The sequence below is a fragment of the Mesocricetus auratus genome, unplaced genomic scaffold, assembly GCF_017639785.1.
Source record: "Mesocricetus auratus isolate SY011 unplaced genomic scaffold, BCM_Maur_2.0 Super-Scaffold_4256, whole genome shotgun sequence".
Taxonomy (NCBI): Eukaryota; Metazoa; Chordata; class Mammalia; order Rodentia; family Cricetidae; genus Mesocricetus; species Mesocricetus auratus.
This window is the reverse complement of record NW_024429182.1, coordinates 25,945,461-26,079,493: the sequence shown is the minus strand read 5'-3', so window position 1 is coordinate 26,079,493 and position 134,033 is coordinate 25,945,461. Positions and strand designations below refer to the sequence as shown.

Genomic DNA, 134,033 nt, shown 5'->3' with positions numbered 1-134,033 from the left:
TCATACCTCCTAATTCTGGCTATAAAATACACGTATCTTACCTGGTGACACAGGCCTGCGATCCCAGCTACTCAGGAGGCTAAGGGAGAGAGACCTCAAGTGCAAGGCCTGCCTTAGCTACTTAGTCAGTTGAAGCCAGCTTTTAAAACTTGATGGAAGCCTGACTCAAAATCAAAGTGAGAGCTTTGGCTAGCAAAGCATGTGCAAGGTTCTAGGCTCAGTCCTTAGTACTGTTAGAATTAAAAGGCACACCTTCCCTGGGTTTCAGATGGCCACACTATTGGGTTACCACTGCATCGCTATAAAGATGCAGTGAGTTAATATAAATGTGTATGACTGAACTGGCACAGTCACATCTCATTTGATCGCCATTTCTCCCCACTGCTCGGCACACTGCGTTAAGGCAGATGACTCTCCATCACTGTATCTCCAGGACGCTCTGGGTAATCAGTGACTCTGGTCTTAGGGGTTCGCACTTTGTTCAGTGAATTTGCTAAAAGCCCCCATTGCCACTTCTCCATATTCAAATTCTCACAGACTCAAACTGGGTTGATTAGCACTGCAGTAACTTCAAGGACACATCCTCCAGCTGGATTCCCAGGCATAGCAAGGGAGGCCCAAGCCAAATGGCTCAGACTCAGACAGGGCAAAAGTCCCGGTACAGAATGTCCCTCACCTGCTTCCCTTTCAGCTAGTGCCCTGGTTACAGCCCCGCCTGGGGGAAGCCAGGTGACATCCCACAGATTTATTCAAGGGTATGTGTGGATGATGAATATGAGCCGAGGTCATGTACTCCAGGAGAGCTGGGACAAATAAGGTTTGGGAGTGAGGAAATGGGAGACCCACAAGCTACTTCTCTCGGCCTCTGCTCGTTCATGATTTGTCAGCCTTTTATTAAGTGTGAACTATGCTGAAGGCCCTGAAACAGATTCTGGAAAGATGAAGGCAGAGCTGATGCCTCCACTGCCCTCAGAAGGGTTACAGTTTACTAGAAAACCAGAGATCATTGGTTTTCTCATCTCAGTGTCGTAAGAATGATCCAGACTAAACGCCCTTTATTCTTCGGGTCTGCAGATTAGAGCTAGGGCTTCGCACATGCCAACTAAGTGCTTTACAGCTGTTTTAGGGCCCCAACGCTCTTTTTGTATTTTGAGGCAGAATGTCATTGTCAAGGCTGGTCTTAAACTCATTCTGTAGCCAGTCGGGCTGTGGATTTGTGACTCTTTCCCCTCAGCCTTCTCTGTAGAAAGCATTACAGGTCTACACCAACAACTCCAGTGGAAAATTTAATTTTTCCTGGTTTTTTTGTTTGTTTGTTTGCTTTTTCAACATCTCACTTCATAGTCCTAGCTATCTGGCCTGAGATTAGATTTGTAGGCCAGGCTGATCTCGAACTTTCAACGTTCTGTCTGCCTCTGCCTCCTGAATACTGGGATTAAGGGTATGGGCTACCACATTGGGCATTTTATTTGCTTTGCTAATCCTTGAGCTAACTTTGTAGCCAATGGTGGCCTGGAAGTCTTGATTCCCCCATCCCTGTTTCCCAAATTCTGGGGTGACAGACACTACATCCAGAAGAAAATTTTACGTTTTTTAATTTTCTTTTTTGTGTTTTTTGGTTGCCTTTAATGGCTGAGTCATATCTCCAGCCCTTAATTTTCTTTTATAAAAGAGGGCAATGGAGTCAGAGATGGGTGTGGTGGCTCATATCTGTAATCCCAGCACTCAGGAGGCTGAGGCAGAAATATTGCCAAAAGTGCAAGGTCAGCAAGGACTACATATCCTGTCTGAGAGAGAAAGGGAGGCCACAGCCTACCGAATACCTTGGACTGTAGGCATGAGCCTACCTGACTCCATTTTAACCCTTTCCTCCCTACCTTCTGGTCAGCTCCTCCCCAGCTTTCTCCCCCACACCTTCCTCCCTGCCTCTCTCTCTCTTCCTCCCATTCTTTGTGTAAATGTGTGGATGCGTGCATAAGTAACTGAGGGTTGTGGTGCTCAGGCAGACGCTCAGTCACTGAACTATGACCTTTGCCTTGTAACCTGGTTTTCTTTTTGTTTGCTTAATTTGCTGCTCCATCCTCTTGTGTAACCCTATGTAGACGAGCTGGCTTCCTTTAATTTGAGGCAATCCTCTTATCTCTACCTGGTACCTTAACCTGACATAGGCCTGGCTGGCCTGGAACTTGCTGTATAGACCAGATGGTTCCCAAGTGCCTGAGATTAAAGGTGTAAAGGTGTAATGACATCATACCCACCATTATGTTAATTTTTGAGACAGAGTTTAATTTAATGACCTATATAGGACTTGCAATCTATTCTTTGTAAATTAATTTTATCTTAGCTTACAATATACTGAGTTTTGTATTATGCTTATTCCCATTTGTTCTCCCCTCACCCTTTCCCCCTTTGCTGGTTCTCTTTACACTTTACTGTTAATTCCTGAAAAAATGCAGATAAAACCCATCCACTGTACCATAATTACACACTATTATTGTAGATTTTAGTTACTTGGGAAAATGGTAACAAAGTCAAATATGCCAAGCTTAAGCTGGTGAAAAAACAAAAACAAAAACAAAAACAGGGCTCTATCCCCAGTCTGGCAAAACAAGAAGAAAAACAAAACACAAGAAGAAAAAGAACCCCTGCCCCTGCTTTTCTGCATTCATCCCATCAGCTGTCGTATGAGCCCTGAGGCCAGATACACTGGAGACTCGTTGTTAAACCTAAACTCAGCACCGAGGGTCCGAGAGAACAGTGTTCACTGAGCCATTGGAGATGGCAGAAGAAGGCCACATCCTGAGCCAGATTTCATTACCGACCACAACCGTCTAGACGGACACTGGGAAGGGATCCTGTCAGGCACGGAATCCAGAGGGTTTCCAATTTTATTCTGGGACTGGTTTTGAGACAGGGTCTCACTGTGTAGCCTTAAACTTGTGATCATCCTTGCTCGGCCTCCCAAATGCTACAATTATAGACATGAGCCACCAGGCTTGCTTAGTTAAAATTTTTTAGTTGACTTACCCTGTCCTTGGTTTCTGACACAGGGTCATACCCTGTAGTCTCAAGAGCATGTCACCAAATTCCTAAAACCCTTGGCCTTTATTGAGGGTTAAGAGTATCTTTTATAAGACTAACAGCCCCTCCCCTTTTAAATCATAACTGATTGTATTCTAACTAGGTAGTTCAGGGTGGAGCCAGAGACAGGCTCCAGAGAAGGCACAACTCCAGAAAATAAACAAGGGAGGGCAAAGAATGGGGGAGGAAGGTCTTACTTTAACCAGGCTGGAACTTTAACCCAGACTGGCTTTGAACTCTCAGGTTCTCCATGCTAGGATGTTAGACGTGAATCATCACAGAAGGTTGAGGGTTGAATTTTCAGTTCTGTCCAACAACCTTCAAGAAGCTTTGGGTGGCTAGAGACTAAACTCTATAAAACACTTGTATAATGGGCTTACAGAGACTGAGGCAGCAAGCACAGAGCCTGCCTGGGTCTGCACCAGGTCCTGTAGGTAAATGTTATCGCTGTTAGCCTGGTGTTTTTGTGGAACTTCTAACAGTGGGAGTGGGTGTATCTTGGACTCTTTGCCTGTTCTTAGGACTCTTTTCCTCCTAATGGTTGCCTTATCTAGGCTGGATATGAGGGTTTTTGCATCGTCTTATTATATCTTGTTTTGTTATGTTTGGCTGTTTCTTATAGGTATGCTATTTTCTGAAGAGGAAACAGAGGAAGAGTGGATCTAGGGAAGAGGGGAGATGAGGAGAAATCTGGGAGGAGTGGAAAGAGGGGAAACTATGGTCAGGAAATACTGTATGAGAGAAAAAATGTATTTTCAATAAGAAAGAAATTTAATGAACTTCCATGTTGTTCTAATTTTTGTTTTCTTTTTGAGACAGGCTCATCTCATATAGCCCAGGGCGCCATCAAATTGGCTATGTAGTCAAGGATGGCCTTGAACTCTGAACCTCCTATTTCTGCTTCGGACTGCAACCCTGTAGCACCAAGCCAAGCACTCAGGTGTAGATTTAAGAGACAGCAGTGGACCCTGTACCTTGCCAGTGTATCCTTTCATCGTACTGTTCATCTGAATTCTTTATGGTAAATGAATACACCTAAGTATTTCCATGAATTGTGTCCTGTGTGAACAACAACAAAAAGCAGCTGTAACATAGAAAGGGATAAACGATAGTTTACTGTGGTGTGTAATATGGGTAACCATGGCCCAGGAATACAGACTGGGCTTTCCTCCAAGCCTATGCTCTAGTGTAGTAACAATTTCATATGGGTTTTTGTGTGCTTGGTTTTTGAAACAAGGTCTATCTATTATGTAACTCTGGCTGTCCTGGAAGTTGCTATGGAGACTAGGCTGACCTGGAACTTATAGAGATCCCCCTGCCCCTGCCTTCTGAGTTTTGGGGTTAAAGACATGAGTCATCATGCCCAGTTTCATGAATCTTTTATAGTAAGAGAACAAGTTATAAATCAAGACACTTTCAAAATACACTGCAGAAACATTAGGGAGGTGGGTTAGGACAAAACAGGAAAATCTGTTACAGATCTCATGCTATAGTGATATTCTTAGCTTTTAGATGAGTGGAATCGACCAACTTGCTAAAAATACATTTTAAAGGGTTTTTTTCTTTTTTGATAGACACAGCATGTAAGTTGTTCATAGAAGTCGACAAGGAGTGGCTTTCAGAGGGACTAAAATTAGCCCAAGATAATTTAGCTTTAGCCTACAGCATTTTAACTTTCCACTGCTTAGAAATTTAGTCCTTTGGCCATGTAGAATCTTCAGTGCATAAATGGCTCCTGCCTTATGAACCTGAGTTCGCACTATCAAATTTCTAATCCAAGGAAGAAGTTCATGGGATACCATGTATGTTGCCAGTTGGAGCACAGATCACAAACTGGGGCTTGCAGTTAGTATCTGAGATAGAGGCTGTCTTTGGTACCAAGTCCTTACTTAACCTCTGTTAAGTAACCTCTAAGTGGATAGCGTTAGAACTGAGTTTTAGGGCCCCACCCCCACGTCTGGTTACAGAAGCCTCCTGTGTTGTTTTTGTCAGCATGGAGGACAGAGAACAGGTGCTTTTCTCTACTCCCACACACTTCCTAACTCTGCTGTAGTGCGTCCTCAGAGAAAGCTGGAGAAACTGCTTCTCCCATTACCTGCAGACATGATGCTGTGATTCCAGTGCCTGTGTAACAGCCACTGCCTGCACTGCTCACTAACTCATAACAGTAATTGGATCACTTCACTTCGCACTGGTATTTGCATTCTAGCATCTTAGATTCTTGTTTACGAAAAAAGACTTTTTCTCCTTAAAAGAATTTCCTAAGCTGGGCATGGTGGTTGCACCCATGACCCCAGCATTCAGGAGACAGACACAAGAGGACTAGGAGTTTGGGGCAAGCCTAGGCTACATACTGAGATTCTATCTCAAAAAAGCCAATAAAAGAGCAGATGAGATGGCTCAATTGGTAAAGGGACTTGGTATGCAAGCCTGGCAACGTTAACTTGATCCTTGGAATCCTTATAAAGGTCCAGGCGCCACACAGTTGTCATGTGACATCTGCCAGGGTACTTGCACGAGCACACACAAACAATTTTTTTTATTAAGGAAGTAAAAATTTCAAATTCAGTCACCACCACCACTACCACCAATAATAATAGACCCCCAAATTCTAGCCATGGTCTCGCATTTCATATATATATAAATATATATATAGTTACATACAAATTATTTTAAAGTTCTATTTTCTTCTTAACTCTAGTGTCTGTTCACATGACTATAGATGTCCTCAGAAGCCAGAGATGTCCCTACTGCTACTGTGGCTGTATTTAAATACAGCTGTAATCTATCTGACATGGGTACAAGGAACTGAATTCACATCCTCTGAAAGAACAAGCCAGAGTGCTCTTACAGTCTCACAAAAAATTTTAAACAAAAACAAAATTTTGTTTTTGTTTTGTTTTGTTTTGTTTTTGAGACAGGGTTTCTCTGTGAAACAGTCCTGGGTGTCCTGGAACTCACTCTGTAGACCAGGCTGGCCTTGGACTCACAGAGATTCACCTTGCTTCTGCCTCCCGAGCGCTGGTATTCAATGTGTGTACCACCACTGACTGGCTAAACAAATATTTTTGAGATGGCCAGGGATCCAGACCAGAGAGAGGCATGGCAGGTTTCTAATGGCCCTGACAGGGATGAGGCCTTAGTTTCAGTTTAGTGAACTGGCTGGAGCTAAGAAACCTGTGACCCAGGGGCAACTAATCAGTGGTTGTCCCACAGTCTTGTGCAAGCTTAAGAGAATTAAAGATTCCTTCTCCCACCCTGCAGCTGAAAAGCCCCTAACCACTGAGCAACCAACCAATCATATAGCAACCCATTGTTGTTTAAACCCACCAATTAGCTCCCAGACTAATTTCTCCTCCCTGAAATTCCCCTAATCTGATTTAAAAAGGAGTCCTGGCTTCTCTCGTGGGTGGCATGTGCCATCCCAACATCTTAGATTAATAAAACACTTGCTTATTGCATATGTGACTGGCGGTCTTTTATAGGGCTGCTCTAGGACCCTAACAATCTTAACTGATGGCCACTGTTACAAGTACTGAGTTTACAGAGCCAGCTATATAGCTCAGTGCTAGAGCACTTGTCCACAATGATATCAAACCTAACTCTTGAAGGAAAAAATTCCCGTCAAGTACTAGATGACATTGATAACTGAGAGGGGAGAAAAGTCCCCTACCATTACAGATTACACATTCTTCTTGGAGTGGAAGGGAGAAGATAGCAAATCCGTAAATCAATAAATAAATACAGGTTGTTAAGAGACACAACAATTAAAATAGTATAAAACACAGTAAGTGGAAGATGGGTATCTTAGGGTTTGCTGTGGCTGTGAAGAAACACCATAACCACAGCAGCTCTATAAAGAAAACATTTAATTGAGGTGGCTCGCTTACAGTTTCAGAGGTTCAGTCCATTATCATCATCATGAAGGGAAGCAGGGCAATGTGCAGGCAGCTGTGGTGCTGGAAGCTGAGAATACTACATCTTGCAGGCAACAGGAAGTTGACTGGTTGGCATAGTGAGCAAAGCTTGAGAAAAGACCTCAAAGTCTGTCCCCACAGTGACACTTCCTCCAACATGACCATACCTCCTAATAGTGCCACTCCCTTTGGGGGCCATTTTCTATCAAACCACCACAAGGGCTCTATTTTTAAGGGAGTAATAAAGATATCACATTATGTTTGTAACTGAAGGTTGAATTGTGACCTGTATGTAAAGGAATGGAAGAAAGGAAATGAGTACCTGTGTGTAATGAATACCTGCATAAGTGTGTGTGTGTGTGTGTGTGTGTGTGTGTGTGTGTACACTCTTGCATGCATACCATTTCTCCAGAATCAAAGTGCCATGATTTTAGGTGTCATGACCATGATGTCAGCAGCCAGCCAGGCATGGATCTGGAGCAGTAGCCAAGAGCTTACAACGGATCACAAGGCAAAGAGAGAGCCAATGCTTGGATTTTTGAAACCTCAAAATTCATTCCTAGTGACACACTTCCTCCAACAAGGCCACAATTCCCAGTCCTTCCAAATTGTGGTCCAAACATTCAAACATGTGGACTTATGGAGGTCATTCTCATTCAAATCACAACACTGGGGATGCTGGTAAAGAGAGTATGTACACATATCCTCAAGAATGATGAAAATGAAGGGAGATTCCTACATGATAGGCCCTTCTGGACTTTTGGACTTGTCTTACCTGCTTTATTTTCCAGGCAAAGACATCTACAAATAGTGAAGTTTATCAGCTGCAAATGAAGCTACCAGGTTTTCTAATTTTCATATTTAACACAGACAACAATACTCCAATGACCAAGATGTATGGAAATTTCCTACCCATCACACATTTACCAAGTAAATAGCCAGCAGTATCATCAAACTGCAATTCAATTCAGTTCTGCCATTTTTCAGACTCCACAGGTCAAGATGTCAGTCCCACAAGACCGCCACTGTCATCCAGTGCTAAATGTGAGTGCCAGGTTGTTGCCTCTATTTCTGACCAACCAGCTACAGAATCAGGGTTCTCATAACTTTGTTCTTAGGTTTGATTATTAGCTAGAGTAGCTCAAAGAACTCCAGTGACTGTAAAGGATATTGCAAGGTTACAGATGAGCAGGCAGATAACAAGATACATGAGTCAAGGTTGGTGGGGGAGTTGGAAAAAGAAATGTACTTTTTCATTCTGCAAGACATTCATTAGATGACATCAGGAAATGATAGTGAAGCTTTGGAAGAAGTTGAGTGACCTAACTCCATCCATTCCCATCTCTCAGCCCACAGATGACATTTGATACAGTGGTAGTCCAAGACAGATCACGTAAATTGGTCAAAAAATATTTTAGAATTGAGGCACTCATGAGGAAGAGGTAGAAAGATGATCTCAAGTTCATGGCTAACTTAATCTACATAGTGGGTTTCAAGCCACCCAGGGCTACATAGTAAGACCCCGTCTCAAAAATATTTTTGTTCTGGTAAAAGCGAAATTTTGTTATGGTTTGAATATGACATGTCATCCCATAGACTTATGTGTTAAACGTTTGGTCCCCAATTGGTGATACTATTGTGAGAGGTTCTGGAAACTTTAAAAGATAGGGCCTAGCTGTAAGAATTAAATCACCGAGGGTGAGCCCTACATATGTGTATGTGTGTGTGGGAGAGTCTTGTGCCTGATCCCTTCCCATCTGTCTCTCTGTTTCCTGTTCTCTATGATGTTAGCAGCTCTCCACTGCCACAGCTCCTTCCGTCATGATGTTCTGACCAGTTACATGAGGACAAACATATATAGGCTTAATCCTTCAAAACCATGAAGACATAAGTTCTCCCTCTCTGAAGCTGCTTCTGTCAATTGTTCTATCACTGTGTGGTGGTTTGAATAAGAATGGACCCCACAGGACCGGGCGTTGATGGAGCACGCCTTTAATCCCAGCACTCGGGAGGCAGAGGCAGGCAGATCTCTGTGAGTTCGAGACCAGCCTGGTCTCCAGAGCGAGTTCCAGGACAGCCTCCAAAACAATACAGAGAAACCCTGTCTTGAAAAACCAAAAAAAAAAAAAGAATGGACCTCACAGATTCATGTGTCTAAATGTGTCCATAGGGCGTGGGACTGTTAGGAGGTGTGACTTCACTGGAGGAAGTGTGTCACTGTGAAGGCAAACTTTGAGGTCTCATTTGCTCAGGCTATGTTCAGTGTGGCTCACAATCTCCTTCTGCTGCCTGTGCAACAAGACATAGAACTCTCAGCTCCTTCTCCAGTACCATGTCTACTCAATTGTGATCATGTTTCCCTCAACTGAATCCCTGAAACTGTAAGCCATCCCCAATTAAATGTTTTCCTTTATAAGAGTTGCCATGGTCATGGTATCTCTTCACAGCTATAGAAACCCTAACACAGCAACACAGATGTCATGAGTACAAAAGAAACCAACCAATCTGAGGTTGCTACCAATTGCTAACACTGGGACAAATCTGAGCAAAACATAATTTGGCAATGTATCAAAACATGTAAAATATGTTGAAATCTGCAAGGTCACTCTATCTTTTGCATGGTGCTAGAGACCTGGGTTGCATGCATTCATTACAAAAACTGTCATTGAGCTATATCCATAGCCCAAAATTGTTGGTTTTTGAATTGGTTATTATGACAGAATTTTGATGAACAGATTCTCTATTCTCTATTTTGGATAGTGGTAGACCAAGGGATATATAAAATATTTGCCTTTCCTTTATTGTCTGTATCTGCTAGATAGTTTAATGATACTGGAAGAAACTTTCTCTTCAAAGAGCTGATTTTTATGACCAACAACAGATCTTTATGTAGTTTTTCCTTTTATATCATTTTACTTTCTAAGCCTTTATTATTTTAAAACTACTTATTTTTTATGACTGTCTATGTCATTTTCTTCCCATTCTTTAGCATCTTGGCACACTGTAGCCTGTTCAGAGGTTTTCTCGGCCTGGACCTGACTTTTTGCACATCTGTAGCTTTGCACTTGCAGCATTCTCTGACTGCAGGAGACAAATGCTAGGTGGTGGCTAGACCCTAGGCAGTGCAGTTCCTCTTGGCAAGTGGCTTGGTAGCTGGCTCTGCCCCCCCTTCGGGTCAGTGAGAGCAGACCCTTATGCCTGCAGGACCCCTGCCTGGAGCCTGTTTATCCAGCCCAGCTCTTGTAGGTTTTTTTTGTTTGTTTGTTTGTTTGTTTTTTCCTTTTTTTTTTTTTTTTTGGTTTTTACGAGACAGGGTTTCTCTGTATTGTTTTGGAGGCTGTCGGTCCAGCCCAGCCTCGAACTCACAGAGATCCGCCTGCCTCTGCCTCACAAGTGCTGGGATTAAAGGAGTGCACCACCACCGCCCGGCTGTTTTTTCCATTTTTTAAGTGCTCTGTAACAAGGCATCTTAAAGGAGCTGTGCCTCTATGCAGTGGGCCCTGAGCCTACTCGGGATTTTTTTTTAGCTTTTTCAGGCCCTAGGTCTAAATCTAGTAAAGGGAAGATAAATTTACTTCTCTCTTATTAGTGACATATACGGTTAGATCATTAGCTTATAAAATGATGACAAAGGGAGATGAAGGTTTGATGAAGGCTAAAATATATGAAGCAATAGGATGTGAGATTAATTTTATACGTGAGTATTGAGCAACCACCTGAGGCTAGTAAGGAATTTAATGTCATCTGTAAGATGCCTGCTAATCTCCATCTTGACCTAACTGTCAAATGCTAGTAAAATAAACATCATTTAATATTTGAAAATATTACTGCTATGGGTCTACAAAGTAAGTGCTCTTGATCCCCACTTTTATTTTCCTGTGGGGCTGGGAACAGAACAGTGGTCTTGTATCTATCATTGAGCTGGGCTCAATCCCCAGAACCACAGAAACACTGTGCAGTTGAGCAGACCTGTAATCTGCGCTTGTGGGAAGTAGATGCAAGAGAATCAGAAGTTCAAGACCTTGGTTACAGTGAGTTCAAGGCCAACCTGGGATACATGAAACCCTATCTCAACAAACACTAGAAATAGATGTCCTCAGCGTAGTGGCTCGTGCTTGTAATAATCTTCATATGTGGGAAGCTCAGACAAGATAATTGCCAGGATTTTGAGGACAGCCTAGACTGTAACATGAGCAAGGCCCATTTGAGCTATAGGGTGATACCTTATCTCTAAGTGCAAAAGAAACAAAACAAACAGAAATTGCAAAATAAGAAAATCTAGGCATGGCAGCAACCAACTGCTTCAGAGGCAGAAGTAGGAGGACTATCACGAGTTTGAGTTCAGCCTGTTGTACCAATTGAGGGCTGGGCCGGCCAAGACTACATAGCAAGACTTTCTCTGAAAAGAAAATATTCAGTGTGCCCAAGTTTACCAGGTCTCCCAGAGTCATACAACCAGCTTATGTGGCAAAGCAAGCCACCCCAAAAGTCATATCACCACATTCAAGATAGGCTGAGATAGTGGCTAGAGACTGCAGAGTGGCTACAGATCTTTCTGGCAACTGAAGATCAGCTTTCACAGATCATTCACTGCCAGACTTCCGGGCCAGACCCTTCAAAGACCAGCTTTCAGCTGCAATCCCTGCTGCTGCCCCACAGAGCTCACACGAATGATTTGGGATCAAGATCCACCAATAATGACCAGTAGCTTCTTAACATTAGGGAAAGCAAACAGGGACACAAGGGCTAGAGTAGCATCAGAGGACAAAAATCAAAACTCAGCTTGACAGGTTTTATTGTCTTTATTTTAATTACAGAATTGGGTAATACTTCATCCAAGAGAAAATGTGCTCCAATGAAGTGAGCAGAAGTTTGTTTTAAGGCCAGAAAAACAGATGAAGAAAGCAGAAAAACAATAAAACACAAAACCAAAGCTTGGCCAGGATGTCTGTCAGTAGGCCATGCTGGCCTAGGACTCAATGTGTATCTCAGGATGTTCTCAAATTCATAATCCTCTGTAACACGAAAAATTAAAAACCCAGAGACAGATATTGGACTTCAACCTGAAGATTAAAGGAGCAAACCAGTGAAGCTACCAGAGAACATTTAACCTCTAACAGGGCTGAGGCATTCCTGTTCTCAACATGACTGGAAAATGAATGCCTGATACTGAGACCTTTCTCCTGTTTTATATACTTCCCTAATGCTGGGATTAAAGGTGTGTGATCCCCGGTGCTGAGATGTTTCTCTTTAGGACTGGATCAATCTTATGTAGATCTGAGTGGCCTTGGACTCATAGAGATCAGTCTATCTCTTAATCCTGAGTCCTAGGCTTAAAGGTGTGTACCACCACGTCCTAGTTTCTAACTATGGCTTGTGGCTGACTTTGCTTTCTGAATCATCTGGCAAGGTTTAATAAACCATGAATAATATATCACTGCAATCCTCCTGTCTGCTGGGATTACAGGCATGTGCCAGCATACCTGATTTGGTCACTTCAAAGTTACTGTTTTTTTAAAGGCTGGGACAGGGATATTGGACAATAGAGAAATAACCTAAGGATTATCATGATGGGGTTACTTAGGTTAGCTGTTTCTGTGTAAAGGTTAAGCCAGAAAGCATGTCATAATGTCAATTGGGCAACTGAAGAAATTTTGATGTTATATTTCTAATCCTAGTTTCTTTTAGGTAAGATAAACAGCTTAGTTGTTCCCTTGGTGGCTTGGAAATTCAGACTGAGTCTTATTTTCAGCCTGGGGTGTTAGGGCCCAGTGTAGGACTATTCAGTTCAAAACAATGCTCCACTGTCATTTTTACTTAGCAAAATTATTTGAACTTATTTTCAGCAGGTGTTTCTCATTTAAATATCTTTTGGGACTCCATGGTAGGGAAAATTGTATTTTTAAACTTCCTATTTTTGTCTGATAAATAGTTCTTTTGCTATTTTGTGGGATCTGAGATTTGGAAAGAACCCAGGAAAAATAGCTCAGACTCAGTTCTGGGATGACTGGGAGGGCTGAAACAGCTACAAATGGTGGGTCTGCCTCAGTGGGGAATCACTGATGTGGGAGGTGATTCTGTGTGGCTCAAATATGTGTTGCTTTTATTGGTTGATGAATAAAGCTGGTTCCGCCAATGGACAGGCAGGATTTAGCCAGGTGGGAAATTTAGCCAGGTAGTAGGCAGAGTGAGGGAGACACTCTGTAGCTGCCAAGGAAGCAAGAGGCTTGGGGATCACCTCTAAGCCAAGACCATGTGGAGATACACAGATGAATAGAGATGGGCTAATGATTAAGAGAGAGCTAGCCAATAAGAAAGGTGAGCCATAGGACAAATAGTTTATGATTAATATAAGCCTCTGTGTGTTCATTTGGTCCTAAACAGCTGTGGGACTGGGCAGGACAGAAACTTCAGTCAACAAATGGTGTCCAACATGGGGGTATGAACCCATAACTCTGAGATTAAGAGTCTCATGCTCTACTGACTATTTCTGCTCTGTTCTCTGAGCTTCAGACAGGCTTTATTTGTATAAGCAAGATATCACCACAGATCAAAATGCTGTTACAGCCTTTAGGAGTCCATTAGATCATAAGGATGGAAACCTTCACTAATAAGATCAATAGCATCATATGAGACCCAAGAAAGATCCTCATCTCTACAACATGAAAAGAGAAAAAAGTTAGGAGTTTGCAGCTCTTAAGGGGTGTGCACACTGGTAGTTTGCTGACTTGCAGCTTACAATCTATGTGAAATGTTTGTTTGGATGAACAAGTTTTTGTTCATTCAGATCCAATGTCCACAGGCTCATCTCCAGCTCTGTAGCAGACTACCTTTTGTGGCCTCTCCTCATGCTCTGCCCCCATTCTCGGGGGACTAAGCAGATCCTGGTGGAATACCCTGCTTTCCTCCCTCCTGTGGATTCCCTCAGCTGCCCCCATCACCCCTGTCCAGTCACATTCCTAAGAGTCAGCTCCCAATACCTAGAAACATGTTCTTCCAGTGGCCACATGTATCAGGATCCCAGAAGAATATCCTTCTAGGCAAAATACAGCTTCCAGACTCTCATAAGAACCAGCGAAGGCAATTAAAATTGTATTAATAATAAAAGCCCAGAGGCAGATATTGGGTTTAAAGCTGGAAATCATAGAAGCAAAGTGGTCAGCCCTGGAGAGTTCTCACCTCTACCAATGCTCTGACAAAAGGGATGATCCTGTTCTCAAACTGCATCTCAAGACCGCTTCTGTCTCCACCAAACCTCAGACTGCCTTCTGCCTACACTATTTAGACTGCACTGAGCTCCTGTCTCCTCCCACCTTATTTTCCTCTCTAGTGTTGCTATTAAAGGCATGGAATTCAAAGTGTTGTGTGAACTCTGTTTCTTTTTAGACTGGATAAATTTTGTGTAGCTCAGGGTGAACTAACAGAGATCTGCCTGTCTCCGTTTCAGAGTACTGGGATTAAAAGTGTGTGCCACCGCTGCCTGGCTTCTATGGCTACCTAGTGTGGCTAGCTTTGCACTCTGATCTTCAGACAAGCTTTATTTGTTAGACCATAAACAAAATATCACCACAGAAACCAAGGAACAAAGCACCCGCTCAACAAAGACAAGAGCAGATATAGGCATCTAGAGTTGTAATCTTCCCAAACCCACATGCCTAGATGGCAACATAAAACAGAACAACAGCTTAGGCAATATGTCTCAACTAGATCCCAGTTAGGCACTGATGATTCCAACATAGCTGAGGCACCAAAGATTTAGAGTAACATTTATGAATATGATAAAGATCCTTTAAAAGGAAATGAGTAAATCCCTTAAAGAAATACATGAAAACACAAAAACAGTGGAAGGAAATGAATAAAGTAGTTCAAGTCACTGTTTTGTTGTTGTGAAGAAACACCATGACCAAGTCAACTCTTAATTGGGGGCTAGCCTATAGTTTAGTCCATTATTATCATGGTGGAGTGTAGCATGAATTCTGATTGGTCTTAATAAAAACCCAGAGTCAGATATTAGAGGGTGAAAGCTGAAAGATCAGAAAAGTAAAGCAGCCAGGCACTAAAGTTCTTACATATATTGAATCCTCAAACAGAAAGGGGGCTAGCTCCTGTCTCTGCCCACCTTATATTTCTCTCTCTGTCCAGCCATATTACTCCCTGTTTTCTCCTCCAACGTACTAGAATCAAAGGCATGAGATCCCAAGTGTTGGGATTAAAGGTGTGGGCCACCACAGCCTGGCCTTTGTGGTTAACTAGTAGCTAGTTCCACACTCTAATCTCCAGGCAAGATTTATTTGTTAGAGTACAAACAAGATATCACCACAGTATACCACCACATGGTAGCATGCATGATGCTGGAAGTAACTGAGAGTTCTACACTCTGATCCACAGGCAGCAGGAAGAGAGTTTGGGCCTGGCATGGCTTTTGAAACCTCAAAGTTCACCACCAGTGACACACTTATTCTAATAATTGCATACTTCCTATCCCTTCTAATGCTATCAAAGATTTCTACTCCCAGGTGACTAAGCATTCAAATATAAACGTCTAAGGGGGCATTCAATTCAACCACCACAACCCAAAAGTGGAAATAGACTCAATAATGAAAACCCAAACTGAGGGAAATCTGGAAATTAAAAATTTAGGAGCGCACACAGAAACTTCTTAAGCAAGTCTTATCAACAGAGTATAAGAGATGGAAGAGAGACTCTTGGGTATTGAAGACATAATGGAAACAAATGTATACCTTGTTCAAAGAAAATGTTAAATCTAAAAAGAATCAAACAAAGAAACAAACCAACAAAAAACATGCACAAAACATCCAGGAAATCTGGGATACAATGAAAAGACCAAATCTAAGAATAATAGGAATTAGAGGAAGGAGAAGAAACCCAGGTCAAAGGCGCAGGAAATATTTTTGGCAAAATCATAGAAGAAAAATTTCCTAATCTAAAGAAGGAGATGTATATCCAGGTACAAGAAGCATACAGAACACCAAATAGACTGGACCAGAAAAGAAACTACCCCTGGCACATGATAATCAAAACATCAAAGGTTTGTGATAGACAAGGGGGACTTTGGAAGTTATACTGAATGCATTTTTGCATTATGATATGGCTATACATCTTTGGGGACCAAAGAGTGAAATGTGGTGGTTTGAAAGAAAATGGCCCCCAAAGAAAGTAGTACTATTAAGAGTTGTGGCCTTGTTGGAGGAAGTGTGTCACTATGGAGGCAGAATTTGAGTCCTCATATATGAGGCATACCCAGTGCCTCAGTTCACTTTCTGTTACCTGTGTAAGATGTAGAACTCTCAGCTACCTCTCCAGCACTATGTCTGCCTGCACACTGTCATGCCCCACCATGATGATAATGGACATAACCCCTGAAACTGTAAGCCACCCCACCAAATGTTTTCCTTTATAAGAGTTGCCATGGTCACACTATGGGAACTAGATAAATAAATGACAAATTAAAAAACAACAACAAAGGTACAAAACAAAGAAAGAATATTAAAAGCTGAAAGAGAAAATGACCAAGTAATATATAAAGGCAGGCCTATTAGGAAAACACCTGACTTCTCATTGGATTGTCTAAATCGAGAAGAGCCTAGACAGATGTTCTACAGACTCTAAAAAACAAGAGATTTGAGATCTGACTATTATACCAAACAAAAATTTGAATTATAGTAGATGGAGAAAATAAGATATTCTATGATAAGCCCAAATTTAAGCAATATTTATCTACAAATACAGCTCTACAGAAATCACTAGAAGGAAAACTTAAACCTAAAGAGACTAATGACACACAAATAAACAAGGAATAAATAATTCAAGACCAGCAAAACGAAAGAGAAACACACACACACACACACATACACACACACACACACACACAAACTACAACAGCAAAATAACAGGAATCAACACACACAGCTCATTGATATCTCTAAACATTAATGGTCTCAATTCCCCAAATAAAGACACAGACTAACAGAAAGGCTTCAAAAACAGGATCCATCCTTTTGCTGCACCCACGAAACACACCTTAACATCGAGGATAGATAGCACCTTAGGTTAAAAGGATGGGAAAAGTTATTCCAAGGAAATGGACCTAATAAGAAAGCTGATGCAGCCATTTTACCCTTTTTTTCTTTTTCTTTTTTTGGGGGAGGGGTTTCTTTGTTGCCTTGGAACTAGCTCTTGTAGACCAGGCTGGTCTCAAACTCATAGAGATCTGCCTGCCTCTGCTTCCAGAGTGCTAGGATTAAAGGCGTATGCCACCACTGCCTGGCTGGTGCAGCTATTTTAATATCTGATAAAATAGACTACAAAGAAAAACTAATCAGAAGAAATATGGAAGGACACTACATGCTCATCAAAGGGAAGATCCACCAAGAGGACATAAGAGTTTTTAATATCTATCCACCAAACATAAGGGAAGCCAAGTTCATAAAAGAAACACTAATACAACTTAAATCACAGATTGACCCTCACATACTGATAGTGGGAGATTTCAATACCTCACTCTTGCTAATAGGTCACACATATGTAAACTAAGCAGAGAAATACTGGAACTAACAAATGTTTACAGAACATTTCACCCAAACACAAAAGAATACACCTTCTTCTCAGCACCTCACAGAACGTGTCCCAAAATAGACCTCATACTCAGACACAAAACAAACCTCAACATATCAAGAAATTTCGAGTAACCACCATGGGTTAAAGATGGATATCAATAACACCAGAAACAATAAAAAGCTTACAAACTCTTAGAAACTAAAAACTCACTATAGAATAAAAAAATGGGTCACTATAGAAATTAAGGAAAAAATTAAAGACTTTCTACAATTAAATGAAAATGAATACACAGCATACCCAAACTTATGCGACACAGAGAAGGCAGTCCTAAGAGGCAAATTCATAGCACCAAGAGCCTCTATAAAGATAATTGGAGAGATCTCATCCTAGTAACTTAACAGCATGACTGAAATCTCTAGAACAAAAAGAAGACATCACCCAAGGAGTAGATGGTAAGAAATAAACAAAATCATGCCTGAAATAAAAAACAGAAGCAAACAAACACAAACAATAAAAAGAATCAATGAGACAAAAGGATTGAATCTTCAAGAAAAATTGGTAAGTTTGACACCTATAAAAATGAACAAAGAGGCAAAGAGAAAAGATCCAAATTAATAAAATTAGAGATGAAAGGGGAGCATAACAATTGACAATGAATAAATCCAGAGAGTCATAAGGACCTATTTTAAAAACCTGTACTCTACCAAATTGTAAAATGTAAAAGAAATAGATAATTTTTCTATACATACCACTTGTCAAAGTTAAATGAAAATCAGATAAGCAATATAAACAGATCTATAAGCCCTAGTGAAATAGGAACAGAAATTAAAAGTCTTCAAAAAAAAAAAACAAAATTTGGGGCCAGATGATTTTAACACAGAATTCTATCAGACCTTCAAAGAAGAATTAATGCCAACACTCCTCAAATTAGTCCATAAAATATCAACAGAAGGAATGTTGCCCAGTTCATTTTATCCTTCACAGTTACCCTGCTATACAAACTACATTTAGGCCCAAGAAAGAAAGGGAATTACAGATCAATTCTCCTTATGAACATAGACCCTGTTGGGGAAGTCCTGTTATTTGCCTGTTATTTGTCAATAAAGTACTGTTGAGCCTATAGGAATCTAGATAGGTGGGGCTAGGAGTCCAGGAGGATTCTGGGAAGGAGAAACACAGGAGAGTCAACATGTAATCGCCATGGGGGTAGGAGCCCAGAACTATTTTCTGGTAAGAGACATACTTAGATTAACAATTATGGGGTAATTACTTAAAGCAGAGCTAACCAGTAAGAGACAAGAAAGGCCAACAGCTTCATAATTAATATAGCCTCCTGTGTGTTTATTTGGGACTGATGCGGATCTGGAACCAGGCTGGCAGAACGGCTCCTTCTAAAGGAAAAAGCTTCTCTTTAACAAGACCCAAAAATTGTCAATAGAATAATTGCAAACCAACTCCAAGAACACGCAAAAAGATCATCCAACACGAACAAGAAGGCTTTGTCTTAGATATAAATGATCCTTGAAATTCCACCAGGTAACTCCTACAGCTGAAACACTTTGAGCAAAGTAGCTGGACACAAAATTGACTCACAAAAATCAGTATCCTTTACATAATTAAGTGACAAATGGACTGAGAAAGAAACTGGGGGTAAAACACCTTTCACAATAGTCCCAAATAATGTAAAATATCTTGGCATAACTCTAACTAAGCAAGTGAAAAACCTGTATGATAAAAACTTCAAGTCTTTGAAGAAACTGAAGATTATATAAGAAGATGGAAAGATCTCTAAAGTTCATGAATGATGAGCATTAACATAGTAAAAATGTCTGTCCTACCGAAATCTATCTACAGATTCGATGTAAATCCCATCAAAGTTCCAATACAATTTTTCACAGATCTTGAAGAGACAATTTTCAACTGACTATGGAAACATAAAAAACTCAGGGTGACAAATAAATAAAACAATAAGACAACTGAAAGAGGGCTCACCACTTCTTATCTCAAGTTATACTATAAAGCCATAGTAATTTTTAAAAAGCATAATTTAAAAAGTATAAAAACAGACACACTGATTAATGGAATAGAATTAAAGACCCAGACCTAAATCCATACACATATGAACAACTGATTTTTAATAAAGAACCCAGAAATACATAATGGAAATATTACAGCATTCTCAAAAAATTTTGCTGATCAAACTGAATGACTGCATGTAGAAGAATTAAAATAGATCCATATTTATCACCCTCCACAAAACTCAACTCCAAATGGATCAAAGACCTCAACATAAAAGCAGATACACTGAAAATGATAGAAGAGAAGGTGGGAATAGCCTTGAACTTATTGGCACTGGAGAAGACTGTTTGAACAGAAGGCTGTTGTAATGTAGGGACTGAGATCAACAATTAAGAAAGATGATGTCATAAAACTTAAAAGGTTTTGCATGGCAAAGCGCACTGTCATTTGGACAAAGCAGTAGTCTACAGTATAGGAAAAGATGTTTACCAATTGCATCCAATAGAGGTGCTGTAGACCAGGCTGGCATCAAATTCAAGAGAGCTACCTGTCTCTGTCTCCCAAGTGCTGGGATTAAAGGCATGGATCACCATCAACTTTTATTTTATTATTATTCCTTAGATGCATGTTTGTTTTCTAATGAGAGAGAGAGAGAGAGAAAGGGATTGGATCTGGATGGGGAGGGATGGGGGAAGGAACTAGAAGGGGTAGACGGAAAGAAAACTGTAGTCAGGATATATTATGTGAGAATAAAAGCTATTTTCAATAAAAGAAAAAATTATATTAAAACATATATTGTGAAGCTGGCCAAAGCGCATTGATCTCCAGCTGCATGTCCTTGAGGGCACACTCAGTGTACTTGACCTGACCTGCATGATTACTCCATATCTGCCAGGCTGCTGGATGCCCTTCAAACTTTCCTCACCTTGTCACAAGAAACACATTGTGAAGTTGCCACTGGATATAAGAAGATCCAGAAAAATGTCTTTATCTTGTAATGTGTCTTTAAATTTTGTGGATGTTTATCTTGAGCCAATTTTAAAAGAACAGAGGGTAGGGGAAGTAATATATGTATTCTACATGCAAGGAATTGTAGGGAAAAGGGACCAGTCAAAGGAACACACCCTGAGCAGAGCCAAAGAAAAACACTTTGGCCCTGCAACCAGAACTAAAGAAATGTACCCTGACCCTGAAATCAGTGCCAAAGAAACACACTTTGTCCCTGGAATCAGAGTCAGTGAAAGAAATGCACCGTGACCCTAAAATTAGAGCCAAAAGGCTAAAAAGGGCCAGAGAAAGAAACACACTTTGGCCCTGAAACCAGAGCCAAATCTGACCCTAACCCTGTGCAGAAAACTAACCAATCCTAGAGCAGGATCTCTAGGCAATGTGAGCTCAGCATTGAAATCTGACCAATGCCCACCCTGGAAGCCCTATATAAACCCTGTGTCTGTTCAGCTTGTGTCTGTTCCTGCTACCCGGGTGTCCTCTACCACTCTGGCAGAGGGCAGCCACTTTCCTGGATTCTTCCCTCCCAATAAACCCCTTCGATGAGCTTTGGGTAAAGACCTTCTCTTGCGGTGAAGCACAGAGGACCCTGGACAGAGCAGAGCGAGCAGGGCTGTAACACTTTTGCTAGGGAAACCACTCGGGTCTTCACTACGTGGAGCAGAGCTCAACTGTAGCAACTTTGCCCAGGAAACCTCCTGCTACACTGGGCAAACATCCCCAGCTGGAAGACCCTCTCCTGCTGGAGCAAAGCTGATACACTGGGGAAGCCTTTCCCTGAGGCAGGGCTGTAAGCTGCTATGCTTACTGCAGCCTGTAATAGTCCTTGGCTCCCGAGCTCCAGGATACCTTTCCATCTGAGCTGTGACTCCCAAGTGCCAGGATACCTGTCCCACCCGATCCGTCCGAAATGCTTTCAGGAATGTGTGTGGGGTAGGTAGTGATTGTAGAAATGTCATTTTAGTTCAAATCTTTGTCTTGTGATTAACTGACTAGCCGTGGCATGATTTGAGGCAAGTTGTCTAAGGCTTTCTGCTTCAGTTTTTCACCTTTAAAACGTATAGAATCCTTCAAAAACTGAGATGATATGTGAAAAAGCAATTTGAATAGTGTCTGGAAAATTGTGCCGAATTAGCAGTAGTTACAATTATTGATTTGGAGAAAAGTACTTCTTGGAACCTACTGGTGACAGATGTTGGACTGCTGGAAATAATAACTTGAAGAGAACACGATTCCTACTGTGGTAAGAATGACAGGCATGAAACATGTGGGGAGTAGAAGTAGAATGAGGAGAAATTCACATTCATTTAGGAGTGTAAAGCTTGGAGCATTTCCCTTCTTATGGGGGAAGGCAAAAGGTACTCCCTACAGGAGGCTATATTTAATACCAAGTGCTGAAAGAGTGAGTAGATATTTTCCACATATGTGGGGAAAAGAAGGAAGAAGGAAAGTTATTCTGGATGCACACTAATGGGCATGTGCGTGGACACACAGGCATATGCACGCATGCACACACACACACACACAAACACACTATGCTTTTCAGGGAGCATAGAAAGTACATGGCGAAGTAAGGCTGGGGAGGATGTTGATGTACCTGAATATAATGCACAGTGTGCACAGTGTGTTTGTGTTATGATGAGTATAAATCTAAAACAAGCAGTGCAAAGATATTAGAGTGAACCAAGTCTGCTCCTGTGGCAAATGTGATGGGAATTATTTCCTAAGCAGAGTATGAGAGTTGCTTCTAAAGCAATGGCCCCTTGCAACAAATGAGGAATGGGTATTTTATTTCAGGAGCCTACACATATAGAACAATGCAATCAGTTTAAAATAGCAAAAAGAAAATAGGCACATTTTGGGCAAGCATAGTTCAAACTATGGAGCATATTCAAATGATTAATAAGTAGACAGGAATGCTTATGGGCAAACTTCACACGTATCAAAGTTTTAACAAAATATATATGATAGTTTGAAAGTATCATAAACCCACAGGGAGTGGCATTATTAGAAGGTGTGGCTTTGTTGGAGTCGGTATGGCCCTTGTAGAGGAAGTGTGTCACTGTGGGGTGGGTTTTGAGGTCTGATATATGTTCAAGCCACACCCAGTGTTTCAGACCATTTCCCATTGCCTGCAGGATCAAAATGTAGCTCCTTCTCCACTCTCAGATCCTTCTACAGCACCATGTCTGCCTTCATGTCATCAGACCACATCATGATGATAGTGGACTAACCTCTGGAACTGTAAGTCACTCCATTAAATATTTTCCTTTACAAGAGTTGTCATGGTTTCTCTTCATAGCAATTGATAAGAATGTTTCCCGAGCCGGGCGTTGGTGGTGCACGCCTTTAATCCCAGCACTCGGGAGGCAGAGGCAGGCGGAACTCTGTGAGTTCGAGACCAGCCTGGACTACCAAGCAAGTTCCAGGACAGCCTCTAAAGCCACAGAGAAACCCTGTCTCGAAAAACCAAAAAAAAAAAAAGAATGTTTTCCAGATTTTTAAATTTTGAGTATATATTTTTCATGTATTCATGTATGTATGCATGTATGTATATCATGCGTATACCTAGTGCCCACAGAGGGCATTAGATCTTGATGGTTGTGAACTACCATGTGGGTGCTGGGAAACAATCCTGGGTACTCTGGAGAGCAGCCAGTGTTCTTAACTCCTGAGTCAACTATCCAGCCCCAGGACATTGTTTTTTTCAGATAATGTCTCAGTATGTAGCTAAGGCTCATTCTGAACATTGTGGCAATTCTCCTGCCTCAGTCTTCAAGTGTGATAGGATTATAGACATGAGCCACTCATTATGTGTGCTTTGCTGATGCTTTGTGTGCTAGTGTGTGTGTGTGTGTGTGTGTGTGTGTGTGTGTGTAGTCATACACATGCATTTGGTAGCTAGAGGTCAAACTCTGGTGTCTTTTCTCAAGCTGTCCAGTTTGTTTTATTCGAGACAGGGTCTCTCAGTAGGACCTAGGGTTAGCCTATTAGATTAGGTTGCCTGGCCAGCAAGCTCCAGGAATCTTCCTGTTTCTTCTGACTCGTCACTGGGATTACAAGTGTGTACCACCATATCCAGATTATTATTATGAGCATTAGATTGAACGCTAATCCTCAAGCTTATTTGGCAAGCATATAATTGATTATGCTACCATTAAAGCTCCTGATTTGTTTTGTTTTTGAGGCAGGGTCTCACATAGTCCAGGCTGATGTTAAACTCCTGGTTTTCCTGACTACACTTCGAAAATGATTACTGAGATTACAGGTGTGGTCCACATCTGATTTTATTTGATGCTTCTCTGTAGGTGTGCCTGGGTATCTGTCGTTTCTTAATCACCTCATAGCCCCAGCTAGGTTTTAGAATCAAACCATGCTAGGCAATGCAGAACAGTCTATAGTATTAAGAGAAACCATACCTTAAACCAAAATTAAAACCCTCCAAGTCCAAAGCACACACTAGTTTCTTTTATTAAATCTGTCTGTCTGTCCTTCCGTCCGTCCACCCATCCCTCCATCCATCTGTGCGTGTGTGTATGTACATGTGTGAATGTGTCAAGGCATAAGTGTGGAATTTGTGGAATTCAGTGGACAATTTGTGGGAGTTGGCTTTCTCCTTTCACCAGGTGGGTTCAGGTGACTCAGCTGGGTCAGCCCTAGCTTCTTCTAATAATTCCAAAATCAGTGGCTTTATTCAAGAAGAGTCTTTTTGCTGTTTAGTGTGGTCAAGTGGAGGTTTTGCTAAGTGAATCATTTTAGAACTCTTGGGTGTTTTATCCAATGAGTAGATAATGGGTGAAAGAGTATGAAGGATGGTGTGGAATGTTTTCAGGATTATGTCTGTGTTAGTTACTGTTTTAGTGCTATGAGGATACACTATGACCAAAGCAACTTATGGAAGAAAGCACTTACTTGGTAGCTTGCTTACAGTACTAAAGTGTGAGTCCATAACTATTGTGGTGGAAAGCATAGCAGTAGGCAGGTAAGCATTGTGCTGAGAGCTTATATCTGATCCACAAGGAGGAAACAGAGAGAGAGAGAGAAAGAGAGAGAGAGAGAGACAGACAGACAGACAGACAGACACAGACACAGACACAGAGAGAAACAGAGACACATAGAGAGAGGTAGAGAAAAACAGAGACATGGAGAAACACAGAAAGACAGAGACAGAGAAACAGATATAGAGAAACAAAGACACACAGAACAGAGACACACACAGAGAGAAAAACAGAGACAGAGAGACACACAGAGAGATTCTTCCTGGCTTGGGCTTTTGAAACCCTCAAACCCACTCCCAGTGGCACACCTCCTCCAACCAGGACATATCTACTCTATCAAGGTCACATGTCCTAATCCTTCTGAAACAGTTCCACTAACTGGGTATCAAGCATTGAAACATATGAGCCTATGGGGCCATTATCATTTAAACCATCAGAATATTTAAACTACCAAATGACAACTCTGCCCTGGTTTAATTGGCCAGAACTAACTAAATTACCTGGCCCTTCACCCTCAGCTAATTTTAACACATATGAGTAATGTTTAATTTAGTACGTATAAGGAAAAAGAAATGAATTTGGAAAACACATGGCCATTCTCTGCCAACTTTTCCTTTCAGCCAATAATTCTCAATTTTCTTTTTCCCAAGCATAGAATGGCTTTTCCTACCATAACTCTGAGTAAATTACTCAACACTGTATTCAATAAGACCCCCAGTGATGCTTCTAACATCTAACCTGCTCATCTAACACAGATAAGATTCTTTTGGGTTGAGTAACTTAAAAAGCAGGAGCCTTCTCGAACCCCCACCCCCCAAAAGGCAAGAGCTCTTTGCCTTCCACATCTCCAAATACACAGTCGTACGGTGGGGGGGGGGCACTGTGATGGACACACACTTCAATGTCCAACTTGGAAGACAAACCATCACTGACCTAAGGAAGGTAAGAGTCATTACTAGTTCAGAAAGCATAGGGATAATTATTTTTAAAAAACTGACAGTGGGCAGCAGCTAGTGAGATGATTTGATGGTTATAAACAATTGTTACCAAGCCAAACAATCTCAGTATTGATCTCTGGGACTCACAAATTATAATGGGAGAACTGACTTTTCTGAGTTTTGACCTCCATACACACACCTTAGTGTAAGCTCTCCCACCCCCAAATAAGTAAATGTAAAAAAATTATTAGTGCATATCCATTGAACAATGTAGTGAGTTTCAAGATGACATTTCTATTCATCTATATGCACGTTGAGCATATTATGTCCAATTAACCTTTCTTTCCCCCTTCTCTCTCCGGCTATGTCCCCTCCTCTTTCAAAATACCTTAACTTCCTATTAATTTTTGAATGTGTGTATTTGTGTGTGTTCTACATATGAGAGAAAACACATGATAATCAGATGGGGGAGTCTGGCTTGTATTACTTCATATGCTGATCTCCAGTTATTTCCATTTTCCCCGACAATGTCACAATTTCATCTTCTGGTGGCATAAAACTCCATTACATGTTTACAGCACCTGAGAAAATTGTTTCAATCATCTATCCATACTAAAATTTGGATTTGTTCCTTGGGAATTCTCTTTGCTGTGTATTATCTTACACGGTGATTTTAAAGTTGGTGAATAGGAGTAGGCTTTCTTTGAGGTATATAGATTTTGGAGTCATTTCTCTTCTTGTTTTATTCCTTTACTAGTCTTTATCTCAGACTTTTATTTTCTTTGGAAACACAACTTTCTTTAGAGACATAAGACTTTACATTGCTTTCACATACATTTCCTATGGCCTTTTACACTTTATTGATATACTCTAGGTCTTTTTGTCATTTATTTTGTTTTAATTCTTCCCTCCTTTAATGATGCAGCTTCGTGGCAGGCCCTGTGATGCAGTCATGACTGATGGGAAGGTACACTTCTAATGTGTTCTTTGCCATAAAATAGTAAATTAACAGGTTTCAGTTTTCTCAATATAATTTCCTACAATTTGAGATCTATAAGTGGTTTAGTTTAAGATTCTTTATATCATTTTCCCTTTTTGAAATTGCCAGTACTTGCTATCCAACAGCAGCCAATATACATGAGTAGTTTGGTTCCTTGTAGCTGCCGCTTTTGGACCTGACAGATTAGTTAGCATACGGCTTGCCTTCCAAGTTATTATTACAAGGATTTTTGCCAAGTGCTTTGCTATAGCAAATCATAGACTGCCAACTTTTCTGCCTCTAACAGCAGTTTTCTTTCTTCCCATAATTGGTAATCAGTGTCACCTATTTTACACTTTTGTTTTAGTAGCACTCTACGTCAAGGTCTCATTCATGGTTTTATTCATGATATAAGTGTTGGTTGCATGAAAATGACTTTCAAATCTCAGTGGCTTAAGACAGTAAACACACTACCCAAGACTCATTATGCAGTCCATTTGTAGCTTGAGCTGCTCTTTGAAACTCAGGGAAATCTTTCTGCCTCATCTTCCGGAATACTGGTATTACAGGTCTTTGTTGCCACTAGGCTGCAGTTTATTTTTTAAATGAAGGAACAAATTAATTTACAATAATAAACATGAGAAATGTCACATAAATATTGTCCAGCTCTGACTATAAAATAGATAGGTAACTGTAACAAAGAATACATTCGGACATCCACTTACATATGCATGTGTAGGAATGAAAAAACAAATAGGTCAAAATATTAACAGTGAGAATCTGGAAGTCTTTGGGTGATAGATCTTCAGGATAATTTTTCTTTATAGTCATAATTTTTCTTCATACTAAATACGTTTAAAGTATCTACTAATAAAAATTAAACTGGGCTGGAGAGATGGCTCAGCGGTTAAGAGCACTGACTGCTTTTCCAGAGGTCCTGAGTTCAATTCCCAGCAACCACATAGTGGCTCACAACCATCCGTAATGAGATCTGAAGCCCTCTCCTGGCGTGCAGACATATGTAGAGGCAGGATGTTGTATTCATAATAAATAAATAAAATCTTTAAAAAAAATAAAAAATAAAAATTAAACTGAGTAAACCAAACTGTTGATCCAAAATTCTTCACTTATGAAAACCTGAAATTTACAATTCTTCATCTTGCCTATTTAGAGGACTCACTCTACCTAAAATAGCTTAGCTTCTTAAAAGTTTCAATGTGTTTTTAACAGTTGAGGTCAATATAAAAATACTAGTGTAAAAATGAAACTAAGTGTTTTTTTTCTGTAACTTAACTCCTTATTTAAGATTGTATTTTTAAGTGATTGAATTCGTACTGGTGTTGTAAAAAGATAAGTCAATTTAGAACAAAAGTGAAGCTTTTGATTGTTTGATATAGGACTAAGGGGGATGGCAAGGTTGTTCAATGGGTAACTGCACTTGCCTACAAGCCTGACAACCTAAATGTCATCCCTGGGAGCCACAGTGGATGGAGAGAATTGGTCCCTATGGTGATATGTTGTTTATGATTTATTACAGTCACTGGAGATCAAAATAGCAAAGCAGCCATGCTAGTTAGCCATAGAAGCCAGGCAGTGGTGGCACACACCTTCAATCCCAGGACTCAGGAGACAAAGGCAGATGATCTCTCTGAGATCAAGGTCACCCAGGGCTGCACAAGATTGAATCAGTCTAAAGGAGCAACAGAGCCTTTAATCACAGCACTAGAGAGATATAAAAGATAGGAGCAGAGTCTTCAGCAGTTAGTCTCGGGATTATTCTCCAGGCACGTTGAAGAAAGCATTAAGAGTCTGAGTAAATCTGAGGAGCAGTGAAATTGGGAGCAGTCTGAGGATCGCCCCTTTGGTCTGAGGTAGAGTAAGAGCTAGTGGCCAGCTGCTTTGTGTCTCTATCTACAGCTTGAAACATGAACCCGGATATCAGTCTCTGGATCTTTTATTTTTTCATGCTACAGATTCCCAACACATATACACACAAATAATATTCCTTTAAAAGTTTTTTAAAAGATTGATTTCACTTTACGTGTATGAGTGTTTTGCGTGCATATATGTCTGTGTAGGCACCACATGCATGCCTGGTGCCTGCAGAGGTCAGAAGAAGGTACCAAGTCTCCTGGAATTGGAGTTACAGATGTCTGTGAGCTGAATCCCACAAGAGCAGGAAGTTCTCTTAACCTCTGAGACATCATTCCAGATCCTAATGAAAATTTAAAAATAGGATTAAAAGTCTTCTATGTGGATATATGAAATTTTGTCTTGAATGAATGTATTTTTTTTTTTTTGGTTTTACAAGACAGGGTTTCTCTGTATTGTTTTGGAGGCTATCGGTCCAGCCTGGCCTCGAAATCACAGAGATCCGCCTGCCTCTGCCTCCCGAGTGCTGGGATTAAAGGTGTGCGCCACCACCGCCCGGTGAATGAATGTAATTTTAAAAATCATGAAAAATAAATCTACACGAAAGTCACTCCATTTTACATCTTTCTTACACAATATGTTGATTTCAATATGAGAAGGCATCCAGATTCCTTCCAGTTAGGTGTTCCTTAATAAAGCTGTCTTTCTATTTCTGGAAAGCACAACTTCCCACAAGTTTAAGTCATATGGACATTTCAAGATAAAAATATTTCAGATTCTGTTATTGGGATACACGACATTTGCCTAGTATATAATGATGGGATGTCTTGCTGGAAGGGAGACTGTTTTGGGTTTGGATTACAAACCCAGGTAAGTCCTTGGGCTTACCCACTTGTGATCTCAATTAAAGTGGCCACAGGGCAGCTAGCTAGAGTCTGCAATGGCTGCGTTTACCAGTCTAGGAGTCCTGAAACAACTGGAGCTTGATCTTTACAGGAATTTCTATTTAGGTTTAAGTAGCAAGTGCTTTTACCTGCTGAGTCATCTTGCCAGCCCTATTCTTTAAGTTTGAAAAGATTTTCTCTAATATGAGATTTCCAAAAAATGGCAGGAGCTAGTCTTAGCCTAAGGTTAAGAGACAATATTTTAATATAATAATAATAATGCTAGTTACTAATTAATTTTATATGAATTATAGCTATCTTATATGCAGAAATGACTAAGTGGCTAAGAGCATTTGTTGATCTTACAGATGATCAGTGTTCAATTCCAGTATCCACATGGTGGCTCATTCTATAAAAACAAGCTGGCTTGCTTTTCTGACTGCTGCGTGTACCAGGTACACATGTGGTATGTAGACATTTATGCAGACAAAACACTCATACACATAAAATAATAAATTTTTTAAAAAATAATTTATTTATTTCTGGGGCTCAGTGGTAGTGTTTACCAGTATAGGCAAGATCCTGGGTTCAAACCACACACACACACACACACACACACACACACACACACACACACACACACACAGACACACACAGGAGAGTGAGGGGAAGAAATGGGGCCTAGTAGTGGCAGATATACCTGAACTATAAATAACTTCAGTGATTGCTAAAGGAATCTTCAGAGTTCTAAGATTCTATGAAGGGTCTCAGTAGCTATAGTGGTAGACATTAATCAGTAGTTTATGATTAAGGAAGGCTGTCTCTTTTGCTGCAGTCCAATCATGTTACTCTTATTTGTTTACTGTAGTGGCTCTCTCTATACACTTTGTTTTAAGAGTAATATTTATTCTAAAAGGGTTTGAAAACTTCTGCAGAACCACAGTACTTAGGAGGCAGAAGCAGGCAGATTTCTGTGAGTTTGAGGCTAGCCTGGTGTACATAGTATAGTAAGTTTCAGTACATCCAGAACTACTTAGTGAGGACATGTCTCAAATAAAAGGCAAACAAAAAATAGCAATATAAATACACATAATTCTTCTCATGATCTACCCTCTCTCTCTCTCTCTCTCTCTCTCTCTCTCTCTCTCTCTCTCTCTCTCTCTCTCTCTCTCTCTCTCTCTCTCTCTCTCTCACACACACACACACACACCATACTGATTTATAAGAAAATTGAATTGGAATAACATTGAAGGAAAGAAAGAAGGAATCACTGCCCTAAATTCATGAAGGCAGCAGCATGTGTAAATTGTGAAAGGCTTCAGTCTTGCTCCAAGTTTGGGAAAATGAATCTTGGGACTGTGAGGCAATCCCCGATCAAACAGTCAAGATGATTTCTGTAACATCACCAGCAGCAGTGACAACCAAGCAGTTCTTTTTGTCCTTTTATTGCTCCGTGGAGCAAACAGGAAAAGCAATTCCAGAGCAGTAACACTTGGGCACCAGAAGCAGTGTAGTACCTTAGGAGTGTTGTATCCTTTAAAGAAGCAAGAGATCCCATGTCCAAACTCCATTCACCTAGAAGGGGACCCTCCTCTCCTCTGTGTCCATTAGAAGGCTGCAGAACACAACAAAGGCGCACACTCGCACTCAGACAGGAAGCTTATCAGCTAAGTGAAAGAGCAAACATAAGGACACAGCCATAATCCACCAAGTACTTCATGAAAATCGAAAAGAGTTCTAGAAGAACAGGTTGGTGAAAATAATGAATAAATATTCAAAGAAATAACAGAACACAATTTCTTACAGAAAATAAAAGACAGGAACATCGGTGGAAGGGCCTGTGGCTCCTGCTTAAGATGAGTAGGAAAACAAAATTTAAAACTCCAGATTACAACTGGGTACTTGGTAAAATTTCAGAAAATGAAGGATAACAGGAAGAATTCCATTTTAAAACAAAAGTAAACAAAATCAGATTATTTAAGAGCCAGCATTTGTTAATTTCCACAAATACCACATAAGGGAAATGGGCTCATGGAATCTTCTCAGCTTTAGGACTGTAATAGAAAAATATTGCTCTAATGAGTTCTGTATCCAAGTTCAATGAAGTGGTGATAGAATTCATAACAGTAAGAAAGCAATCTTCTTCTTAACCTTCTTGGGACTCTGAGAATAGATGAACTAAGATTACCCTAGGGTTGCTAAGAGAGAGACCTGGAATAAATCATGTCTTATTTCAGCACAGAGTCTTCTATGTCCGCCATTTGCAACTGAGTCTTATGTCATCCAGTCTGATCTTGAGGATGATTGTAAACTCCTGATCCTTCTGCTTTTACCCAGCACCCGAGTACTGGGGTAAGATCTCCATACACAGCTTCTTTTTCTTTTTACATTTATTTTGTTGTGCTTATTCATTTATTTATTTGAGGAGGGAGAGAAGAGGCTGTGGGTCATCATGGTATACCTGTGGAAGTCAGAGAATAACTTATGGGAGTTGGCTCTCTTCCTTTACCAAAGTGTGTTCTGTGGTACCAAACTGGGTTATACGAGTCAAGCTCAGGTCATCAAGCTTGGTGTCAATTGTCTTTATCTGTTGTGCCATCTCCTGACCCCCATATTATTTTTTGAGACAGGGTCTCAGTATGTGGTCCAGACTGACCTAAAGCATTTTGATCCTGCTTCTCAGCCTGCTGGAGTTGCAGGTATGTGCTGCTATGCTTGTCATGAATGGGTATCTTAAATAACAAAGAAAGGCAGTGAGTAGACAGATAAAGCAACATGAAGAATGGAATGAGGAGATGGCCCTGGCCAAGATAAATACTGCATGGCTACAATGGAGACTGGATACTCTATGGGAGTGAGAAAGATTTGAAGTATAGAAATTGGGAATAATTGTAATTCATGTATGATCATGAAGGTTTAATTCTTGAAGGCTTGGTTCTCAGCTAATGGATTCAATCACTGTGATCCAAATAGATTATGAGGAAAATACTTTCATCAATGGATTAATCCATCGATAAATCTGTAAACAAAACAAGCAAACAAACCCAGGCTATTAGGAATGGAAGCCTGGTTGGAGAAAGTAGGACACCGAAGCTATCTTTGAAGAACATATTTTGCCCTAGTTTCTTGTCTATCTCTTGTCTGTCTCTCTTTGTCTATCATGAGGTGAGCCTCTCTGCCACAATAGCCTTCTGCTATGATGCACTGCCTATCATGCACCCCAGAACAAAGGTATGAACTGACTATATATTAGAATCCCTGTGAACCCAAATCTTTCATTCTTCATACCACTGGTTCTCAACCTTCCTAATGCTGCAAACCTTTAATACAGTTTCTTATGTGGTGGTGACCCCAACCATAAAATTATTTAATTGCTACTTCATAACTGTAATTTTGCTAGTTATGAATTATAATGTAAATATCCAATATTCAGGATATCTGATATATGACGCCGAAAGTGATTTCGACCCACAGGTTGAGAATACTGCTTTGAATCATTTCTCTTAGGTACTGTCATAGCCAGAAGCCCAACATAGACTTCATGAGAATATAAAACATATACTATGTATTTTGTAAAATTCCAAATGAGCTTAAGACTAAACCCTGTAATGAAACACTCTGATACTTTTCCCAGGCATGGTGGTATACTGTCCCAGCACTTGCGAGGCAGAGTCAGGCAGGGATCTCTGAATTTGAGGCCAGCCTGGTCTACATAGTGACTTCCAGGACTGTCAAAGTTACACAGTGAGACTCTGGGGAAAAAAAAGAATTGATATTTTTCAAAACATGTACAAATAATTCATACTAAGTAGAATACTATAAACAATATTAATTTATTTACATAAATAAATCTATCAGTAAATGCAATTTGTTGGTAAATTTATTGGTAAGCAAAAACAGGATAAATATATATAATATATATATAAAGAGACAACTTTCAAAAAATTAAAGGGCATTTAAAGTAAAATTTAAATATATATACATGTTGATGAATATACAACATAACACATGTAATAAATGTTCAGCATTTCTGGATTCATGATAATCTTGACAAAAAGATCACACTATCATTGCTGTTGACTATGAGACTAGGTTGGAGCTGGACATTCTATGAAACACAAACACACTGTCAAGTGCTAAGGCAATATTACAATAGCGAGCCTTTAAATTTTTTCCCTGTATCACGTTTTCTTAATATGGGTTTCTGTCTAAGAAGTTTCTCTTTAACTACTTTAATTTAACACAGTGCCATAATCTCTTTCTCACTGATAAACACACAGTTTAAGGCCAGTTGTTAACTGGTCACAGGATGTTTCATTTTGTCTATAGATTTTTTTTTCTCCTGAGCTCTCAATGTCATTATTAGTGTTGTTACTGTCGTCATCATGATTTGAATTTAATACTATCTCAGCAATTTCTCCTTCACATAAAGGATGTACAACTGAAACATCATTGTCAATACTCAACATTTCTTCAATGTCAGCTCCGTCCAATTGATTTGTACTTTCAATTGATAAATTTTGGCATAAGTAATGAGTTTTGATATCATGATCTTTTCATTAGAGGCTTTAAACTCCTCAAAATCTTCACCAGCAAGGTCATTTTCAAACATCATTGTAGCCCAAAGTCTCTGCCAAGCATATTTTTAATGTTGACTTATCAAAGTAATTCAAGCATTAGCAACTGCACAGATAGCATCCTTAAGACTAAACTCTTGAAGGAAGTTCTGGACTTTTAGACCTCTGTTAACTGAAGTAAAGATGCCGTGTAAAAAGAAGTGTTTATAGTTCTTCAGGGAGAATATGATTGTTTGGTTACGTGTGTTGTACCAGGTTTCCCCACCCTTGGGCTACCAACCAGCTTCCAAATCATGACACAGAGACTTACTATTAGTTTTCAATGCTCCAGCTAGCATAGGTGTATTTCTGACTAGCTTTTCTAACTTAAATTAACTTTTTTCTCTTTATTTCCCTCTTGCCTCAGGGCTTTTACTTTTCTTTCCTTCTGTATATCTTACTTTCACTGCTTCTCATGTTTGACTGGCTGCCAGCAGTTACCAGGTTTCTTGCCCTGGGTGTCTCCCTTATTCTCTCCTCCTTCTCTCATTCCTCTTTCTTTCTTTTGAGAGGTGGTTTTGAGACAGCGTTTCTCTGTGGCTTTGGAGGCTGTTCTGGAATAAGGTCTTGTAGACGAGGCTGGTCACGAATTTATAGAGATCCACATGCCTCTGTCTCCCAAGTGCTGGTATTAAAGGAGTGTGCCACCACCGCCACCCCATTCATTTCTCTTTCTTCAGCCTAGATTTCTCTTTCTATATATTCTCTCTTCCTGCTATCCCCACCTATGCTTTTTCTGTCTAGCTACTGGCCATTCAGTTCTTTATTAGACCAATCAGGTGCCTTGGGCAGGCAAGGTGAACCAGCAACACATCTTTACATAATTAAACACAGTCCTTTTATCTTTAAACAAATGCAGGGTAAACAAATGTAGCACACCTCTATACAGTTAGAGAAATATTCTGCTGCATAAACAGATGCAACACATGTTTATATAGTTAAAATAATATTCCACAACAGGCTGTATCATAGATGCCATGTTGGATGGAAGGTAAATGCTGAAATTATTACTTTTCATGAGAAGTTCTGGAGGAGGGTACTCAGAAAAGTTGTCTAGAAAAAACAGAATTTTGTAATTTTGTAACTTCCTTCTAGTCCGGCCTGTGTGCAGTGTGTTTGTGATGCTGCCACAAAATGCTTATTGAACCAGCCAGAAAAGATTTCTCTTGTTACTGATAGTTTATTTGCATAGTAATGCACTGGTAAACTATCCACATCTTTTTTTGGGGGGGGGGTTTCGAGACAAGGTTTCTCTGTATTGTTTTGGAGACTGTCCTGGAACTCACTCTGTAGACCAGGCTGGTCTCGAACTCTATCCACATCTTTAAAATATTTGGATGTGGACTTCACCCAATCACTGCTAGTTTTATCTTGTGTATGCCAGCAACATTAGCACATCCGAGAACAGTTAGCCTTTGCTTGGCATTCCTGAAATTTGTTGGTGCCTTTTCGTTGGCCATGGTTAAAGCTTTTCTAAGAACACAGCACTGATGAAGCAGCACTATAAATTTGTTCAGAGCTGAGGTTTTCTTTAGACATTATCTTAGCAGGCTCATCAATGTAATTTTCAGCAAATTCGTTATCAGTAGACACTTCCTACCACATTTTAAGATACTTGATTCCGTGATGTTTTTTAGATTTTTTTGCAGCCAGTCTTCTGAATATTCACACTCACTTTGAATATTTAGTTCATCATGGTATATTCTAGCTTGTTTCATGACCAACAAGCCCATCAGTGGTGTATCTTTTTTTTTCTTTGTTGAATCCAATCCATGATCCAGATCTTCTTTTTTGACTCTATGCAGTGTTTTTCTGTTTTTCGTTAGTGCTTGGTTATCACTATCATTGTAAAATTTTAACAATTTGTCTTTCTGTTTCTTTAAGTCATATATGGTGGTGGTTCCCACACCATACTCTTCAGTAAGATGTCTCACAGTCACACTAGCATCAAGCTTCTGCAATAATTCCACTTTCTGAGCTATTGATAAAGATAAATGCTTCCTCTTCTTACCATTATCAAGAGATAAATCTTTAACTCTTATGGAAATGTTCCAATGCAATTAGTCCTCATGTTGCAAAATTTCAGCAAATGAAAAGGAACAAGTGATGAATGAATAGATATAAGAGCCGAGAAATCAGAGGCTTCATATTTGCTCAATGCAGGTTTTGTTGCCCAATAGTCCTGCTGACAAGTATACTATACAAAATTCTTTTGGAATTCAGAGTCTCTTCTGCTTTTGTCTTATTTTTCAGATGCATAATAGAGAGTGAACCTGTATTAAAGATACTATTTCAATAATAAAAAGACTGAAGCTTAATTAGAAACTTAGTCAAGATTATGAAGCTCTTTCAAATCTGCTCTGTTTATTTTATTAAGTATCCTAAAGTTTGGTAATTTGACTGGACATATCTTTTTTTAATAGCCTGCCAAGATGATTTGAGCCTGGATATTATTTAGCAAAGGAATCTGACATTCTTGGCTGTGTGATTGATGGTAACTAAATCTCATGCTGAAAACTTGGAGGTTGTTTTGGCAAAAGAGATTGGAGAGCCTCTTTCTTTCTGTCTGTCTGTCTTTTTTCTTTTCTTTCTTTCTTTTTTGTTTGTTTGTGGAGACAGGGTTTCTCTGTATTGTTTTGGAGCCTGTCCTGGAACTTGCTATGTAGACCAGTCTGGCCTCAAACTCACAGAGATTCTCCTGCCTCTGCCTCCTGACTGCTTGGACTAAAGGTATATGCCACCAATGCCCAGATTTCTTTATATTGGCCTTCCTGGCTTGGAACTTGCTATATAGGAGAGGCTGGTATTAGGCTCACAGATATCTGCCTACTTGTGCCTCCTGAGTGTTGGGATTAAAGATGCAAACCATTATGCCAGGTAGGGGTGAGGCTGGAGAGCTTAAAATGTTAAGTCACTGAGTACAGATTTTCCTTTTTACCCCCTGCTCCCACCCTAAGACAGGGTTTCTTCTCTTCATAGCCCTGGTTGTCTTGGAACTTACTCTGTAGTCAAGGCTGGCCTCAAACTCAGAAATTTGCCTGCCTTTGCCTCCAAGTGCTGGGATTATAGGCATTAACCACCACTGCCCCACTTTAGATTCTCCTTTTTATACTAACTAATCTGTTTCATACTTATCTGATGGTTACTTACTGCTTTACCATGAGAAATCAGGCAAAATAAAGAAAATGAGCTCATTTCAGATATGTCTCTACCATCTCCATTATTTTCACAAACTCATTTGTTGGGGGAGATCTGTTTGTGTTGACTGCTCTGAGACCACCAATAGAGTTCAACCTTGGTTCAAAGAATGTCGTCTACATTCAGCTGTCTGGGGTGGACCATAGAGTTTCCTGGCCATCTCAGAAGGAGATAAAAGGACACAGGGAAGAGGAAGAGGAAGAGGAGGGGCTGAAGGTTTTCTCAGTCTTTCTCATGTTATGTATATTTTCAATAAGAGGCATATTTTAATATTCAGAGAACTACTGAATATGACATTTTAATGTTCTAATTACATAGGGCTTTTCATGGCAGCAAGACATGTCTGCTCCTGCCAGCACCAATTTGCTCCAAAAGAGGATGATTGGCATGGAAAAACCTCCACATGGAGTTTGCTGTCATTTGTTCCACTGGGCAATGAAACTGCCTTTGTCTCAATTGCTCACAGTATGCTGTCCAAATTGAACACGTGGAACACAAAAGAAGGCAACTGCTAAACTTTGCCAAGACAAGGTGGGACAGTCTTTCAAAGTTCCTGCTTTCCAGAAAAATCTATCAGATATTCCAGGCCTGTATGCTGAAGATGGATGTCCCAATGTTGCAGAGGAATCTTGGATGACTGTCCTGGAAACCAGTTGCTTCTGACATTTCTTATAGTTTTACAAGTTGATTGTTCTATGCTTCCTGCTTACTCAGGTAATAAGTCCTTCTAGGGTCTTTGATGAGGTTGGAGGCTAGATAATTATAGTTATGGTTTTCTTTAGTCATGATAGAAAGAAATTAGATACAAAACTTTAGACTCATCAAGAGAGGATAGATAATAGTGTATTTTCTCTGAATTTGTCAAGTACACTTGAACCGAACATGGTGACTGTAATTTTTATTTGATAATTAGTCTTATTGTATATACTATCATTTGTTAAAGTTAATACCCTTCTTTTCTATTTAGGAAATATATGATACTGTTCTTTTTTTTTTTTTTTTTTTTTTTGGTTTTTCGAAACAGGGTTTCTCTGTGGCTTTGGAGCCTGTCCTAGAACTAGCTCTTGTAGACCAGACTGGTCTCGAACTCACAAAGATCCACCTGCCTCTGCCTCCTGAGTGCTGGGATTAAAGGCGTGTTCCACCACTGCCCGGCGTGATATTGTTCTTATTGTATACAGCTTTACTATGTTACAGTTAAAACCCTTCCTTTCTATTTAAACAAAAGGGGGAAATGTTGGGGGAGATCTGTTTGTGTTGATTGCTCCAAGACCACCAATAGAGTCTGACCTCAATTCAGATAGTAGTGTCCACATTCAGCTGGCCATAGTGAACCATAGAGTTTTCTGGTGGACTCACATGGAGTTACAAGGTCATAAGAAGGAGGAAAAGAAGGAGCTGAGGGGTTACACAGTCCTTTTTGAAGTGGAGAGAGGCATGATTGTGTCTCAGGTCAATCTGTGGATCTCTTAAGTTTTTTTTAATAGAAAAGATCTCATTATATAGTTCTATCTGGCTCAGTATTCATTACATAGTCCAGACTTGCCTCAAACTCCTGGCAATCCTCCCGCCCCTGCCTCCCAAGTGTTGGGATTACAGGTGTGCAGTATTATGATGGCTGTTCAGTTTTAACTGCTTCATAAATTGTATATCCTAAATTTGACTCAGAGTTATTGTTTCCAAGTGTAAAACTGAAATACATTTTAGACATTCAACAACCCAATGCTTCTAGAACCCACAGAATTCATCTTTTGCTGTCTGTTCCTTACTTCATGTATTACCTATGAATTCCTACTGAAAAGCAACTTTTCTTCCTCATTTCCATTATCTTAATTTTTAGGATAGTTATCAAATGCTAAGGGATTATATTACAAAAGCCTGGAGATAGTTTATGTACTGTCAAGTCTTTTGCTACTTCTCATTAGGTGTAGGGTAGATTCTTTTTTGCTTGAGTGGGTGATAAAGAGAGTTGAGTCCATTTCTATGATTCTAGAAGTATGGAAAATCCAGGAAATAAATATAGAAAATTTGTATACTGCAACAAGACTGGAAGAAATCAAATATCCATGGTGAAGTGTGAACATGTACAGACTATTTCAACATTGTTCTTTCCTACTAGGTTGCAATAGTCAAGTGTGATCACATATTGAGTGCCTTCTTTGTACTTAGCTGGCACATAGGCTATTGTAAGAAGCCTTGAGGTGCTGACTTGTACTTCCTCAGCACTACAAACTTCTTGTTGACAGAGGAAAGACGTCACTTGTCTCTTGATCATAAAATCCCATTCATTTTCTCAACACATTCTGCCACAATTAAACACTCTATAACACTTCTTTCACTATAATCTTTTCTCCTGGTTTATAAGAGAAAGGCATACTATAGCTTTTTACCCTAGACAGAATATCATGCTATACTTCTGGCTGGCTTGGAACTTTCTATGCAGACCAGGCTGGCCTCTTATTGTTGGGTAAAGTCCCAAGGAGCACAGATCTGCCTGTTTATCACAGGAGCATTATAAACAATTAGTTTAGGGGCCCCTCTCTGAAACAATTAACCAAGCCACATACAAACCTCTAGCATTTTCATGGACCCTTCTGTTCAGGATGAAGAGCTGCTTTATAACTAAGGAATTGTTTACTCTGTGGAGGTTTCTGAACTAGAATGGGTTGTGGGAATGACTATTAGTTTTCATTTTTTTCAACTACTGCAAATGAGATCAATGCTTGAGATTCAGAAAGAGAATTCCACAATAGTGAAACCAAGTTATTTAAAATTATAAAAACCTTTCAATGGGAAGTCTATGATAGATAGATGATTCTCTCAAAGAAACCCACACCATGCTCTCTCTGGTATGTGTTACTTTCTTCTGAAGCACCTTTTCCTTTCTATTAACACTTGTGCTTAAAATACATATTAAAATATTCTTTAAAAAATCCAACTCTATTCAAAAATTAAATAAAACAAACAGAAACTAAGAAAGGTTCCATGATAGCAAAGCAAAGACAGTCAAAAGTAAAAAGCAGGTGCCAGGAAATGGCTTGGTGAGTAAAAACACTAGCGTGCAAGCCTGAGGACTGCAGGTTGATTCTTGAAAGCCACAGAGATGTGGTGGCATGGATCTGTAATCACGACACTTCTAGAGTAAGACAGGAAGCAGAGACAGGAGAATCAATCAGAAGCTGGAGTATCGTGTAGTAGCAGAAACAGGAGAGACACTGCCTCAAAAACCAAGAGAGAACAAACTCCTAAAAGGTGTTCTTTGGCCTCCAAATGGGTACAAGGGCATATATGTGTGCGAGCTCTCTCTCCGTCTCTGTCTCTTTCTTCCTTCTCCCTCACACACAATTTTAAAAACAACAATACATTTTCCCAGACATTAAAGCAAAACAAACAAGTCCCGAACCTCATGCTGGGACTTCTCACTTGCTGGAAAGAAGAGCATCACCAAATAGCCACACAGCAGTGGCAAGCAATGCTCATGAGTATAACTGTTTTTTAGGAGTGTTAAACTTTTCAAGAGGCACTAGTTGTTGCACCTGCTGTGCAGCCTGCATCCGAGAATGTAGCGAGGTGGTCGGGATAGATGACACAGAGACCGGTCGGTTGCTTTAAGAGGACTTTATGCTCCCCAAGTCGGCTTAGGAGAGAACTCCCCAAGAAAAAACGCTTCCCTTTTTAAGGACTTCTGCCATCCATCTACATACAATTCTCCAACCGAGCTCTCACACATCTCTCACAGCTCTCCCAGACTTCTCACCCTCCTGGCTGGTGGTTTAATCTCCAGCCCCAGAATCGGGGAGAAACCACAGGGACAGGAAGAAGCATCTAGCCTTAGGGGGGATCAAAGTCATGGTGTTTCAGTGAGCAAGCCCTTATCTGAGCCCTATCAAGAGCTTTATAGCACTGAATTGTTTTCAGTAAACATTATCTCACAGCTGCCTGCTCCCAGGCCGAAGGGGAAGTGGGTTTCTGCTCAAGGTCTGGTGTCCCCACACTAGTGAATACCTATGAGTAAAATTTCTGTTAAGTTTTTCTCAAATATTGTAGCAGATGATTATTTACCATGTGTGGTGTTCTGATTCTGATTCCTAGCTCAGGAGAGAAGGTTATAGTCTTTGTTTTCATATTCTTCCTCTGGTACTAAGCAATGGTGATTATTCATGCACATCAATTACTTTTCCAGGATATTTTACTTTGACTCAAAAATGAAAGGATGAACTAGATCACTTGTAGTTTCTCTGGGATTGAACCCGGGGTCTTGCACATGCACTGTGTGGCAGGTGCACTATGTCTGAGCTATATCCCCAATATTCTTATTTTGTTTTGATAATGCAGCTTTAGCTGGCTGGAAACTAACTACCTAGATAAAACTGGCCATGAACCTGCAACATTTCTGTCCATCTCTGAGTGTTTGTGTTATAGAAAAGTATCACCACATTCAGCGTGGCCCACACATGTCTTCGTATTCTATTTCTGTGATACAAGATAAAACATTAGGTGACTAGAAGCAAAATACATGCATTTCTTGGCCAGGTGGTGACTTATGCCTATAATCCCATAATTAGTAGGCAGAGATTGAATGATTAAGTTTGAGGCTAGCCTGGGCCACATAGTGAGCTTCAGGCTAGCCTGGGCTACATGGCTTGATACTGTCTCAAAAAAACCCCTCATTTCTTTTTCTCCTTTTTTCATTTTCTTTCTTCCATCCCTTTTATTCTTCCTTATTCCTAATATTATAAAGGCCTTATTTGTACAAACCAAAAACCGTATCTTTTGAGATATTACTGAAATCAGTTTGCTTTTGTTAGTTTGTTTTGTTTTGAGTCAGGGTCTCACTGAGTAACTCTGGCTGTTCTGGAACCCCTTATTTAGACAAGGCTAGCCTTGAACTCACATAGATCTGCCTGTCTTTGCCTCTCAAGTGCAGGGATTAACTATGTCTCCTTATTCAGCAATTAATTAAAATATTCAGTGGCTTTCCTTAATAAGCCACTTATTCCTCAATAAACTATCTGTGACATCTTTTCCTTAGGTAACTGAAATATCAAAAACATACATTAAAACATTTTCCAAATTAAAAGGGTCACACAAGCAGTGAACTCTAGAGGAAGCTAGAATTCACCAGTAGGTCTGTGATGGTTGGTCAAGGATACTGTGTGAAGTCTATTAGCACCACCTTGTGCTGTTTCCAGCCCAGTGCAGTACATGATCTCTGTAAACATTGTCAATTGGATTTTAAGCAGTTGCATTTTGGTAATTACAAACGGAACTTTCCATTGGTTAATATTATTTCATGGTTTGCCAGATTATGGGCAGCGAGGGAAGGTCTTGAAATGTTAGTACTGTGTTTCCTTTCTTGTCTCCAGTTTCATTATCAGATTCATCTTCAATGACTTATGAACTGAGACTTTATTGTATCATTGATACAAAGGCAAAGAAATAGTTAATATTCAAGCCAATGACTTCAGAAAATTGGTAAGGTAGGACAGCAAACCTTGTGCAGCAGACATAGTTCCTGGCTAGTAGTGAAGCCTTAAGTTATCTTTTACAGTTTGTAAGGCACTTTGGGGAGAGGGAGCCACCAGTGCTGCCATCACCATTGTCAGGTCACTATGTCACCTAAATTTGGTGTCTAGGCTTATTCAGCAGAAGTTCTTGAAACAAAATTAAAATGATACTCTAGTTGTGTGTGGTGGGGTATTCCCATAATCTCAGCTCTTGGGAGTCTGAGGCAGAAGAAATCTGAGTGTGAGGCTCCCCTGGGCTACACAGATGATAAGACAGAGAATAGCCTTGCTCAAGAGAAATTTTAGTGGTCTGGAGAGAATAAGTCAGCTCCAATATTCCCTACAGACAAAGTCTAATCCCTATTGAGGTTCTAATTATAATTCTATGAAGGCTAGGAGAGGCAAGGAAGCTGTAAAAGACTGGCTTGAAGCTAGCATGTGGTTCACGCAGATTAAGAGAACCCACCTCTGCTGTAACACAGGGCTAGGTGAAACAGCAAGCACAGATGCAGAAACGCTACCTACTTATCCAAAGCTGCACAGTCATGACGAAGGTGGTTGCAGTCAACAAGAGATTCTCAGTGGGATCAAAATATCCCCATCTTGGAAGAAGATGCTATTTAGGATGTTCAAAGATGCAACAAAGAAGTCACTTCCTGACTTCAAAGCCTCAAAGGACATTCTGGAAACACCAGTTCCCTCAATAAGCAGACTAAGTCTCCTCTGTGAGGGCTGTATAACAGATCTTGGAAGACAGCACATTTATTTATAAATAAATTTAAAATTTTGGGTGCCCTTGTATTTGGGGCATAAATGTTCAGGATTGAGACTTCATCTTGATGAATTTTTCCTGTGATGAATATGCAATGTCCTCCATCTCTTTTGATTAATTTTAGTTTGAAGTCTATTTTGTTAGCTATTGGAATAGCTGCACCACATTGCTTCTTTGGGTCCATTTGATTGGAAAAGCCTTTCACAACCCTTTACTCTGAGGTAATACCTATCTTTGGAGTCGAGATGTGTTTCTTGTATGCAGCAGAAGGATGGATCCTGCTTTCATATCCATTCTGTTAGTCTGTATTTTTTATAGGCAAATTGAGTCCCTTATATTAAAAGATATTAATAATCAATAATTGTTAATTCCTGTTATTTTTCTGTTTTGTTAGTCAACTTGATGTGCCATGCTTTGTTCAAGCCCATGGGAGGCCTGCCCCTTTCTGAATGGAAACTGAGAGGATGGGGAGGGGTGTAGCTGGGAGTTGAGGGGGAGAGAACAAGAGAAAAGGAGGGAGAGGAAACCGTGGTTGGTATGTAAAATAAATGAAAAAGATGTTAATTAAATAAAAACTAATAAAACTGATTCGGTGGTGTCTAATATTTAAAAGTTCTCAATTGTTTATGAAATATTGCTTTAAATTGCTTTATTTTAAAAGGAGAATTAGTTTTCTTCCTTCCTTCCTACCTTCATTTCTTTCTTTTTTCTTTTAGGTTTTTGAGACAGGAGTTTGCCCTTGAACTAGATCTGTAGACCAGGCCGGCCTCGAAATAACAAAGATCCCCCTGCCTCTGCCTCTGGAGTGCTGGGTTCAAAGGCTTGCACCACCACCTCCCATCTGAGAATTAGTTTTCTTTAAGGGTGTGACCCATGCTAGTGCTAATGTGTTCCAGTGGGTGGTCACATACTCAGTTACAGACAACATTAATTAGACTCTATGCATTTAAAATCGAATGAGAACACAAAGTTGGGTGGGTAGAGAATTAGGTCTGGAGAATTTGAGAGGTGACGTAGAAGGGAGGTGAATATGATCAAAATGCAAGGCATGCAATTCTCAGAAGAATAAAACATATTTTTAAAAAATTGTAAACAAATTAGGTCTTCCAGCTTTCACGTTTTGTTTTTCCTTCTGATTATAGAATTTTCCACTTGTTTTATTTTTCCTGTTTGACATGGACAATTTTGAAGGGCTGATGGTTGCTACAGAATACTCTACTTTTATTTATTTATTTGTTTATTCATTCATTGTCTCTAGATTATTTCCTTTGTATTGGGTTCATGCCATACATTTCTAGTACAAGTATTTTCAGGTGGTTAAGGTATGCTTAACAATTCTATCCATTTGAAAATCAAGTTTCCCCTTACAATTATGAAATTATATGAAGAGTGATTCTAAGATACAATGTATTGTTCCCCAGTAAACGTTCAGCCATTATTTCTTTAAAAAGGAAAAAAAGCCAAACCAAACCAAACCAAAACTTATCGTATTTCTTCTACTATGTGCCCATAACATAGTAGGAGATCCTAAAATATGTGGGCATTTTTTCCCTCCTTAAAATCACTGATATTTTCTGGGTCAGCTTAAAGATGATTTATTTCTTTTATGTGGAATGTTTGACTGCATGTATGTCTGCCATGTGCATGCCTGGTGCCTGAGGAGGTCAGGAGATTTTACTGGATCCCTTGGAACTGTAGTTTTAAACAATTGTAAGCAGTCATATGGTTGCTGACTGAACTGGGTCCTCTGTAAAAGCAGCCAGTGCTGAGCCATCTTTCTGGCCCTGGTTCATCCTCGAATTAAATTCCAAACTATATTCCTAGCATCAGATCCCTCAAGTTGCTCTCTCAATCCCACAAGTATGCCCCAACCTAGCTGCAAGTAAGATCTCCAGACTTCTTACAGACCAGCCACCACTGGGCTCTCACAACTCCTTCAGGTTTGACTGATTACTAGTGCCACTCAAAGAACTCAAGGAAATACTAACACTTTTCACTTTATCATAAAGGATACAAGTAAGCAGCCACATGGAATGAGACCTGGAGGGGTTCCAAGCTCTGTAGCTTCTGTCCTTGTGCAGATATGCTATGCTTCTAGAATGTGGATGAGTTTATGTTCACCATTCTGCAAGCTTCCTTACATGGCATTTTAGGTCATGACCCCTAACCTTTCAGGAACTTATGGAGATGTTATTGCATAGGCTTGACTAGTGTATGGATAGCTTGTGAAAATATGATCCCACAAAAAAGATATGACCCTGGGTAACTGAAAAATTGGAAAGTGAAACTGTGAATAAGTAGGATGACTGAATCTTATGAAATAAGGTTATTCATATGTTAAGCTTAGTATGGTAGCACATTTATGATGGACAATGTGGAGGAGTACAGAGAGAGCAACAGGGGGCTTTGATACTTTGGGCAGAAAAAAAAAGAGGTGGGGGGAGGAGGGCTGGAGAGAAGACTCCGTGGCTATGAGTTGTACTGCTCTCCTAGCTCTGAGCTCAGTTCCCAGTTCACAATTGCTTGTAAGTCCAGCTCCAAGGGATGACACCTTTTGGCCTCTGTGGGTACCTGTATTCATGTGCACATACCCACACATAGAAATGAATAGATAGTAAAATAAAATAAACAAAGGGAGAGGAATAGTTATTTCACTTAGAAGTTGGAGGCTGGAGATGGCTCAGCAATGAAGGGTACTTGTTGCTCTTGCAGAGGATGCAGGCTTGGTTCTCAGACCCATCAGGTCTCACAACTGCTGGTAACTCCAGTTCCAGGGAGTTTGGGGCCCTCCTTTTGGCTTCCACTAGCACCAGCCATTCATCTGGTGCATATGCAGGTCAACACTCACACACATAAACAGCAACAACAAAAATCTTAAAATTAAAAACCACTCCAAGGTGGCTCATATCTGCAAACCCATCAGTGGAGAGGATGAGGATCAGTGGGATCCAGGCTAGTCTGCATTACAGAATGAGATGTTTTCTCAAAAAACAAAACAACGTGCAAGAAGTAGAATTGTTTACATACTTGGTGAGTGTTGAGGAAAAGGATACAATGATGATTCCCTAGTTTCCAGAAGTCATTTACAACACAGAAGAAACCAAGGATGAGAGTATTAGGATTCCATGATCATGTTATGGAGGAATCTGTCACACTTCACTAAGTGGGAAGTAGAATATTTCTATGTAGTTAGATCACTGAATAAAATCTGAGAATAGAAAATTTACCAGCTGTATAAATATGTTGTATATAAGAGTTAATGAGCTTGTCAAGTAGAAAACTAGACAAGAGAGAAAGTAGGGGGTCTCAGGATTCAATGTTCTTTTAAGTTAGAGTTTGAGTAAAAGAGAAAGGAGGATCTATGGCGATTGGGATGACAAGTGTAAAGTATAAAGAAGTATAAAGGGAGAGTGCTGACCCCGTAGCCCAGGGAAGAAAATGTTTCTAGCATAAAACATTTGTAGTTAGCTTGGAAATGCTACTGGAAATAAGGATCAAAAAGGAGATCCATTTGATTTTGTTTTCTCCTTGCCTGGTATCATGTTTTCTTTGCTTGGAATGTTTACATCTCTTAACTAGTTAATTCCTAACGATCCTCAGTGATACAGATGAAACATTTGCTCTGGTTTCCCCATCACAATATTCTACCTCTAAGACAATTCCCTTTAAACCACTCAGTATAGTCACAATTTTTTTATTTTTATTTTTTTTTACTTGGCTGCTGCCCTATTAGAATGTTCTTAGGAGTCACTGTCTTTGCTCTCACCTACTACCTCTATCACACTCAACCCCAGCATATTGCAATTTTTCAACAAATGCTTGCCAAGCCAATACATAAAGGTGCCACATGGAGGATTGGAAATGATCAATAAATTGCAAAAGCAGCAAGGCACTGTGAGGTATGGTAGACAACTTGGATCTAGGGAATAGACTTATCTGAAGAAGCAATGAAAATTGGCAAAACCCATTAAACATTCACTTGGGCGAGCCTACTGGAATGCTTCTATGATTTCATCATTGAAAAGAAACTGAGGTAGAAAGGTATGGAGTTTGAGGCCAGCCAGAGCTACACAGAAGGACCTCTTGTGAAAAAACAAACAAACAAACAAACAAAAAACAGGGTAGTGGTGGCACATGCCTTTAATCCCAGCACACTGGTAGGCTGATATCTGTGAGTTTGAGGTCAGCCTGGTCTACAGGGAGAGTTTCCGGACAGCCATTTGTCTCAAAAAACAAAAACAAAAAAGACTTAAATTCCAGCCTGGAAAAGAAAAGTTTCTATTTTAATCTTTACTCCTTTTACATTTTTTTGTTCATTTTTCCTTTTGATCTTCCTTGTATCCACACTTCCCTCTTCCAAACTAGCCCCTCTCAAATTTTATTTAGTGCAGGGGTGGGAAAATGGAATGAGACTTTGAGAAGTTAGTGGGAGATGTAAATATTGTATCTAGGGTGGAAAGCACTTTGTCAAGCGAGTGTTCCAAAAAATGCTTCCAAGCAAGTACATAGCTGAAAATATGATTATAGGAAAGCTGGGTCACAGAACTCTTCATCTTAGTTTAAATTTCAGTTCCATTTGCCTCTGTGTCCATTACTTGTTTTAGAATGTATTATATGAGATGATAGCACTACCTACATCAAAGGGTTGTTCTCTGGACCAGACAATCCATTTTGTAAACCAAGGGCCAGTGGAGGCATAAGGTACATGCTCAATTTACGTTAGCATTCTTTTTATCCAAAATGAAGTCTAGCCCCATCAGTAAATCCCTGTCATATGAATGTATTAGTAATCAGTACCTCACTCACAGGATTACTTAAGAGAAGCAGAAAAGGATGCTCGGGCACTAACATTTTGGACATTGCAAAGACCTCCTTGCCTAGGATAAAACTGTCACAGCCCAACGCCTCGTAGCGGTAGCTGGTTATACTTTCAGAGAAGTCAAAAGAAAAAAGAAAAGAAAAAAAAGGTGAAGAAAATGCTTCTAAAAAACGTATTTTGAGGAAAGATCTGTTTCATCCACGAGGGTCGCTGCCGACAACAGTCAGAATCACTCAGCTAGGGAACTGACCCTGGCCCCAGGTCGCAAGTCCTTTCTGGCCCCGGAATGACAGGATTCTGAGGTGTCTTACTATGGACAGAATCTGAGCCCTGCAACCAGAATGAATGATCACACCTACCGCAGCCGGGAGACACCCACAGAACGCCGAGCCAGGCGGCCCACGAGCCTGCCACTGCCCATTGGTCGCCCAGAGCACCAAGTCCCGCCCCCACATTTGAAAGGATTTTTCCGGAACCGCTGGCAAAAGTCCGCCGCGCGCTAGCCTAGCTCCAAGGTCTCTCCGGAAGCCACGCCCACTCCCAGGGTTCATTGCGGCCGGGCCGCCATTGTTTGAATTTGAAAACCGGGTGGTTTTGGAGCTGCTTCCCCGTGCCAGGGACGTGCCATGCTGCAGGTGAGGAGCTGACGCTTGCGAGGGTGGCTGCTTGCACAGAGCTCCTGAGGCTGCGGCACCGCGGCGGTGTCAGCGTTCACGGGGCTCGTGATGACCGTGGTCTGCGAGCGGGGCTGCTGGAGGTGGGGGTCTGAGCCGCAGCTTCTCGGTAGTTCAGACCCGCAAGACCTTAATCTCTCTGGGCCTTGGTTTCTTGGTCTGTTAAAGGAGATGCAAGTTAGATGTAAAGACATTAATGTATATGTATGTAAATATATGCATTATTTTTTTTTCTTTTTGGTTGTTCGAGACAGGGTTGTTCTCTGTGGCTTTGGAGGCTGTCCTGGAACTCTCTGTGTAAACCAGTCTGGCCTCGAACTCACAGATGCCTGCCTCTGCCTCCCCAGTGCTGGGATTAGAGGTGTGCGCCACCACCGCCCCGGCGACACTAATGTTTTTATAGGACAGATAAAAGACTTTTGCCACATCTGGCTGCCTGAATTCCGGAGGTGAGCAGTTTCGGCACGTGACAAGGTCTCATTCTGGGCAGAGGCCACTTTGTGGCTAGAAAATAAGCTTATTTGGGTTTCATGTGTATATAAAGAAAATAGGAGTGGAACAGTTTTAGTTGGGCACTTCTGTTGGAATGTATTTTGAGCCCGCCGTAGAGTAAACAAATGTAGATGGATGCCTGTTTCCTTACATTGGGAATCTCCGTGTAGATGTTCTGCATTGCTGTTTCTTTGGAAAAACAAAGGCAAGAGGTGTCCTTTTCCTCTCTGATATTTTGCATCTCGTAGGTTTTTTTTTTTTTTTTTTTTTTTTTTGCTGGTTGTTTTCTGAGACAGATTTCACTGTGTAGCTGTGGCTGCCCTGGAACTCGCTCTGTAGACCACCCCCCTGGTGCCTCCGCTTCTTGAGTGTTGATGAAAAGCACCAGGCACCACTGCCTGCACATTTGATTGATTCTTAAACATATCATCGTCATCATCATCATCATCTTCTTTTCCGGTCAGCTTTACCCTGTAGTGATTATATTCAATTTAATGTTATATACGTTATTTCACCAAGTACTGAAAGTAACACAAGATCTTGATTCACCCCATGGTCTCTTTGATTTTATTGGATCATATGAATAGTAGTAGGTAGTGTTCAATATTAGTATACTTAAAATCTGTAAATATAATAGATTGTTGTACTGTAAATGAAGCAGTCTAATATTTTCGTCGAATTCCTTTTTTTTTGGTGGGGGAAGTAGTAGGTTGAACTGTCTACTTTTTATATTAATTAATCAGTTAATTTGAGACAGGGCCTCACTTTATGAATCAGGCTGGCTTCAAACTCAGATCCACGTGCTTTTTTCTTGGAGGGGATGGGGGGCTGGGCTTATCATGTCCAACCTATTTTTATTTATTTTTTGTTCTTTGAGAAGAGATCTTTGGCGTAGCCTAGACTGGCCTTGGATCCCCTATGTAGCTAAGATGACCTGGAACTTCTGGTTTTCCTGCCCCACCTCTAGGGCTGTGATTCTAGGCCTATGTCACCACACCCTGTTTATGCTTGGGATAAAACCTGGGTCTTGTGCTAGCTAGCAAGTGTACTGCGTGAACCACACCTAAGTTCCAATTGTGTGGCAGTTGTCTAAAGAGGTTACTGCTCTTCTTGCAGAATGGAATCTCATTTGAATCAAGATGGATTGCCTAGACCATCTTATGTTTTTAGTGCTGACCCAATTGCAAGGCCTTCGGGAATAAATTTTGATGGCATTAAGCTTGATCTCTCTCGAAAGTTTTCCTTAGTTGCTGAAAACCCTTCGGTAAGTACAAGAAAAACACTATGTTGGTTATTGTGCTCCCGGGCAAATGTGTTCATGTCACAGTTTCCGTAAACTTCCTTGATTTAAAGCAGACTTGTATCCTGGCTTTTCAGTGGAACCTGTGGCAAAAGAAATACATAATAGTTCATTTTTAAACAGACAGTCAAAACAACTTAGCATGTGTGTCTTAACCTGGTAGCATCTGAAATTTTTTTTTTTAATTTTCAGGTTTTATTCTTTGGTAGTTACACTAACTGGTGGAATATTCATGTAGCCTGCTTAATTGTGGTCTTTACTGTATTGTGCTGTTCTGGAACTGAACCTGCAATATCTCTATTGTCGGGGTACACTGTGTAGTGTGGGTTGGTTGAAGAAAGAAGGCACTCCAAGATAAGGCTTATGTGGAGCAGGTTGGTCCAGCCTCTCTGATGGACTGAACCCTGAACAGCCTTACAAAGGCATATTTATTGTTATACAAAGTATTTCCTCATAGTAAGGTCCCTAATCTAATTTACATGCCTCGGTGACTCTAGTGCTTTATTATGTTTGAAGTACACAATAATACAAGGTGCGCCTGAGGCTCTTGTGCCAAAGTCATGGGATGGCTGCAATGCCCCTTCAGCAAAACAGTTCTACAAATCACGGAGAACAATCACATTATGCGAATTATTATTTTTACCTTTCTGGCTCTTTTTATTTAAAACCAGTTCGTATTAATTCATTTCCAAATAGTTTAAAGAAGCCACTCAAATATCCCAAACTCTAGTCTCTGTGAACTTTATACAGTTGGAATAAAGTTGATTTTCTTTGTTTTGAGGCAGGGTCTCTCTTGTAGCTTTCCCTCACCCCACCCTCTAGTCTCTGCAACTCTGGAGTCCTGGGATTACAGGCATGCACTACAGCCCTGGCCTTATTTTGTTGTTTTGAGATGGTATGTCACTTAGCCTAGGCTGGTCTGGAACTTGTATGTGGCTGAGAATTTTTTTTTTTTTTAAATGAGACAGGGTTTCTCTGTATTGTTTTGGAGGCTATCGGTCCAGCCCAGCCGGCCTCGAACTCACAGAGATCCGCCTGCCTCTGCCTCCCGAGTGCTGGGATTAAAGGCATGTGCCACCACCGCCCGGCCTGTGGCTGAGAATTATCTTGACTTCCTGAAAGTTTTTTCTACTAAAATTACAGACTTGAGTTTGTAATTCCCCTTCCTTTCCCCTGCTTATATAGATAAAAACTTCCCTTATATGTTTTTAAAAAGATCTGAAATGTCTTGATAAAAGCCATGGCTTATATATACTAGGCAATCACTCTATCACTAAACTATATTATATCCCTTAGGTCTTTTAAGTTGTCCAGACAGGCCTCCTGCATTGATCTTCCTGCTTTAGCCTTCAGAGTAGCTGGGATTATAGGTGTGTAACACCATATCTAGACCACCAGGATTTTTTTCTTAAAATTTATTTCATGATATATGGGTGTTTTTCAGAATGTATATATGTATGTGCACTGTTTATCTGATGCCCTAGGAGGTCATATGGCATCATATTAAGGAACTAGAGTTACAGATGGTAGTGAGCTGCCTGATGTGGCTGCTGGAAACTGATCTCAGGTCTTCTGCAAGAGCATTACACACTCATAACCCCTGAGTATTGAGGAGATAGAGGACCAACACTTGTGTGGTGGTCTTTTATTTATGGTTTATTAAAACTTGCCTGAGCATTCAGAAAGCAAAGCCAGTCTCAAGCTATAGAGATCAGGCAGTAGTGATATACACCTTTAATCCCAGTAGCCATAGAGCTAGGCAGTGGTGGCACACACCTTTAATCCCAGGACTCAGGATTAAGAGGCAAACAGATCTCTGTTAGTTGAAGCTCACACTGACTGCATGAAATTGATCCAGTCCTAAAAGAAACAGCTCACATACAAGTGATCCCAGCACTTGGGATCACACGCCTTTAATCCCAGCACTGGGGAGGTGGAGACAGGAGTGATATGGCTGTGTGGAGAAAGGAATAGAAGGAGGAGGAGGAGGAGGGGAGGAGGAGGAGGGGGAGGAGGAGGAGGAGGAGGAGGAGGAGGAGGAGGAGGAGAAGAAGAAGACAGGAATTCAGAGCTTTTGCCTCTGAGGATTTTTGGAGACAGGATTGCCATTTCTGCTAAGTAGAGGTAAGATCTATTGGCTCGGCTGCTTTGCTTTTTTGATCTTCAGCTTGAAGCTTGAATCACAATATCAGTTTCTGAGACTTTATTACTTGTGCAACAGCCTTGGTTTGGTTGTAGAAACATTAAGAAACAAAACCAATACTGGTTAGTGTCTGAATAAAAATTTTGCAGACTATTATATAAATAATCAACTATATGAAGACAGTAAATCTCTGAAAAGGTATATTCTGTTTTTTTTTTTTTTAGGCAGACAGTTTGGAATCTAAAAACTACCTCCAAGTTTGTCTTCGAATAAGACCATTCACACAGTCAGAAAAAGAGCATGAGGCTGAGGTTTGTGTTGAATTTAATTAGATTTTAATGTTTTGCTTTTATTCAATAAATGCCACTCTTTTTATTGTGAACCTGTTTTCTAGGGTTGTGTACAAGTTCTGGATTCGCAGAGTGTTTTGTTGAAAGATCCCCAAAGCATCCTTGGCCAGCTAAGTGAGAAGAACTCTGGACAAATGGCACAGAAATTCAGTTTTTCTAAGGTAAGTAAGTACCCTGGATTTGTGTGTGTGTGTGTGGGTGGTGTTGAGGGAGCTGTGTAGTGGATTGAGTGAGGGGCTTGCACATGTAAAGCATATACTTTCCCCCTGAAGTATATATACCCCAGGTCCCTCTTCTTGCTCTGTTTCTGTTTCTTTTTTTTAATACACAACACTTGACTTGGGCTAAATTGTTGTGTAATTGTGTACAGTGAAGTGCTTGCTTTGCTCAGTCTATGGTGCTGGTGCTGGTGTTATTATATATATATATATATATATATATGTATGTATACACACATATGCACACATATAAGTATGTGTATGTATTTGTATGTATGTGTAACACAGAAAACAAAAGATGTAGAGACAGATATTGGGGTTTAAGCTTCAAACTGAACACCAGAGAAGCAAAGCAGCTAAGCCAGTAGGTCTTACCTCTACCAATCTGAAATGGTAATCCTGTTTCCATGAATCCTCAGAGGCAAAAGCACTGAGTTCCTGTCTCCTCCTTATATTCCTTTCTCTGCCCAGCCATATCACTCCTGCCTTTACCTCCCTAGTGTTGGGATTAAAGCATGTGATCCCAGGTGCTGGGATCAAAGGCATGCACTCTGTTACTCTTTACTCTTATGTAGGCCAGGGTGGCCCTGAACTCAGAGATTCATCTGCCTGTCTCCTGAGTCCTGGGATTAAAGGTGTATATTACCACTACCTGATCTCTATAGCTTGTGACTAATTGTGCATCCTGAACCCTCAGGCAAGCATTATTGAATCATAAATAATATTATCAACACACACACACATACAGACACACACACACAGACACACACACACAGACACACACACATACACACACACACGTGCGTGCACATATGTTTTTTTCCCTGAAACTGAGGTCTGTAAATTTATAATTTGAAGTAAGTCACTGTATTGACCTTTTTTATTCTAATTAAAAATATTTTCTAAAACTCATGAGATACTGATTGGCTGGGTGTGTGAGATTTCTAGAGTTATTTTCTTAGTTAAATTGTATTTACTTGTGTGTGCCTGCTATGGTATGCACGTGGAGGACCTTGCAGGAGTCTTCATTCTCCTTCTTCCATGGTTGCTAGGGCTGCTGGCAGTCACCTCTACCCATCGAGTCATCTTGCCAGCCTTGAAGTGTCTATCCTAAAAATTTGTAAATCCTGTCAGTGTACTTTTGGTGGTAGAAATGATACCTGTTTTGAATAAATATTTCAAAATAAATGTTTAATAATTTTGGAACATGAATTTTCTTAAAAATCATATCTTAAAATGCTCTCTTAGGTTTTTGGACCTGAAACTTCACAGAAAGACTTCTTTCTGGGTTGCATTATGCAGCCAGTAAAAGACCTCTTGAAAGGACACAGTCGGCTGATCTTTACATACGGGCTGACCAATTCTGGAAAAACATATACATTTCAAGGTAAATATGGTTTATTATGACTAGAAAATAAAAAAGAACCATTAGTATGCATGCATTATTTTCATAATTGCATGTAGTTGTATTTCCATCATCTATTCCATATCCATAGTTCCTTCTCAAATTCATAACCTCATTTTCTTTTTTATTCTATGTGTGTGTGTGTATGTGAATACATATATAAACAACCTGCTGAGTTTGTTAACTTGCATATATGTATGTTTTTAAGGCTTTTAAAAAATTAACATTAAAAAGTATTGGAGCTGGAGATATTGGTGTAGTCCCTTAGTACTAGCATGTAGGAAGCCTCTGAGGCAGGCTGCTCTTTGAGTTCTAGGGCAGCCTGGTTTACGTATTGAATTCCATTCTAGCCAGAGCTACTTAATGAGACCTTATCTCAGAAAACAAAAACAAAGTCGAAGTTTTGGTTTCACTATGCCATGTTCATACGTATATGTCATTATAATTGGTTCTTTTCATTTCCCCCTGTTTCATTCCCCCACTCTTCCATGCTTTCCTCTTCTAGTCCCCTTCTTCCTCTTAAATAACATACACGTATTGTACGCACATATGTGTGTGTGTGTGTATATTTCATAGCTTGCTCTTTTTGCCTTGTCTTCCCTTAATATTGCTTCTTCCCCTCTCATAGTTCCCTTCCTACTTCAGTGATATTCTCTCTCAATTTAAATCTAGATTCTGTATATGAGAGGAAATATACACACTTGGTTGATGTATTTGACTCATTTCCCAGAACACACTGATATCCAGGTCTTTCATGTTGTTGCTGGGCAAGCACTTTACTACGTCTCCAAGCTGTATTAAATTCTTTTCTTGTCCTAACTTTCCTCCTTAATTTGGTCACACAGAGACAACTCCTAGCTATTCCTCTTACCTGGATATCCCCTCAATTTTTTTAAGTGTCATATATTGCTGATATTTAATTTATGATAGAAAGGAAAATATTAAGAATTAAGATATGCTTTAGACATTAGGCATGGAATAAATAAAAAGCATTTCATTTTGTAATTATGGATGGCAGGAAATTATAATATTTGGGCTACATCTGAATGTAAAATTTCAGGCTATTGAATCAGAATATGTTGATAATGCAGTAAAGACTGAAATGATAGAAAACTGAATAATACTTTGATTTCTTGCATTTTCTTTTTTTTATTGTAGCTTATTGGTAGTATAAATAAATGGATAATTGTTAATCCAAAAATATTGCCTTTTTCCTATCCTTTTATAGGCACAGAAGAAAATATTGGCATTTTGCCTAGAACACTGAATGTATTGTTTGGTAGTCTTCAGGAAAGACTATATACGAAGATGAACTTCAAGCCACATAGATGTAGAGAGTTCTTACGGTTATCACCTGAGCAAGAGAGAGAGGAAAGTGCTGGCAAAAGCGCGTTGCTGCGGCAAATTAAAGAGGTGTGTTAGTCTTTTAGTACATAAATTATCAAAATCAAAGAAAGTTTTGTAAACTTTCAGAATAATTGTAGTCTGTATCATAATCTGCTTTTGGTCATGGTGCTTTTTTATTTTTGAAAAATATGCAAGGCGGCAAATGGCAATACTAAATAGAAATGTAAATGATACTGATTTCTTGTTATAGAATTAGTATACTTTTAAAATATTTATGAACTATTTGAAAATATAAAAACTTATAAAGAAAAGCATGTAGGAAACAAAAAATGAATATTTGGACAGTTCCTTTTCTTGAGAGGCTTCTTGTTTAGCTCAGCTGATCTCAGCCTTCCAATCTTCTTGCCTTTGCTTCCTGAGTGACAGACTTCCTGGGTGCACCACACATCTGTCTTATGTAGAAAGCTTTCTGTCTCTGAATGGACACGCACCCTCATGTGCAGATTTCACATTTGATTTTTCTGATACTGGGCAGACCAGGGCCTCATGTGTGCTAGATAAACACTTTTAACATTGAGCTACCTTCTTGCCCCTGTTTGTTATATGTAGAATACAATTTTTTTTCTTTTAAACAGTAGTGAAATTATACTTCTTCTTTTTTAAGTTAGAAACAAGCTTGCTTCACATGTCAATCCCAGCTCCCTCTTCCTCCCCTTCTCCTCTGTCCTCCCCACCAGGCCCCTCAGTCCCTCACCCAATCTCCACTCCGATCCCCAGGGAGGGTGAGGCTCTCCATGGAGGATCTCCAGAGTCTGTCATTTCATCCAGGGCAGGGCGTAGGTACTTCCCCAAGAGTCCAGGCAGAGAGAGTAAAATAACCTAAGTTCTCACTAGATATCAAAATACCAAGTAATCCAATTAAAAAATGGGGTATACATCTAAACAGAACTCTTAGCAGAAGAATCTCAAATGGCTGAAATAGATTTAAAGAATAGTTCAGCATCCTTAGTCATCAGGGAAGTGCAAATCAAAACAACTCTGAGATACCATCTTACATCTATCAGAATGGCTAAGATCAAAAATACTAAGGATAGTTTATGATGGAGAAGATGAGGAATAAGGGGAATAATCCTCCATTGCTGGTGGGAGTACAAACTTGCCCAGCTGCTTTGGAAATCAAAATGGTGGTTTCTCAGAAAAATGGTAATCAATCTACCTCAGCACCCAGCTATGCTGCCAGGCAGTAGTGGCAACACATGCCTTTAATCCCAGTGCTTGGGAGGCAGAGGCAGGTGGATCTCTGAGTTTGAGGTCAGACTAGTCTACAGAGAGAGTGCGAGGACAGGCTCCACAGCTACACAGAGAAACCCTGTCTCAAAAAACAAAACAAAACAAAACAAAAAAGCACCCAGCTAAAAACAAAAAACCACCCAGCTAAAAACAAAAAACCACCCAGCTATACCAATCTTGGGCATAAACCCAAAGGATCTTCAATCAAACCACAAGGACACTTGTTCAACTATGTTCAGAGCAGCATTATTTATAATAGCCAAAACCTGCAAACAACCCAGATACCCCTTACTATAAGTAGTGCTTCAGCAAGGGGATGTTGTATTTCAAGTATATTTTCTATTACTTTCTCCAAACTGAGTTTAACCATGAGCACTTCCTTTTCCTTCTGTGGAAACAGTTTCACTATGTAGTCTTGGCTTGTCCTTGACTTTTAGTCATCCTGCCTTTGTTCCCTGGTGCTGGGGTTACAAGCGTGTGCCCCAACACTTGATCCTAAGAACTATTTACTAGCCTGCATGTAGTCACCTGATCAATGGCCTCAGCTTTGCCTTAGTTTATAATAATAGTGAATAATGATAACAATAAGTAATTCACATTTGGTTGGCTGAGGTTGGAGGGTTGTATGTTTCAAGTCAGCCATAGCAAAACTCTGTCTTGAAAAAAGAAAAAAAATGAAAGAGATGGGACTTGAGATATGGCTCAGCAGTTAAGAAAGATTGATTTTGCATAGTAATCCTAGTTCCAGGAAATTTTCTGTTACTGTATTCTGTAAGCTGTCATCCGTTAATGTGTTCAGTGAACAAACCCATGTATATACATTCGTACATAATTTAAAAAAAAATTAAAGATTAAGAGGGAAGGAAGGTAGGTTGGCCAGTGGGTACAAAGTATGGCCTCACAAAGTAAAATGATATTTTAGCAAATTATGGAGATCTGTGGGTAATTGAATAAGTAATTCATAAAAAAAATCATTGGTTAATTCCTTAATGAGTTACCCTCTTAAAGGATTACTAATCTATGAAAATCTAAACATGAGGTGTTCATTTTATGCTTTTATTGTGGAATGTTTATAGAAGGCAGTTTGGGGCTACCGTATTGACACTGGAAGCCTTCAAACTTACCTTGTTGTCTACCAGTTCATTTCTTTGTTAGATATTTTATAAAAATAATTAGAATGAAATACATAAAGATGTTCTTTGTACTATTATATTTTACAGGTAAAATTTTGTAAATGCCCATCTGAATACTAATAAAGGAATAATTAAGTCATTTTATATCTGTTATGTTAAGCATTCATCACATTTGTACAAGTAATCTTTATATGTAGAAGCAGCTTACAATATTAATTAAATGTATAGAAAATAATTAAGTGGGCATATTTATACATATTTGCAGTTATTTCTGGTTGGCAGATATTGAAATCAGATATTCTTATTTGATACTTGCCAAATTTCTTATAATGAGATTCATTTAGCTAGGAAATAAGCTATTAGCAGGAATCACTGAATTAAGTGGTTTAGTTGAATAGGTAATTAATATCTTACCTATTTTTAAATGTTTTTAAACTTTATTCTTTTTCTCTTGTAGGTTACTTTACATAATGACAGTTATGACATTCTTTGTGGTAAGGATTCTTTTCTCACATGTTAATTTGCTCATCATGAAATATATTTGACAGGTTTTAATTTCAAAATCCCCCTCCAATGTTAATTTTTGATGATGTAGTTCCTACATAGTGTTACAAAACTATATGAACTGAGTAGCTGTAAAGTTTCATCTGGGTTCAGAATCACACATGTATTTTCTCTAACTCTAATATTGAAATGGAGAATTGTTCTTATTTTCTTTTGTATTAATTTGTATTTGATTCCTTCTTCAAAGAGAAGATTAAAAGAAACTAAGCTTTGAGTGCCACAAATAGTTGTTCCTTGGCTCCCTAAAATGTTTTAATGTAGATGGTAAAGAGATTAAGTAATCTAAGAGTCATGGTCTATATTTCTGATTTCATTTTTTTAGTCAAGGTCTAATTTGCATAGTAATCTTTTTGTTGTTGTTGTTGTTGCTATAGGAAGTTTAACAAACTCTATGACTATCCCGGAATTTGAAGAATCCATGGATTGTGACCAGTCTAGCCTGAATGTGGATAATATAAAATATTCTGTGTGGGTTTCTTTCTTTGAGATTTATAATGAAAGTATTTACGATTTGTTTGTTCCTGTGTCATCTAAGTTCCAAAAGAGAAAGATGCTACGCCTTTCCCAAGATGTAAAGGGCTATTCTTTCATAAAAGGTAAATCAGAGGGCATTGTTTTAATTTTATTGTGCTAAAGCTTACTTCTAGGATTTGTGACAGCTATAGTCATCAAAACGGAAGTTTTTTTTTTTTAATTAGTATGTTTATTCATTTTTAATATCAAGAAAAATGAGATTGTGCTTTGGAAATATTTTTATTATGTTTATTATAATTGAGTAGAAGGGGATCTGGATACTTTATGTGCTTGAATGTTAATTATATTCTTGGTAATAAAATTCAGGGTGTTCCAATATTTATTACTTTACTTCTTTTTAGAGCTGTAAAATGTTACTAGTCTTCCATCTGAGCTTGTGTAACTTAAATACTGAATGTCTTTATATTCTCAACTTTACATGTCTTGTGGAGTAAGGAGTAGCTTAGTTGGCTCTCTAGGATGTGTGACCAACATACTTTGCAAATACTTTGCAAAGATTATGCTGTAGCACAAATGCTACATTTTTATAAACTAGCACATTTCTTCTTTATTTGTTGAAGATCTGCAGTGGATCCAAGTATCTGATTCTAAAGAAGCATACAGACTTTTAAAGCTAGGAGTGAAGCATCAGAGTGTTTCCTTTACAAAACTGAACAATGCTTCTAGTAGAAGGTATGTACTCTCGGGTACAATCCAGAGACCACCTCAGTATTGTGTGCAAATGTACGTAGCTAATTTTAGATGGATGTAGCCAAAGATTCTCTGAGATGTACTGTGAATTTGTAGGCATGATGATAGCCTTTTGTAGATTAAAAAAAAGTACTAGGCAGTTATTTGTCTGGACATTAGGTTTCCTAATTTGCAGGATGTTTTTGAGGCATTTTTACTCTTTCTTTATATCCTGGATTATTTTCCCAGTTGCTTAAAGTGATAGTCTTTTCACTGTATCTTAGCCTGATAAATATACTATTTGAAAAATAGTCATACTCTCAGAGGGTTAAGGAAGAATGTTTATGAAATGTGGGATTAGGGGCTAGGAGACAGAATAAGCATGGGGATGGAAGAAAGCCCTGTCTACAGGAGATGGGCATGGGGTGGTAGTGTGATCTCCAGCAGCCTATGTATAGGCAGGTTTATGTTTTGTTTTTATATTTTCAAAGAATGTATCTGTATACCATAGTGTTCTCACTAATAGTATGATCTCTGCAAGAAAATTCTTGTTTCCCTCCATAGTCCTGTAGATTGACCCTAGGGACTCAAGTATGCTAGACAGGCACTCTGCTATTGACCTACATCCATCTCCAGCCATCTTTTTACTTAAAAAAAAATCTTTTAAATTCTATTTATTTATTTATTGCATACTAGTCCCCTTTGCCTCCCCTCCCCTTCTTCTACTCCCCGCTACCCTCCCTCCCCCTTCCCCCCCTTTTGCCCCTCAGAGGGTAAGGCCTCCCATGGGGAGTCAACAAAGTCTGTCCCATCACCATGTTTAGGCAAGACCAAGGCCTCCCCCCCACCCTCTGTCTAGGCTGAACAAGGTATTCCTCCATAGGAAATGGACTTCACAAAGCCAGTTCATATACTAGGGATAGATCCTGGTCCCACTGCCACTGGTCCCATAAACTGCCCCAAGTCACCCACTGTCATTCACATTCAGGGGTCTAGTTCAATCCTGTGCAGGTTCCCCAGCTGTCAGTTCGGAGTCAGTGAGCTCCCACTGGCTCAGGTCAGCTGTTTCTGTGGGTTTCCCCATCCTGGTCTTGACCCCTTTGCTCATATTATCGTTCTTCCCTCTCTATAACTGTACTTCAGGAGTTGGGCCCAGGAGTTAGTTGTGAATCTCTGCATCTGCTTCCATCGGTTACTGGATGACAATTAAGTTAGTCGTCAATCTGATTACAGGGGAAGGGCAGTTCCAGTCACCCTCTCCATTATTGCTTAAGAGTCTTATCTGGGGTCATCCTTGTGTATTCTTAGGAATTTCCCTAGTGCCAGAGTGCCAGGTTTCTCTATAATCCCATAACTGCTCCCTCTATCAAGATAATTTGTTCCTTGCTTTCCCTCTCTATCCTTCTCCCAACTCAACCACTCCATTCCCTTCCCTCATATTCGCCTCCCCACTCCCCTTCTTCCTCCCCTCTTCCCTCTCCCCTCCCCCTCCCTCTCATGCTCCTGATTTTTACTCAGGAGATCTTGTCTATTTCCTCTTCCTAGGCGGATCCATGTATGTCACCCGTAGGGTCTTCTTTGTTACCTGCCTTCTCTGGGGTTGTTGATTGTAGACTGATTGCCCTTTGCTTTTTGCCTAATATTCACTTATGAGTGAGTACAGTATTTGTTTTCTGGGTCTGGGTTACCTATCTCAGGATGGTTTTTTCTAATTCCATTCATTTGTCTGCAAATTTCAAGATGCCATTGTTTTTTTTTCTTACTGCTGAGTAGTACTCCATTGTGTAAATGTACTACATTTTCTTTATCTATTCTTTGGTTGAGGGGCATCTAGGTTACTTCCAGGTTCTGACATATACAGATAATGTTGCTGTGAACATAGTTGAGCAAATGTTCTTGTGGTAAGAGTGAGCATCCTTTGGTTGTATGTCCAAAAGTGGTAATGCTGGGTCTTGAGATACATTGATTCCAGTTTCCTGAGAAACTGCCATGCTGATTTCCAAAATGGCTGTACAAATTTGCACTCTCACCAGCAATGGAGGCATGTTCCGCTTATTCCACATCCTCTCCAGCATAAGCTGTCATCACTGTTTTTGATCTTAGCCATTCTGACAGGTGTAAGATGGAATCTCAGATTTCCCCGAGGCTAAGGAATGTTGAACACTTCCTTAAATGTCTTTTAGCCATTTGAGATTCTTCTGTTGAGAATTCTCTATTTAGATCTGTACCCCATTTTTTAAACTGGATTATTTGGTAGTTTGGTGTCTAGTTTCTTGAGTTCTTTGTATATTTTGGAGATCAGCCCCCTGTCAGATGTGGGAATGGTGAAGATATTTTCCCATTCTGTTGGTTGCTGTTTTGTCTTGTTGACTGTGTCCTTTGCCTTACAGAAGCTTCTCAGTTTCAGGAGGTGCTATTTATTAATTAGTGTCTGCTACTGGTGTTATATTTAGGAAGTGGTCTCCTGTGCCAGTGTTTACTTTTTATTTTTAAACAGGGTCTCACTTAGTAGTCTAGGCTGGCATTGAATTTTAGATCTTTTGTTTTCTCCTCACAAGTAGTTGCATATTGATTCTTTATTACACATGGTTTCATTAATAGAAATTGGAGTGCTAAGAGGGAAATTTTGAGGGATTTGGGATTTGACAAGTTATAAAGTGACGCTTGACAGTTGGGCATATGTAGGTGACAATGGAGTAGGAGTTGATATATCAGGCAGCTAGTTCCCTGGCAGAGGACAGATTAAACTGTGTAAAGAAGTCCATTTAGGTGCTTGTCTTCTGTAGAATGCATGCATTGAAATGGAGTGATAATACTTGATCTCTGTTTCTTCTTTTAGTCACAGCATATTCACTATTAGAATATTACAGATAGAAGACTCTGAAATGCCTCGTGTAACTCGAGTTAGTGAGTAAGTTGAAAGTTCTTTAAATTGTAGTTATTTTGAAACATTTTGAAAAATTTTACAGTAACCTTTCTTTGGTGGGGTTGATTTAGATTGTCTTTATGTGACCTTGCTGGTTCAGAACGAAGCATGAAGACACAAAGTGAAGGTGAAAGGTTAAGAGAGGCTGGGAACATCAACGCTTCTTTATTGACTCTGGGAAAGTGTATCAATGTTTTGAGGAACAGTGAAAAGTCAAAGTAAGTGTCATTAGTATAAATATCAAAATTGTTAAGCTTTTAACTTTGCTTTCTTAAGTCCTTTTTGGAAAACCGTTTCTTACACAGTGATTGTAGTGACTATTTTCCACAGCACATATATACTGACACTTTAGAAAGCACATCTGTGTGATTCTGATTTAGTGTCTCAAACTTCTTGGCTTGTGTGTTTTTGAGACATGGTCTCATGTAGCCCAGCCTAGCCTTGAATTCAGTGTGTACTGAGGATAGCCCTGAACATGGGGTCTTCCTGCTTCTACTTGCCAAGTGGGATTGCAGGTATGCACCATCCTGCTTCTCCTCATGCGGTGCTTTAGAGCAAACTTGGCCTTGTGTGTGTGCTAGGTAGCAACCACTGCCAGCAGAGCTATACCCTAGCCTTGTAACTAATTTATTCTTAAGCAATATATTGTGTGCATTTTTGACAGTCTACTGTATTCATTATCTTCTTAAGCTGATTAAATGAAAAACTAATTAGCCTTCACAACTTTAGTTAAGGAATTTTATGGTATGTGCCATAAAATTCCTATTATTCTGGGAATACAGTACAGTTAAATGTGACTTTTTAAACATTTTACCTAGTAGATTATTGTATTATTCTTAACAGTATTTCTTAAAACAGAGAAAGACTACTACAAGGGCAAGTAATTAAATAAATTTTATTAACAACTTGGCTGAAGTATGTGTTTCTTTATTACTGAGATTCATTTTTGGGGCCTGGCCCATGCTAGGCAAGAGCTCTAATACTGACCCATATTCCAAAGTCTACATGAAATTTATTTTAACTTGCAGTGTTTTCGAATTTTCCATAGGTTTCAACAGCATGTGCCTTTCCGGGAAAGTAAATTGACCCACTATTTCCAAAGTTTTTTCAATGGCAAAGGGAAAATATGTATGATCATCAATATTAGTCAGTGTTGTTCTGCTTATGATGAAACACTTAATGTATTGAAGTTCTCAACCATTGCACAAAAGGTAAATGTATTTGTATTGGTGCTAAATGTATGAACATCTCGTAGAACATTAGCCACTTTCCTTGAAAGAACAAGTGTTTGGTATTGTTTTGTTTGCTGTGATTTTTTTTTTTTTTTTTTTTGAGATAGGCTTTCTGTAGCCCAGCGTGGCCTTGCAGTTGTTGTAGCATCCCTACCTTTGCTTCTTCCTTTTTATTTTATGTTTTTATTTTTTTGGTTTTTCAAGACAGGTTTTTTTTTTGTTTGTTTGTTTTTTGTTTTGTTTTGTTTTGTTTTTTTGTAACAGCCTTGGCTGTCCTGGAACTACTCACTTTGTAGACCAGGCTGGCCTCAAACTCACAGAGATCTGCCTATGCCTCCAGAGTGCTGGCCTTTTTTTAGTGTGAAACTACAAGTATGTGCCACTGTGCCTGGGTAACGATTCTGTGAAATAAGTAATATTTGTGTCTGTTACTCTATGTCTAGGAAATATTTGAAAATAAAATTGTAGTTGTATAACTAACTAGAAAGATACAGAAAAAATTTAATGTTACTCTGAAAGAATTAAAATGACATTTAATACTAAGTATTAATCATAAGAATGAATTAAACATCATGGTCATTTTGAAATGAATTGTCACTCTGCTATTCATCTGGCTTATAAATAATGATCATCAGAAAGCATTTACTAGAGAATGCAGGAAGGCATGTTGACCTGTAGATTGCCTGTAGACTATTCTTCCCAGAAAGCTCATTTAGCAATGCCAATTCCTTTTTTTTTTTAATTTTGCTTAGAGAGAGGAGGTAGATCACTGGTTGCTTCTCCACTGCTTCTCTGATAATTCAGGTTCTTACCCTAATATCTGACTCCCAAGTTTTTTGCTGGTAAAGAATAATTAGATAAATGCTACAATGTGACTAATTGGGTAGGGTGAGATGGTGCCTCTAACTCCAGCCCTTGGGAGGCAGAGGCAGGTAGTCTCTGAGTTCCAGGCAGGGTAGTGCTACATAGTGAAAACCTGTCTGGAAAAATCCCTTCCAGTGAAAAAGTTTTACCTTTCCCCTTGTGAAAGCCACATTGGATGTTTTACAGGTGTATGTTCCAGATACTATAAGTTCTTCTCAAGAGAAATCTTTTGGGTCCATCAAATCTTCTCAAGATGTAGCATTAGACAATAATTTGGATAGTAAAATACTAAATGTAAAAAGAACCTCTGCTTCGTGGGAAAATGGTCTAGAAGATCTGGTTGAAAATGAAGATTTGATTGAGGATTTAGAAAAAACCCAAGAAACACAAAACATGGAAACTGAACTTACTGATGAAGATATAGATAAAACGTTAGGGGACTGTAGAGTCTTCAAAAGTCACAGCAACAAGGTATGCGTTAAGAACTCTTCTTGGCTTATTTTTCTGAAGTTGGGCTTCCTTGAGGACCTTTCCTCTTTTTGTGTGTTTGTGTGATTATGTGAATGTGTGCACTTATAGGTCAGAGATCAACATCAGATGTGATGTGTGTATGTGTGTGTGTGTGTGTGTAGGGTCAGAGAACAACTTTGTGGAGTAGATTCTTTACTTGTAGGGATCTGCCTGTTTCCCCACCACTGCTGGAATTTACATACATGCGTTTAGCTTATTATGTGGGTACCTGGGATTTTAATTCAAAATGAGTATATGATATTTTACAAATATGTATTTCAGTCCACATTCTGATTTGGGTTTTGAGATAGGGTTTTGTTGTGAGGCCCTGGCAACTTAGAGCATGCATTGTTGAACATGCTGTACTCAGATTTGCCACCATCCTCTTGTTTCTGAATCCCGCATGAAACTTTAAATCTTTTTACTATGAACACACGAACACACACACACGCACGCACGCACACACGCATGCACGCACGCACGCCTGTGCCTTGATGACTCATATTCCTTTATCTAACAGGACACTTTTTCTGTTTTTATGTACAGTTTCACTGTGTAGCATATAGCAGCTCAGTCCAACCTGGAATTTGCAGAGATCCACCTGCCTTTTCCTTATGAGTGCTGGGATTACCATGTCCAGTGACTGGGGCACTTTAACTCATCCTGTAACATTTCCTACAGAGTTGGTCCTTATGTTCCCTGCATAGGAAATGTGGTGCTAACAAATCATGGAGTTGTGTAGATAGAATGAGGTAATACAACTCTACCAAACTGTTCTTAGTGGGTAATAAATACTGTTTTTAAGATAAATGTATTTTCTTGTACAGGCTTGTTTCTAAAATGTGGAGAGTCATACTTGAAGAATATATATAGTTTTATAATTTTGAGTAAGACTATTAATACCATCAAAAGACACGATTATAATTGATTAAACTATAATAGCTATCTTTGAACATTCTATATTTCTCTTGGAACTTACTCTTTCCTATGAAATATATATGCTTATTTTAGAAACTGTTGGATTTAATAGAAGACTTGAAAAAAAGACTAATAAATGAAAAAAAGGAAAAGTTAACATTGGAATTTAAAATTCGAGAAGAAGTTACACAGGAGTTCACTCAGTATTGGACTCAACGGGAAGCCGATTTTAAGTAAGTTATTTCTTCATGACCTGGTAAGAATTGAGATTTATCTGTTTATTTGTTTTATATCCATTTCTTAATTTATATTAGGTGACTTCTGAATGTGACGACTTCTTTACACAGATATATATATTACATATGACTATTTAAATTGCTCTCTTAATGGAATTAATCTGTTGTAAAGGGAGACACTTCTTCAGGAACGAGAGGCATTAGAAGAAAATGCTGAACGTCGCCTGGCAATCTTCAAAGATTTGGTTGGAACATGTGACACCCAAGATGAACCAACAAGTAGAATTTGTACCATGAAAGTTGGAACTGAAGTATGTTAATGAAAATATTGAAAATAATCAGCGAAGTTTGGTTGCAGGACTTAATATCCCACATCAATGATGAGAAATGTTGATATGTTGATGTTATGAAATACTATTGTTTAAAATTAAGACAGTACTATGTGGTTTTATGTATTGTGTGTTTTTTGGGTTGTATTTCTGAGACAGGGCCGGCCTCACTGTATAGCCCAAGATGGTCTGGCGCTCCAGTCTTCCTGCCATAGCTTACTGAGTACTGAGATGACAGGTTTATGTACCTTGCTATAAACAGTTTAAATGGAACCTTGGTTTTGGAAAAGGTTTTTTTTTTTTGGGTGGCATTTGTTTCCATTTCAGTTTTTCTTGAGTCATTGTTTTACTTGTAGGCAGTGACAAGTCATTTTTCTTAGATTATAGAATACCCCTTTCAGAAATGTCTTACAATTTATGAGAAAAATTAAAGATGTAAAGGAGCCCTTAATGGGTCACTTACTTAATTGTCCTGATCATAACAGAAGCATGTATTTATGTGTAAAAGGGCTTGCATTGTTACAAAAGTACTATTGTTTAACTCTAGGAAACTTGATTAACTTTTGCCGCTCCCACAAGCTCATAAGGGTATTTGGAGGGATTGTTTTGGTTTTCTCTGGATATGCACTTTGTTTCTCAGCCACTGGATTCAGTGGTCTGGGACAGAGATCTCCAGGCTCTCACTGTCATTCCATCATGTGTACACGGTTGCAGTGTGGACTTTGGCATGAGGATGGAGGATACTTTCTTGGGTAACTGTGAAATGCCACATAAGACTCAGTATGTGATTGAAGGTATACTTGAACTAGGTAATTAAAATTGTTCAGTAATAACTTAGATTTATGATATGAGGAAACAGGCTTTATGTTTTATATTTTAGAAGATGAATAGTGACACAAATTTCGTATAATTGGGGGATTCATGTAATTTGAAGAATTTTAAATTGTGAATTTTTGCTGTTTATAAACTGTTACGGTATTGCCACATGTAGTGAAGTTCACTGTTAATTTTAGACATGTGGTTTTTGCTATTTTTAGGAAGCGCGTAATTATTTAGGAGTTGAAGATATTATTGATTCTCTTCAAGATGATGTCACTGATATTAAGAAACAGGCTGAACTTGCTCATTTATATATTACATCTCTTGCTGATCCTCAGGAAGCCATTGCTTGTTTACAACTAAAATTTAATCAAGTTAAAGCGGAATTAGCCCAAACTAAAGAAGAATTAATTAAAGCCCAAGAGGAGCTAAAAAGTAGAGACAGTGGTAAGTGCATCTTAATTTGGATTTTATAAATACATAAAAACTGGAGTGTAGAGATTTGTGCATCTTTTTATCTTAGTGACTATAAAATGTTTTAAGCTACATAACACATCTGAACATTTTTACAATTTGTATTGTGATTTACTACAAAAAAGAGATATGTATGTATGTCTATGTGCATATGTATTTGTTTTGCTTTGTTTTCCAGACAGGGTTTCTCTGTGTAACTGCCTCAGCTATCCTGGAACTCACTTTGTAGACCAGGCTGGCCTTGAACTCATAGAGATCCACCTGCCTCTGTAGCCTCCTGAGTGCTTGGACGAAAGGCATGCGCCACTATGCCCAGCCTAAAAATATTTCTTAGGGCTGGCAGATAGCTCAGTAAAGTTGGTGCCATCAAGACCTGAGTTTGATTCCCAAACCTTATACAAAACAAGTCTGGTGTGGTGGCATGTGTTTATGATCCCAGTGCTGGGGATGTGGACAGAGACAGGCTCTTGGAACTTGTGACTAGCCAGCCTAGCTTAGTTGAGCACAAGTCCCAGTTAAAGACTGTCTGAAAAAGAACAAGGTGACAGTGCCTAAGGATGGTCACTTGAGGTTGACATCTGTCTTCAGGTGTACTGGTGTAACTGACACACATGTGCATGTACATGCACACACAGACAAGAAATAAAAACAACTAAATAGTTTTTAAACATTTACTTACTATTAGAGAAGACTTCTCAAAATGAGAGCAGACGAATGACAAATCAAGCAGAGGTGCAGTGCTCCACATTTTACTGTATGAAAGAAGAGAGCCAGAAAACAGCAAGTCAGTGGTGTCTTATTAAGTTGACCAGACGGACACTACCTAATTGTATGTGACGCTACAGTGTTTCTATTATTTAGCTTATGTCCATCTGGTGTGCTCAAAGTTTTGAAAGTGGCTATTCCTGAAACAATATCATCTTGTAATTTACTATTAGCACTGTCAAAATCTTTTCCCGAATTTAATGTAATTTATTACCTATGTTTCATTCAATGCTCTTTTTAATTTTAGATGCTTAGACTTTTCTTATTAATATCCTTTATATTCACAGGATCAGACTCTTTGGTTCAAGTGCTCAAGACATCAACTAAGGTAATGTAAGCTTTACTTTGTCCTGGTAAGATTTTTTTGTTTTCTTTTTTATTTTCTTTTGTGTAACAGCTTCAACTGTCCTGGAACTCACTTCATAGAACAAGCAGGCCTTGAACTCACTGAGACCCATCTGCCTTTGCCTCTCAAGGTGATTTTATATCTTAACAGAACGGTATATTCGTGACTGTCACCATTCCCTGGATTATCTGAACATGAGGCGTACGTTATTTTTATGGCTGGAACCAAGAACTTCACACTATTAGGCACACTTCCTACCACTGAGGCATACTTGAGGCTGGGTGGGCTTTAATATTTTGATATATGGTCATGGGTACCTCACTCTGTATTAAACCCCATAGCTATATATTCTTAAGTATTTCATATGTTACTCTATTTTTCTGGGGGAAATAACCCTATTTAATAAGGTGGAAGCATAAGGATGAGAAACCAAAACTGATTTCTTTCAGGTAAAACCACCATTTACCACCTACCAATTACCATGGTAGGTGATTGGAAATAGATTAATAAAAGTGTATGTGTATAATATTCTGTAAGTATTTCATTTCAGAGCACACTTTTTTAAAATTTAATTTTAAATAGCTTGCTTCACATGTCAATCCCAGTTCCCTTTCCCTCCTCTCCTCCCAAGCCTCCCCCCCCCCCCCACCCTATTCCCACTTCCTTCCACATAGGGGATATCTAGAGTCTGTCATTTCACTCAGGGCAGGGTCCAGGCACTCCCCTAAGAGTCCAGGCTGAGAGAGCATCCCTCTTTGTGTTATGGACACACGATGCCTGTTTGTGTGCCAGGGATAAACACTGATCTACTGCCAAGGGCCCCATTGGTTGCACTGACTCTCACATTCAGGGGGGGTCCAGATCAGTCCCATGCTGGCCTCCTCGCTGTCGGTCTGGGGTCCAAGAGCTCTCCCCTGTTCGGATCAGCTGTCTCTGCTGGTTTTGCCAGCCCATTCTTTGCCAATTTGCTCTTCGCTCTTCTCTCTCTGTCACTGGGTTCCATGGGTTCAGTGTTTAGCTGTGGGTGTCTGCCTCTGCTTCCATCAGTCACTGGATGAAGGTTCTAGGATGGCATATAAGGTAGATGTCAAGTTCATTATCAGGAATGGGCATTTAAGGTGGTCTCTCCACTATTGCTTAGCTTGCCAGTTGGTGTCATCCTTTTAGATCATTAGAGGTCTCACTGGTGCCAGATCTCTCTTCAAACCTATGACTCCCTCTATTATGGTATTTCTCATCCTGTTCTTGCCCTATTCTACCCCCCACTCAACCTTCCTGTTCCCCCATGACCTACTCCCTCCTCCTCATCTCCCCCTCTCTTCTTCCCAGTCCTCCCCCCCCACCTCCCATCGAGTTCCCAATCTGTTCAGGAGAGCTTGTCTCATTCCCCTTCTCTGGGGTACCATGCGTATCTGTCTTAAGTTCTGTCCTGTTTCACAGACACTCTGTCAGTGTATTGCAGACTGGCACTATCCTGATCCAAGTCTAAAATCCATACATGAGTGAGAACATACCATGTTTGTTTGTTGTGACTGGGTTACCTCCCTCAGGATGGTTTATTCTAGTGCTATCCATTTGCCTGCGAATTTGAAGATTCCATTGTTTTTTTCTGCTGAGTAGTAAGTACTCCACTGTGTAAATGTACCACATTTTCTCTATCCACTCTTCAGTTGAGGGGCATCTAGGTTGCTTCCAGGTTCTGGCTATTACAAATAATGCTGCTATGAACATAGTGGAACAGATGTCTTTGTTGTATGAATTGCATCTTTTGGATATATGCCTAAAAGTGGAATTGCTGGGTCTTGTGGTAGATTGATTCCCATTTTCCTGAGGAATCTCCATACTGATTTCCAAAGTGGCTGTACGAGTTAGTATTCCCACCAGCAGTTGAGGAGTGTTCCCCTCTCTCCACATCCTCTCCAGCATAAATTGTCTTCGGTGTTTTTGATTCTAGCCATTTTGGCAGGAGTAAGATGGCATCTCAGAGTTGTTTTGATGTGCATTTCCCTGATGGCTAAGGATGTTGAGCACTTTCTAAGTGCCTCTCAGCCATTTTAGACTCCCCTATTGAGAATTCTCTATTTAGTTCTATACCCCACTTTTTAATTGGATCCTTTGGTGTTTTGGAGACTTGCTTCTTGAGTTCTTTGTAAATTTTGGAGATCAGTCCTCTGTCAGATATGGGGTTAGTGAATATCTTTTCCCATTCTGTGGACTGCCTTTTTGTCTTGCTGACTGAGTCCTTTGCCTTACAGAAGCTTCTCAGTTTCAGGAGGCCCCATTTGTTAATTGTCAATCTCAGTGTCTGTGCTACTGTCATCATGTTCAGGAAGCGGTCTCCTGTATCAATTCATTGAAGAGTATCTCCCACTTTCTCTTCTAAGAGTTTCAGTGTAGTTGGATTTATGTTGAGGTCTTTGATCCAGTTGGACTTAAGTTTTGTACAAGGCGATAGACATGGATCTATCTGCAGTCTTCTGCATGCCAATATCCAGTTATGCCAGCAGCATTTGTTGAAGATGCTTTCTTTTTTCTATTGTATAATTTTAGCTTCTTTGTCAAAAATCAACTGTTCATAGGTGTGTGGGTTAAAATCAGGGTTTTCAATTCGATTCCATTGGTCTACCTGTCTATTTTTGTGCCAAAACCAAGCTGTTTTCAGGACTATAGCTCTATAATAGAGCTTGAAGACAGGGATGGTGATGCCTCTGGAAGTTCCTTTATTGTACAGGGTTTCCTTGGCTATCCTGGGTCTTTTGTTTTTCCATATAAAGTTGATTATTATTCTTTTAAGGTCTGTGAAGAATTGTGCCACTATTTTGATAGGAATTACATTGAATCTGTAGATTGCTTTTGGCAAGATTGCTATTCTGTTTTTTTTTCTTTTTTTATCAGTTTTTATTTTAATTTTAAATGGCTTGTTTTACATGTCAATCCCAGTTCCCTCTCTTTCCCCTCCTCCTGCACTCCCCTTCCCCCCACCCTCCCACCCTATTGCCAAATCCTTCCACATAGGGGATATCTAGAGTCTGTCATTTCACTCTGGGTAGGGTCCAGGCACTCCCCTAAGAGTCCAGGCTGAGAGAACATCCCTATTTGTGCTATAGTCACACGATGACTGTTTGTATTCCAGGGATAGACACTGATCCACAACTCAGGGTCCCATAGGTTGCCCAGGGCTTCTCGCTGACACTCACATTTGGGGGGTCCAGATCAGTCCCATGCTGGCCTCCCCACTGTCGCTCTGGGGTCCAAGAGCTCTCCCCCTGTTCAGATCAGCTGTCTCTGCTGGTTTTGCCAGCCCATTCTTTGCCAATTTGCTCATCACTCATCTCTCTCTGTCACTGGGTTCCTTGGGTTCAGTTCAGTGATTAATTGTCTGTTTGCCTCTGCTTCCATCAGTCACAGGATGAAGGCTCCCGGATGGTTATAGACATCAAGTTCATTATCAGGAATGGGCATTCGAGGTGGTCTCTCCACTATTGCTTAGCTTGCCAGTTGGTGTTATCCCTTTAGATCACTCGAGATCACTCTGGTGCCTGATCTGTCTTCTATCCTATGATTCCCTCTTCCCCCTATTCTACCCCCACCCACTCAACTTCCTGTTCCCCCATGACCAACTCTCTTCCTCTTCACCCCCTCTCTTCTTCCCAGTTCCCACTCCCCCCCACCCCTCGCCGTGTTCCCCATCCATTCAGAGGATCTTGTCTCAATCCTCTTCTCTTGGGTACTATGCATATATGCATATCTTTTAGGTTCTTTCCTGTTTCCCAGACTCTCTATCAGTGGAAGTGCAGACTAGCACTATCCTGATCCATGTCTAACATCCATATATGAGTGAGTACATACCATGTTTGTCTTTTTGCGACTGGGTTACCTCACTCAGGATGGTTTCTTCCAGTGCTATCCATTTACCTGCGAATTTCAAGATTCCATTGTTTTTTTCTGCTGAGTAATACTCCATTGTGTAAATGTACCACATTTTCTCTATCCACTCTTCAGTTGAGGGGCATCTAGGTTTCTTCCAGGTTCTGGCTATTACAAATAATGCTGCTATGAACATAGTGGAGCAGATGTCTTTGTTGTATGAATTGCATCTTTTGGATATATGCCTAAGAGTGGAATTGCTGGGTCTAGTGGTAGATTAATTCCCATTTTCCTGAGGAATCTCCATATTGATTTCCAAAGAGGCTGTATGAGTCGGCACTCCCACCAGCAGTGGAGGAGTGTTCCCCTCTCTCCACATCCTCTCCAGCATAAATTGTCTTTGGTGTTTTTGATTTTAGCCATTCTGACAGGAGTAAGATGGTATCTCAGAGTTGTTTTGATGTGCATTTCCCTGATGGCTAAGGATGTTGAACACTTTCTTAAGTGTCTCTTGGCCATTTTAGCCTCCTCTATTGAGAATTCTCTATTTAGTTCTGTACCCAACCTTTTAATTGGATCCTTTGGTGTTTTGGAGACTTGCTTCTTGAGTTCTTTGTAAATTTTGGAGATTAGCCCTCTGTCAGATGTAGGGTTAGTGAATATCTTTTCCCATTCTGTGGCCTGCCTTTTTGTCTTTTTGACTGTGTCCTTTGCCTTACAGAAGCTTTTTAGTTTCAGAAGGTCCCATTTGTTAATTGTCGATCTCAGTGCCTGTGCCAATGGTGTTATGTTTAGGAAGTGGTCTCCTGTACCAACTCGTTGAAGAGTATCTCCCACTCTCTCTTCTAAAAGTTTCAGTGTGGCTGGATTTATGTTGAGATCTTTGATCCATTTGGACTTAAGTTTTGTACAAGGCGATAAACATGGATCTATCTGCAGTCTTCTGCATACCAGTACCCAGTTATGCCAGCACCATTTGTTGAAGATGCTTTCTTTTTTCCATTGTACAGTTTTAGCGTCTTTGTCAAAAATCAAGTGTTCATAGGTGTGTGGGTTAAAATTAGGGCTTTTGATTCGGTTCCATTGGTCTACCTGCCTATTTTTGTGCCAATACCAGGCTGTTTTCAGGACTATAGCTCTATAATAGAGGTTGAAGTCAGGTATGGTGATGCCTCCTGAAGTTCCTTTATTGTGTAGGGTTGCTTTGGCTATCCTGGGTCTTTTGTTTTTCCATATAAAGTTGATTAATGCTCTTTCCAGGTCCTTGAAGAATTGTGATGGAATTTTGATAGGGATTGCATTGAATCTGTAGACTGCTTTTGGCAAGATTGCCATTTTTATTATGTTGATCCTACCAATCCAAGAGCATGGGAGATCTTTCCATTTTTTGGTATCTTCTTTGATTTCTTTCTTTAAAGACACAAAGTTCTTGATATACAGGTCTTTCACTTCCTTGGTTAACATTATCCCCAGATATTTGATGCTGTTTTTGGCTATTGTAAAGGGTGATGTTTCTCTGATTTCTTTCTCAGTCACTTCATCATCTGTATATAATAGGGCCACTGATTTTTTTGAGTTTACCTTGTATCCTGCCACATTGCTGAAGGTGTTTATCAGCTCTAGGAGTAACCTTGCGGAGTTTTTTGGGTCACTTATGTAAACTATCATATCATCTGCAAATAGTGAAAGTTTGACTTCTTCTTTTCCTATTTGTATCCCCTTTACCTCCTTTTGTTGTCTTATTGCTGTAGCTAGAGCTTCAAGTACAATATTGAAGAGATATGGAGAAAGTGGACAGCCTTGTCTTTTTCCTGATTTTAGAGGAATTGCCTTGAGTTTCTCTCCATTTAGTTTGATGTTAGTTGTTGGTTTACTGTATATTGCTTTTATTATATTCAGGTACGTTCCTGTTATCCCTGATCTCTCTAGGACCTTTATCATGAAGGGGTGCTGGATTTTGTCAAAGGCTTTTTCAGCATCTAGTGAGATGATCATGTGGTTTTTCTTTTGCAATTTGTTAATATGGTGGATTACATTGATAGATTTTCTAATGTTGAACCATCCCTGCATTCCTGGGATGAAGCCTACTTGATCATGGTGGATGATTTTTCTGATGCGTTCTTGAATCCGGTTTGCGAGTATTTTATTGAGTATTTTTGCATCGATGTTCATGAGGGAAATTGGTCTATAGTTCTCTTTCTTAGTTGTGTCTTTGTGTGGCTTGGGTATCAAGGTAATTGTAGCCTCGGAGAAAGAGTTTGGCAGTGAGCCTCCTGCTTCTATTGTGTGGAATACTTTGAGGAGTATTGGAAGTAGCTCTTCTTTGAATTTCTGGTAGAATTCTGCACTGAAGCCATCTGGGCCTGGGCTTTTTTTGTTTGGGAGACTTTTGATGACTGCTTCTATTTCATTAGGGGTTATAGGTGTGTTTAGATTGTTTATCTGTTCTTGATTTAGTTTTGGCAAGTGATATCTATCCAGGAAATTGTCCATTTCCTTTAAATTTTCAAATTTTTTGGAGTACAGATTTTCAAAGTATGCCCTGATGATTCTCTGGATTTCCTCAGAGTCCGTTGTTATGTCCCCTTTTTCATCCGTGATTTTGTTAATTAGCATGCTCTCTCTGTCTTTTGGTTAGTTTGGACCGAGGTTTGTCTATTTTGTTGATTTTTCTCAAGGAACCAACTCTTTGTTTCATTGATTCTTCTCAGTGTTTTCCTGGTATCTACTTGATTGATTTCAGCCCTCAATTTGATTATTTCCTGGCGTCTGCTCCTCCTGGGGGAGTTTGCTTCTTTTTGTTCTAGAACATTCAGCTGTGCTATTAATTCTGTAGAATGACTGTTTTCCAGTTTTTTCATGTGGGCACTTAGTGCTATAAACTTTCCTCTCAGCACTGCTTTCAAAGTGTCTCATAAGTTTGTGTATGTTGTGTCTTCATTCTCATTGAAGTCGAGGAAGTCTTTAATTTCTTTTTTTATTTGTTCCTTTACCCAAGGATGGTGCAATTGTGCATTGTTCAATCTCCATGAGTTTGTAGGGTTTCTGCGATTTGTGTTATTCTAATGTTAATGCATGGCGGTGTGATAAGATGCCGGGGGTTATTCCAATTTTTTTGTATCTGTGGAGATTTGCTATGTTTCCTATTATGTGGTCAATTTTAGAGAAGGTTCCATGTGGTGCCGAGAAGTAGGTATATCCCTTTGTATTTGGGTGGAATGTTCTATAGATATCTGTTAAACCCTGTTGGGTCATAACTTCTATTAGTTCTTTGGTAAGTTTCTGTCTGGAGGTCCTGTCTAGTGGTGAGAGCGGAGTGTTGAAGTCTCCTACTATTAGTGTGTGAGATTTTTTGTGCATTTTGAGCTGATCCTACCAATCCAAGAGCATGGGAGATCTTTCCATTTTCTGTTGTCTTTTATTTGTTTCTTTAGAGACTCAAAGTTCTTGATGTACAGGTCTTTCACTTCTTTGGTTAACCTTACCCCAGATACTTGATGCTGTTTATGACTATTGTAAAGGGTGATGTTTCTCTGTTTTTTTTCTCAGCCAATTGATCATCTGTATATTATTAGGGCTGCTGATTTTTTGAGGTAACCTTGTATCCTGCCACTTTGTTGAAGGTGTGTATCAGCTGTAGGAGTTCCCTTGAGGAGGATTTGGGGTCACTTATATAAACTATCATACCATCTGCAAATAGTGAAAGTTTGACTTCTTCTTTTCCAATTTATATCCTCTTGATCTCCTTTTGTTGTGTTATTGCTCTAGCTAGAACTTCAAGTACAATATTGAAGAGGTATGGAGAGAGTGGACAGCCTTGTCTTTTTCCTGATTTTAGAGGAATTGAGTTGAGTTTCTCTTCATTTAGTTTGATGTTAGCTGTTATCCCTGATCTCTCTAGGACCTTTATCATGAAGGGGAGTTGAATTTTGTCAAAAACTTTTTCAGCGTCTAGTGAGATGATCATGTGGTTTTTCCTTTGCAGTTTGTTTATATGTTGTATTACATTGATAGATTTTCATATGTTGAACCATCCCTGCATTCCTGGGATGAAGCCTACTTGATCACGGTAGATTATTTTTTCTGATGTGTTCTTGGACCCGATTTGCTAGTATTTTATTGAATATTTTTGCATCGATGTTCATGAGGGAAATTGGTCTATAGTTATCTTTCTTATTTGTGTCTTTTTGTGGCTTTTGTACCGAGGTAATTGTAGCCTCTGGGACTGGGCTTTTTTTGGTTAGGAGATTTTTGATGTATTCTTCTATTTCATTAAGAGTTATAGGTCTGTTTAGATTGTTTATTTGTTCTTGACTTAGTTTTGGCAAGTGATATCTATCCAGGAATTTGTCCATTTCTTTTCAATTTTAGAGTTTTGTGGAGTACAGGTTTTCAAAGTATTCCCTGATGATTCTCTGTATTTCCTCAGTGTCTGTTGTTATGTCCACCTTTTCATTTCTGAATAAGCATGCTCTCTTTCTGCCTTGTGTTTAGTTTGGACAACGGTTTGTCTATCTCGTTGATTTTCTCAAAGAACCAATTCTTTGTTTCATTGATTCTTTGCAATGTTTTCCTGGTTTCTACTTGATTGTTTTCAGCCCTCAATTTGATTATTTCCTGGCATCTACTCCTGGGTTAGTTTGCTTCTTCTTGTTCTAGAGCATTCAGTTGTGCTATTAATTCTCTAGTGTGACCGTTCTCCAGTTTCTTCATGTGGGCACTTAGTGCTATGATCTTTCCTCTCAGTACTGCTTTCGAAGTGTCTCATAAGTTTGGGTATGTTGTATCTTCATTCTCATTGAATTCCAGGAATTCTTTAATTTCTTTTTTATTTCTTCCTTTACCCAGGGATGGTGCAGTTGTGCATTGTTCAATTTCCATGAGTTTTTAAGGTTTCTGTGATTTGTGTTATTGTTGAATTCTAATTTTAATGTATAGTGGTCTGATAAGACAAAGGGGGTTATTCCAATTTTTTTGTATCTGTGGAGGTTTTCTATGTTTCCTATTATGTGGTCGATTTTAGAGACGATTCCATGTGGCACCGAGAAGAAGGTATATCCCTTTGTGTTTGGGTGGAATGTTCTATAGAGGTCAGTTATCCCAGTTGGGTCATAACTTCTATTAGTTCTTTTGGTTAAGTTTCTGTCTGGAGGTCCTTTCTAGTTGTCAGATCAGAGTGTTGAAGTCTCCTACTACTAGTGTGTGAGATTTTATTTGCGATTTGAGTTTTAATAATGTTTCTTTCATGAATGTGGGTGCCTTTGTATTTGGGGCATAGATGTTCAAAAATGAGACTTCATTTTGATGAACTTTTCCTTTGATGAATAAGAAATGTCCTTCTTCATCTCTTTTGATTGATTTTAATTTGAAGTCTAATTTGTTAGATATTAGGATTGCTACACCAGCTTGTTTCTTGGGACCGTTTGATTGGAAAATCTTTTCCCAACCCTTTACTCTAAGGTAACATCTATCTTTGACGTTGAGATGTGTTTCTTGTATGCAGCAGAAGCATGGGTTCTGTCTTTGTATCCTTTCTGCTAGTCTGTGTCTTTTTATAGGCAAGTTGAGACTGTTGATATTGAGGGATATTAATGACCATTAATTGATGATTTTTCTTTGTGCTTGATTTATTGGTAGTGGAGTTATTGTGTGTAGGTTCTCCTCCCCCTCCCTTTTTTTTTAGTGTTTGATAAAGTGGGATTATCTATTGCCTATGTCTTTGTGAGTGTAGTTATCTTCATTGGGTCTAGGTTTTCCTTCCAGCACTTTCTGTAGAGCTGGATTCATGGATACGTATTGTTTAAATCTGGCTTTGTTACGGAATATTTAGTTTTCTCCATCTATGGTAATTGAATGCTTTGCTGGATGTAGTAGTCTGGGCTGCCATTCTTGTTCCCTTAGCATTTGTAGGACATCTGTCCAGGATCTTCTGCTTTCATAGTTTCTGTTGAGAAGTCGGGTGTAATTCGGATAGATCTGCCTTCATATATTACTTGGCCTTTTTCTTTAGCTGCTCTTAATATTTTCTCTTTATTCTGTAGGTTTGATGTATTATGTGGCGAGGTGACTTCTTTTTCTGGTCCAGCCTATTTGGTGTTGTGTAAGATTCTTGTATTTTCATACGCATATTCTTCTTTAGGTTAGTGAAGTTTTCTTCTATGATTTTGTTGAATATGTTTTCTGTACCTTTGAGCTGTATTGCTTCGCCTTCTTCTATACCTATTATCCTCAGGTTTGGCTTCTTTAAGGTGTCTCATATTTCCTGGATATTTTGTGTTAGGAATTTGTTGGACTTGAGATTTTCTTTGGTTGATGACTGTATATCCTCTAATGAGTCTTCAACACCTGAGATTCTCTCTTCTATCTCTTGTATTCTACTGGTGATACTTGCATCTGTAGTTCCTGATTGTTTACCCAGCTTTTCTATGTCCAGCATCCTCTCATTCTGTGTTTTCTTTATTGTTTCTATTTCAGCTTCAATCCTTCAACTGTTTGAGATGTTTCCTTCAGGCTGGAGAGATGGCTCAGAGGTTAAGAGATGTTTCCTTCATTTGTTTGGTTGTTTTTTCTTGGTACTTTTTAGATTCTTAAGAGATTTGCTTGTTTCTTGAATTTTTTGATTCATCTTTTCCTCCATTTCATGTATTTTTTTGTTTTTCTTTTATTTATTTAAGGGATTTTATCGTTTCGCCTTTGAGGGTCTCTATCATCTTCATAAAATGATTTTTAAGGTCTGTTTCTTCTGCTTCATGTATGTTGTGCTTTTCAGGTCTTGTTGGCATTGGGTCTCTAGATTCTGGTGGAGTCATGTTGATCTTTCGATTGCTGAGTGAGCTCTTATTGTGTGTTTTCCCATCTGTTCTTCCAGTGGGTTCACGTGGGGTCTTGCAGTCTCCACTGGTCTCCTTCTTTCCTGAAGCTGAAGCTGAGGACGCTGGAGGGTTGGGTGTGGAAGTACTGCCGTCTTTCCTGTGTGGAGGATCCTCTGGATGCCAGGAGCGGCCCCCGGAAGATTGAGGGAATAGGTTATTGGCGGGGCGGGGAGGGGTGGTCCCAGGGGGACCCAAGCTCACAGGAAGCTAGGACGTCGAAGGGTAAGGTCTGGAAGGACTGAGTCAGAGCACACTTTAATCTTTAGGTAATTTTGGTTTGTTTTACTTAGTTTTTTAAAAACAGGATCTCACTGTGTTGACCATCTACTCTTGAACTTGTGTACAGGAGCAGTCTTCCTGCGTTCTCCTCTGTAGTTTGCAGTATAAGCTTTTCCCCTGCATCTTAAGCTCATGTTTTGAGTATTACTTAGTGATATTTATCTCTAAATGTTTTCTGTTGCCAGAGTCCTCAGTTATTTTAGGGTGAAACTTAAGAAATAACTTGCAAAGTGTTTTATCAAATTTGAAAATAGACCAATGTGATGTAGTATGAGTAGTCCCCATGTTTGTTGTAGCTTCCTGCATTAAAACTATTTTAATTGTTTTGTTTTAGGTTGATACATCTTTAATCAGCAATAAATCAACGTGTAATGAAACAGTTGCAATGCCTAAGAACAGCAGAACCCACACACATTCAGACAGGAAAAGAGTAAATGAAGATGGACTTGAGCAAAGTGAACCACCAGCAAAAAAAGGTATTGGCACTTCAGTTACCTACAGGGGTGACTCACAAGCAGGAGATGACCTGACTAAGTACAGGTTTTAGGAAAACGTAGATACCATGATCTAATCTGTTACTGGTTGTTTTTTACTCATAGCCTTTTGGGGTCTGCTATTCAGCCTCCAAATAAATACTTGGAGGCTTATTCTTACTTATGAGTGCCTGGGCTAAGCTTGGCTTGGTTCTAGCCAGCTTTTCTTAGCTGGCTCCAGGAGTCTGCTTTCCTCCTTTTCTCACTCCCAGATTTGCTTGCCAGTCCTGCTTATCCTTTCTCCGGCCTCACTGTTGACCATTCAGCTCTTTTTTAGAGTCATCAGGTGTCTTAGATAGGCAAAATAACACAGCTTCACAGAGTTAAAACAAATACAACATAAAAGAATACAACACATCTTTGCATCATTAAAACAAATTTTCCACAGCAAAAAGAAATGTTAACACACCTTAAAATAATATTCTACATTACTAATCTATCAGGGAATAAGTGTACATAAAGTTGTCTTTTATTTAATCAATAAGGGTTTAGGTACCAGGCTTTTATTATTTTCTGATATTTCATTCTGTGCTATTAATAGGAAAATTTACATTTATAAAAAGTTTGTTTTTGCCAAAACCTGTGCTCAGTTTACAATTTTTATTCATTTGGAGAAAAAGAAAAAGGGATTCTTGCCAGACTTTGAGCTAAATATTCCTAACAAAAGCTGTACTTGAGTTTTATTTTAAAATGCTAGAGTAAAGTCTGTTAAAATATTGTAAACTGAAAAAAATTTTTTGAAATACTTAAAAATTGTCAAATTTGTTAAAAGGGGGGAGTGACAGAAAAGGGAGAGTTGCTAAGCTCTTTCAAGTTAAACTGATTCTCTAAGAAATAATTAAGAAAGTATCAATTGCAATTGAAAGTATCAGTTACAATCAGTCACATTCAGGAAAACATTGGAAAATAGGTTCTGCAGCTTTTAAGAAAGTAGGGTTAGTAGCTGGATGTTGTGTATGTGCCTGTAATCCTATACTGGGGTGTTCAGGCTTCAGGTGTATGGGCTTGAGGCCTTCCTGGGCTACATGTCAAGATTGTCAGCAGAATAAAAAGCTAAATCCAAAGAGATACAGGCTGGACAGCAGGCAATGCCAAATTTTACCTCCTCTTTTAAGTTAGAAAGAATATAAATTATAAATATTTTTGTTTCATTATCTTTTAAAGATTTATTTATTTTTATGTGTATTCTTCTTGTACATATGTATGTGTTCCACGCGAGTGCCTGGTGCCTTTAGTGGTAGAATTGGGCAATGAGTCCCCTGAAACTGCTGTTACAGGTGGCCGTGAACCATCATGTTGATGCTGGGAACGGAACCTGGTTCTCTCCGAAGAACCATTTACCCAGCCCCCAAAATTATAAACTTAAAATTATATAAATAATTAAAACTACCCAATGCACTTTTAAATTAGACCATGTGAAATGAAATAGACATTGGTCTAATGTAATGGTACAAGATTATATTGACCTATATTAGTTACTTACTGCTGTGGGAAGTGGCTAACAAAGCAACTTAAGGTAGGAAGGGTTTATTTTGGTTCACAATTGAAGGGTCTGTCTTCATGCAGGACTGTGAGTCAGCCGATCACATTACACCCGCAGTAAGCGAGCAGAGATGAATGCTATGTATTGTTCAGTTTGTTTTGTCGTTATTAAAATGTCTAGGGTGTCATCCATAGGATGGTTACTCACATGTGGATGTATTTCCACCTCAGCTATCTCACTCCAGAATCTCCCTCACAGACCCACACAGTTTTAGCCACCAGAGTTTTGGCAAAGATGATGAATATATTCATTGGAGAAAAGACAGCTGAATTAACAAATGGTGTTGGGGAAAACTGTGTTCATGCATAAATGGGGGTAGATCCTTTTCTCTCACTTTGCATGAAAATCTACTCCAGATGAATAGAAAACCTTAGCCTTAGACATGAAATTGAACTCTTGCTTCTGCCTTGCTTCAGATAGCAAGCGCAAACTGCTAGGCCTGACTTGTTATGTGAGTGCTGTGGATCAAACTCGGGTCCTCATGATAGCACTCAGACTGATTCAGGATCTCTCACTGGAACCTGTAGGCAGAGTTTTTAGTCAGGACTTCCAGCCAGCTCTGTTCTGTCAGCCAGTTCGCAAATAATCACACAGAGACTTAATATTAATTATAAGTGCTTGGCCGATAGCTTAGGCTTGTCACTAACTAGCTCTTACAACTTAAATTGACCCATTTCTGTTAATCTATGCGCTACCCTGAGGCTCATTTACCTCATCCATGAATTTTCCATGTTGCTTCTTCCACTTGGGTCACAACTCCTCTGACTCTGCTCTCTTCCTTCCAAGTATTCTCTCTGCTCCAAAAATCCTGCCTAACTATCTGCCAATCAGCTTTTCATTAACAGTGAGGGTAACACATTTTCACAGAAGGATTATTCCCCAGTCTCATTGGTTAGGGTAGACTAACTAGTCAGTAAGTCCCAGATACTCACTTTTTTAACCCTCCCCAGTGCTGGGATTTCATGTGTGTGCCATCAGGCCCAGCTTTTTTCCTTGGTTGCAGGGATCCATCTTGGGCCCTCATGCTTAGGTGACAAACACTTGATCAACTGAGTCTCTCATTGGAGCCTGTTAGCACTAATCTTAGGGTAAGGGCCAGCAGAGTTATCCTTACCCTAGGAATGTAGACACTGAGCCTGCTAACATGTTTGATTAGTTGAGCCCTCTGTATGTTTCCAGATTGTGTTAATAGCATCTTATCGCTACAGCACAGCACTTACTTTGATCTTTATACCTACAACACAAGAGCCATTAACACTGCTTCCTGTGCCCATAATCAGTTAGTAGTTTATTCATGAGTTAGTGAAAGGTGAGGCAATATGTGTTATATGACTTCTGAAAATTTCAACCGCCTTCTGCTTTTATCTATGAAGAAATTTAATGAGATGCTCAATTTGTGAGTCACTGACATTGTAACTATAATTTGAAACTGCTCTTTAGGATATAGTTGGCTGCCTGAATGTCACTGTAATTCCCTGTCCCCTGTCCTGTCTCATAATGTTAGATAAAGGTCCATGGAATTAAGTTAAATGATAAATACTAGAAAGTGAGTACTCAGAAGTAACAGCCATTATTTTGTTAGATCTTTTTGGTCAACTCAGACCTGGAGCTATACTTTTTATTTAAGTGGATTAAGTTGTGTATGTTTTCTTTTAAAAGTTCTTTTCAGTTTTTCATTAGAAATTTGATATTCCTAGTGTTGCAAATGGTGGTTTATGTGCAGCTGTTGCTTTGTTATGTTTTGCTAGATTAATAAAAAGAGTACAAATGTTCTCTTAAAGGGCTTATACTTGTTAGTCCGCTCATCACTGAAGATCAAAAGAAAAGTGAAGAAATGCAGCAGCCTGTTTCAGAAGGTGGGGAAGGCATTAGAGCTTTACAAGAAAAGAATGAAGAGCTAAAAAGGCTTTTAATTATTGGTGAGAATGAACTCAAAAGTGAAAAGGTGGAAAAAGCAGAACTGAATGAACAGGTTGTGAGTTTGCAGCAGCAGCTTCATTTTGCTGAAGAAAAGAACTTGTCTCTGAGGGCAGAGGTGGAGCAAATGCAGGCCAATTATGACAGTGCAGTTGCTGAGCTACATATGCAGAAAGCTGTGAACCAAGAGCAAGAGGAGAGGATCCTCAAATTGTCACAGGAGATGGAAACTGCCAAAAGAAGCATCACAACCAGTGTTTCACAGATAAAACTAATGCAAACAAAAATAGATGAACTAAGGTCACTTGACTCATCTTCTCATATTTCAAAAATAGATTTACTTAATCTCCAGGATCTGTCAAATGGTCCTAAAGAGGAAAATTTGCTGAATACATCACTACAGCTTTCAGGTAATGACTTGTCAAGCAACTGGGTCAAAGACTGTCATATTCAAGAGCTCTGCAGGGAAAGTTCCTTCCACTCTAGTATTGAAGCCATTTGGGAAGAATGTAAAGAGATTATGAAGACTTCCTCCAAAAAGTCTCATCAGATTCAGGAACTGGAAGAGCAAATTGAAAAATTACAGGTGGAAGTAAAAGGCTACAGGGATGAGAACAATGAACTACGAGCAAAGGAGAGTGAGGATACGCATAAAGTTCACCAACTGAAAGAAAAAGAAAGACTTATACATCAGCTCAGAGAGGAACTGCAAGAAAAAAGTGTTACTCTCAGTGTTCAAGTACAGCTTGTGGCTGAAAGAGAGAATGCTCTTTCAGAGCTTACCCAGGATGTTGAATGCTATAAGGCAAAAATAAAGGAACTTGAAATGATAGTAGAGACCCAGAAAGATGAGTGTAGCCACTTAGCTGAAGTAGAGCAAGACCTTTTAGAAAAGGAATCTGCCATCTTAAAGCTAGAAGCAAGTTTGAAGGAATTTGAAGCAAATCACCAGCTTCACATCAAAAGCACCAAAGATTTTAATGAAAAGGAAATCAAATTGGAAGAAGAAATCACACAGTTGACAAATGATTTGCATGATATGAAACAGTCACTCCAGTTAAAGGAAGAGGAAAGAGAAGCTAGCAGTCAAGAAACAGAAAAGTGAGCTAAGTTTTATTTAAACTATCTAACGTATGCAAAATATTTCACATTTTGTGTGTATATGTTTGTGCCTGTGTGTCTGTGTGCATGCGTGCATATTTTCAGAGGTCAGAGACTAACCTGTGGGAGATAGTCCCTTCCCTGTAACATGGGGGGCCCAGGAATTGAACTCAGGTCATGAGGCTTGGCAGCAAGCACCTCTATTCACTAAGTCATCGCACTGGTTCCAAGCATTCATTTTTCTACATAATTTTTGGAGCACTTATATGGATGTCAATTAATTTGATAGAATATAGCATATATGATGAATGAGACACTTGAACTTGGTTCACATAAACCTTTAGAAACAAAAGTTGTATGTAAACGTTATACTCCTGAGACCCTACATGACCCCCTCTGAAGCACTTACTGCTAGTTTACATATTCTATTTTGTGAAAAGATGTAGTTCTGTAACACTTGTGCTGTTTCATGCAATGATCCTGAGCAGCCAGTGTTGCCTGACAAGTGTTTTGTGATTCTTTTTTTCTCTTTAGATTAAAAGAAGAACTTGCTGAAAAATCTGTTCTTGCTCAGAATCTCCAAGCAGATCTGCAGAGGAAGGAAGAAGATTATGCTGAGCTGAAAGAGAAACTCACAGATGCCAAAAAACAGATTGAGCAGGTACAGAAGGAGGTAGGTTATATGAAAACTCCTGTGGACACTTTAGTGTGGTACAAGTTTTTCTCCCTTAGGTTTTAAATTTAGGTGTTGATTTTAAGATTAAACTGAAATCTGTGAACTTGAATGTTTCTTAAAATGGTAAGTGACATTAATTTACAAAAGAAAATGCAGCTAATGTAAATAAACTGAAGGTTAGCGAGAAGAAAAATATGTGGATCGTGGCGTTGGAAGTGATCCTTGCCTGCTGCAGGTAATAAACATTTCTCCACTCAAAGGTTTGTGTATGTAGAAATAGATATGCTTTAGATATAGGAGTTTCTCTAAAAAACAAAGTAGTTTTTGTTTGTACTTGCTACTTAGGATATACAGAGTGACTTATAACAAATTTTCCATTATAATTTAGTTTAGATGGGGTTTGGCGCCTTCTGTGTTGTATGGCTGTAGACTAACATAATTTCAAACTAGAAAATTTGGTTATGTAATTCAAATGTGTAAACATACAAAGAAAATTTAGCGAGGGAAAAAAATCCATTCCGTTTCTCCTAGTTATGTTCCTTGAAGGTAGTACATGTAGACAATTATTTTCTTGCTGTCTAGTTTTTCTTTGCTCTGTATTTCCCCCCTTGTATCTTCCAATGAAAATTGAAAATGTCTTGTTGGGTGTGGTGCACACATCTTTAATCCCAATGCTTGGAAGTCAGGGGTAGGTGGATCTCTTAGTTCAAGGACACCTTGGTCTGCAAAGTGAGTTCCAAGATAGCCAGCCCCACAGAGAAACCCTGTCTTGAAAAAAAAATTGAAAACATCTTAAGAGCCCTCTCTTCCCTTCCCCTTCCCTCTCTTCCCCTCCCCCTCCCCTCTCTTCCCCTCCCCTCCCCTCTCTTCCCCTCCCCCTTCCCTCTCTTCCCCTCCCCCTTCCCTCTCTTCCCCTCCCCCTTTCCTCTCTTCCCCTCCCCCTTCCCTCTCTTCCCCTCCCCCTTCCCTCTCTTTCCCTCCCCCTTCCCTCTCTTCCCCTCCCCTCCCTTCCCCTCCCCCTTCCCTCTTCCCCTCCCCCTTCCCTCTCCCTCCCCCTTCCCTCTCTTCCCCTCCCCTTCCCTCTCCCTCCCCCTTCCCTCTCTTCCCCTCCCCTTCCCTCTCCCTCCCCCTTCCCTCTCCCTCCCCCTTCCCTCTCTTCCCCTCCCCCTTCCCTTCCTTCTCCTCCCCCTTCCTTCCTCAGCAGGTAAGCTTCCTTTAGAGAAGAGAAGGGGGAAAAATAATACCATTTGAGTTAAGCCAGCAGCGATGTTAGCCATGTGTCATGGGAAGCCACTTGCTGGGGAGAAGGAACTCTAAAGCAGGAGCAAGGGAGATCAAAGTATTAGAACAGAAATAGAAAAAAAAAAGGCTGAACTTTTGCCACTTAGTAATGTGTTACCTTTAGCAGTGTCTGTCTTTTTCAGTTGGGATTAAAGGACGTGATACTTCAGGATATGGCCATAAATTTTAAACAACAGCAAAAAGTGTAAAAAATGTTCAATTGACTTTACAAATTTTGCTTTGTAGGTATCTGTAATGAGAGATGAAGAGAAATTATTGCGGATTAAAATTAATGAGCTGGAGAAAAAGAAAAACCAATATTCTCAGGAAATAGATATGAAACAGCGGACAATCCAGCAGCTCAAGGTAGCAGTTATGTTGTTAATGATGCTTGAAGTCCATTCTGCTGTTAGATTTTATTGCCTGATAAAATGTGTTTTTTTTATTTTATTAAATTTTTGTCTTGTTTTGTTGCTTTGAGATGGGGTGTTACTTTGTAGTCTGGATTGATCTTGATCTCAGAAGCAAGTCATTCCGTCATCACTTCTTGAGATTATAGGCACAAGCCACCAGACCTTACTAACATACAATTGTATGTTTTGTTTTGTTTAGATCCAGGCAGTCCAGCCTGATCTGTAGTGATCTATCCTAAAGTAGATTGTAGAGATTGTTTTGAATGGGTAAAGGGATTGGAGAGTGGAATCTTGGTGACCTGACAGGTTAAAGTTAGAATTGTAATTGAACTTTTCCCCTTAAGACTTTTGATACTTTTCTCAAACCTTATAAATGCTTTTTAGATAGAGGACTCTTAACGTTTTCTACATTTTGTGTTTCATAATGGAGATATCAAAGTTTTTCCTGTAATCAGTATATATATGTTATACATATTTTTGCATCTTGGGATAAGTGAGAACACATTTGTGTAAAATACTGAGTAGGTTATAATGACAGTCATAACTGATAATAAAAGTATAAGATTATTATTGTCTACTTTTATGTATATGCATGTGTTTATATGATTAAATGTGTGGTTGCACATGTGTCATGGCACATGTATACCCACTGCATGTGAGGAGGTCAGAGAACCACTTATGAGATGACTCCTTCCACTCTGTGGGCACCAGGGATGGAACCCAGGCAGGCTCATCATTTTACTAGTTCTCTTTTCTGTTTTTTTTTTTTTTTTTGTAATAATTTACTTTTATATTCATTGGTGTTTCGCCTGCGTGTGTATCTGTGTGAGAGTGTCAGAAGCCTTAGAATGGGAGTTACAGACAGGTGTGAGCTGCCATGTGGTTGCTGGAAACTGAACCTGGGTCCCCTGAAGAGCAGCCAGTGCTCATAACCTCAGAGCTGTCTCTCCAGTCCCTGTTTTCTGTTTTTTTGTTTTGTGTTTTCAGACAGGACTTCACTGTGTTTCACTATATAGTCTTGGCTGGCTGACCTTGATCTCACACAGATTAAATACATGTCCCAGCACACCTAGGTTCTATTAATACCTACTTATTCACTGCATTAGAAGTTGTGTGGGTCCTGGGAGAATGGAGCCAGTGAATGAGGTGGACTAACATCTTATGCATTAGTCACAATTTATGCTCTGAGGGTTAAGAATGGTCACATGAGTAATTCATAAGCTCAGACTGTATATAATCACAAGGATAAGGCATATATGCTTTTTCCATATAGACATATAAAGGGTAGTTTAAACATTTAATTGAATAACAACAGAATGCAATAATGAGTTATCTGAAGTTAACTCACTTGGGAAGTGCACAAAAAACACATTTCAAAACAATTTATGTTTTGAAGAAACAGATCATAAGATTTTTGTTTTGTTTTCTTGGAGTGTTTTCACAAGTACTGGCTCGACGTTCTCCTCAAAGGATTCCATTTCTGGACTGTTTCATCATCTACTATTAAGTATTGTTAAGTATTGATTTATGTGCCCTTAATTGTATTCTTTAATTTTGTAGGAACAGTTAAATAATCAGAAAATGGAAGAAACTGTACAGCAGTATGAGAGAGTATGCAAAGGTCAGAACCATGTTCCTCTTTCTGGAAATAAATTGACTGTTAAATAGTTGCAGTAACAGTTAACTTTTTTCCTAAAAATGTTGAAATGATGGAATCTAAAGATGTTATCAAAGATAAAAAGCATTAATTCTGCTGAATAACTTTAAAATTAAAATTGATTATTAGAAAAACAATAAGTAATATGCATTCAGTGCAACACTGATTTCTTGGTAATGGCCTGTTCACTTTAAAAATATTTTTATTATTCACCCTCCTCCCAATTTTCAGATTCACCCTACTTTTCCTGTCCCACCCAATTTCTCTCTCTCTCTCTCTCTCTCTCTCTCTCTCTCTCTCTCTCTCTCTCTCTCTCTCTCTCTCTCTCTCTCTCCCTCCCTCCCTCTCCGTCTCCCTCTCCCTCCCCCCCCCTCTCGCTCTCTCTCCCTCCCCCCTTCCACTGGAGCAAGGCCACCTTAGCAGGGGCTGTCCTCTCAGAGAAAACTGACCTTTCCTTTCCCAGCAGGTTAATGGTTGCCAGTAGCTTCTCAGCTGTGTGTGGGATTCTGTGTCCCATTTCCCTCTGCATGGTGCTGTTAGGGCTGACTTGGTTTTGCACATCTTTATGCACTCTACTGATTCTGCAGTAATTCCTGGGCTTGCTGGGTGAGGGGCCCTTTCTGTTCTTTCTCTTATTACATTATCTGTGTTCTTTTGTTGAAAAATAAATTAACTGTAAATATGATTTCTCATTTTTGATCTATTTTTCCTCATGCCAGCATGTCACTATTATGGAAACATTGCGATGTTTTTTAAAATGTGAGTCCACCCATTTTTGTGTTTCATTTGTGAAAATGTTCTGGCTCCTAGGTGCTGTTCATTGCCACATGAATTTTAGGATCGGTCTGTTCACTTCTTCATAAAAGCCATGAGTAATTTTAGTAGTGATTGTGTTAAAGCTGTTCTAATTGGGAAGATGGGTAGTTAACAAAATCTTTCATGCTGAATGTACCTTTGTATTTCTTTAGGTCTTAAGTTGCAGTGATTATTTGTGTATGATTTTCAGTGTACACATTTTCTAAATTGTTTTATTAAAATTATTTGAGTTCTTTGTGATATCGTGAACTGTTGACAATAGGTTTTTTTTCAAACATCTAGATCTAACTGTTAAAGAGAAGGTGATTGAAGACATGAGGTTGACACTAGAAGAGCAAGAACAAACTCAGGTAGAACAAGACCGAGTGCTTGAGGCTAAGTTAGAGGAAGCTGACTGGCTAGCCAAAGGTAAAATGGACTGCATCTCAAAACCTACTTTCTTGTCTTAATTTTCTTGGATTTCTTCCTTTTCAGAAGTAGTGTAGAGTTTATAATAATTCATAATTTTTGACACTTGGTCTTTTCTACTGTGATGACAATTATTTTTTCCTGAGTAAAGTTGTATATCATAAAGAAATAAGAATACTGCATTATGGGGCTAGAGAGAAGACTTGGTGATTAAGGACACTTGTAGCTCTTTCTGGGGATCTAGGTCCAGTTCCCTACACCGACATGGTGGTGTACAACCAATCATCTATACCTTTAGTTCCAGGAGCTACAGTACCTCTTTTGATTTCTGTGGACAGCAGGCATGTACATGGAGCACATACACACATGTAGACAAAACACTCATCCACATAAAATAAACAATAAATCTATAAAGAAAAAGCAAGCTTTGATTGATTTGTATCTGCAAACTTTTAGCATTATTTTGTTTATCTCAGTAAGTACTGACTCCATTGCTGTCAACAGCATCAATTTTTCTAGCATATGTAGAAAATTACAATACTTACTATTAATTAAGATAGTTATAGTCTGATACAAAAGGGAAGAAATAAATGTACTTACTTTTATGGTATTTTTTACATGTAATTTTGTGTGTTTGCTGAGTTAGCCTAATTATCTGCATGTAAAGTGTGCTTGATGATATATGTGGTATATGGCATGCTTGTGATTGGATATTAGTGTTACGATATGAAGGACTCTAACCTGTGAACTGTGTAATTGGTGGATGAAGATCTTCATACTTTCCTAGCCATTTTCATAGATAGGACTTTTTCTTTCTTTAGCACTTCAAGAATTGTATCATGTATTCTCACATTAAAATAAATTTATACTCAGTACTTGGAAGACTAATCTTTGGGCACATGAGACATGCCTAATGTTTGTCTTCGCTAAGGAAGGATGAGGGCTGCTTGCTGCAGAGATGATTCGGAGATTAAGAATGTGTTTTGCCCTTGTAGAGGACCAAGGTTTGGTTCCCAACACCCATGTGGTGGCTTATCACCATCAGTAACTCAGGTCCAAAGGATCTATGCCCTCTTCTGACTTCGTTGTGTACCAGGCATATGTGGGATATATAATACATACGTACGTACTGTGTATGTACATATAAACAAATAAGGTAATCTTAGAGAATTGGATGAGACTGCTTAAAGTTCAGCTGTCAGAATAATTTTAGAACCATTTTGGTCTGTATTTTGGGCTCTGCTGATTTTCATTCTCTTCCTTCCTTGGTCATATGTATTGCTGCATTCATAACATTGTGTGTCCTTCAACTTAGAATTGGATACATGGAAAGAAAAATTCAAAGATCTGGAAACTAGAAGTAATCACAGGTCAAACGAAGACCCCGAGGGTGACACAGACATACTTAGGAAGATCAGTAAGCTTCAGGACGAGCTGCAGGTATCATTTCTGTCACTCCCTTTTCTGACCATTGTATTTCTGTAAGAGAACTCAGCATTTTGTATTTTATTCCTAGTTCTGTGGGTGAAATAATACATGGTGATTAGTAATGTAGAGAAGAAACTTTTAATGCATTTTGGAAATATCCTGGGGAAAATTCCCTAGACATACTTTATTATGAGTCAATGAAATCACAGGGCTCGTGTCCTCAATTTTATGTCTTATATGTGTAATTAACTGTGTGTGTGCATGTGCTTGCGTGTGCTTTTGTATAACAGCATATGTGGAAGTCTGAGGACAGTTGTCAGGAGTTGAGGTGGAATTTCCTGTTTCTGCTGCTAAGCAGCATCTTCAGGCTAGTTGGATCATTAGCATCTGGTAATTCTACCTCTGCCTCTCCCATTTGCCATAGAAGTGCTGGGATTCTAGATGGAAGGATGCCCCATGTATATTTTAAAACATGGGTTCTAGGCCTATCTTTGAGGGGACAGGTTCTTGCAGCTAGTACTTTTACCTACTAAGCCCACTCACTCCCTGACAGTGTAAATGTAATTGTTAGGTTACTGCTTTTGCAGTCTTTGTATCTATTTTTTACTCGGTTTCTTACCTAGCAAATACTGACTGCTCTGGTGAAGACAGCCATTGGGAGACCTATTTGATTGGTGACTTTCCCCGTGTTTGATTATAAAATGGAATAGAGTTATAGCTCTAAACATTGAAAAATGAAAATATGATACATAAGAGAAATCTTACATTTATATATACTGTTGTTCAGATTTAATGTAGTATATGCAGAATACAGTATTTGGGGAACTAAATGCTTTTTCCATGGGATTTAGCAACTACTAGCGTGAGACTCAATTTATGTTTGCTAATGATTTTGAACTTTGATCCTACTGCCTCTACCCCAGATGCTGGGATAATGGGAATAATATGGGCCTCCATGCTTAGTTTTGCTTCTGAGGTTTTTTTTTTTAAATTGTTGTTTTTTGCCTTTTTGAAACAGGTATACTTACTATGTATACTAGACTGGCCTTGAACTCCTAGAGGTCCACCTGCCTCTGCCTCCCAGGTGCTGGGATTAAGGGCATGTGCTCTGAATTATTTACTGAAAATAATAGGAAAAGTAACTTTTCTTTGCCTAATTATAGATCTTAGAATATGTCATTTATATTGTGAAAAATTCAAGAGCAACTAGGACAAATTATCCATTTATTGTGACAAACGGTAATATATTAGCCATATTAAGACTATTGCTGTTTGCATTTTTTCTGAGATACTGTAATCTCCTATCTTGCAAACTTTAATTCTGGTATGGAATTCAGTTTGAAAGTTACTTTTCTTTATCTATTCAGAACCTCTATTCTGAATGTTCCTTTAATAATTATACAAGTTAGTTTTCATTTTGTGTTTAATTTTTGGAGCTATACAATTTTAAGTGACTCAGACCAGGTGTTACCCCTTTCCCCCCTTTTAGGAATATTTGAGTCACTGTAACTCTTACAGAAATGTTTAGTTTGTCTTAGGCTCATTGACGAAGGACTTTCATAGCAAAATATTATTTTATATGTGAAAGAAAGCTAGTCAACGTTTCTTTTTAAAATCTGAAATTGTTGCTATTGTCATTATTTACCAAAAATAACCACTTGTTTGATGTTTTTTTTTAAATGGTGAAAGTGGATAGATTGTTTGAAAATATTAACTGTTTTGCCATGTGAAAATAACTTTTATCATCTTTACTCAGGAATCTGAAGAGAAATATAAAGCTGATAGAAAGAAGTGGTTAGAAGAAAAAGCGATCCTTACCTCTCAAGCCAAAGAAGCTGAGAATCTACGAAACAGAGAGATGAAAAAATATGCTGAAGACAGGGAGCGCTGTGTGAAGCTACAGAGTGAAGTGGTCGGTAGCAGTGATTCGTTCGCGTATTTCATCTTTCCGCTTGTTTTTTTAAATTTAAATTAGATACAAGCTTGTTTTACATGTCAATCCCAGTTCCCTCTCCCTCCCCACCTCCCCTGACTCCTACTAACCCCTATCCAATCCCCTTTCTGCTCCCCAGGGAGAATGAGGCCTTCCATGGGGATATTCAAAGTCTGTCATATCATTTGGAGCAGGGCCTAGGCCCTCCCCCCCCCATGTATCCAGGCTGAGAGAGAATAGAATCCCTCCCTGTAGAATGGGCTCTCAAAGTCCTTTCTTTTGCTAGGGATAAATACTAATCCACTACCAGAGGCCTCATGGATTGCCAAAGTCTCCTCCCTGACATCCACATTCAGGGCGTCTGGGTTGGTCCTATGCTGGTTTCTCAGCTATCAGTCTGGGCCCCATGAGTTCCCCCGTGTTCAAGTCTTTCCCCAGCCTGGTCTTGACCCTTTGCTTATCATAACCTCCTCTGCAACTGGATTCCAGGAGTCGGTTCAGTGTTTGGCTGTGGGTGTCCCCTTTGTTTGCTAAAAAGTTTCTCTAATTCTTTTTGTGAGCAGGTTGTCTTTCACATATAAAATAATATTTTGCTATGAAATCCCCCCCCCCCCATCTGACCATGAAATTCACTCTTGTGTTTTCCTAGCTTTTCCCGCTTCATTCAGCCACTTGGGAAATGCCTGGCTATATTTTCCTGGTTATTAAGGATATTTAGCAATTGTCATGTTTACCGGCTATCTGTGTTTCATTTTTACTGATCTCTGTCTCATGAGCTCATCATGAGTTTGATTTTTTTTGTGTGTGTGTTTAATATTTTGAGTTTTTTATATTTAGATAGTAATCCTCTTGTCAGATGTATGGCTAGCTAGGATTCTATATATTCTCTTTTCACTCTATTATTTCCTTAACTGTATAAAAACTCTTTCCTTCTGTATCCTTTTGTCAGTTCATGATATTTTCTGAGCTAGTAGAGAAAGACTTTGCCAGTTGCTTATTTTATAGAGTGTTTTTCTCCAATAGTTTCAGAGCTTCAGGACTTTTGGTCCATTTTGGACTTATTTTTGTGCATGGTGAGAGAGAGAGGATCTTTGCGTTTCTATTCTGCATTTTGCTGCCCAGATTTCCCAGTATTATGTGCTAAAGTGACTGTCTTTGTCCATTGTAGTTTGATAGTCAAAAAATTAGTACTTTGTAGCTCTGTGTTGTTCCTTGAGGAAATCCATGTCTGTCGCTATGCTAGTATCATGCAGGTTTTTATGTTGGCTTTGTGGTATGACTTAGGATCATGATGTCTCCAGTATTGTTCTTTCCCTCAGGATTGCTTTAGTTATCTGAATCTTTTATAGTTCAATGTGAATTTTAGGATTGATTTTTTTTTTCCTATTTATGAAGAATATCATTGGGATCTGATGGAAATTGGATTGAAACTGGATTATTTTTGGTGATTTGGGCATTTTACTATATTTATTAATTCTGCTGACACTTGAACACAGATGTTTTGTGTTCTAGTGTCTTCAGTTTCTTTGGTGTTTTAGAATTTTCATTGTAGAGGGCTTTCACTTCCTTTATTAGCTTTACTTTTAGATTTTTTTTTTTCGTTAAAGCCATTGTGAATGGAATTGGTTTTCTGGTTTCTTTCTTTTTTTTTTTTCAGTATGCTTATCATTGGTGTTTGGAGAAGCCAGTGACTTTTGTTCATTTTGTATGTTGCTATTTAGCTCAACATGTTGGTCAGTTCTAAGACTTTTCTGTATAGTTTTTATGTACAGAATCATATCGTTTACTAATAGGAATAGTTTGACTTCTTCCTTTCCTATTTTTATCTCTTATATATTTTGGCTTATTGCACTATGACATCTAATCTTACATTGACTAAAAGTAGAGAAGGTGGACACCATTGTCTCTCTCTTTGTTGTATCAGAAATGTTTTGCATTTCTGTCATTTAGTGTAGTGTTGGCTATAGGTTTATCATGTGACTTGTTATGTTGAGGTATGATCCTTTCATTCCTGGCTTTATCGTGACGGTTGAACTTTGTCAGAGTTTTTTTTCTGAATCTGGTGATATAGTCATGTGATCTCTGTGAGTCTGTTAGTGTGATTTATTGCATTTGTTGATTTTCATATGATAATCTACGTTTTTATCTTTGGAACTGATGCTGTCTGGTAATGGTGAACAATCTTTTTGATGTGTGGTAGAATTTGGATTATAAATAATTTTAACTTAGAATTTATGCATCCATGTTCACCAGGGAGATGGTTCTGTAATTTTTTTTCCCCATGTCCTTTTTTGGCTTTGGTATGAGTGTAATGCTGGCTTTGTAAATGAGTTTGTAAATGAGTTTGACAGCAATCCTCCTCTTTCTGATCTATGGATAGTTTAAGAAGCATTGGTATACACATATGCTCTGTCTATCTGCCTGTCTTTCTTTCTGTCTTTCTTTCTAGGTTTATAAGGGCTGGAGAGATGATGGACTAGCCGTTAGGACACATAATGCTCTTGTAGAGAATGTGAGTTCAAGTCCCCAGTGTCCATATGGCAGCTCATAACTTCCTCTCTAGTTCCAGGAGGACCTGATACCTCTGATGTCTCCTCAGGTACCTGTACTTAGGTATACATACATACATGTAATTAAAATATTTTTGTTTTCTGTGTGTATGTGTGCTTTGTCAGCATGTCTGTATGTGTTCTACATGTGTTTTTTACCTGTGGAGTCGAAGGTAACAAATCTTCTAGACTACAGTTAGTGATAATAGTGAGCAGGCATGTTGGTCTTGGCAATGGAATCTGGGGCCTTTGTCAGATAAGCAAGTGTCATAACCAGTGAGCATCTCTCCAGCTCCTTAGTGTGAATTCTTATATAAAGGTCTCCTACAGTTCAACTTTGAATCCACCTGGGCTTGGGAGTTTTTAGTTGGGGCAACTTTTTATTATTGCTTAATTCTTATTGCTTATTATATATTTCTTATGTTTATTTAAATTGGTTTTATTGTCTTATTTCTTAGGTATCTGAAAATGCTTCCACTTAACATATTTTCCAATTTAGAATACAGTTTTTCAAAGTATGCCTTAGTAATTCTATCTCATTGATGTCTATTGTGTTACCTACTTTTTCATCTTAGAATTTTCTCTTTTGAATTTGAGTTTTCTCACTCTATTTTGGGGAGTTACCTAAGGGTTTGTCAATCTTGTGTATGTTGTTCACTCAGGTTGAATTTGGCACCCGCTTCCCTCCCTCTCCTTTTCACCCTCTCCTCCTTTCTTCCTCCCACCCTTCTCCCTCCTACCACCTTTCTTTCCAATGAGGAAATGACTTATTTTTAATTGTATTTTATTTATTTAGTGAATATGTGCACTTACATGGTGTGTGTGAGTGTGTGTTGGTGTGTGTTGGTGTGTGTGTGCTCACGCATGCCACAGCTCATTGAACATCTTGAAGATATCCGCTCCCTACTTCTATTATGTAGATATTGGAGTTTGAATTCAGGTCATAAGGTGTGACAGACCTGCTGAGCTATCTCATGGCCTTAGTTTTGCTAAGACCTTGAGGTGAATCATTGAGTTTTGAGATCTATCTATCTATCTATCTATCTATCTATCTATCTATCTATCTATCTGCTGGGAATTGACCTGGGCCTTAAACATACCATTTTGACTAAGATAAGATAAAAATCTCAAAGTAGTTTTAATTTGCATTTCTTCAAGTGCCATGATCTTGCCTGATACTAATTCTAGTCTGAACTGTAGGTGTTCCTCCCGCAGCTTGCAGACGACAGTTGTATGGCTGAGCTGTCTTCCACAGGCTGTGTAGCAGATCTGTTCATGCCTCTAGGTGATCTTCATTGTCCTCCTTGATGATGCGTCACTGGCCAGGTTCCTAATCTCCTCACACCTTTGGATAAGTCCTGCATTGGTTGTGTTGGTTGATACTGGTCACACTCCTCAGTGGTCCTTGATGGTTGGAGTCCCCTAACTGCCATCTGTATCAGACTACATTTTTGCCTTGCTGAATTCTGTGTTTTCCTGATTCACAGTTTCTTTTCTTCTGGCTAAAGGTGTCCCATTAGCCATGTTTCAGTGCGTAGCTTGTGGCATTTGCTCTGGTTCCCAGAGTGTAGTTCAGAGAGGGCCTAGAGTGGCCAAGATGTGGACTGACAGGACTTTTGAAAACTGGTTCTTTTGTTACTGCACTGGTCGTATGCCAAGAGGAAAAGGTTTTAGCACTGCCTCCCTTCCTTTGCTGATGCCATCGATACTCCCCGCAGGACTTCTGACTCCTTTTTCTCTTCTTTAAAGTGTTTGTTATAGAAGGCACAGTGCCGTGTCTGAGGCTATTTTAAGCTGTGGCTCTGGCCCTTCTCTGCCTGTATTCCCTCTCACCGGAAGAAAGACCTTGTGGTTCTGTTCTGCAAAGATTTCTGTTTCCTTTGCAATTGAGATTAGACATGCTCAGTGTTAACTTCTCTTAATGAGAGCTGCTCCCACTGTCTCCAGTTTAGTCCCTGGAGATGCTGGCAGTTTCCATGTTTAGATTTTCTTTAATTTGATGCAATCTCTCACACTTGTTTGAACCTACTACAAATGACTTTAAATGTTCATTTTTCTTCTAATTAAATTGTTTTTACTATTTTTATTTTATGAGTATGGTTTTTCTTCATGTATATCTGTATACCATGTGTCTCTGCTTGGTACCTGCAGAGGCCAGAGAGTGTGTTGGATTCCCTGAAACTAGTTACTGATGGTCATGTGCTACCCCCTGAGTTCTGGGAATTAAACCCACATTCTGTAGAAGAGCAGCCAGTGCTCTTAACTGCTAAGCTGTCTCTTTAGCTCCTTATTTCATTTTCTGTTTAATAACTGAGGTGTATCATTTGTTTTACTGTAATTTTATTTTATTATTTGAATATTGTTGGAAATAATATTATATAAAATTCTATGGCTATAATTATTTATTGAAAGAAATTGCCAGTAATCTGATTCTTTTGAAGGTGGACTAAGGACACATATGAATGTGGACATTCATTTATTTTGAGTCAGGGTCTCACTATGTAGCCTTGGCTAGCCTGGAACTGTGTAGACCAGGCTGGCCAGGGATTCATAGAGATCTGCTTGCTTATACCTCCTGAGTGTTAAGATTAAAGGTGTTGGTCACTATTCCTAGCACGAGTATTTAATAGATTTTTGTATTTTATAAGCATTTCATCCATACATGAATGCACAGTATATTCTATATTCACCATGTTATGTTTAATAAAATATTTAAAACATTCTTTCTTAGATTCATTATAAAGATTTATGTTAAAATTTTTAACTAATTTTTTAAGTTGGGAAACAGGGTAATGGGTTCCATTCTGGCATTTCCATGCCATGTCATTATATTTCAGTATCCATTTGTGCTTGTTGACTAGGAAACACTGACAGCACAGCTGGCAGAGAAAACTGGTGACCTTCAAAAGTGGAGAGAGGAGCGGGACCAGCTGGTCTCAGCTGTGGAGGCTCAGATGAAGGCTCTGCTCTCCAGTAACAAGCATAAGGACGAAGAAATCCAGCAGCTAAAAAGGAGTGCAGCAGAGAGCGCAGCAACGGTCAGTGCACTGTAACTTTCTATACCTTCTTGTTGAAATGATTTCCCAAGTGTATTTGCTCAGGACATCCCAAAAGATCCAAAAGCTTGAACATTTTAGATGTTTTTCGTGTTTTTTGAATTTTCAGAGGTTATTATTATAGTTGACTTGTCAATGACCAAAATTTAACACTTTCTCTTAGTTTGTTCATAATTCCCAGATTAAAGTAATTAGAAGGTCTACATTTTAGGATTATCTTAATCTATCTTGTAGGAATGTGGTTTAGCATGAAGTTTTGGTGACACTTGAATAGTTGGATCTACCCTTAATTAAATTAAATTTTTAAATAAGAAAAAATTGAGGTGGTCTCATTATAGCTCTAGCTGGCCTAGAATTCATAGAGCTATACCTGCCTCTGCTTGTTGGCATGAGTCTAAGCTTGCTAAGCCATCCTGCTAACCTACCAATAGTTTATCAAGAATTATTTTTATCAAAATTGACATTCAAGTTACAGCTAAGTTCTGATTCTGCCATTTAACATAGGTAGGTGTGTCACTCTGTTTAGAAAATAAAGGGCATGCAGGCATGACACTGCATAGGTCAGAAGATAACGTTGGGGTGTCAGTTCTTTTCCTTCCAACATGGCTTCCAGTGATTAAATTCAGGTTTTGAGACTGAGATGCGATAGTTGTTACCCGCTGAGCCACCCTACCAGGCCTGTTCTTTGTTTTTTGCCTTTTTGATTTGAGTCAGTGTCTTACTGTGATCTTGAACTCATGATCCTCCTGTCTAGTCTCCTGAATGTTGATTACAATCATTTACCACTCTGTCCAGCTAAAAGTGATTCTCTCAGGCTTAACTATACAGTTATGACAGGTAAAATGCTAAGTAGAGTCAGTCTTTCAAATCTCACAAGAGGCATTCTGATAAGTTGCCCAGCCTTTCCCTAGTCTAAAGATGAAAATGTTGAAGGAAGGAAAAGTTGTTTATTGAAGAATGTATTTCTAATAATTACTCTGTGCATATCTTTTTTAATCATTCTATATTGGGTGTTTATTTCCTTATTAAAAATGATTTTTCTTACTTTCAGAGAAACCAAACCATGAATCTCAAGCCTGAACATAATGGCTCATTTGCTCTTGGTGGAGTTGAAACTGAACCTCAATCAACAAGTTTTGAAATTTCTAGGAATGCAGCAGAGGTTAGTATTCAGCAATGCAACCAGTTTTTGTTCTCTTTACCTGATATTAATCATTATCACTTGCAAAGTTTAATGTTACCAAGTTTTACAGGTACCTTGCTCCATAATTAGCTGTGTATATGCTCAGCTATGTGAAGGAAATTTAGAGGCTCTTGAGAAATTAGACCCCTAAATTACATTTATATTTAGCTTCATTTCTTAAAGCCCTTTTTTTGCGTGGGTAGTATGCTTGCCACACGGCACATGTGGAGGCCAGAGGACAGCTTGGTGAAGTTGATTCTCTTCTTCCACCTTGTAGGCTGTGATGACCAAGCTCAGATCATCTCGTTGGCTTTAACTTCCTCTTTAAAGTGTTATTGATGGTCAGAAAATAGAATATCCTGTAAAAGATAAAATAAAGGTCAATATTTGTTTTCAAAACACTTTCTTTTGAAATTGTATCCATTATAATAACTACCGCCAACATTTAATAGCCACATGAAATTACCACGTTTGTATTGGGTTTAGGGTTTTGTGTTTAAGACAGAATTCCTCAGATTGGATTACTAAATACGTAAATATTCTGTGCTACCTAAAATATTTTAATTATTTCAGTTTATTTTTAAGCATTTATTGAGGTTACTCAGCATTGAGGATTTTGCTAAACACAAAGGGCACAAACATAGACACAATTGCCATCTGCAAGGAGGTAGGAATATTGGAGACAAGTTCCTGTTGTGGAGTGGTATGACTCATGAGGGGAGCCTTGTGTTTTGCCTGGAATGTTGTGGCGGTAGAATATGGTATCATGCTGTGCTTACTGGTGAACAGAAAGGAAGTAGAGAATGGGAGGGACAAGTATTTTAATTCTAGGAAAAATATCATGAGCTGTTGTTTTCCTCTTTTATTCTAGTCTTGATTTTAGTGACTATTACAAATAGTTTGTGAAATAGCTTAAAGTTGATCCACACAGAAAGATTATTTAGATTATCTTTTGTGTGTCTGGGTGTTTTGTCTGCATGTATATCTGTGTACCATATGATGGAACATTTCTTTCCTCATAAATTTGTATCCAATGTCCTAAAATCTCTTGGTTCCAGTTTCCTATTGATAATTCTAGCAGGCATTTTCATGGTTTTGGAGGAATCAAATTTGGCTTTCTCTGTGGTGTTTTTTTACTGTTTGTGTGAAATCTACATCATCCATGAGGCTGAAAGGCCATGTGACTTATTTTGCATCGTGATAATTACAAAGATGCATGTGTGACCCCCGACTATGGCTTGAGCTTCTCATAGTATGGTGGCCAGATTTGGGTTTGGGATGTTTTCAATAGGGAAAGTGTCCTGAAAGCATCTCAAGGGGTAAGGGAGCAGGATGTAAGTGACATTGCTTCCTGTGATTGCACTTTAGAGAACCATGGCGTTTTCATATCACCTCTGCTAGCCATGGAAACATTAAAGGGACGGGGAATGAAAGACTCCTTTCCTAAATGGAAAAAGTCACGAAGAATTATTGTAATTGGGGTAATTGTTTAAAATACCAAATTCTTCCTTGGAGGTTTCTGACTTGGCAAGTTTGTGATGAGGTTCATAATCCTTTGAATATAAAGCTCTGAGGATGTTAAAAGCTTGGGTAAGGCTGATCTCTTAAATTGCCTCCAACTTATTTGTCGGTACTAGGGGGTGAACCCAGGTCCTTGGTCTATACCCCGACCCTGTTTTAATCCCTATTTTAATCCACCATGCACACCTTGGAGAGTATAGATGTGTCAGGCTTCTGTCCTTGCTGTTGTCTAGCACAGCCCTTTGTCTTTCTCAAGTCATCATCTTGAACAGCATTTGAGAAAATTAATTTTTTGCCATTTCTATATCCATGTTACAAAAATAAATGACCCTTTCTCCCATTTTTATTTTGTTGTAGGATGGATCTGTAATTCTCGACTCTTGTGAAGTGTCAACAGAAAATGTACAAAGCACTCGATTTCCAAAACCTGAATTAGAGATTCAGTTTACACCCTTGCAGCCAAACAAAATGGCAGTGAAGCACCCTGGTTGTGCTACACCAGTCACAATTAAGATTCCCAAGGCACGGAAGAGGAAGAGTAATGAAATGGAGGAGGTATAGCTACCTGATGGGTAAACTTGGCAAGCAAAATCTCTTTATAGGCTAGGTTGTAGTTAAGTTTGCTGCCCTCTTCTGTTCAGAACTCATTCTAGACTCATTGTTACAATTTACAGAATGTTTTCTCTCCTTTAGGAATATACAGGAACTTCATAGTCCCCAGAAAGCTGTGTTTTTATTAGTGCATTCCTTACCTCATTTCATCCGGAGTAGGTCTGATAATGATGAATTTTACCAGACACTTATTTTAGTATACCAGTTTGTACCAAACTAGTTACGCTACCCCCAGGGGATGGGGAATGTTTGATAAAGTAAATAGAGAAATCGAAGTGACAAGCTTGCTTGATCAGTGTCTTGGAAAATTCTTTTTCCATCAGCTGGTATTAGGGTTTGGACTTTCATGGGCTGGGCCAAAGCTTTTGCCACTTGTTAGTGCAGCTTCTTAGAAGGCAGTGGGATGGCCAGACTCAGTATTGTATCTCAGTCACACTGATGTGGTGAGTCACGTTAGCCCTCTGATCTTAGTTCTCTCTGAAGTAGTATATTAATGTTTTTCTCTCTTTCTGTAGAAGGTATATAACAGATGGTAATATTTACTTTTAAAGTTACCTGTTTTAAACTTAAAATGTTTGGTTAAAAAAAACATTCTCCAATTTTCCTTTACTTATTTAAAATGTAGTGATGGGAGAACAAAATTACTAGTTACCATACCTGACTGTCAAGTCATTCATTCCCCGAGTGGGTATTAGTGTATAGAGTTTCTTTGCGATACATAGATTGCCTGAGCCTTAGTGGTTAGATTTTTAAAGGCATCAATCTTCACTTATTTATTTATTTATAGCCACATTTTAAATATGACTAAAATATTTGGATTTTGTCATCTTCTATGCTACATTGAATTTTTTTCCTTGTTACATTTTTTTTCTCCTAGTATGAAGAAGGAAAGTTGAAATACAACTTATTTACTTATTTTACTGGTACATATTCTTCGTATGTGTCTCAGAGAAGATTTTCTGATTGTTGTAGTTTTATAATGTCGGAATATAAAATTTTAACTGATTTTGTTGCATCTTCATTGTTGCAATAAATCAGCCCTTTGGCATATGTGAAAATTTGCTCAACAGTGTTATTCAGTACTAAAATCTGTTCCAGTAAATACTCCAAGAGGCTCCTTACTGAACACTCCACCTTTCTTCATTTGCTTGCCATGACTGCTCTTTAACTTTTCATGCAGTCCGCTTATGGCCCTGCGTCTTCTGCTAGTGTTTGGCCATGATTTCCCTCCCCTTCTCTGCTTGTACTTTGCTCACTCATTTCTTGTGTACTTGTAGTCTTTTGTTTACAGCTAAGGTTATAATAGTTAAAATCAATAAATATACCTCATAAAAGGCTTCGTCCTCTGTAAGGGTGTGTGGAGACGTGAAATGTAAGATGCTATGCTCATTTAGGAAAGATGAAATATTTCTTTTTTCTTTTGAAAAGATCTATTTTCATTTTGTGTGGTTGGGTGTTTTACCTGCATGTTTGTGTATCTCATGCATATAGTCCCCAGGGAGGTCAGAAGAGGGTATTGGATCCCCTGGGACTGGAGTTACAGATGGTTATAAGCTACCATGTGGGTGCTGGGAATTGGAATTAGGTCCTTTACAAAAGTAGCTACTGTTTTTTATTTTTTATTTTATTTTATTTTTTGAGATAGGATCTTTTTACATATGCTTGGCTATTGAAATTCACTATGTAGACCAAAATCTGCCTGCCTCTGTCTTTTAAGTATTGGAATTAAAGGTGTGTGCCACTACACTCAGCTATAGAAATACTAGAGCCATTATTCCTCTTTTATATATTCATTCATTCACTCCATTCCTTTGTTTCTGTTTAGAAAGGGGCAGACCGCCCATGGGTATCAATAAAGCATGGCATATCAAGTGGCAGTGAGACTAGGCACCTCCCCTTATTATTACGTATGAGGAATAGGTTCCCAAGAGCCAGCCAAAGTGTGAGGGACACCTCCTGCTCCCATTGTTCTTAACTGCTAAGATTAACTGTCTTTCTAGCCCTGGGATTGTAACATTTCATATTTCCCCATTTTACCTTTGTGAAATTTTCTGTTGATGCTGCCAGATTTCAGTGATAGATCCTAGGCATGCATGTTTTTGGGGATGAGGAATGATTCTGTAGAGGTGCACTTTGGTAAAGCTCAGGTGAAACATGTTTTTGTAGCTTCTTCATTGAGCTCTGGCCATCCCATTGCTAAGCTCACACTTTGACTTAATGCTTTCTATGTATGGCCTTGTGATTTACATTTTTGGTTTTTACTAATTGCCAATAATATGTCTTTTCTCTCTGGCAAAAGCAACCAAACAACTTCCAACATTGCTGTTGGTTTTTGATCTCAAACTCCCTCTGTTCAAGAACAGTTATCCTAATTAGTAATGTAGCATTTTCAGACATTCTTTTTGAGTCTAAAGAAATTATTATCAAGAAAGTAACCAGTTTCAAAATGTATTACTTCTAGGAGGTGGTGAAATGTGAAAATAAGAAGAATTCTACACCCAGAAATAATGTGCAGTTCCCTGCTTCAGAACATAGAAATTCCTCTGTCAAAAAGGAACAAAAGGTTTGTCCTTGGTCCAGTTGACCATTTCTGTCATTTCCATGATAAAGTGGGTGCTTAGATGTAAGATACCAAATATTGAGTAGTAGTTTTCCAAAATTCAGCCTTGTCCAATTGCAGCTCAGTTTCTCTTCAATTTCCAATGCCTGTAGTTCACATTTGACTGTACCTTTAGAATGTGCCCGTTAGCAGCAGCATTTCTTTCATTTGCTTCTACTTACACCAGCTGTCACACTCATGTCATTTGTTCCAAGTTCCTTTAATTAACTGTGGCCATAACTGTTTCCATGTAGCATTTTTCATTGTTAGTGACAAATTATTTGTTTCTTAGGTTTCTTTATGTCCATCATCTAAGAAAACATACTCTTTGCGGAGCCAGGCACCTACAGTTAATGCAAACATAGCCTCTAAAAAAAGAGAGGGAACATTACAGAAATTTGGAGACTTCTTGCAACATTCTCCAACAATTCTTCAATCAAAAGGTTTGTGGAAATTATATGGCCAGTTTAATACATGTAGAGTGCTTTCTATTGCCTAGTTGCATGTACATTTAACAGTTTAATAATCTAATGCTTAGAGCAGGCAGGTATTGTCTTCGTAGATACTGTGGGAAAAATCAGATGAAAAGATGATGTTCCAAGGTGTTCACTATCTATTGAAGTAGAAAGGCTCACATTTAAGTAACCCATGTAAATGGAGCAGGCTGTTTAATATAGTAGAGGTAAAATAAAGTGGGTGGATAGTATTGGAGGAGAGAGAAAGCCAATTATAATAATGAGGGAACTTTGGGAAACTTAGGAAGGAAATGGAATATGTGCATAGAAATGTGGGATTGCACTTTTTGACCCTTTGGAGGTAATCACTGTTAGTATTGTGTATCCATGTGATGGTTTTGTTTTTGTCTTACATGCTTGTAAATATTAGCTCTCTCTCTCTAATCCAGTTTAGAGGAGGAAGGGTTTATTGACTTAAAATTTCACATCACAGTCCATCATTGAAGGATGTTAGAGCAGGAACTCATGCAAAGACCATGGAGGAACCGTGATCTATAATGTGCACATGTTATATATCTTTTTTAAAATATGTACTAGGTGTATATATGTTCATATTCACTACAAGGAATAGTTTTAATGCTGGTAGAATACAGAATACTATAAAATGTACATGTAATTCCAGGTAGTGGAGAGGTTTTGTGGGATTTCCTGAGTGGTAGCAATAACATAAATTGGAGACCAGAAGTGGGAGAGATGGGGAAGGAAAGACTAGAATCATAGTTGAATCAGAACAGAAAGTACTTTGTGAAGGCTAACCAAAGGTTGCCAGACTTCTTGATTCTGTGCCTTTAGTGTCTCAGCAGGAATTTAAAAATTCTCGTCTACTTCTTAGAATCTATCTACTGTTAACGATTTAGTATATGTGTGTGTTTACATGCACATAAAGTATTAGTGATTAAGTTGTTACTGAATATTGATTATGGATGTCTTGGTACATGAGTATCAAAATGAATCTACCACTATTTCTTTATTCACTTATTTGGTTTATTTAGTGTTTTGTGTTTTTGAGACAGTGTCTTCCTATGTAGCACAAGCTAGCCTGAAAAATCAAGCTCCTCCTACCCCATTCTCCCAGCTGCCAAGAATCTAGGAGCATGTGTCATGCCTGGCTTCACCATCTTACTTTTAATGCAGGCTTCCCACAGATAGACCCTGCTCTGGGTAGACTCCCAAGACATTGCAGATACTGCGGTCTCACTGATACTTGCTTGCTTTTCTCCCCTCTCCATGTTACGTGTTAATTGAAGTTGTTTCTTTATCCATTATCTATTCATGCCTTGTCACCTTTTGTATAGTACACTGCTTTTCCTCTTGATTTTTATTTTGTCTTCATTAAGAATTTCAAACCTGTGCAGTTAGAAAATTAACACAAGAATGAACATTTTTACTTACAGCAAAAAAGATCATTGAAACAATGAGTTCTCCAAAGTTCTCAGCTGTAGAAGTAAGTAAAGAAAATGTGTCTCAGCCAAAAAAAGCCAAACGGAAATTATACAGAAGTGAAATTTCATCTCCCATCAACATATCTGGCCAAGTGGTAAGCTAATATTTTAGTTCTTATCAATATAAATCTATACATTTTCTTTTTAATTCTCAAGTATGTGTAACAATTTGAATCTTATGATTTTAATTTATTTTTAAAAATCCTTTAATTTTTAGTAAGTATGGGTGTTTTGGTTGCAGTGTATCTATGTACCACATGCATGTCTGGCACCTGTAGAAATCATGAGAGGATGTTGGATCCTGTGAAACTGGAGTTACCAATGTTTGTGAGCTGCCATGTGGGTGCTGGGAATTGAACCCAGGTTCTATGAAAGCAGCAGTGCTCCTAACCTCTGGGCCACATTTCCAACTCTGATGATTTTAATTTCTTTTCTTTAGCTCTCTTAAGACAAATGTTATACTTTTGGTCTCAGGTATATATTACCCTTATAGTATTAAATATAAATACTACAATAGTGTACGCACACACACACTCACTCAGGTATATATTAGCCTTACAGTATTAAATATAAATACTACAATAGTGTACACACACACGTGCACGCATGCACGCATGTATCATGTAGTGGAAGTTAAAGTCTCACCAGACTAATATATTTCCATCAATAGATCCACCACAATAAATAATTTGTTTGCTTCTAAGAGCTATTCTTCCTTGTGTTATCATTATTATGAGTCAAATCTGGGTCCATGTACCTATTAGAAATACAAAATTGATATTTCACCATTTTCTCTTACCTTTCCTGTATAATCCTTCCTTCTAGGTTTTTGTTTTCTTCTTGTTTAAAATTAATTTTTATTTCATGTGTATGAGTATTTTGTCTGTATGTATATGTGAATGTCCACCATGTGTGTGCAGTACTCTTGGATGCCAGAAGAGAGCACTGGAACCCCTGGAACTGGAGGGTAGTGAGATGCCATGTGGGTGTTAGAAACTGAACCCATGTTTTCTGCAAGAGCAGCTGGTGTTCTTAACCACAGAGCTGGCTCTCTAGTCTTGTTTGTGCTTTTGGGGCAGGTTCTCACTATGTTGTCCACAATGGCTTCAGTCTTTTAGTGTTCCTTCTGCCTTAGCCTCTCTGTTGCTGGCTCATTGTTGTGTGCTCACGCACCTGGCTGGGATCATTGGCATGTGCGCACACACTTGACTTCCATTATGCTTTTTTTAAGAAAAGGAGGTTCTTGTCACACTGAGAGCTAATGCAGGAAGTTCTCATTTGCTCAGTGGATGAAAGTGTAAATAGAAACATAATTAAAGGATTTCAACAGGAAGTAGCCAAGAAAAATAAGAGAGACCCGTTTTTGCAATAGTAGTTAACAAAGCTAAGACTGATGCCATAATGCAGCTGGAAAGAATTTGGGAGTTAGAACATGCTATTTCATGTACTGTTCTATTAGTCGTATTTTACCACCTGAGTAGTACATAATTTCTCTCTTGGCTAAAGAAAGTTATCTATGTTTACAGATAGTTTTTGCTGAGTCAGAGCTTAGTGTACTTCCCCCTTGTGTTAGACCCTATTGCTGTGAATGGTGATTTCATAAAATTGGTTTGAGGCATTTTATGTCCAAATATTTTAGTAATTATTTCAAGCTTAGATCTGCCTTGGATTCAGCAGACTATAGGTTGTTTTAATTCTTGAATTAGGTAATGTTGAATGAATCTTTTACAAAATCTATATTCTTTTTTTAAATTTATTTTTATTTTTTTATTTAAATTAGAAACAAACTTGCTTTACATGCCAATTCCAGCTTCTTCTCCCTCCCATCCTCCCCATTCTTTTGCATGCATTTATTTAGAAGATGAAAAATGGAATTCTAATGTATAGCATCACTCATAAGCAAATTATTTTTACCTATATTTGAAAAATTGTTTATTTCAGATTTTAATGGAACAGAAAGTGAAAGAAAGTGATCATCAGATTCTCAAACGAAGGCTTCGAACAAGAACAGCCAAATAAATCGCTTTGGGAGATGGTTTCATGTCTATTTTATATTCACAATCATTGTAAATTGTAAGTTTTAAAAGTATATATTATGCATTAAATGCTGCTGTATAGATTGGTGTTTTATATATATTTTTAATTCAATAAATATATCAACAATATACTTTATACTTTATAAGGCTCTTAAAGGTTTTCTTTATTGTGTGTGTGAGCTTGCTCGTGTGTCCACATAGCACACTTGTAGAAGTCAGAGGGCAAACTAGTAGGGATCTAGATAGAAGCTGATTCTCTCTTCTGCCATGTGGGTCCTGGGGATTGAACGCAGATAGTGAGTTCCACTTGATGGCAGGTGGAACACACACACACACACACACACACACACACACACACACACACACACACACACACACCTAAGTGATCTCTTTTAATTGGATATTTATGTCATGTTAATCTGTGGGATGAGAAGTCCTCTTATTCCCAGTGTTTGGCTATTGGTCAGGGATTGGGGTACAAGCAAGGCCTAGGACTCTTCTCTTCAGGTCAGGAATCCTTACCATGGTTGTATTTGCATTGCTCTGAGGCTTCACAGCCCTTGCACAGGGATAGGTCTCTCTGAGTGGTAGAACAGTACAAGAACTGCTTGATCTCATAGGAGCCGGGCCTCATTTGTCAGGGGGGTGAGGCAGGGCAGACAGGAGCCTGTTAGCAGGCTGGGCAGGCATGTCCCTCTTCTCCGGGGTGTTGGCTGGGTGTACCCCACAACCAAGACGCCTACTACAAGTTTGGCTGTGGACTCCAGGCATAGTAGGGGAAAGTGGGAACTGTAGCATCAACCATAGTAGCAACTCAGTGCCAGCAAGGAACCTGATTTTACTTTTTGATTCAGGAAAATAAACGTTGTGAAGCAAACAAAAGCAGCATTCTCCTTAAAATTCAGGCAGAGCAGTGCTGCTTGCTAAGAATGTTGTCATCAGCTTTGGGAAGGGTGCCCAAGGCAGAACAAAGTAGAGAGCAGATACAATGGGGTACAGAGATAGAGCTGAGACTAGGCTCAGATGAAATAGCAAGAAAAGCGTTTTTAAGTCATTTTTATATGTCTTAGTTACTTTGCTGTTGCTTGAAGAGACATGACAAAGAAAGCATTTAATTGGGGCTTGTTTTCAGTTTCAGAATGTTAATCCGTGATCATTATGGTTTGGAGTGTGATAGCTGGCAGGGATGGTGTTGGAACAGTAGCCGAGAACTTAAATCCTGATCTACAAGCAGGACGAAGAGTGGGGGTCTAGGGGGTGGGAGCATTTGGGAGTGCTGTTTGATAGAAACTTATAGACTTACATAAATCTGGAATATCAGGACATACAGAGAACAAAATTTATCTATCTATCTATCTATCATTGCTGAAACCTAAAATGAACTAAACTTAAAAGTCATGTGTAGTTCACATAATTAGGCAGAGAAGTCTTTTCTTGCAGTGGATGGTAATTGACCCAGATCTACAGCTGGACAATGTGCAGTGAGAAACTTTGGAGCACTCAGCCTGAAGTGGGATGTCTTTATGAAACCCCTCCCCTTAAGGATCAGGGATCCACTTGTAAGTTGAGGTGGGTGACTCCAAAGAAATAGTGGCTTCCAGATACAGCAGAACTAATAGAGACTGCAGCATGCACAAGACCTGCATAGGTTCAAGCCAGACGAAATCCCAACACTGAGAAGGGGAGGTAGACATGAAGTCCCACCCCTAACCAAGAAACTGTTTGCAATGGAAAATGGAAATAATTTTCAACCACACTCCAGGGCAGCCCTCCTGTATTCCTTCATGTGAAAAAAAAGTGAATTTCTTTTTTTCTTTTTTTTTTTTAATTTTTTAAGGTTTATTTATTTATTACATATACACTGTTCTGCCTACATGCCAGAAGAGGGCACCAGATTGAATTGTAGATGGCTATGAGCCACCATGTGGTTGCTGGGAATTGAACTCAGGACTCCTGGGAAGAGCAGTCAGTGCTCTTAACCTCAGAGCCATCTCTCCAGCCTCCACTTTTTTCATTTTTTACTATTGTGAGGCACTACTAATTTTACACGTATTCTTCACTTGTAGCTAGGATTTGGGGAGCGCCCATCCACAGGTGCTTAATTTGCTTTGTGTGTGTGCACATCATTTAGAACAGACCCTTAGACCTTAGTTAGAGTATCTTTATGTTTCTTATAAGAATTGGACTTTTTTTCTTGGAATAGAAATATCAGAAGTAGGAAATCGAAAGAGAACATCTAGAAATCCAAACTTGCTTCTCTCTCTTTTTTTTTATTTTAAGCTTGGACCTTACAAATAACTTTTTCTTTGTTTTATAAATGAGAAGATCAAACCAGTTAAGTGTCCTTCGATATACCTAATGTGTATTGAGCTACCAACCAGTTCATCAAGGAGAATAGACACTTGCACCTAAGGTGACATTTAAGTGCACATGGCCGTAGCTATTCAGATGGCTGAGGTACAAATATCACAACACTTCCAGGAATTCAAGACCAACATGGGCAACACAGGACAAATAAAGGTCATGTTCATTGTAAAATAATAAAGTAGGGAGAGGAATGGGAAGATGGCTCAGAGATTAAGAGCACTGGCTGCTCTTCCAGACCCCACAGGCTTACAACCATCTTTAATTCTGGTGCCAGGGGATCAGATGCCACCTTCTAGCCTCCTTGGGCACCAGACACACACATGTGGTGTGTAGAGTAAGAAAAAAATGCATTAATAGGCACTAGACACTATAAGCTTTCACTTAGAATTGTCAGTTTTCATAATTTCAGCTGTTATAATCTCATGATCTGCTCTTGTGTGTGTGAGCACACGCATGCACACACATACACATACATGAAATGTAATACCTTTTTCCGGTTTTCTAAGGTAAATTCAGACAACTCAAGTTGAAAATTCTTTCTAATTACATACAGAATATACAGGACAGAGAATACCTCTTCCTATTTTCATGTCCATCAATCCCACTTCCAACTCCCACCCTCCAGACCAGTGTTTCTCAACCCATTAGTCTGACCCCTTTGTGAGTGTAACAACCCTTGTACAAAGGAGTCACATAAGACCATTGGATAACATAGACATTTACATTATGATTCACAACAACAGCAACATTAGTTATGGAGTAGCAACAAAATAGGATTATCGTTGGGGGTCACCACAACATGAGGAACTGTACTAAAGGGTCACAGCATTAGGAAATTGAGAACCACTGCTCCAGACAATCTTTATTTTCTCTTACAGTTATTTGACCTCTCCCTGTGACTTTATTTTCCGTGATAATGACCTTGATTATCTTCTAATACAACCTTACCACTGCCTACGCATCTAATGATAAACATTATCTAGAACCATTTCTCTGAATGGACTCAATTAAAGGACACATTATTTACAAGTCCTTTGTTCACTGTAAATAAGTCCTCCCAACTAGCATCTTGTATGCAATATGTTTATTTTCCTCTTGTTGTTAAATGTATTTAGATTCTTTGTCACTTCTATACCTTTCTGTTTTCAAACTCGGAAGAGTGAGGTGAGTACTTGTTCAACCTCAGCTCAAAGCATGGGGTAACTTTCTGGCCAAGTTTGGTCATCACAGTCACAGTCTTTGGAGGCAGTTTAAAGTTTTTGGGTGAGGTCTGGTGTGGTGTCCCAGCATTGGGAGGTAGCAGGAGCTCTGGAGTTAGAGGCCAGCTTGGTCTACATTGGGAATTCTAGGTTAGCCAGTGCGATATTGAGACCCTGTTTCAAAATTAAATAACAGTGAAATTCTGTGGGTAGTCTCAAAAGAAAGTTATACCTGTTTCTGATGACAGAACATTTAGTAAATACTTAAAACAACCTCCTAACCTGTAATTATAGCTACTTAGGAGGTTGAGATGGGGGTGGGGGGGTGGGGGAATCGTGATTTTTGAGGCCAGTCTGGACAATATAATGAGACTCTTAAAACCTTTTTTTTTTTTTTATTTTTTGAGAACAGGGTTTCTCTATGGCTTTGGAGATTGTCCTGGAACTTGCTCTGTAGACCAGGCTGGCCTTGAACTCACAGAGATCTGCCTGCCTCTGCCTCCTGAGTGCTGGGATTAAAGGCGTGTGCCATCCTTTTTTTTTTTTTTTTTTTTTTTTGAGGCAGTCTTGCTATGTAGCCCAGACTTACCTAGAAGTTGCTATGTAGATAAACTGGCCACAAATTTGGTGAATATCCTTGAATTACATGCATGAGCCACCTTGCCTGCAAGTCAACACTATTTTAAAGTACAAGAGAAGAAAACATTACATATCAAACAAAAACAAACAAAAAAAACAATGGAAAGAAGATAGAGCTGTTCAATTCTGTTCTTTTACAAACACTCCATTGGGTCCTTCCCCTTGGAATCGAGTGGAGGGCAGAAAGGAACGATTGTGGGAATCAGAGGCTGGAGGGCAGGGCCCACCGGATCAGCTAAGCATGCTTCATATGGACTCAGGGAGACTGAAGCAAGCATGGGGCATGCGTGGGTATGAACCCGCTCCTCTAGTGTGTGTTGTGGCTGTTTAGCTTGGTGTTTTTGTGGGACTGGCTATGTCTCTGACTCTTGCCTGCCCTTGGACTACTGCTTTCCTCCTATTCAGTTGCCTTGTCTAGCCTGGATGTGAGGGCTTTTGCCTTTTCTAAATGTATCTTGTTTTGTCATGTTTGGTGGTTGTCTCTTGGAGGTCTGCTCTTTTCTGAAAGGAAACTGGAGGAGTGTATCTGGGGCTAGGAGGAAGCTGGGAGTAGTAGAGGGAGAGGAAGATGTAGTTGGGATGTGTTGTATAAGAAAGAATCTTTTTTCAATAAAGTAAATAAATAAAAACGAAAACCCCACCACCAACAAAAATAAAACACAGCTGCGGTTTGCAATTGGACCAAAATGGAGAGGACAAGCTAGAAATCAGTCCTTTCAATAGCATTGGCCATTAGAATGGAAGTTTTCCTACTAGTTAATTTGATGTTTTTCCCTAAGCCTGCATATATGCATATATATATGTGTATATATATATATAATAAAAACATAGTTGACCAACACTTTTGAACAAATCTTAACTCCATTTTAGTGTTTTACACATACTAAAATATCTAGTTTTTCAAAATATACAGCTCATTAAACTAATTTAGATAGCCAGGTAAGCTAAGCTTTCATGAGTGTGAGCTTTCATTTTCGGTTTCTGAACCTGAGGCTGAGCTAGCATAACCAATTTTGCATGTACAATAAAGTAATATAATTAATAGATGGATTTCTTTGGGGCTGTAGTTGACTGAAGTTTTTTTTTTTTTTTTTTTGGTTGCTTTTTTGTTTTGTTTTTTTGAGACGGACGGTGTCTCTCTACATAGTCCTGGCTGTCCTGGAACTCACTCTGTAGATCAGGCTGGTCTCCAACTCACAGAGATCCACCTGCCTCTGCCTCCTGCTGAGATTAATGACATGCACCATTAATGGCTGGGGCTAAGTTTTACTTTTTAAATCTAAAGCACATTTGCAGTTTTTGGCCATACTTTCTATGCATATCAAAAATATAAATCCATGTAAAATAAATGCGTTTTGTGGCACAGGCTTAGCATGGTTAGGTTCTATGTGGAATTTAAATTCATGTACAAAGTTTCTGTGCCAGTTTGGCAATATGATGACTGATGGTTGCTAATCCTGTGAAATGATATGACAGGCAGGCCAGCATCCCAGTAGTGTGTGACTAAAGAATAAAAATTATATACTAAGATGCCCCCTGTTTTGTCGCCTGGATTGGAACACACTGTCCTTCCTGCCTGTCCTGTCTCAGATTCCCAAAGGATGTATCAGTATGCCTAGATAAAATGGTTTCTTAAAAGTATATGGAAAGTTTCAGACAAATTATATATTGTTAACTGCTGATGTATAGTAGACTAGGGCATCTATTAGGTCCCTTTCTAGGCCCAGTCATATACATGCTGTCAGTAGTAGCTTTGTGATGTACTGGCAGAACTGAGTAGTTATGATAGAAACCCTATGATCTGCAAGGCTTAAAATATTTACCATCTGGCCCTATGGAGAAAATTTGCCAGCCTCTGCAACTGACAATCCAGCAGAGATGCCAGTTGCTCAGTGTTGTTTACCCAGGACACTGCCAAACATCTTGTGTTCATTACCAAGCAGTCTCTCCTGCCATGTTTTGACATCGCCTTCTGAATTAAGAGGTAGGGTTGACAGTGCCCATGATATATAGCTTGCATACCATACACTTACTATGTATTAAACGTAAGTGTTTGGTACTTACATTGAGAGCAAATTCTCACAAAGCAAGAGAAAGGGCCGAACAGTATTTTTTAAAACTAAAATATCATTGAACTTTTAATGGTCATTAGTAATATTTGATAATGTGTAAAATCTTTTCAGAAGATGTAGTTGGAAAGCTCTGCCCTAACGCTCAGCATTACCTTGCAAGCGTGCGCGTGTGCACGTGTGTGTGTGTGTGCATGGCATGTGTATGAGTGTAGACATGCATGTCCTCTCTTAGAACAACTCTGGGGAGTTGCCTCTCGCCTGCCCCTTGCAGGGTATGGAGCTGGGAGTCGTGTCATTAGCCCTGGGACCAAGTGGCTCTTCTGGATGAACCATCGCACTGACCCATCTTTGAGTTTTCAAGAGATACACAATTGCGGGTCCTCTTTTAGTCTACCTGATAAATATCTGCCTTATAACTAGATCCTTTAGTGAGTGATAGGTATGGTTTGGAGGTGCATAGCTAGCTCAAGGAGTAAAGCTGCCCTAAATAAAGTGAAAAATTTGAAGAACACAAAATGCAAAATTACGAAAATACAAATCTTTTGGCCCTGCCCAATTACCTTCTCTCTCCTCTCTCCCCACCCACTCCTCTCTTCTAAAGATAGATCACTATCTTGACTTCTGACACCAAGAAAGTATGCAGATGTTTGTATTCACTGTCAGACTTCATTTGTGTAAAACTACATTTGTGACTTTTACCCTGTTCTGAGGAGCTAGACCTTTTTTTGTTTCATTACAATATTGTATCACATGAGCCTCTAGCACGATTTATCTATTTTACCACGAGTAGGTATTTAGGTATCTCGTTTTTTTACTATTTGTAATCAATGCTACCAGATAAACATTCTCTGCATATCTATAGAAGTTGAAATTGCTAAGACATAGCATTGCTTACATTTTTAAAATGCCACTAAATACTTTTCCAGGCTGATTGTACCAAGTTTCATTTTCACCTGTGGAATATGAGTGTTGGAGGATCACACTGGGAACCCCAAGATTGTGTTATTTACTATAAAACCTGTTTCTAGTTGTGTGGCTCAGGTCTAGCACACACTTTTAAGAACTTTCCACTTGAATATTGTAAACAGTATTAAATAAAGTCAACCATAGGTTAAGAAGTGAATCAGTTGACAGGAAGTGGACATAGGATTATTAAGAAGAAAAAAAAAACAGCCAGGCGGTGGTGGTGCTTGCCTTTAATCCTAGCACTCGGGAGGCAGAGGAGGGTGGATCTCTGTGAGTTTGAGACCAGCCTGGTCTACAGAACGAGCCCCAGGATGGGCTCCAAAGCCACAAAAATACTCTGTCTCGAAAAAACCAAAAAGGAAAAGAAAAAAAAAGAAAAAAAAACAGAGAGTAAGAGGGCATCAGGAGGATGGATAGAGAGATACACAGGAAGGAGAAGAGAGGGGCATTGAGTTGTTGTGTTATGTTTTTTGTTAGAGACAGCATGGAAGAAGGGTACTTCTGGGTTGATGGCTGGCCAGGAAGGTCAGCTGGGAGGGAGCTTTCTCTGCATCTCTGAGCTAGTAGGTTTTGACCCCAGCATCTAACTCCTGAGTCATTATTGAAAAAGATCAAACAATTGAGGTTTTGTTAAAAAACAACATATGAGAGTGGAATTTGCTCAGCATAGGTTAGTATTGTCCTTTGCTTTAAATATTCTGAAAGATGTTTCAGATGTATGCATTGTAGTTTTGATTTGTAGTGCTTTGATTACTGATAGCATTTAATGTGTGTGTGTGTGTGTGTGTGTGTGTGTGTGTGTGAGCCACCTGTGCCATGGGACACGTGGAGGTGAGAGGATGATTGGTTTTTCCTTCCACATTTACGTGGCTTTCAGGAATCAACCTCTAGGGTCCCAGGGTTGCCAGGCAAGTGCTTTTACACACTGACTCATCTTGCCAGCTCCATGACAGCCAGCCTTTAGAAATTCTTAAAAACTTATAAAAATATTATTATTATGTGGCTATATTTTTCCTGTATGTATGTCTGTGTTACTACATATGTGTAGTGCCCATAGGGGCCTGAAAAGATTGTCTTATCCTCTGGGAATAGTTACAGACAGTTGCTAACTGTCATCTGTGTGCTGAGCATCAAACTCTGGTTTCCTGGAAGAGGAAGAGTGCCCTTAACTACTGAACCATCTCTCCAGCTCTCTTACAATCTATTTGAATCTCCGGTTCTCTACATTCTGAATATGAGTTCTCTAGCATTTAGATATGTTGTAAATACTAACCAGATCTGTCTTTTCACTAATTTAATGGTATATGTTGAATTTTTCAGGTTTGCAGAGGATTCAGAATTATCTAATAATGCCAGAAGTAAAACTTAGTTACCTTTGTAAAATATAAAATCATGTATATGGTTAAATATAAACTTTATATACTAATGCATGTCATGATGAAGACTGAGTCACTATTGATCAAAACTGGCTTGATGATAGTGACTAGTTTGACTGTAACTTCATTTGAAATGTCTTCTAGGGTATAAAAAAGAATAGGATAAATGCTCATGCTACATAAGCGATACTGGTTTGTGTATCTTGGATATATTTTTCCCTCAACATTATTATCTGCGATAATACTGATACACCAGTATTAAATATATCTCTAGTCAGCTGACAAAAAGCAAGGAGAGGAAAAAGAGAGGGGGATAAGAGGGGAGAGAAGAAGGCATGGGGGAACAGGAAGGTTGAGTCAAGGTAAGAATAGAGGAGAGCAGGATGAGAGATACCATAATAGATGGAGTCATTATAGGTTTGAGGAGAGAGCTGACACTGGTGAGATTTCCAGAGATCTACAAGGATAACACCAACTGGCAAACTAAGCAATAGAGGAGAGACTACATTAATAGCTCCTCCCTGATGATAAGCTTGATGACTACCTTATATGCATCCTAGAACCTTCATCCAGTGACTGAAGGAAGCAGACACAGACACCAACAGCTAAACACTGAACTGAACTCCTGGAACTCAGTGACAGAGATGGAGGAGTGATGAGCAAAGAGGTCAAGATCATACTGGTGAAACCCACAAAGACAGCTGACCGGATGAGGGGGAGCTCTTGAACCCCAGACTGATGGCTGAGAGGCCAACAGGGGACTGATCCAGACTCCACGAATTCAGTGTCAGTGAGGTGGCCTCAGAAATCTCTGGGTGTACGAATTAACTCTGGGAGCCCATTCCACATGGAGGGAGGCTGGACACATGGGGAAGGGCATAGGTCTTGCCCTGGATGAAATGACAGACTCTGGAGATACCCCCTAAGGAGTGCCTTATCCACCCTGGGGAATGATGTAGGGATTGGGTGGGGGCCTGGGGGGCTGGTGGAGAGACAAGGGAGGAAGGGTGGGAGCTGGGATTGACATGTGAAGCATGTTTCTAATTTAAATAAAAACATGTTAAGGGGGAAAAAAGCAAGGTGAGAAAGAAGCATGTTCCATAAACCAAATTTAGGAACTCTGTTTTATTACTACATGTATATGTGTGAGTACACAGATCAGAGAAGTCTTCTGGGAGTGGATGCTTTCCCTCTACAGTGGAGATAAAAAAACCAGCTTGTCAGGCCTCTGCAGTAGGATTTTTACCCATTGGACCATCTTGTTGACTCCAGAAAGCAAATTTTAATAAACTACAAGATAGAGGAAAAGGCAGGGTCTGTACAACTTCAGGGCTTCATCCCCAAGGGAATGTGGACACTTAAAAAAGAAAGAATATTCGTTTTGACAAGCACCTGAGAATTGTGTGGAAAATACTACCAGTTGTCTGTGAACATGTGAGATACAAAATCAGAACGAAACTGCTTGAGACTTGCTCATGGGCAAGTCTGCCTGTGTATTTGCATCTCCATGCTGCCTCATTGGAAGGGCAGCATGTCAGACTTTTTGTGTTGCTGGCAACAGCTTGATGATTTCAACTCTGGGTGTAATGGGGTCTTTGGGAGATCGTGTGATTTATCTACACAGACCACTTTCAACCTTGTGGTTGTTTCATTGGGGGAGATGGTCCTCAGAGTTCCCAAATGACTAAATTTCTTCTGACCCATTGGCGAATCTTAGAGAGAGGAAAGAAACAGAAAAGGAGGGAGGGAGGGAGGAAAGAAGGAAAGAAAAGATATCCAATCTAGCCATGGGTTCTATCTTAGACCATGTCATTGAGGGCCTTGGAAGAGCAAGCTATTGGCTGTCACTGCAACATTAATATCATCCACCAGATGGAGACAAAGCATGTGTTATGCTGGAGTAGTTTTACAGACCTTGTTTGCTGATTCTCCATCTGTACCAATTCTAATTTATGTAACACACCAACCAGGGCAAAAATATGGGAAGGTAGGTAAAATTATCTTCAATACTGTTTCTTCTCATTTAAGGTAATTTTTTTTCACTACCGAGGACGATTCCAGGAGCCAAATTTTAAAATAGTGTGGCTAAAATGAGTTTTGCTCAATTACCTGAACTGGGATCTAGAAATAATCAAGTCTCTTTCTAGCTAGTTTTGATGAAATAGGCCATATAAGAATGAAGCATAATATTGTCCATGTATTATTCAATAGAAAATTTGGAAATATAATCACCTCAAGAATTTTGAAGCTAGCATCCAGCATTAGTAAAAGAAAATGACTTACAAATATAAGAGACATGCAGGGGTAATAATATGGGCCATTTTTATTTTAAGTACTTGGTTGTAATGGGCAACTTCTTGTCTCTTTTGCCTAACTCTAGCATAAAAGCAAAAGCCACAAACCCAAGGTCTTCCCCTTTTGTAAGTAGAGATAGCTAACACCATGTAGGTGAAAAAAAATCCTTGTATAAAATGGCAAAGTTCTCACACCAGAACATTTTCTACCTTGCCTCCCTGTCCTTCCCTCTTGCCCCATCCCCCTGGGAACATGAACTTTGATGGAGCAGTAACCATCATTGTCCCTGAGATGGTAAGTGGGAGGGGAAAATCACTATAACCAAGGATAGCAGAAAGGATAGGCAGGGAGTACAGGGGTCCCTTCTTTGTGACACTCTGAGCAGTTGTTATGCCAGTGAGGGGCTCTCTAGGTCTGAACATGTTATGAAGAAAGAAAGCCACTGTTAATCAGTCTTCTTGTTTGGGGATAAATTAATTCCTAGTCAACCCATCATTGGAGAGTTACTACTGTGGCATACAGACCATAAGTATGTTTGTAATGTTGAATTTATAAGCTGGCCTTCCTACCCAAGCAAGTTGCTGGAGCTTTAGATTAAGCTTAGATGGTAGAAGCGGAAGATTTTTCTTTATTGTAGTTGTTATTCCTAAAAAACATGAATTTAATGCCTTGTTTTAAATATTAGGCTATCTGCCAAATGCTTCTACCACTATTGACACTTCTGGGCCAAAATGTACATTTGGACATTCCACCTTACTATAGTGAGAATTTTTGTTGCTGTTTTAACAGAATTGCACTTGAAAATTCAAGCTGTCCCAGTGCCATGCTTGACACAGCCTGTGATTCTTCAGTGTAGACAAGTGAAGGCTCATAGATCACTGCTGTTGTCAAATGCACAGACAATGGGGTGGAAACAAAAAGTGAGATAGCAACAGGTCATGAAGTAGTATTGCCAGCAAGAGAGGCTTTGTTAAAAAAAAAGATTAAGTTTTCAGCATGAAAGACCAGACTCAGGACCTGGGGCACCGGTGTTCCACCAATGAGCTACATCCCTAGCCCTTTTAAAAATTTCATTTTGAGACAGGGTCTTGTTAAGTCATTTAAGTTGGCTTCAAATTTGAGATCCTCATATCTCAGCTTCCTGAGTAGCTGGGATTCCGGGCATGGGCCATGACACATAGATTTCCACATTCTGATTAAGCAGAGTGGTGTTTTCTATGCAATGTACAGAATAGTCAGGATAATAGCTGCTCCCTGGTCCACTTCATGGACTGCTAAGAGAACTGGAGAAAACTACGTTTCTCAATGAGAGAGGGAAAGAGTCAGCATATGATGTTACCTTGAGAAGCCACGAAGAAAAAGATGGGGTCTCTCTGGAATAAAATATAGAAATGTATCCCCTGGGGCTTTGTCAGATGCTAGTCCTGTGAGTGACCAAGGGGATGGTGCTGGTCTACTTAGAGAAGGCCAAAGGAGCATATGTGTTTCACACTTGCCTTCCTTTCCGAATGTGGGTACTTCAAGAAGGGAGCTTTGATTTGTGCATTTCTATGAACAAAACTATGCTTTGCAAATGGAATTTGTAACAGCTCATTATTGAATAGAAATGGATGTGAAGAGTTTTCCTGGAAAGTTAAACAGTTTGATGCCCAAGTCAAGGAAAATTGATCAATGCTTTGACTATCCAATTGGCTCCAAATGTCAATAGCACACATGTTACAACTCCCCAAGAGACACATAATCTTATCAGGTCTAAATGGGCACATCTACTTAGTCTACTAAATTGTCACTATATGCAGGGACTTAAGCGTGAAGGAACACTGGCAGATCTGGCTCCTTCAGAAGGAAAGCTCTCATTGTACCCTACTGTGTGCTAAGGGCTGTTATGACAATGATCGTTAGAGCTAGGATCAACCTAGGACAGCTTGCTGAAGAGTATGATTTATGGACTGGTCTTTTAAGTTCAATCTAGCATTCAAGGCAAATTCTAGAAGGGATTATGGACTCAGCTCTTTAGACAATCAAACAAGATGTTGTATTTGAGATGCAACTAATCATTTTTCATTGCTTATCCAAAATTGAAATTCAACTGGACATTCAGTCAGTGTTTTTAACTGGAAAAGGCACATGGGAGTGATGAAGAAATATAACCCACAATAGGCGCTGATGATATATTGGGAAGATCTTTGGGGGAAATGTCAGGAACACTGTTTCATTCTACCTTGCATCTCTTAGTACTGTCTCCTTTTTTTCTGAAATGAAAGCTCAATATGCAAAAAGGTAAGACCTGCTCTTCAGAGTGAGGAGACTGCTCAGTGGACAGAGTACTTGTCCCCTAAGCATGAGCATTGGACCTTGGATCCCCAGCACCTAGGACATGCTGGGTAAATTGGTGACCCACCTGGAAGCCCAGGACTTGGCAGAGACAGGATCCTGAAGCAAGCTGACTAGCTAGACTATATGGATTGGTAAGCTCTGGGTTAAAGTAAGAGAACCTGTCTCAATATCTAAGGTAGAGAGAGATAAGGAAGGTACTTAATGTCAACCTCTGGACTCTACATGTGGACCTGCACGAACATATGTTTACACATGTGAACATGTACACATACCACACACACATACACATGACGAACAGCAAAACAAAACTATTATTCCATTTGAGCCAGAGCATATCACTCCCTGTCCCAAGACTGAAGACTGTAGCATTGTTTGGAAACAACTACAATTGGTAACTCCTAAAATTTCTTTTTAAAGTGGTCTGTGAGTCAAAGTGCAAAATCATAAAGTCTGTGCTTAATCACGTGTCTTTCCTATTTTGCAGAAGAAAAGACAAGAGAGAAGAGATAAAGTTATGATATTTAGGAAGGCAAAAATGAAAGTGTTAAGAATCATCATCTATTTGCTTGACACATATTTTTGAGTCATTATAAGTAGAACAATGTCACACAGTTTGAAGGGATTACTAAGAAAAAAACTGTACAACTCTAAATTTGGTAGGTGAGTTAAATTTTGTGTAGAAGTAATTATATCTACTATTTGTTTAGATTTATTTTGTATTAGTATTTTACTGCTTATAGCTTAAAAATAGTTGTGTGAAATCTGGACCAACTCATAATTTTTGCTCCTTTCCACAAAACCTTTTTTAAAAAATTATTTCCTAACAATTATCAGCAGATGATTCCTTTGGTTATTTTTAATCTGTGTTTTTATATGGTTGGTTTAACATGTTTGGTTTGTTATTCTAGGAAAATGTCCCACCTTGGCTCAACTTTAGGATGATTAACTCAGTAAATATTTGTTCCAAGAAGGCATTCTTTGGGACTAGAGAGATGGCTCAGTGGCTATGAGCACTTCTGTGCAATCACGAGGATCAGACTTTGTGGCCCAGCACTCATGTAGCAAGCCAGGTATGGTCCCATGAATACCTGTAGCCCCATCTCTCAGGGCAGCACAGACACTAAGATTGCTGGGATGTGATAGCTTCCAGCCTACCTGAAAAACCACAAACCTTAGGTGCAGGGAGAGACCCTGCCTCATGGGAATAGGTGGAGAGTAATAGAAGGGGACTGTATGGGAGAACTTCATTTGGCCTATGTGAATGTACGTATACAATCCAGTCCCCTACACACACACACACACACACACACACACACACACACACACACACACAGAGAGAGAGAGAGAGAGAGAGAGACTTTTCACTCACTCAGTTCTTCTTTCAAAAACAGCATTCTTAAGATCAAAATTTCTAACAATGTAATGTGTTTGTAGGTCTAAATATCACATGTCACTTTGGCCATTATTCTTATTTGCCCATTAAAATCTTGCCATGTATCATTCTGTGGGATTCTCCTAATTATCTTTCCTTCCCTTTCCCTTTTGTTTCCTCCCTCTCTTCTCAATTCTCCCTTTCCCTCCCTCCCTCCCTCCCCCTCCTTCCCTCCTTCCCTTCCTCCCTCTCCTTCTATCCCTCCCTTACCCCTCTTAGGCCATTCAAACCTTATCTTTCAGCCCCTCCATTGCTATCTTCCTTTATCAAGCCTCTTTCCCTCAATATTTTGAAAGACACAGCAAAAATTCCTTTTAGATAATCTGGATTCATGGCAAAAATATTTCAACTTGTTGCATTTTCCTTGTGTTTCAGACACTGACAATTCCCAGGTAACCATTTATGGGAGAAAAGTCAACTTATGATAGTTTACAATGGCCATGGCCATATCTTCTTCTTCTTCTTCTTCTTCTTCTTCTTCTTCTTCTTCTTCTTCTTCTTCTTCTTCTTCTTCTTCTTCTTCTTCTTCTTCTTCTTAATTATTATTATTATTATTACTATATTTTTGGTTGTTCTTACCATATCAGCAAGATGGTAGTGTTGGAAAACAAACCTGTCATTTGTCCATATTATGAAGATCATACCAGGTTTGGTGGCTCATGTATGTATTCCCAGTTCTCATAAGACTAAAGCAGAAGGATTACCATGAGATCAAAGCCAGCCTGGGTGACATAAACTACATAGATTTGGTACCAGACCATTCTGGATGACAGAGGGAAACCTTGTCTCTTAAAAAAATCAAAGTCAAACCATTATATTAGTACAAATATGCCTTGAAAAGAAATTCAAAATCCAACTAATATGTAGAGGTACGCTAGAAAGAAATAGACCAGAAACAGTTGTGTTTATGTGGAAAAGAACATTTTACATTGCCAACATTACTTACTTTCCCAAAGTGGCTTAGCTCAGTACTGAGAAGATGGCCTCAGCCTGTGACTCCTTGAGTGTTGGGTGGTCTGTTAGGTTAGTGACTGCATATGGCAGTTTGGACTCTAGGGTATGCTTTGCAGCATGAATTTCTATCTTGTCTGACTGCCAGGAGAACCTGGTTCCCTTTGGACAGCTAGGAGTAAAGGGAGAGGAGAGTGAGCCCTGTACAGCTGGTATCACTGTGGATTGAGTCAACTAACAATCCTGTTCCACATGGGAGGAAAACATAATGTGTTGCCTTGTCCACACTTCAGGGTGTCTCTGTGAGCCGGTTTCTGTTTTACCTCATGATAAGCCTGGAATAATCAAGATTGCTCAATCTTCTGGTGCAGTTAGCAATAGAAAAAAGAAGCTGTCATTTTGTTCCCTTACATCCAGACCAGCTTTGCCCAACTGAGAAAAGAAAGAGTTGCTTCCTTTTCTGCAGCAGAGAGGGAAGGAAGTGGATTGTGCTCTGCTCCAGCCATCCATTTCCTGATGGTTACACGTCTCTCTCTTATCTCATTGTGTTCATTGTGCCCCCAAAGCTTGTGTATTGAAGGCCCAGTCCCTAATGTAGTCATGATCAGAGACAGAGGCCTTTTGAAGACTATTGCATCACGATGGCTCTGAACCCTTGAGTGGCCTGGTCTGTTTATGGGTTGATAACTTAGTGGACTGTTAGGAAGTCATGGATACTTTAGAAGTTGAGGCCTTGGAGGGTGATGTGGGCACATGTCTTGTTCTGGCTCTTCCTCCTCCTCCTTCTGCCAGGGGCTGGTTATGTTTTCTCCACTACTTGCTGTCATGATTTTCTACTTTACCAGGGCAGGATAATATATTCAAAATGCTGGGGAAAAAAAACCTCAAGAAATGAGAGATAATGACTTCCCCAGACAAAGTTTGAAAGGTTTTTTTTAAATCATCACTAGATACATCTTACAAAAAATACTAAAGGGAACCCTCTAAGCTCAGATGACAGTATGTGAGTTACGTAGTATACGTGACAGTACATGATAGGAAAGCATATGAAAATCATGATCAGAGGCAAGTATACAGTAATTTTTATAGTACCCTGACAATGTAGTTCTTTATACTCTCCCACTAAAGTAAAAACACTAAAGTATTAAAAATAACTACCGTACCTGAAATGTACTGTAGTCCAAATATAGTTAACAGACACACACAGAAGAGTCTGTCCTGTAGAATACACATTCTCCCCAGGCACATAAAATATCCTCCAGGATCTATTGTACTGTTTTATGTTGCAAAACAAGTTTTAATCAACTTAAGGAAACTGAAATATTACAAACACCTTTTCCTGTCACAAGGGTAGCACCCAGAATTTAATAAGGGGGAGGAAGTGAAAAATTTGCCAATATATGGAAACAAGTATGATACTCCTGAACAATTAAGTTAGAAGAGAAATTTAAGAACTCTAAAGACAAAAATTGATACACAGCAGATCATAATGGATAGGATTGACAGAAATAGTTCTGAGAGGAAATTTTATAGTAATACATTTCTGTATTAAAATATAAAAAATTGTAAGCTTACAATTCAAGTAACTAGAGGAAAAAAGGCAAAGGGAGTCCAAAACTAACAGAAAGAAGGGCACAGTAAAGTTAGAGAAGAAAGTAATGAGACAGATCAGAAAAACAATAGAAAAAATTACAGACCAGTATCTTGAAGAACAACAGACAAAAATCTTCAACAAAATACCAGCAACTCTTGTTTTTCTCCTGCTTCTTTCTTCTCTTAGACAAATATAGAAATGAGGCCTCCTGGATTAAGGCACACAATCTGGAGCTGTCATCCTAACCTCCTCACTTCACTGCCACAAGGAAATTTTTTGCCTGACTTGTAGGTCACGAGCCCCATGTTCCAGAAGGAATCCCAGGCACCTAGAGGAAGGAATGATTCCTCCTGAAGATCATGTTTCTGTACAACCACATTCCTACATTGACTGCTTGTTCTTTAAATCAAAGCATAACAATGGCTTCCTATGGGTCACTGGGCTCTAATGTCAAATAATACCTTGAATAAAAAATATATGACACTTTTTCTTATCCACCTGCCTTCCATTCTAGGTGACTCTTTTGATAGACAATGAAGGGCATCACTTCTTTCTACCATCTACAAGAGATGTCACTAATTCTTGCTTTACCTCTGGAATTTCTGTGTGCTAGATGTAGAGAGGTGCAGTTGAGTGAACACGGAAGAGATGAGATGGGAAGCCGGACCCCCTCATATCTCACAGGAGAGACACTTGGAGAGATGACATTTAAACCTGAAATGACAGAAGGAGCTAGGTTGAGTCAAGTCTTCTGGATTGATTTAGTTGTGTCGTTGCTGAGAACAAAGGAGCACACATAAAGGAAACGTTGAAATACTCACAAGAAGGTGAATTTCACGCTTGCATGCTGTTTAGGACTGTCTCAAGTCATATCTGCTATTCTGTTTTCAGGTAAGAAATGAGGCACAGAGAAAGGAAGTGATTTATTTATCCAAGAACTTAGTGTTACTGAGTGGCAGATCTGGTCCTAGAACCCATCAACTCATCCACTCTGCCAATGCTTTGATTGCACAGACACCAGAACCACACATATTCCCAAACTGAATTGAGGATCTTTTCCCTCGAGGCAGAGAATGGATACCACAGTAAAATGTGGGGAAAAGAGGAAGTGTGCCTCAGAAAGCACATCTTGCAGAACTTGGACTTGTAGTAAGTACTTTGGCAGCAGGTTCAAAGAAGTTGGGTAGTGTCTTCAACTGGATGCTGATATTTCTGCCAAGGATTAGAGACCATGCGACTCAGGAAGCAACCTGTTAGACATCATCTAACACATCGGCTTTGATAACAGTACATCTGTGTTAAAAGATAAACAGTAGGTAACTAAGAGCAAACATGTCACTTGTTTTTCATTGTTTTGAATACAGAGGCTGGATTGCTTTTGGAAAGTTTGACCCATGTGAGTTAAGAAATTAGGTTTGACATCATGATGATAATCTTAATATGTCATCAGAGAAAATTAGATAAACTTACCTTTTTCTTCCTTACTTTCCATGTTCCTCAAATCACAAGAGCCTGAAAAATCTGTTATCTACTTGAACATAAAACCCACAACTTAACCTGGGCAGCAGTAGCAATATGGAAATAGTGGGCTTGTGCACGTACTATTGGCATGATCATGGTTATAAGTATAATTAACACTTAATGTTCTTGCCTTCCAGGTGCTGTTCAGAGGAAGTGAGGCCCTTGGGAGTTCCCATTACCGACTTCTGTGTTTTAGAGAGCCTTTTCTTGCCCATGCCACATCAATTAAATCTAAGCTGAGAAAGGTTAAAGAGTCCCATGGGAAAACTGTGTGTGGTGAGGACAGGGAATTTCACAGATCAACATGTAGCAGTTAAGGTCTACTTCTGATGGTTGGAGCTCATCTTTCTACCTTTTGTCTGTATTACCTTGGCTATGCCTATCACCCATTTCTGTATACACCTCTTGGGAAGGGCTAATTTGTCTCATTTCCATCTGAAGTTTTGATAATTTTAGTCTATAAAAGAAATTTAAAATAGCCAGATTAACAGGAAATAATAACAAATTTCATTATGTGACCAAACATAGGAACCATTCATGTTTAATATGAGTATCCAAACCAGAGCTTAATAGCATTTTGGGTTACACAAAGAAAGAAGGGGATTGCAACTGCTTGCAGGGTAGGTGACAGCAAGCTGTGGCAGGTGAACAAATTTGTCCTGTTCAGATCAAGTTTCCTAGGTAACAGTCATTAGGTCAGCTCTGATCACCTCTGTTTGAACTTGGTGACAGGTGTTGGGTCAGCTGTGGTCACCTCTGCCTGGACTAGGTGACATGTGTGGAATTCTAGTCTGTCTGCTCTGGAACAATCTTTGTACACTGTAAATATTTCTGACTTCCACTGGTTAAAAACAAGTTGACTGGCCTGTAGCTGGGTGGGAAGAGATTGGGCAGGAGAACCAGACTAGGAGGACGCTGGAAAGAAGAAAGGCAGAGTCTTGGGAGATGCCAGCAGATGCAGAGGAAGCAGGGCATGTAGGAAATGGGGTAATAAGCCATGAGCCATATGGCTGAGGGTAGATAAGAAATATGGGTTAATTTAAAATGTGTTACCTAGTAAAAAGCCTGAGCTACCAACCGAGCATTTACAGTTAGTATTAAAACTCCGTGTAGGTTATTTGGCAACTGGTGGGTGGGGAAGAAAATCCACCTATATCCGTTGTGTGAGAAGATCTTTCCTAAGCAGATAAGGGAATGATTGATAAGAAAATCCTCTCCTACATTTGCTGTTTAGTAATGGAAATTATGAAGGCTGAGTTTTACAAATTGACAGTATTTATAGTGGTCCATTGTTTTCAGAGGTCTGTACAACTTGAATCTTTCCTTTTACAAGGCTACCAGTCTCTAGAAAGACAAGCATTTTGTTTATTTTATTCATCTTTGTACTTGTAGCAATGTAGTGCTTGGCCTGCAGTAAATGCTCAATAAAATAAATACTGCTCTGAGTTGAAATTTAGACTTCTCCTAAGAAGGGGAAATAGACTTGGCGGTGGGGTCACATGCCTTTAATCCCAGCACTTGGGAAGCAAAGGCAGGTGGATATTTCTGAGTTTCAGGCCTGCCTGCTCTACAGAGTGAGTTACAGGACAGGCAGGAATACACAGAGAAACTCTATCTTGTAAAACAGAGAGAGAGAGAGAGAGAGAGAGAGAGAGAGCTTGTTCCATGTAGCAGTGCTAGTTATTGCTAACATTGCTTGTCTAAACTGTTTCATGTTGCCATGGTAACTAGCAGTTTATGTGGGAACCTCTACCTGTCACTGCCCAAAGAGAGTTAAAAACCCATTTGCAGGTCTCCAGCTGGTCTCCTCCTGCAGTGGCAGAGCTCCTGCTGCAAGAGAAAGGACCTGCCACGGTAAAGAGCAGCAGGAGCCAGCACTAAGAGCCTTTCTTTCTGGACAAGTAAGGCAGATGGGAGTGGATCAGCTCCACTCTTCAGACAATACAGCCTTTGGGTGGCATGCTCAAGGGGAGCCTCTTTGGAGAAGGAGGCAAGAGAACAAATCCACTACACTCTCCTAGGGGCCTTTGTGCTGAGTTCCGTTGGTCACTAACACCAATTATGCCAACGCTGCTTAATAGTACCTTTGAAATAGGATTGCTGGCTTTGGAAAAAATTGGTCAGTTTCTATATCTACTATTGATAGAAATGATCAATATCAAAATGAAGACTGAAAGAAGCAGAGGCTTTTCATTATTGTGCAACTGTTTCTAGGCTTGGATAGGAGCCTCTGCGCATGGGTCAGCTGAATTGTAGAACTGTGGAATGTGACAGTTGGGGAGATCCCAAGTGGAATGCCTAGTGAAGCTGCTGTGAAGTGATCCAAAGTAATTTGCACAAGCACAGCCATTAAAGTCTTGTGGGTAGATGTCAGTGGTTGGTTAGGATTAGAAGCTGGTGAGGTGCTCACGTTAGCCTAGTACATTATTATGGTAGTTAGGTTTCTGACCAAACTTTGGTATATAGTGATAAGAAGCCCCCAAATGGTCAGATCTTTGGTTTCAAGTCTCTGATCAAACTTGATATAGAAGGTCATGAGAAAAAGATGTGATACCCTGGAAACTAGATTCATCACACATTATTGCTAAAATATTTATTTCATTCATATTTCGCTTACAATTCTGAAAAACATAGACATGCTATGTAGCATATTTTTTTGTATTATTAGTGTGTATGTATGTGTATGTATATGCTCTGTGTGGGTGTATGCGTGTGTGATGTCTGTGGTTATGTGTCATGGTGCACTTGTGGAGGACAGAGGACAACTTTGTGGAGTTGGTTCTCTCCTTCCTTTACATGAACTCTGAAAGTCAAACACAGGTTACTAGAGTTGGGAGGCCTTTGCCCCCTGAACCATCTTGCTGCACCTATGTGGCGTACTGAAGCATACATACAAAGTGGAATTGCTGAAAGAAAGTTCACTTCCTCAAAGATTAGTCATTTTTAACACACTGCTATCTGTAGTCTCCATGTCATCCAACACGTCTATTGAAATTATTCCTCCTATGGAATTGAAAATTTATGTCCTTTGGCCAGTATTTACCCAGACAACACTCCCCTTGTAACACTTAGGATCTGGCCTATTATATCCTGCTTCTATGGGTTTGCCTTGGTAATACTCCACCTGTAAGTGAGATCATATGGTACATGTTTTTCTATGCCTGACTTATTTTACTAAGTAGAATGGTGTCCTCTAATCTCATCAGTGTTGCCACACCTACAAGGCAGAATATCATTCCATCACATTACAACACCCCCGCACACACACCATTCTTTTTTATAGCGTTTGTCTGTGGATGGATCCTTATATTGATTGTTTATCTTGGTGATTTGTGAATAGTAGTGGTGACAGAGCGACAACTGAACAGCAGATTTTGTCACTGGAGTTACAGACTATGGAAGACTTGACCTCAGAGAGTTCCACCAAATTAAATCCAGCCTCTTGGTCCAGAAATCAAATGAAAAAAGTAATGGAGAATGGCAGGAAACAGATTTAAAATAAGTTTGTATTGGTGAAGTCACCAGGGACTGAGTGCTTCGGCCCTAGCTGCACACTCCAAGATTACGTATGAGAGGGAGGAAGGCCAGAAGGATGTTTAGTCTTGGTCAGATTATGGGAGGGTTGGCCTTATCTCAGTTCTGGTCACACAGGGTCTTATGTAAAGTGTATTGCTGCATCAGGGGGTGTGGATGGTCATCTCCCTCAGCTTTGTAAGACATTTATTTAAGAGGCCTCTGGTCCAGAGGGGCAGGGAGACACCCCAATGACACAGTTGCTTTTGCTCAGAGGGAGCAATTGCATCACAGGGAAAGAGATGGTCTGTTTGCAAGGCTTTGTCTGATGTTCCTATATGGTTTTGGAACTTGGTGGAAGACTTTTAAGAGCTAAACCTCGGACCAGGAGGACACTGTAAAAGTTGACATTTGCAAATTTGCCAACAATGCCTTAGTCACTCTTTTTCAATACGGTTAGTCTTATGGGAAGAGGATAACGAACTTAGTATGCCTTAAATGATTAGTGTGATTATGTGCACACATCAGCAGGGTTCTGAAACTTAAGGAGAAGGAAACAGATATGAACCCAAGGCAGAAATGACAAAGTTTTATTCTGTTTTTAGTTTCCCATTGGGTTATTTGCAGTGAGGCATTAGTGCTTCCAGAATGATCCGTTTCTTAGTTCTTTCACAGCCTCCAACCCATATCTCTCTTGGATATGTATCCAGTATGAGATTACTGATCACACTGGGTCACAGTATGCAAGATTTCCCTTTGTCTGCACTCTTTTCCTAAAAGCCATTTAACAAGTGTAAGGTGATATCTCAGTGTGACTCTGGTAACCAGTGATGCTGAGGAGCTTTTAAAACCCATTGGCTTCAGACAATGGTGGTGTAGACCTTAAATCCCAGCACTTGGGAGGCAGAGGCAGGTGAATGTCTGAGTTCAAGGCCCGTATGGTGTACAAAGTGAGTTCCAGGACAGCCGGAGCTGTTACCCAGAGAAACCCTGCCTCAAAAAACAAATATCAAAACAAAACAAAATCTCCCAAAACAAAACAAAGAAACAAACAAACAAAAAACAAAACAAAAACCAAGCCAAAACAAAACAAAACAAAAACCGCCAAACTCCTATTGACCATTCCTATGCATTTGGTGGGAGAGATGTCTAATCAGGTTCATGCCCGTTTTAAAGCTGGATTGTTTCTTTTCCTGCTATTTGTTTAATGCCTTCATGTGTTTTGGATGCTAACCCTTTATCAGATACAAGATTTTCATCGACTTTCTCACACTCTGTAGGGCGACTCTTCATGCTTCTGATTCTTTCCTTGTCTGTGCATAAGCCTTTTGGTTTGACATACACTCATAGTTCTATTTTTGCTTCCTATACTTTTGAGTCACGTCTCCAAATGCGTTGTTTATACCAGTCACAGAGCTTTGCCCCTGTATTTGTTAGGTCTCATATTTAAGCCCTTAATCCATTTAGAGTTGATTTTGGCAGATGATGCAGCATAAGGGTTTATTTTCATTCTTCTACATGTGATAGCCAGTTGTCCCAGCAATACTTAATGAATAGATAATCTTCATTGTGTATCTTTGGCATCTTTATCAAATATCAATTTACTGCATATGTTCAGGTTCAACTAACTTTAAAGTCGTGTACACAAGGCAAGAGTCCCCTGAATCAGGATTTTTTCCATCCTAAATAAAGCCTGGGGTATATCCCAAAGAATATACACTACTGCTCTTCATAGGTCTTTAGTTAATTGCACAAATGCACAAAGAGCTTTTACAATGTTTTAATCTAAGACTTATGTTCAGAAGGCCAT

At 39.3% G+C, this 134,033-nt stretch overlaps 1 protein-coding gene across 3 annotated transcripts; it reads left to right on the top strand.

The window, feature by feature from the left end:
- Positions 1–48,720: 48,720 nt before the first annotated feature.
- Positions 48,721–110,104, top strand: Kif20b (kinesin family member 20B). Of its 3 annotated transcripts, none has more exons than XM_021224939.2 (32): positions 48,721–48,821; positions 50,469–50,616; positions 53,020–53,106; positions 53,190–53,306; positions 54,612–54,750; positions 55,997–56,181; positions 58,996–59,032; positions 59,477–59,698; positions 60,197–60,308; positions 63,145–63,216; positions 63,303–63,449; positions 64,280–64,442; positions 65,514–65,798; positions 66,849–66,988; positions 67,164–67,302; positions 68,478–68,586; positions 69,666–69,706; positions 81,077–81,218; positions 84,600–85,836; positions 86,371–86,509; positions 88,040–88,159; positions 89,767–89,827; positions 90,962–91,087; positions 92,403–92,527; positions 94,272–94,427; positions 99,859–100,035; positions 101,105–101,215; positions 103,115–103,312; positions 105,831–105,932; positions 106,261–106,411; positions 107,878–108,020; positions 109,867–110,104. In XM_021224939.2, the coding sequence occupies exons 2-32, from the start codon at positions 50,470–50,472 to the stop codon at positions 109,942–109,944; spliced, it is 5,208 nt and encodes a 1,735-aa protein (XP_021080598.1). In that variant the 5' UTR covers positions 48,721–48,821; position 50,469; the 3' UTR covers positions 109,945–110,104. The 3 variants fall into 3 exon arrangements, with proteins under 3 accessions (XP_021080598.1, XP_021080594.1, XP_021080585.1); XM_021224935.2 differs by having other exon boundaries at positions 68,358–68,586; positions 86,371–86,497; XM_021224926.2 differs by having other exon boundaries at positions 68,358–68,586.
- Positions 110,105–134,033: the final 23,929 nt, after the last annotated feature.

What these genes read in the sequence shown, in the direction of transcription:
- Kif20b (XM_021224926.2), top strand. Translation starts at nt 50,470, where the DNA reads ATGGAATCTCATTTGAATCAAGATGGATTGCCTAGACCATCTTATGTT. An exon ending in AGCAGTCAAGAAACAGAAAA is followed by an intron (nt 85,837 to 86,370) that starts GTGAGCTAAGTT and finishes TTTTCTCTTTAG; the next exon opens with ATTAAAAGAAGAACTTGCTG. An exon ending in CTGTCAAAAAGGAACAAAAG is followed by an intron (nt 105,933 to 106,260) that starts GTTTGTCCTTGG and finishes TTTGTTTCTTAG; the next exon opens with GTTTCTTTATGTCCATCATC.